Genomic DNA, 144179 nt, shown 5'->3' on the forward strand with positions numbered 1-144179 from the left:
TGTTTCTAGCAGCTCCTGCCCAGATGTGGCAACAGTACTCCATCCTTGGACGCACTTGGCTTTTATACATATAGAGAATTGCATCAGCAGTGAGATATCTACTGGTATATATCTACCAAGTTAAAGGTGTTCAAGAGGGAAGACTCATGAATTAAAACGAGGTTATTAAGAGTGCTCAATAAAAAAAAAAAGAGCAAAATATAATATTTTTATTTATATAGACAAATATTACATAGTTGCTACGATGAACATGCTAATGTTTCAGACAATTGGTTGATAAAAACCACAAGTCCTTGTTAGGCGACATAATATGGCTTATGTGCAACCAAAGAGGACTGGTTCTCAAATAGAAGAAAAAATATATTTTTGTTATAAAAATAAAATGTTAAATTTTTAAAAAAGGGAGAGGTGGTAGGTTAAGTGAGATTTTAGACTTCAAATATAGAAAGTGATTTGGAGTCTAAAATGTCACTTAACCTACCACCTCTCTCGTTTTTAATTTTAAATTCAACATTTTATTTTCATAAAAAAAAAAATTTTTTTCTTCTATTTGAGAACCAGTTGTCTTCAGTGGCACATAAGCCATATTACATCGCCTGACGAGGACTTTTGGTTTTTGCCAACCAATTGTTCAAAACATTAGCGTGTTCAGTGTAGCGACTATGTAATATTTGTCTATATAAATAAAAATATAATATATATATATATATATATATATATATATATATAACAGACTCGAGGAGAAAACAAATAAACACATATCTAATGAAATGACTAAAACTCTAGAGGAAGACCTCCAATTATTAGTGGAATGGGGACATAAATGGATGGTAATGTTCAATACTGCCAAGACTAAGCTTATTTCCTTTAATAATTATAATAAACCTTCTCAACCACTGATTGCCATGGCTAATGATACATTGCCCTTAAGTACTTCTCTCAAGCTCCTAGACATAGCATTCACAAACAACATGAAGTGGAACAAATACATTGAGGTAATTGCTAAAATGGCTGCGAAGAAGGTAAGCTCCCTCTACCATGCTAGAAAGTTACTCACATCTGAGAGTATCCTGTATCTCTACAAAGCCACTATTCGCCCGTGCATGGAGTATTGTTGCCACATCTGGGCTGGTGCATCTGCCACTAATCACCACTAATCCTGCACTATCAACCAAACTCCAACCTCTGTCCCATCACTGTGGCTGTTTTACAAGTATTTTAGTTGAATGTGAACTTGCAGCACTTGTGCCTCTTCGGCATAAACACCCCAGCTAACCCAATAAACAGTAAAATTCCATCTGTTCAGTGTAGAGATCACTAAATGCCGGAAAGCCTTCTACTTTGATAGTTTCTTCCCACAAACTGCTAGACTTTGAAATTCTATTCTGATTTCCTGCTTCCCTGACTGTATTGACACACAGAAGTTTAAATGTCAGTTTTTTTTTTTTTACAGAGGGGTCACCACCTATCAAGGCCCAGAGGCCACTTGAGGATAAGGTCTAATGAGTGTAAGTTGGTCAGTACAACAACGGCTCAGTGATAGCTTTTGGTGGAAATTAGTCAGAATTGGACTATTTAAGGGAACGGGATAGCAAGAACTTGTTTACATTGAACTTGAAGATGACCATCTTGTAGTAAGCTGGGAATCAGGTCAGTGAAACAGAGTTCTAGGAAAGAAATTTTGTTCATGGAATTTGTGTTTAGATTTAAACACTGATAGAGAGTAGAGGAACTTGTTAAAATAAAGGTAAGCTAATACTATACACTATCACAGGTGTAAGAGTGCAGATGCGTATATGGCAGCAGCAGCAGCAGCTGTATGTAAATGACCGAGCTGTGTGTGAGGTGACGTCATGGCAAGGAAGAAGGAAAGAAAAAGATTATAAAAAAAGAAAACATTGCAGAGATAGACATGTTACACACGTGGGCCGAGAGTGACAAGAAAAGATGTGTCCTAAACATGATCAAACAAAACAGAGTATTATATGTTTGACAAGGCAGAGTTTGGTAAAGTACATCGGAGTATGAGAAGACTTTTGAATAAGAGACAAGGCATTATTTTGGAAAGTACCTGTAAATAAATGTCTGTTGTTTCACTGGAAAAAAAAAAGAGTCAAATTCTTTCCTTGGTTGTGTTTCATTGTGACTATCTGCATACAATGTGTGGGCTCTGAGAGTGGACATGTAATGATTACGTTAGACAGGCAGATTCACACAATGCCAGTGAAAACAAAAACAAAAAACGTAACTTCTTACACACTAGACAACTCCTTCGATATTTGGACACTGAACTCCCTATTTACCCTTTACTATAGGGGTAGGTCTAGGAAATAAACTTTGATCATCGAATTTATATTTGTTTTTAAGCATAGATAATAAGGGAAATTATTAGCAGTTGTTGTATCTAGATGAGGATCCGCTACAAATGTTCTATAGAAGGGTGACGGCAGTTGAGTCATGCCATGAAAATAATGATAGAGCAGAGATAGCTTCCCTACATCTCTTCTGTGAGAATAGGAAGTAGAGTGGAGAAGAAAGTTTTACTCACTAGATTTTGAAGCCAGTTTTGAACTTTGTCAGCTCCCCACCCCTTAAGATATGGCAACAGTACTTCATCTTAGGACATATTTAGCTTTTATACAGGTAGAGGATTGTGTGAGATATCTTCTGGAGTGGTAGAATGATCCAACCATTTCACCAGCTGCATTGGCAACGAATCTGATGTAAATAAACAATTTCACTTAAAGGAACGATTAGAATCTTAAAAAGATCTCTCGGTTGTAATGTATGAGATAGCAAGTGGATGCGTCATCCGTAGCAAGTATTCCATTTCAGGTTAGTAGTGAAGGTCAGACAGAAGTTTGTCAAGGCAGGGTACTTCCTCAAGAAGAGAGCCGTTCATTTCAATTGGAGCCAAGTGGAGATCAGAGTGTTGGTGGTGAAAAGATAGATGTTTGGTTTTGAATACATTAAAGGTGACCAGGCATTGCTCAAGGTCCGAAGAGAGAATTAAAAAAGATCTTGGTCTTTTGAAATATTGCTATGTATGGCAGTATTGTCTGCATGAATATCTATAAATGATCTTAAAATATGATTTGGGAGATCGTTAGTAAAAATCAGGAAGAGAGTTGGGCCTATGATATATCCTTGAGGCACGCCAACATTAATACTATGAGCCTTGGACTTGTGTTCATCGATGACTACTTCAATAAATCTATCAAAGAGAAAAAAATTGCTGGTTGAGATGACATTTTCTAGCTATTCTGTAGCTGGAAATCTTGTAAAGTAGACCTTTATGATAAACGCTATCAAATGCCTTTGATATATTGAGCTGATGCTTGAGATAGGAAGTCCCCATCAATAGATTCACTGATCCTGTGTGATATTACATTCAACAGATCAGCTGTAGATCTTGCAAGAAGGTAACCAGATTACTGGTCTCTGAGTTGGTTATTTTTGCTGAGGTGTTTGACAACTGCTCTATTTATCACAGATTCCAGCAACTTACTCATGATGTACAGGAGACTGATTGGTCTGTACTGAGATGAAGAGGATCGATCTCAAGTATTTTTAAATGACAGACTGTTGTTAAAATGTTTTTGACTACTAATGAGGGTATGACTCCAATGATTTTGACGATCGTTTTTATAGCCACCGTTATAATAACCAACCAATCAGAAGCTTCCAAAATTACTATAAAAATTGTTGAATTTTGGATTCAATCAGTTCGCCATCGTCTCTGTCACGAACCTGCATTTGATTCTTTGCCACCATCTTTGTTACTTGGAATTACTTAACACTCAAGATCGGAACTGCACTGATTCTTGACCGCCATCTTTGTTCAGCATAATGTCTCAACACTTAACAGTTTTTAAAGGTATTGGGAAGCATTTCTCCTTAAGGCAACGTTTAAAACAGCTTTGCAAGTTGCAGCTTTTTGAGCACTATAATTGGAATGTTGTCAGGGCCAATTTCTTTGCTGAAATCAAGATTCTTGATAAGGTTGACATCTCTAACATATATATGGATGTCACTCAGAATATTTTTACTCACAGTTCTTCAAAACCCACTTCAACAACCAAGAGGAGATCACTCCAAAAAAACTTTTCTTCATCTACAGACAAGGGGAGATAACTCTACTGTCTTAACTCAGAGATTAACAGCAGAGAGGTAAGTTGCAAAACAAAATGACTCAATGGCTCACATGCCGGCATCTTTCATCTTTCATCTCACGCACATATACTTACACACTAACGAGTCAAGCGAACAGAAACGAACTACTACTAACGTACACACATTAACAAGAATAAGGTAAACCCATGCACACATACACAATGTGACGCTGCCAAATACTCATACATATATTACTTACACACGCATATTTACATGTTACATGTTGTTACTACTAATCCAAGTTTGTTTTTTTTTACTAAACACATGTTTGCATGAACATTTGCTGAAAGTAACTTTTATATTCTTACTAGACTACCCGTGACCCGTTGGGTCAGTATATTATATTAGCTTTGGAATTAATGTATGTGTGTGACACTTGTGATGTAAAGAAAATAGTTTTTTGTGACATAACAGAAACATTTCTATGAAAGTATATTAAAATGAAAAAAAAGAATATAGATAGATTTCTATGAGTCGTTCTGTTTATAATTTTTTATTTTTGAAAAAAAAAAAAAAACTTACTGCCATTGAATTATAAATGGTTTACCATACTTATAAAATTCTTAGTTGAAGGTACAGAATAGTTAAAAACACTCTCCCCATGTTAAGAATGGCTTTTTAATATAGTAAATGAAAATAAAATGCGGAAATAAATGATGTAAAAAAAAGCAGAAAGTATTAACAATTGTTTATTTGGATAATTTAAATGCAAAAAAAAAAACAATTGGGACACTGAAAACGTACACAGTAAAACAATACGTTTTATTGTCGCGTTGTTTCTTTATTTGTAACGCAAATTAAAAAAAACATATTTTCGGGTTATTTATTTATGTTGGTAGTGTAGAAGAAAATGTCTGAATGTTTTTAAGAAAGGTGTATTAAAAAATGGAGAATAAATTAAACAAAAAAGGAAGGCAGTGAGTAAATCGCTGTTGTAAAATGCTCTTATGGTTGTCAATGGGTTAAAGTAGACTTATTTGTAAGAAAATTGCATTAAAATAACTTAAACATAATACGGGAATGAACGATGTAAAAAAAAGCAAAAAGTATTAACAATTGTTTATTTGGATAATTTAAACGTGAAAAAAAAATTGGGACGCTGAAAACGTACACAGTAAAACAATTCTGCAAAAGTAGCGATTTGATTTTATTTGTTTATGCTGTTATGGGTTTATGTTTATGTATGCATGCACAAGTGGAAGTCGTAAACCGGATATGGGTTACAACACCCATAACAAGGTCATTTGAGTTTTATAATTATATAGATTTCTTGTATAAAAATGTTCCGTTATAAAATTTTGTTTCTCTCAAATTTTTATTCACAAAATTCTGTTTATGCTTTATGCAGCACTTGCTACTTAGTAACCCTTCTATTCTCTTAATGGTTCATTTTATTCCTTTTTAATATGCATGCATCCTAAATAATATAAAACTCTGTGAACCGTCCGGGCGTCCTTGCTTGTTTGAATCTTGTAAATTTTAGTTTCAGTTTCGATTCTAACTGATGCCAACCAAATTATATGTTATTTTTTTTACTTTTCAAATAATGTCTATGAAATAATCGATAGAGAATTGGCTCTATAATAATAAATACGAAATCTGCGTGAATTAAAATATATTTAAGAATATTTCACAACCTGGCAACGTTGGACGCCCCTATATCTATAATATAAAGCTGAACGTCTGTGTGGGTGTCTGGTCACGAATAGCTCCTATATGGTTGATTATTATAGAAAACTGATCACATATAATGATAGAAGATGTATCAAGACATAGGAATGGGTATGTTTGATCTGGCGTAATGATGAGTCATTAAAATTGTGGGGTCTGCTTACGTGCCTGGTCCACAAAGTATGGAAATAAAAAATTTAAAAATGTTAAAAAAAAGTTTACAAGTGTTTTTGATATAGATGTACATAATAATACTTTGATAAGTATGTTTTAACTTAAATAGGGATGGTATAATAAAATTGTGGGGTCTGCATTCGCGCCTGGCCTCCATGGGATGGAAATAGGCACAAACTTTGATAAAGACTTTTCATATCTATCTGCATAAGTATACTTTGATAATTATGTTTCAGTTTGAAGAAATATGGTATAATAAAATTATGGGGTGTATGTTCGCGCCGGACCTCCATAGAATGGAAATATGTCACAAAGTTTAACAAGGTTTTTAATATAGATCCACAGAATATTGTGATAAGTGTTTCAGCGTGAACATGTATGGTATAATAAATTATGGGGTTTATCTATTTTATTTTTACTTTCATCATATTTTGCTTTGGTTTTGATACCCCCAAATTCGAAGCTATCTCTTTACAACCCTTCCTTTTCATAACCTATCATACTTTCATAAATCAGTCCATTTTCTGTAGGCTGTTTTTGAACCCAGTCAACGACGGGTACTTTTGCTAGTATATATATATATATATATATATATATATATATATATATATATATATTTGAAAATTTTTTCGGGGGATACAGAATTTAATAATGGCTAAATACAGACCAATCAGCATAATGATTAAAAAAAATAAAAAATGAAGGTTAGCTAACCAGGTTTTGTTCCTTGCTCAACAGAGCTAAATCGAGGAAATTACGATTAAAAAAAAAAGGTCATGAATATGGGGGGGGACGAAAAATAAATGGGCAAAAATTACATAGAGACTAAGTTAAGTCCTAAAAGATTTTCTTTTTGCTTGCAAAGAGAAGGTCTCAAAGATTTGATAAAAATAGTCTCTAGAATTTTCAAATGAAAGGGCGAGTGCAACTTACTCAAGATCGTAAACATGTCGGCACTGAAATTCGTGACACACGCATGGTTATTTATAAGGTGGTCGCAAATCACATAACCATCATTCTGTCGTTAACAAAATCTGACTTTTGAGTAACAAAAAGAAACAAAACAAAGGAAAAATAATAAAACAAAAATGAGTGATTCAATTCAGTTTTATTAACATGAAAAAGAAAGGCTAGCTGTTTTTATTTTGCAAAACTAGGTTAACGAAGTTAACCAAAGTAACCACAGCAACAGCAACAACAACAACAATAACAATAATAATAATAATAATAATAATAATAATAATAATAATAATAATAATAATAATAATAATAAATACAGAAACTTATTAAAATTATAAAGGATTCACAAAAGAGTTCTTGAAAAATAATATCGTTGGACACAACAATAAAAGAAAAGATTTATTTTTCATAATATAAAATTGTTGGGGCATTCCCAGCAAAAAATAAAAAGTCGAAAAACGAGGCAAACAAATAAAGAAATAAAGATTACATAAATTTAAAAAAAAAAAAAATTCTTTTTCCAAATTGATGAAATCTCTTTTCCTATTTCCTCCAGACCAAAGTTTCTTCTTCAAAACCTTGCTTGAAAAATGTCCTTTCCATTTTCTCTCTCAAAACATTTCTTGATCTTCAGTCTCTTTTCTTTTTCTTTAAAATTGGATTCCTTTTTGAGAGTCACTTTCCTGGAATCTGCACGAGCCTTTTCTAGTCTCACACAAAAACACGCGTTCACATCTCAAGCTATATTACTTGTCATATACATACGTGGACACAAACATACGTGCGCACGTCCACACACATACATATATTCACGTTCGCGTATATACACTCACGTTCACGTGTATACACACACACACTAACGTATACACATGTACTCACATGCGCGCACACGTACACACACATGGGCAACGTCACTTCCCCTTCAAAGGAAATCCACATATGCGCAAAAGACCACCGGAAACACCTATAAAAGCAAGAGCGATAAGCAGCTTCTTTCTTTTCGGACCAGCTTCCGAGCTGGGCGGTCTACGGACCAACAGCGTGCCTTTTCGGCAGGCGCGCGCACGCGCGTGCCTCATGCCACTTGTTACTATGTGGGACAAAAAGCTAACAAACCGTATGTACACCTTATACGCTGTCTCTCTCCATGAACTGGATTGACTTTCTCTGTCTCTCTCTCTCTCTCTATCTACAACTTGTGCCAGAGAACACCACCGCGTAGCTAGCTGCTAACATGGTGCGCAGTTTAACTGATGTCAACCCTCTATCTTTTTCTTTGTCTACACGCTGGACTATCATTTCCATTTTACACTACATTGCTCACTTCTCTTCCCACGCGCGAACAAACGATAGTGACCCGAACGTGAGATGAACACACATTTCCTTTTTCCTTCTATACTACCAGTCCCGCAACAAACGATGGTTATGCCCGCGCAGACATGAACACGTGTTATATCTAAAACATTCATTCTTTCAACAGTAAATAAACGACACGTTTATCTTATCCTACAATTGAGTTTTTGTTTCCTTCATTCCATTCGTTTCATTATTTTCTTTTGTAGCGAGTTAGGGTATTTATATCCTGGCCCGCAACAAATCTCCTAGAGTTTTTTGGTCCTTATATTCTCTGCTTCAAAACTAAAACGTCCTTCTTCTAAGCGCAATTTCTCTGGAACGCTTTGCTTTTCCATTTGTAGAACCGTTTTGGTCTTTAATTAAAGGTAATGAAAAAAAAATATGTTGACTGTCAATGGAGTACAGCATTTTGTTAGCACAGGTGGCATTTTGGTACTGAGGTTGAATTTGTAGAATTAGAAATTGACCTGTGAGGGAATCACCACAATTCCATGGGAGGAAAGCAGGGATCTAGAGGTCCCCGAGTGCATTATTGTCAACCTGACTGCTGAAAAGCCCTACCCAATCACTCATAAGAAAAATGTACATAGCTCAGGATGGCTTACTCGACATATTTTGCAGTTAAAGAGGGTTTAAATTTCTCAAATTCTACAAGGTCTATTATTAACAAACATTCTGTTTTCCTATGTAAAACAAACATTCTGTTTTCCTATGTAAAATCTCTTTTGTGAATTTATGCTTTTGAACGCATAAGCATAATCAATTATGTTTATCATCTAAAATTTCTCTCATTTTCTAAGATTTCTAAGTATAAAATTTAAAAAAAAACAGTTTTCATTAAAAATTTGGTATATGTATGGAAGCTCCACTCTCCGTATTTTTTTTTATTTTTATCTTTTTTTTTTTTTTTCATTTTTTCAGTAGATTATTATCGAATGGTCACTAATCTACCAGATTATTAAAAGAAATGCTAAATAAATTCAATATTTAAAAATTTGTAAGGGGTGCTCAGTTTCTAATACAACGTTTTAGTAAATCGATCCCCTATTTTTGAAGCATCGACTTTTACGGCCAAATTTTGCGAATTTAGCCATTTCTTTTTTAAAGTAGTTTGGCCTCCGAAAATTCTTTTTGGCTTTTTTTTTATATAGAATTTGGCTTCAAATTTGCCTCACGTGTATGTGGGGAAAGATTAGAATTTAAGTTCTTATAATGGCTATTTCTTTAGAAACCCAGAAATTGTATTTATTCCAAAAAGTTTTTGAGGATACAACTTTACAATATGCTTAATATAAAAGATTAATTACGCAAAACAAGTTGTGTTTATGTAGGCATGTCATGCCCATTCAGAAATTGAATAAAAATAATTATTGCATTAATTCATGTTAATATTCTTGTCGAGAGGTTTTAATATGGCGGATCGATTCCTATTATAGTGCTCAAAAAGCTTCAACCAGAACTAGCTCCCATACTTACACAGATTCCCACACCTTGGAAAATCTCATCAGTATGCACTGTATTTAAGAATTCAGATGTTCGATCATCTCCCTTTCAGTACAGATCAATAAGTCTCTTGTGCGTCATGAGTAAGTTATTGCAATCTGTGTTAAATAGAGAAGTAGTCAACCATCTCAGCAAAAACAACCTTCTTAGTTACATGCAATATGGTTTCCGTTCTGCTAAATCTACAGCAGATGTGCTAATGGTTATATCTCATAGAATTAGCGAATCTCTTGATGAAGGAGTTCTTTCTAAGGCAATTGCTTTTGACATATCAAAGGCCTTTGATAGGGTATTGTATAAAGGTCTACTTCATAAGATCTTCAACTACAGTATAGCTGGAAATGTTTTCTCAATTATTAAATCATTTCTCTCTGATAGGCTCATAAGAGTAGTGGTTGATGAGCAGAAATCAGAAGCTCACAGTATTAATGCTGGAGTCCCTCAGGGGTCCATCCTGGGCCCAACTCTCTTCCTGATCTACATCAATGATCTTCCAAATCACATCCTTAGATCATTTGTAGACATTTATGTTGACAACACTACAATCTATGGCAACACATGAAAGGCCGTAAACAACCAAGTTCTCTCTGATTCTCTCTCCTCTGATCTTGAGCACATGGTAGAATGGGGAAAGAGGTGGCTGGTTATTTTTAATGCATCTAAAACCAAGCTTCTGTCTTTACATCATCAACGCTCTGATCCTTATTTGGCATCAATTGAAATGAATGGCTTTCATCTTGGGGAGGCTCCATGTTTTAACAAGCTTCTGGGCTTGACCTTTACTTATGATCTAAAATGGAAAACCTGCATCAAATCTGTTGCCAAGGTTGCTGGAAAAATGGTGGAATCCGTTTATCGATCCAGTAGATATCTCACTGCTGATACAATTCTCTACCTATATAAGAGCCAGATACATTCAAGGATGGAGTACTGTTATCACCTCTGGGCAGGAGCCGCTAGAAAGACCTTATCCTGCCTTGACAGAGTTCAAAATGTCTCAGACATGCGGAAACGATAGAAGCATCAACATGCGACGGACCAGTTTCCCTGGGTAAAGACTTTTATCAAAAAAATGTACCATTCTTTTTGTACCACTATATCTTGGAAATCTTTATAAAACATCATCAATCCTAAAGTCTCGTCGCACTTAATTATAACCTGAAGTTTTCTTTTCCACAACCGTTCTTTTTCAGCACTCTTGTTCTCTCTCTAATTTTGGAGGTGCCGCAAAAAGGGGACCGACCAAAATGGTGACCCTTTTTCAAACGTCGTTAAAATCTATGGTAACCGCCATAATTTGGTGAACGCCCAACGTGCGTATATACACGCAATCTTCAAAAAAAAACAAAAAAAAAAACGAAAACGATGAGAATGTGACAGAGTAAAATAAAAAGCAAAAGAAAAAAAGGCCTTTCTAAAACTACAGTAGAACCTTACAAAGAAAAGTATATATAAATCCGCTTTCCAAGAAATGCCGATAATATATATATATTTTTGCTATTTTTGTGAAACGGTTTATGCTAAATAAAGCAAAATCAAACAAACAAGAAAAATAAGCAGTAAAAAACAAAACAAAACGAAAAACAAAATTTTTTACATGATTCTCACCAGATAAATGACTGAAATAAAATCTGGTCTAAAAACTATTCTGTAACAACAAAAAAGTGACTTTAAGAATCCATACAGAATCCCAAATTTCATTCTGAAACACACACACACCCGCACACAAAAAAAAGGAACCTTCCAGACGCACGTGTGTGAAGCCAATTTTGGAACACGTATGTGCATCGATGAACTCAGTTTTTTTTTCTTTAAGAACATTGACTATATATTCACACACACACACACACACACACACACACACACACACACACACACATATATATATATATATATATATATAAAATAAATAAAAAATAAATTTTAATTGACGCTATTTCTCCAAGCACCTGCTGAAATTAACCTCTGGTGAATACTCGCTTTTCTCTATTCTTGCTTATCACACGCCAGCCATTTCCGTTAGTCACAGCTACAAATAAATAATAATATAAAAAAAAAATAATAATAATAATAGTAACTAATAATAATCATGGGAATAATAATAATAATAATAATAATAATAATAATAATAATAATTAATAGTATTAATAATAGTAATAATAATAATAATAATTAATAGTATTAATAATAGTAATAATAATAATAATAATAATAATTATTATTAATAATAATAATTAGTAATGATAATAATGGACGCACAACAGGTTAGCGTAAAACCCCCACAATTTATGGAGACAAGTGTCGAGGGATGGTTTTCGATAATAAGAGCTCAATTTCATCTCAGACACATTACGAGTGATGATACTAAGTTCTATCCGGTTATCAGCGCATTGTCGCCTGACGTGGTAACAAATATACCTCCAGCAATTCTGCAGTCGCTAAACTATGTGAAGTTAAAGGAGTCTGTGTTGTCTGCATATGAAAAGACCAGACCTGAACTCCTGGAGAAGTTGATGAGGACCACTACGTTAGCTGGTCGTCCATCATTATACCTCCAGGAGATGGTAACGGTCGCACATAGAATAGGGGCAAGTGACGAGATAGTGTGCCATAAATTCATACACGCACTTCTGAAGCAAATCGCCCCAGTAATAGCAGCCCACACTGAAATGCCATTAACGGAATTGGGTCGACTATCTGACAACTTGATGCCGTTAATAGAAAATATGTCAGTATTTCAGGCGATTGAGAGTCGAGCTCAGACAAACAACCATATTACCACCAGACAGTCTAGTGAAACATTCCAGCCGGCCTATGTCCATATAGAAGGAAACCGCAGCTGAAGATATGTAGAGCCCATATATATTTCGCGGAGGAGGCTCATACATGTAAGCCATGGTGTAAGTGGCCAAAGAAAAAGAGTAGCTTACAGACTGCCTAACTCGCGCCCTTCCTCTCCCACCCCTAGTGATTCGGAAAACTAGAAAGGCGGACTGCGTTTGCTTCAGTAGTGCCACCGTTATTAGAAGTTTCTGCTAAAATAGGAGCATCTAAAGTTAATTTTTATCATAGGTAAAGGAGCCAGTGTTTCCATTTTACCACATTCCATAGTAAATGGAATTACTCTGGAGCCAACTCCTGTTCATATCTCTACCGCTAACGGTGAAAGCATAAAATGCTATGGTCACACAAACCTTGAAGTTAAGACACTCCATTTTTCAATGGAGTTTCGTGATCGCAGATGTCACTAACCATTGGTTAGGATTTGACTTCTTAAACAAATTTAACATTATAGTGGATTGTAAAAATAGATCCATCCGTGATAACACGTAACGGAGCGTGAAATTACAGTCAATACAGTAATGGGAACCGACGCTGTTGTGATTAACAAAATAGACCTAGCAGATTATGTTACAGAAGTAATAGGTAAATATAATAATGTGCTTTCACCACATAGCGACACAAACAAAGACTATCGTGGAGTGTATCACAGGATTGATACAGGCAGCCACATACCAGTCTTTGCTAAAGCCAGACAACTTTCAGGTCCTAAGTTAAACGCAGCACAGGCAGAATTTAAAAAGTTACTAAATACCGGAGTTATCCAGCCTTCCAGTAGCGAGTGGGCAACCTCTTTGCACTTGGTGAAGAAGCCAGATGGGTCATATCGAGCGTGCGGAGATTTCCGTGCGTTAAATAACATTACCCAAACAGACCGCTACCCGGTACCAAATATAGATTCCTTCTGCACACAGTTAGCTAATAAACAATATTTTTCCAAAATAGATTTAACTGCAGCATATCATCAGATTAAGGTACACACTGAAGATGTGCCTAAGACAGCAGTAGTGACACCTTTTGGTTTGTTTAAGTTTAATTACATGCCATTGTGTTTAAAGAATGCTGTGGCTACATTTCAGCGTTTTATGGATAAAATATTTTTAAAATTAAATTGCATATTTATATATTTAGACGACATACTAGTTTTTAGCAAAAGTGAGCAACAGCACAAGGAAGATTTAGATAGAGTATTTAGGATCCTTAGTGATAACAATTTAAAGATTTCCTTAGAGAAGTGTGTATTCGGAGTACCAGAGTTAGATTTCTTAGGTTTTCATGTAAGCAAAGAAGGCCTGTTGCCTACTTTAAAGAAAATCAAAGAGTTTGAAAATTTTCTGATACCTAAGGACTCAAAAAGCTTATGTAGATTTCTGAGGATGACAGGTTTTTAACGCAAATTAGTCCCTAATTATGCATCCATAATTTTACCACTATCTGAATGGATGAGGTTAGCTCCTGAAGCAAAGACCGAGCTTAATGAGGAAGAAACTAACGCCTTCAAAACAATAATAAGCAAATTATCGGAAATTATGGCGTTAGCTCATCCACAGTCTTCAGCTACAGAATACCACTTGGTTAAAGATGCTAGTCAATACGCCGCTGGTGCTGCATTACACCAGTTGATAGATAAGAAACCAATACCTATAGGTTTCTTTTCCAAGAAATTTTCTCAAACCCAAGCCAAGTATTCCACGTTTGACAGAGAGCTACTAGCAACTTATTTTTCAGCGATACATTTCCGCCACTTCATAGAAGGTTGTCACGTGACATTATTCACTGACCATAAGCCATTATGCGGAGCCTTTTATAGTCAGACACCAGCAAAGTCAGATCGACAACAGCGACACTTATCAGTGCTTGCCGAATATATTGCTAACATTGAGTACATTAAAGAAGCTGAGAATATAGTTGCCGACTGTATGTCTCGGCCTGCATTAGCTGTGCAGACAGATGCATGCGACTTGGCTGAAATAGCCCAGGCACAAAAAGGTGATGACGAAGTAAAGTCATACACTAATTTGAAAGAATACTGTGTGTCAAGCGAAGTCGGATAAGTCTATGCGATACTTCGACTAAGTACTCTAGACGTTTATCCAAAAAGAGCTTCGTCAAGCTATTTTCAGCAGTTTACATAGCTTGGTGCATCCTGGTACGGGAGCATCTATAAAACTGGTCAAGTCCAGGTACTTTTGGCCTAGTTTAGATAAAACGATTAAACAATTCTGTACAGAATGTGTAGTATGTCAACAATAAAAAATTCACAGACACACAAAGTCTGCAGTCCAAGAATTTGAGTTACCATCTGCACGTTTCCAGACAGTAAATATCGATATCGTTGGCCCTTTGCCCTTAATGTGCAATGAGTCTGACCCTTACCTGATCCCTTACAAATATTTGCTTACTTGCATCGATCATGCAACTCGCTGGATTGAAGTACAGCCTATGACTGAGATAACTGCACAGTCAGTAGCAGAAGCGTTTATCAATGCATGGATATCTCGAATTGGAGTCCCACTGCATGTTGTAACTGACAGAGGTAGTCAGTTTGAGAGTGAATTGTTCCAGGAATTAGCCAAGGTAGTAGGTTTTTACCGATTGAGGACAACTTCGTATCACCCTCAAAGTAACGGGATGATAAAAAGAGCACACCGTACCCTTAAAGCGGCAATAATGGCTCAGAAAGAATCATGGATGAAAGCGATACCGGTGATTCTGCTGGGTATACGTAGCACCCATAATGAATCAGGCTTTTCCCCTTTTACATCTGTTATTGGAGCTCTGATATTGATTCCTCAGCAATTGATACACAAGCAAAGAATAGGAGAAACTCCAGTTAATAACCAGTACATACGTAATTTGTGTGAATGGATGTCCCAAATTGATGTACTCAACAATGGAAAAGGATATATCCATGACAGTCCCAAAATATTTATACCGAAAGGTTTATCTTCCTGTGAAAAAGTATGGCTCAGAGTTGATCGAGTTAGGAAACCATCAGAAGCACCGTACTCAGGTCCTTATAAAGTTTTGACTCGATCAGATAAGCATTATCAGATAGATATGAACAACGGTACTCATACACACGTATCAATAGATAGATTAAAGCCGTACATAGAACCAACTAGTACTATTAAAATTATACCGACTGAGAAGGCACAGACAAATGATGGTACTACTAATGATAAACTTATTAAGACAGGTGATACCGACAAAATTGAAGATAAAATTGCTGACACATATAAATCTAGATCTGGTAGGAAAGTAACATGGAAAAAGAAAAATGAGTACTTTTATTTTGAAACAAATTTAGGCAATACACATATTTAATAATTCTATGGAGGGTACTTAACTCCATTATTTGGATGGGGACTTGTATAGTGAACTACTACTATGATGCTGCTATGGTATGCTTCCCTTATTTCTCTCTTTCTCCCTACTCTTCTACTTTTCCCTTCCTTTCTTCTCTCAACATCACAAGAGGTTTCAGCCAATCGGAATAGAGGACTGTCTTGGAGGGAGATACAAAGAAGAAATCTGTCTCATACATGCGGAAACGATAGAAGCATCAACACGCGATGGACCAGTTTCCCTAGGTAAAGACTTTTATCAAAGAAATGTACCATCCTCTTTGTACCCATATATCTTGGAAACCTTTATAAAACATCATCAACCCTTAAGTCTCATCGCACTTAATTATAACCGATGTTTTCTTTTCCACAACCATTCTTTTTCAGCACTCTTGTTCTCTCTCTAATTTCGAAGGTGCCCCAAAAAGGGGACCGACCAAAATGGTGACCCTTTTTCAAACGTCGTTAAAATCTATGGTAACCGCCATAATTCCTATGTAAATAAATAAATAAAATAAAAGTTTGTGTTTTTTTATTGAAAAAAATAAATGTTTTTTTATTTGAATTTGTATAAAAATATATGTTTATGAAAGTATAAAAATAAAATTATTGAAATCAGAGAGAAAAAAAAAGTACATGTACAGGGGAGATATAGGTGTGAGAGAAAAAAGTGAAGATACTGATTTGCCTTGTCACCGCTTCCGGTAGTGCTATTCCGGAAGGTAGGAAGTACGTTAGCTGACTATAACAGACGGAGCGGGAGGGGCACTGCGCGGATTATCAGGGGAGATAATAATAAGAGTAAATTTAATTTCAGCGTTTTGCCATGAGAATTATCTCCCTTTATTGATTGACAGAACCACGTCGGCATTTTGTCGTCAACGGGAGATCTTCGGTGAATATATCGCTTCCAAAACGACTGTTTTCCTCTGACATTTCGTTGACAACCCCGAAGTGTGTTAGGTACTCTTAACCGTTTCCATCATGTCGGTGGAAGAACTACAAAAGCGAATCAGCGAATTGGAGGAGAAGTTGTCATTTTATGAGAACGAGAAGAAACCAGGCGGATCCGTAAGGAGAGAGAAAATAGACGAAATGAGTTCCGAAGTTGTCGATTCAAATCCTTACAGGTAAATAAAATCGCCCTGTTTCTTTGAAAAACAAAAAAAACAAAACAACTATTATCGTTTATAAAAAAAAACAATTTCAAATTGGTGTTTGAAATTAAAATTACTCTAACTTTAAAATCGAAACTAAAAACTAAAAACATATGGTTATTTGGAATGTGTACGTTTTTAGCGTCGCCAGTCCCGTTTTTCAAAATACGTCAAAATACGATTATTTGATTCAAAAATACATTGTGATGTCGTAACAAAGAAAAGAAAAATTCATGAAAATTTTAATTAAATATCGATCACCTCCCACCCCAACACTTTTTTTTTTTTTTTTTGTGTTTCTACAGAACTTTATTTAGACCAAATCGACTCAAATGGACTAAAACTTAGTTTAAGGTTTAAAACAACAACAAAAAAAATCAGTTAAAATTCTCTAGAAGAAAACTTGGCGCACCTGAACGAGAATCTCCCCTCCCCCCATAATTTTAACCGGTATTCTGCAGCTGGGAGTTTTTTACGACCTAACCCAGCCTAGTATAAACACCCCCAACCTGGATCAACCCCTCCCTGTTGAGAACGGCTTTCGGAATAAACACCTCCAACCTCGAAAACCACTACATACTATGGCAGTGGAGTTGAGTGATGAATTCTCGTTCAGGTCCGCCAAAAACTTAATATTTCGTGTGGCTAACCTTAATATTAAAAAAGAAGAAAAAAACTTCCTAACCCTAAGTTTTCAATCACTGGATACTCCTTGGGCGTTGAGTTCCATGACGACCAGCAGAAAAATGTAATGGGTAAATGTTTACTTTAACTACAACAAAACGTAGAACAACACTGACCAATAAAATTTGATTTTTTTTTTTTTTTTTTTAATAGATTTTCGGGGTCGCTGACAACGAATCTGATATTCAAACCCGTCGCAAATTTACTGTTTGCATGGTATTAACCCCTGAACCCTCACACTATTTTGTGCCAACTCATCGCCATCGTTTATGCTATTCTTACATGATGCGTTCGCGCATGGACGCGCGTAGTAAGGTAGGGCGATGGAGGGGCAATGTAAACAGAATTTTTGTGAAAAATTAAACAGTTCTGCTCGGTCTATGTCGGCGCGTTACTTACGGAAAAACGGTAAATTAAACTGTAGAAGCACCTGTTAAATATTGTACAAGTTTTATAATTGACCTCCCCCTTCCAAAAAAATAATAAAAAACGAAAAATAAAAATGCTTTTGTAGACCGCTCGTGAAAACTTAATTTTTTAGACCAATTAAAAAAGCATAAAAAACTACGTAACACAGAAAAGTGAACCACAACCACATTTTGTTTTTGAAAACTTATTTTAAATGTCTGCTAAAAAAAATTTCCGCGATGTGACAAGTCACCTTACTACACGCATCATGTAAGAATAGCATAAACGATGGCGGTGAGTTGGCACAAAATAGTGTGAGGGTTCAGGGGGTTAATACCATGCAAACGGTAAATTTGCGACGAGTTTGAATATCAGATACGTTGTCAGCGACCCTGAAAACCTTTAAAACACCAAATTTTATTGGTCAGTGTTCTGTTGTAGTTAAAGTAAACATTTATCCATTAAATTTTTCTGCTGTTCGCCATGGAACTCAACACCCAAGGAATACCAATCACTGTTATAGGAAAACACGATAGATCCAAATTTAAAACTCGGTAAGAAAAATGGGTAAATATTCAGATACGCTACAACAGAACACCGACCACTCTAATTTGTTTTTTTTATAGATAATTGAGGTCGCTGACAACGAATCTGCTAGTTAAACTTGGGGCAAATTTACCATTTGCATGGTGTTAACCCACGAACTACTTTCCAACATTTTGCAGCTTCCGTTTATGCTACATGCATGCGCTGTAGCATAAACGACGGCTTCGCCAAGCAAACCACGCAACGCGCATGTAGCATAAACGATGGCTTCAACAAGCAAACTGTCTTCTCACATGACGTACAAATCTTCCGTGGAAAATTTGAAATTAGATGAAAAAGTTGGAGGAGGGGAGTGTAATTATTTTATTTTATTTTATTTTTTTCAGAACATAGAATTTTTAACTTTTTCTGGGTGACGTTGTCAGCGACCTCTAGTACCTATAAAAAAATAAATTAGGGTGGTCGGTGTTTTGTGGTAGCATATCTGAATATTTACCAAAAATTTAATATTAGCTTAAAAAGAAATAAAATAAGAAAATGAAAGCACTCAAAGTTGGGGAGTGGGGGGAGTAGTTAATTTTTTTTTCTGGAACATTAGAAGTTTCAACTTTTCAAAAAGTACATTATAGCAATTAAAATCTTTAGGTACAAGATTTATGTAGTTAACTTTGGGGGGGGGATATAAGTAATATACAATTTACTTGAAAAACACTTACGGTTACACCCATTCTGCAATTTCGCGCCGTGGGGATCTATTCCGGCTATTTTAGTTTTTAAGCCAACGTTGTGAAAATGCACTCTAGTTAGTCATGCACGTACAAATATTATGATACAGTAGCCAAATTTAAAAAAAAAAAAAAGCCAAAAAGTGATACAGCTCATGAATTTTTGAGAGGACAAGTATCATGTCCTAAGTGTAATAGACCGTATTCAGTTGGAAGCATTAAGCCACAGTGATCTGTTTGGTGTATGAATTTCTTTGCAAATTAGCCGCAAGCATTGTTTCGCGGGTACCAGTGAGGGGAGGGGTCTGTTTTTAAGGACTATTTCCGGCCATTTTAGTTTTTAAACCAACTTTGTGAATGTGGAGTCTTGCCAGTCATGCATGTTCACTTATTATGATGCAATAGCCAAATTTTATGAAAATGACACGGAAGCTCAAGAATTTTTGAGAGAACATCATATCTTACCCCGACAAGTGTCATGTCCAAAGTGCAAGAGACTGTGTTCACTTGGAAGCAGTAATGCTATGTGGCATTGCACAGGTACTGTGGTTGTTCCAAAAAAGAAAAAAAAGAAGACATTGTGGCTTCACAGTGAGTGACAGAAAAGGTACATTTTTGGAGAAGACGCGCGTTCCTGCGTGGAAACTAATTTTATTCGCTAATAATTTCTTAAGCTATTCATGGAGTCATAAGACAGTCACACATAATTTGAACATATCTCTAACAACATCAGTAGATTGGAGATCCTTCTGTTCCAAAATCACAGAGTGAATCAAAAACCAATAGGAGGTGTCGGTGTACAAGTCGAAATAGACGAGACCCTCCTTGTTCATCGAAAGTACAACAGAGGATGCATTCTCAAGCAGATTTGCCTGTTTGGCAGAATTGAACGCGTTTCTAAACATAGTTTTATCGTCCCACCATTAGAACCAGAAGATAGAAGAAACGAGGAAACCCTAATTCCGTTAATAAAAAAATATATTCTACCTGGGTCTATCATATACAGTGATTCACGGAGAGCGTATACTAATATCAAACAGCATTCGTTCGAACATTATACCATAAACCACTCTGATAATTTTGTTATCCAAAAGACCTGGAAATACATACTCAAAATATTGAGAGGTTGTGGCATGACGTAAAAGAATGGGTCAAGAGACCTGATATTCGTTCAACGTATTTACACCAATATCTGTTGAGATATCTTTTTATAAGAAGCCTGAAGGAAGAGCCTGATATGCTTCTACACAACTTTTTCACAGAAGTTTCTAAACTGTACTCGCATCTGCATGCACAGACGTAAATATAAATCAATTTTAATGTTTCATAAACCATTTTTATATTCTTCAAATTGTTTTTGTAACGCGGAAAAAGTCATTTCGGAAATATCCCACCCAATTAGTGCTATAATGTACTTTGATTTTTAAAATTGTCCGCCAATACAAAAAAAAAAAATACAAAAAAAAGCATTCTGTTGTTCTGACATCACCCCCCACCCCCAACCCCACCAACTTGGAGTGTTTTTCTTTTGTTTTAATTTGTTTTTGACCTTTCACAGTTGCTTTAATTGGAAAAATGTTTCATTTAAATTATTTGTTAAAAAAAAATGTTTTAATAAAATTATATTTTCTTACGCAGGCTTAATGTTTACTGTTTTTACTCTTTTTTTTTTTTTTTTTTTTTTTCTTACTGCTATAATGTACTTTTTGAAAAGTTGAAACTTCTAATGTTCCAGAAAAAAAAAAAATTAACTACTCTCCCCCACTCCCCAACTTTGAGTGCTTTCATTTTCTTATTTTATTTCTTTTTCAGCTAATATTAAATTTTCTACCCAAAAAAGTGCTATAATGTATTTTGGAAAAGTTAAAAATTCTATCTTCTGAAATCAGAAAGGTTTAAACTATTATGTTCCAGAAAAAAAAATTAAATATTCCATCCCCCCGCTCCCCAACTTTGAGTGCTTTCCTTTTCTTGTTTTATTTCTTTTTCAGCTAATATTAAATTTTTGGTAAATATTCAAATACGCTACCACAGAACACCGACCACTCTAATTTGTTTTTTTTTTTTATAGGTACTTGAAGCCGCTGACAACACCACCCCAAAAAAGTTAAAAATTCTGTTCTGAAAAAAAAAAAATAATAATAAATACACCCCCCCTCCAACTTTTTCATCTAATTTCAAATTTTTCGCGGAAGATTTGTACGCCATGTGAGAAGGCAGCTGGAGGAGCTGGTGTGGAGGAAGATGTGGACCGTTCTGTTTGAGCAGTGACACAAGGCTGACTTTTCACAGCGACCATTTGGGCATTGGAAAGATAAATGTTCGTGCAACTGAATCCTGCTTTGATGTTCTGGCTTGAAGGATTTGTCTATGATTAAGGATCATAGTAAAAGTCTTTCTTTCCCACCGACTCTGTGTGGGTTTTGGTAAACTAGAAGAGGAGTAATTGTCACTTCAGTTTCATGATTCAGAAGATGGCACGATGAAGTGTCTGCAAAGGTGTGCCGTGTGCCAGAAGTCACAGCTGCTGAACATTGTTTGCTCTTGCCTTTTCTACAACGGCCAAAGTGTGATGTATGACCATCACGAATGAGAAGACTTATCTTGTTACTCATGTCACGTGTGTGGTGTAAGAAAATATTTTCAAACCAGCTCAAAAGATCTGAGGCGTTCATCCATCCTTTTGAACAATTGCCACTTTCAGGTCGTCCCTGTTATCTATGCATCATAGAGGTTTTTTCTTACTAGATACAGATGTTGCGCAGTTGTTATTTTCTCCCTTTCAAAACCTCTAACATTCTGATTCTGATTTAAAATGCTGTCTGCTTTCAGTCTCATTACAAAGTTCACTTTTTTGTTGTTGAATAACTGAATGCTTTTATCACGTTCACTGAGAAACGTATTGAGGGTCGATTGCCTTTGCACAAGCAGTGCTGGTGTTCTCAGTCTTATGAGGCATTGTCTGGATGATGTCGTAAAACCCCTTGTAATAATTATGCACTGGACGACCATTCACAAAAGGTTTCTGTAGAGGGTTGTTTGTAGGCACCTCTAATAAAATAATTGTCAAACACAAAAGCACAGAACAAGTAACAAAATATTTTTTGGTATTTTTTTTACAATTTGCCTCAGTGTAGTATAAACACCCCTAACCTCCCCATGTTAAGAACGGCTTTTGGAATAGACACCTCTAACTTCGAAAATCATTCTTAACATGGGGAGGTTGAGGGTGTCTATTCCAAAAGCCATTCTTAATATGGGGAGGTTGGGGATGTTTATACTATGCTGAGGCAAGTCATAAAAAATACCCTCTTTTTAATAAAATAACGAAAGGATTTATTTTGAAAGTTGAACTGTGTCCGAGTTAAGAAAGAAGAAATAGAAGTTTCTTTGGGTCTGTCGGTTAGGAAGCCATTCTTTATGTAGTCCCAGGTTAGCAGCAATTATTTTTGGTGGAATTTAAAATGAGAGAGAAATATCTGGCTTATCTAAGGGACAGATGAATTAACACACCCTGCCAGCTGATTAGTCAGTGTGGCTGAATCATTCAGCGAGGGGGAGGGAGAGTTGATCCACTAGATAAGATAGATCATTTCTGACTGCTACAATTCTCTACGTTGTGGATCTGAACAAATTCCACCACAGTGTCTTTGACCTCCTCAGGAGTGAATCCTCAACCCCATACTACCATCAACTTGATGCACTATGTAAACTAATTTTCATCAGCAGGAGATAACACTGTTTGCTTCCAAACATATGATTTGATAGGAATTTTCCTAGACGTTATCCTGAGCAATGACTTCTAGTTTGTTTTAAAAGACTTGGTTGCCTGCTTGACAGATCTTTGCTTCTTCATGACATCGTCATATGCAGCAACTATCTCTTCTGACTGGATTAGATTGCTCCTTTCACCCTCCATCTTCTTCTGAGAGTTACAAACCATCTTTGAACAATTTTTTAATGAGGCATTAGACACCTGTATATCCAAGTATTATTATCAGTAAATTTTGACTTGTTATTACACATTTCTGGTTTTCTATAACTTCCTCAACAATAAAAAAAAAAATCAAACTTGACTAATATAATCATGTTTCTTATCACTTGCATCATTATAAGAGATTTTTAATTCTTTTCTGTCAGAAAAATATAGACATGGGGCATCAAGCACTTTTTTCAAAGATCAAAATATTGTTTTAACAAATAAAGTCAACACAAATTATGTTTAAATGAATATCAATACAAAGCAATTACCAGATTACAAAGATACAAAAACATGGCAAGTTGGATTTGCAATGGTTTTAAAATATTGTGTGAAAATCATGAGTATATTTTCTAGCTCTGAAAAAAAAAAAATGAATCAAATTAACTTTCTGGTGCTACCAGATCAGGCTGTCTGAAGATATTGACTTCCTGAGACGAAATGCACCTAACAGTGATGTTTTTTGTTTTCCTTTTGCAAAACTTCATTATGTTCTGCAAAACCAAAAAAAAACAAAAAACCCACCTTTTTCCTCCTTTTCCTTCTTATTTCCCCTTTCTCTTTTTATCCCCCCGCCCACTTCCTGACTGGTTTTCTAACTTAAATTGTACAAATCATCAATACTATTACCCTTTTCCCTCTCCCATTGCAAAACTCATTCGTGTTCTGCAGGACAAGGAACAAAAACGATAAAATCCACTACGAAACAACCAAACCAAACACTACAAACTAGCGATTGAAGATAAAAAGAGCTTGAAGAATAAAAACCTTCTACAAAATAACTGGATGCAACATAAATACTATTTCCAAAATAACTAGATTCGGCATTAAATAACCCAAAAAGGGTTGATATGCCACAAAATAAAACAACCAAAACAAATTAAGTTTTAAAAATTTTTTGGTGCTTAACCTCAGATATATATCAGTTCTTCAGCAATGAAGGAAAAGTTTCCAGGCTCAATAATTTAATAGAGAAACAAAATTTTAAGCATATACTCTTCTGATGTAAAAAAATTGTGAAGTCAGTTTCAAAATGGCTGCAAGTGTGGAAGGCAAACAATTTGGCACAGAAAGAGTGTTGGGTTTGGTCAGTCATCAGACAGACTTGGTGCTTATTACCTCACAAATGTCATAGTTATGCTATAGAAATATTTGTGAAGGTTACTTAATGCCTCATGGTTACTTACATACTCCAGGTTACCCTATATATTATTACTAGCCTGGGTGCCCGGATGTTTGGAGGTGTGTGTTGAGCAAAAAAAAAAAAAAGTGATAGTAGGCAGGCAGGCTCGAACGCATACCGTGAAGGAAAAAAAGAATGTGAAAGAAAAAATGACGTCTTTGCCATTGCATCCATTGCCAAACCAGAAATGGCGAAGGTTTAAATTAAGGCTAGTCAATCGAAAAGAGAGAATGACTTTCGAAAATATCGGTGAAAAAAAGCAACACCTCTTTGTAGAAAAGTGCCCAGTTGAGGGTGAAGGAATTAATGTTTTTAGCCAATTTTTCGATTGTTGTGTGAAGGGTCGAGCTTCAAAATGATATTGATCTCATTTAAACAGACAGGTGATTTATATTATAGATTATTATTTTCTGTAGTAAAATGCACTTTAAACTAAATTACAATTTTGTTTCTGAACTAAAAGTATAATTTAAGGCCAGCAATCAATTTTATTCAAAAAGTGTGCGAAATATTTTCATTTGAAGACAAACTCTTCCTTAAAATATTTGACTATGATGCTTTGGTAAGCATGCAAACAATCTTGAAAAATGGATGCTCATGATCAACCCAACACAGATAATAATCTTGTCTTTTCATTAAATTGCAAGTATTGTTTTGTAGGGAAAAGAAACACATTTTGGTACGTGTAATGGATTGATATCCAGATGATTTCAGTATTTTGACAGAGTACCTCCTACCTTGGGTATCAATTTTTTAAATCTTATTTTAACACCTTGCATATTTGTATCGACTGCCTCCTCTCCCATTTTTTAAAATTTTTTATGGCTTTCAAATCATGCTTTGGACATTTCTTACTCAGGATTTTCTATAAAAGTTCTGAAATTCTCTGGATACCCATTCATAACAAATACTAATAACATTAATTATAATGGTTTTGTACAATGCCAAGATGTTTTGAAATAGTGTCCAGCAGCATTTGGAGGAGGGTTATGGCTAAAACTAATATTAATCAATAAGACATTTCAGTTACACCAGCTATAAAGAGTGTCAATTTTACAAAGAAGATATAATAGCAAAATACCCCCCCTCCAAAACACAAAAAGAAAACGATCTGTAAAGGTTGAAGAATTGCAAGATTGGCATTTAGTAATGCTGCATTGTTGCATCTGTATTCATCTTAATAGACTTGCTTGAGATGAAGACACAAAATATTCATCAAAATTCCAGTTAAAAAAAACTTCTTTGGAATTTATATTAATTTTATTTAATGATCACACTGCGTACACATATCTAATGCCTATCAAACACTATCCTCAAGTGTCTAAGGTATTTCTGTGCAGGGGTTTGTCCATATTAAATAAAGAAGTAGTCAACCACCTCAACAGAAATAACCTTCTTAGTGACATGCAATATGGTTTCCGTTCTGCTAGATCTACAGTTGATGTGCTACCGGTTATATCCCATAGGATTAGTGAATCTCTCAACAAAAGCTTCCTCTCTAGGGCAATTGCTCTTGACATATCAAAGGCCTTCGATAAGGTGTGGCATAGTCCTACTACACAAGATTTCCAGCTACGGTATAACTGGAAATGTTTTCTCTATCATTAAATCATTTCTCTCTGATAGGCTCATAAGAGTAATGGTTGATGGGCAGCAATCAGAGACCCAGAATATTAATGCTGGAGTCCCCCAAGGGCCCATCCTGGGCCCAACTCTCTTCCTGATCTACATCAACGATCTCCCAAAACACATACTTAAATCATTCGTTGATATCTATGGCAACACATCAATGGCCGTAAATGACAAAGCTCTCTCTGATTCCCTCTCCTCTGATCTTGAGCGTGTGGTACAGTGGGGGAAGAGGTGGCTGGTTACCTTTAATGCATCGAAAACCAAGCTTCTATCTTTACATCATCAACGCTCTGATCCCCATATAGCATCAATTGAAATGGATGGCTCTCGTCTTCGAGAGGCTTCATGTTTTGACAAGCTCCTTGGTTTGACTTTTACTCCTGATCTGAAATGAAACGCATATATCAAGTCTGTTGCCGGAGCCTCTGGGAAAATGGTAGGATCCTTCTACTGCTCCAGAAGATATCTCACTACTAATGCAATTCTCTATCTGTATAAAAGCCAAGTACATCCCAAGATGGAGTACTGCTGGGCAGGAGCTGCTAAAAACAGCCTATCCTGCCTTGACAAAGTTCAAAATAGACTTTGTGGATTAGTGGGGGATGCCCTTTTTTCTTTCCTGAACCTCTCTTCCACAGAAGAGACGTTGTAAGCCTGTCTTTATTTTATCGTTATTTCCATGGCAAGTGCTCGTCCGAGCTCCAATCTCTGGTCCCCCCTTGCCAATCTTTCACGATAAACACCCGTCTACCTAAAACCACTGTCAGCAATTTCCCCCACTCTTTATCTGTGCCCAAATCAAAACGTAGATTCCATGAACAAAGCTTCTTTCTGAGAAGTGCATGCTTGTAGAATTCTCTTCCGTTTCCCTGTTTCCCACCTGACTACAACTTGGATGTCTTCAAGTCCAACATAAACAAATTCCTGATTAATCGCCCCTTAAGTAAGACACTTTATCAAATCTCCAATACCATCTATTACTATGATATTATCCCCTTGATTACTGTACACACAATAACCCTTATTCCTGAGTGGCTTTCGGGCCTAGATAAAAGGTGATCACCATGTAAAAAAAAATAAAAAATAAAAAAAGGACAAGTAAACCATGACTAAATATTCAAAATCATAGAGCATCTCTGGCTCAGATAAGATCTCCTTGGTATGGTAACCAAATCTGGCTTTTATGAGAAACTATCAGGGGGTACCCGGCATTGCCCGGGTGTTTGTAGGTGTGCGTATGGGGGGGGGGGTAAGTAATAACCCTGTTTAAATATTATAAAAAAGACTATGGTTAAAAAATCGGGGGGAAAAAAAAAAAAAAAATGGCATAAATAAATCTGTCGGATCGAACCTGCAATCTTAAGATAACAACGCTGTGTGTATGGGGGGGGGGGTTAACTAAAGATTAAACGAAGTAATAACCCTGTTTAAATTAAAAGAAAAAAAAACGTTGCCCGGGCGTTTAAAGGTGTAAAAGAAAAAAAAATAGTTTTGGTCAAGAGGTGGGATTGAACCCGGAAGCCTTGATGCGGAGGTGGAAACAAAAGCCAAATACTTAACCGTCTCGGCCACGAGTGAGAGTAATTGATTAGCGTGTTAAGTTAAGGCTTATAAAGCGAGTGAAATAGGTTTGATTGACAGGTAGATGCTAAATGAGGTCATCGCGGGAGCGTTACGATGACGTGGCAGTATTTTTAGATTTCGCTTCCCCATGATGATGGTGGGTGGGGGGTAGGAAGCAACTCCCCATTTAAAGGAGATTGTCCAAATCGAATAGCAATTGTCTGATATAAGGAGGAACTCCACATTGATCAAAAGCTGATTGCTTTCTGGACGTTTCGGCGCGAAACTGATCTATACTAAAAAGCCAAACAAACGGGCGACAGAGTGAAATAGTGCGAATCTTATGAAAGTCAATGTAAATAAATCTAGACGCGACACGCGTTCACAAATCGTAGATATTATTATTTAGACGGTATCTAAAAAGTTTTAAGACATAGTAAGCCTGTCGAACATGCCAGCCAAAAAAGCCTTTGCGAGACATAAAATGATCACACACATTTTGCTTTTTATATATATAGACTAGCGGGGGGGGGTACCGAGTGTTTGGAGGTGTGTGTGCTTGGGCGGGGGGGGGGGTGTTAATGAAAACATAAGAATAAGCGAAGTAAACATTTTAAAACTTTAAAAAATCGAAAAAAAAATTTATAAAATGAAACGTAAGGCAAACGAACGATGTTAAATGTAAAAATGGGAAAAACAAAAAAAGAAAACGCAAAAAGAAAACAGAAAAACGAACGTTAAAACTTCTTTAAAAAATCTGAAAAATAAGAACAAAAAAAAAAACACGTGAAAAATGGCTTAAATAACCCTGTTTCAATATTAAAATTAAAAAAAAAATCGAAAAAAAAAAGACATCTCGCACCACGATTCGAACCCAAAACCTTTAGGTAATAAGGCCGCGGTCTAAGCAACTGAGCTAAGATGACGTCACCAAAATTAGGTTGCTTTTTAAAATCTTTAAACTAAATCAGGTTCCGACGTCATTTGCGCATGCGTAGAACCGAACTCGTCATGAGAGGACGGTTTTGATAGATGGTGCACCTTGTGAATGTTAGTGAAGTGATGTTATCTCAAGTAGCAGCACGAAGTTGGATACTCCACCAGACTAAAATTCTTGCCCTGGAATCCGGTAAGACTAGGAGACCACAAGAAAGATATAGTATTTCAATGATTAATTGTGGAGAGGAAAATTATGTTCTTAACTTCTTGAAATGTAAAGAACTTTAATGGAATATTCGTGTATTAATGTATCTTATAGAGAGATCAAGTGTTAGGCAAGCCTTTGATTTCTGAGAGCTTTTACTGAAGTAAAATGAAACAAAACAAAAAGGCTTGCATGTGTGTGCAGTTGTATGCGTGCATTTACTGTTTGAAAATCATCGTTGATATAGAAAGCACTGTGGAATTTCCACAGGGTCCGGGTAGTTAATTTAAATTATGAGTAGACGTTTTTTTTTTTTTTTTTTTTTTTAAGTTGGATAATTGAAATTTCAAATGTCAGGTGTTTTTTTTGCTTTCAAATCATGCTTTGGACATTTCTTCCTCCATATTCTCCATAATAGTTCTGAAATTGAAAAGTTTGCAGCTTTATTACTTAAAGAATGATAAATAAACTTGTGCTTTGTGACGAGGAAATATGGTAAATATTTTTGTTTGTTTCTAAATTTTTTAGGTGAGAATTGATACTTTGTATCATTTGGATTATTTGGACTACTGTTCTCTTCTTGATTGTTATTTTCACAATGTTTCGGCCAATGTAACTCCTGACCTTCTTCAGATAGAAAGATTCCCGAGTTTGACGGCATACTGCTGAAGAAGGTCAGAGGTTATATCAACTGAAACATTGTAAGAATACAGTAGTCTGAATAATCCAAATAATACAATGTTTTTCTATTGTGATTAACTCTGAAATGATTTATTTATTTTTATTTTTTCGAATTAAAAACATTTTCCTTTATTTTTTCACCCAAAAGCCGCTTGATGGCATTAAAACGGATGGGAATTGTTGATAATTATGAGGTAAGTCATTTTTTTTTATATATATAACAAAAAAACGGATGTTTTCTCATGATGCATTCAGTCTATTTGCACGTTAAATGATGAAAAAATTTAAAACTTAAACACGACAGATGGACAGAGTTTTTATGAAGATGCATAGACACATCTAAAATGCATCTATTCAATGAAAATACTAAACAGATGTTTTCATTAAATAAAAGTTTTTATATGCATGGATCTTTTATTGTTGCTCATCGTCTGTTTGATTCATTGTAGAGATTTCATTGTATAAAATAAAAATAGGGGACGAACAACAAACAAGATACAGTGAAAGAGGATGATAGAAACTTGGTAAGAGTTATTTGATGATTTCTTGAAAAATTAAAATGGATTTTTTTAAACATAATTCAATATGAAAACAAATTTTAACACAGGTTTATGTGATTAAAGTATATAAAAAAAAAAAGATCTTAGAGTTATAAATGTTAACTTGTGTTAATGTTATATGTCATATATATTCAAGCACGTCAGATTGAACACGACAGTTATTCTTTTTTCCGATCTTTCTGGATATCTTTTCCATTTGCCGATCGGTCTTTTTTATTTCAGTTGGCATGTTGTATTAAATGGCGCCCTAAAGTTATTGTTCGGCCATATTCTTCTCAAGCACTTTCTATCCATGCATCCGATTATCATCAGGAGCGATTGTTGTTATCTTTTTCTTTTCCTTTGAGGCTTGGTGTATAAATACATCAAGCCTCAAAGAATTTTGAATTCTTTTATTAAAAAGACCACTCGGCAAGTGGAAAAGATATCCAGAAAGATCAGAAAAAAGAATAACACTGTCGTGTTCAATTTGACATGCTTGAATAATGACTTGCTGCCAAAATATACAAATATATATATATATAATCCAAATTATAAAATGAATGTGGAATGTAGCACAGTTTCCCTGTGGAGGGCAGCCATTTTAAATAAGCCCTTAATGAAAATAAAAAATGATTTTTTTGCTGAATCTATAATATGCATTCAAATGTAGTTAATATAATCTTTTCTTACATATAAAAGACATTTTGTGCATGTGTGAGTTTGTTCTTTATGGACTGTGAGACGTCTGTGGTAATTTTATTTTTTTTTGAAATATCACACAAATATACTTGATGTGTCTGGGAGTGTTCTTAGGTTTTGTATTGAAATGCCTCTAATAAGTATCGATAACTGAAAAAATTAAACTAAAGACAGCAGTCCAATTTTGACCAAAGTTAACACCTTATACAGTATAACATCAGTTTCTCTTTAGAGCACAAATGAACCATGATACTTGACTTTTGTATTTTAAACTTCAATTTAAGCCATTATGAGGTACCTTCAATAAGTTTCCAGACTTTTTTGTACAGGCATTTAAAATTGTCGTAAACTCTTGAAAATTCAATTTGTTATTGCTATATATTTTTATAAAATGACTGACGAATTTTTATAATTTCAAGTTCAAATGAACAGCTACAGCCAGAATTGGAATACACCCTACTAAAGCCTGATTGTCACAGCTGGTGAATTTCAAAAATGCAATCTGGACGTGAGGACACTTTGAAAGAACGATATGCAATAAAATTCTGTTTTAAACTTGGAAAAAATGCTACAGAAATGTATGGAATCCTTCAAACTACTTTTGAATCATCTTGCATGAATCAAGCATCCGTTTTGGAGTGGCATAAGAGATTCAAGGAAATCATCCTCCCAATAGTCCAGACCTTGCTCCCTGTGATTTTTGGTTATTCCCTAAGCTCAAGGAAAACCTTGGAGGCTGTCGTTATGAGACATTATAGGATATGAAAGAGGCTATGACGAGGGTCATTGGTGCACTCACACAAGAGGATTTCCATGGGGCTTTCCTGAAGTTGTTGGAACAGTATAAGTACATTGCAGCCGGAGGAGATTACTTTGAATGGGACTGGAGTTTCATGTGTGCCTATACGAAAAAAGTCTGGAAACTTATTGAAGGAACCTCGTATGTAAACATAATTTTATAAAATCAACAGTAGATTCTCTACAGTGCAATGTAGACTAATTCAATGTGTGGGGGGCATGTGAGGCCTCATACACTGTGATGGGTCTAGAGCAGGCAATCAATAGACTTGATTGAAAAATAGGCAATTTCACGGATTTCAATGACAATAAAAGTATCAGAGGATGGAACATTTGTTGATTCTCATTCAATCCCAGACAACATCGGGTCTCCCTGCTAGTACAGAAATGTTTATAGCTCTAGAGCATAGACTATTGAGCTATTGTAGTAAACTTTGTGTTCTAAAAATATATATCTAAAATTAAAAAAATATAATCTTTAAAATTGGAACCTTTCAAGATGATATAAATAAAATGAAATAAAATATATTTATTGATCCATCAATTTCAAACAAGGAATTATAACAGAAAATCCTGAATCCATGGATTTTCAAGGATTTACTATTTTTATCAAGGGATAATAATTTAGTAAAAACTAAAAAATGCATCACTGGTTAGCATAAATTTGAAAATATATATAAAAAAAATTGTATAAAACCTTTTTACAGAAAAATAAACAGCATTTTTTGACAGAATAACAAATTAAAATCAATCAATCAACCAATTAGTCGGTTAATCAATTCCTAAAACAGTAATTAATGAAGCTAAATGAAAATTCTGAAATCCAAGCATAAACAATCTAAGTGTAAACTGCAGTATAAAACTTTTGTTAAAATAAAGCTGTATTCACAATAAAATAACAAGCCATAATATAGGATATGGCATTAAAAATATGGTAACAAAATACAGTACAGAATATGGTTCTCTCCAGAATGTGCTGCTGCCATTGCGCACAGAAATCACTTTTTCCACTGCTTCAAACGTAATAGATGTATGGAAACTAAAGCCGTTTTCAGGACTGCCAGCAACCATTGTAAGAAAGTAATAAGGAACGCAAGAGTGTTGTATGCTCAATCTGTTAAGTCCAAAGTAGCTGAGCAGCGGCTTGGTTCCCACCAGTTTTGGCAAATAGCAAATAGAATCCTGAACAGAAGCGTGTGCTCCATCCCAACTATTATCAATGGACCTGAGGTAATCTCGTCAGCATCAGACAAAGCCAAACTCTTTGTCAAGAACTTTGCAGCTAATTCTACCCTTTGCGACCAAGACCGCCAACCCCCAATATTTCCTCCTGTATCAGAAAACACGCTATGTGATATACGTATATCTGTACGTGATGTTGCGAAGCTAATCAAAAACCTTGATTCGAGTAAAGCAACTGGCCCTGATGGTATTCCAATTATAGTACTCAAAAAACTTCAACCTGAATTAGCGCCCATACTTACAAAACTGTTTAAACGTTGTCTTAAGGAGAATAGTTTCCCATCTCCCTGGAAAATCTCATCAGTATGCCCTGTATTTAAGAATTCAGGTGATCGCTCATCCCCCTCTCAGTACAGGCCAATAAGTCTCCTATGCGTCATGAGTAAGTTGCTAGAATCTGTGTTAAATACAGAAGTAATCAAACATCTCAACAAAAATAACCTTCTTAGTGACACTCAATATGGTTTCCGTTCTGCTAGATCTACAGCAGATGTCCTTACAGTTATATCGCATAGGATTAGCAAATCTCTCGACGGTGGCAATCTTTCTAGGGCAATTGCTCTTGACATATCTAAGGCCTTTGATAGGGTATGGCATAAAGGTTTACTTCATAAGATCGCTAGCTATGGTATAGCTGGAAAAGTCTTCTCAATTATTAAATCATTTCTTTCTGATAGGTTCATAAGAGTAGTAGTTGAGGGGCAAAAATCAGAAGCTCACAGTATTAATGCCGGTGTCCCTCAGGGATCCATCCTGGGCCCAACTCTTTTCCTGATCTACATTAATGATCTTCCAAATCATATCCTTACATCATTTGTAGACATTTATGCTGATGACACTACCATTTATGGTACCACATCTAAGACAGTAAACGACCAAGTTCTCTCCAATTCTCTCTCCTCTGTTCTTGAGCACGTAGTACAATGGGGAAAGGAGTGGCTGGTTACTTTTAATGCATCTAAAACCAAGCTTCTCTCTTTACATCATCAACATTCTAATTCACATTTGTCATCAATTGAAATGAATGGCTCTCGTCTTCAGGAGGCCTCAAGTTTTGACAAGCTTCTGGGCTTGACCATTACTCCTGATCTTAAATGGAACACGTATATCAAATCTGTTGCCAAGGCCGCTGGAAAAATGGTGGGATCTTTCTATCGATCCAGTAGATATCTCACTGCTGATGCTATTCTCTACCTATATAAGAGCCAGGTACGTCCAAGGATGGAATACTGTTGCCACATCTGGGCAGGAGCTGCTAGAAAGGACTTGTCCTGCCTTGATAGAGTTCAAAATAGACTTCGTAGCCTCGTAGGAGATGTCCTTTTCTCCTCCTTGCAACCTCTATCTCACAGAAGAGATGTTGCGAGTTTGTCTCTGATGTATCGTTATTTTCATGGAAAGTGTTCAACTGAGCTTCAATCTATGGTCCCCCCTCGCCAAACTTTCACAAGAAACACTCGTCTAGCTGTAAACACTATCAATAATTTCCCCCACTCTTTATCTGTGCCTAAACCTAAACGTAGATTCCATGAACAAAGCTTCTTTCTTAGAACTGCACGCCTGTGGAATTGTCTTCCGTTTTCCTGCTTTCCGGCTGACTACAATATGGTTGTGTTCAAGTCTAAAGTAAATAAGTTCTTGATGAGCCGTTCCATATAAGTTATTAAATTTACCAAATTTTCATTACTAATGATTACTATATTGACCAATTTCTACTGTACACTCTTTAACCCTTATCCTTGAGTGGCCTCTGGGCCTTGATAATGTGGTGATGCCTTTGTAAAAAAAAAAAAAAAAAAAAAAAAATACACATGTATATAATTGAATAACATTATAAATAACACTGTAAAGTGGGGCAAATACCGTAACCAGGGCTTGGAAAAACATTGTATTTCACATTGTAATCTGAAAAAAATTTAATCCTATGGCCACCGTATCCCGGGGGGTCTACTGTAATTTATTCAATTTTATTTTTAGCATCAATCTTTTCCATTTTATATATATATGGTGTTAAACTTTGGTTATTATTTTATTTTACCACATGGTGTTAGGCTTAGGTTATTATTTTTTTTATATTACCACATGGTGTTAGTCTTAGGTTCTTATTTTTTATTTTATCACATGGTATTACACTTCGGTTATTTTGTTATTTTACCATATGGTGTTAGGCTTCGGTTATTGTTATTTTACCATATGGTGTTAGGCTTTGGTTATTGTTATTTTACCATATGGTGTTAGGCTTAGGTTATTGTTATTTTACCATATGGTGTTAGGCTTTGGTTATTGTTATTTTACCATATGGTGTTAGGCTTAGGTTATTGTTATTTTACCATATGGTGTTAGGCTTTGGTTATTGTTATTTTACCATATGGTGTTAGGCTTCGGTTATTGTTATTTTACCATATGGTGTTAGGCTTAGGTTATTGTTATTTTACCATATAGTGTTAGGCTTTGGTTATTGTTATTTTACCATATGGTGTTAGGCTTAGGTTATTGTTATTTTACCATATGGTGTTAGGCTTAGATTATTATTTTACCACATTGTCCTGGGCTTTGGTTATTATTTTGTTATTTTACCACATGGTGTAAGGCTTAGGTTATTGTTATTTTACCATATGGTGTTAGGCTTTGGTTTTTGTTATTTTACCACATGGTGTTAGGCTTAGGTTATTGTTATTTTACCTTATGGTGTTAGGCTTAGGTTATTGTTATTTTACCATATGGTGTTAGGCTTTGGTTTTTGTTATTTTACCATATGGTGTAAGGCTTAGGTTATTGTTATTTTACCATATGGTGTTAGGCTTTGGTTATTATTTTGTTATTTTACCATATGGTGTAAGGCTTAGGTTATTGTTATTTTACCATATGGTGTTAGGCTTAGATTATTATTTTACCACATTGTCCTAGGCTTTGGTTATTATTTTGTTATTTAACCACATGGTGTAAGGCTTAGGTTATTGTTATTTTACCATATGGTGTTAGGCTTTGGTTATTATTTTGTTATTTTACCATATGGTGTAAGGCTTAGGTTATTGTTATTTTACCATATGGTGTTAGGCTTTGGTTATTATTTTGTTATTTTACCATATGGTGTAAGGCTTAGGTTATTGTTATTTTACCATATGGTGTTAGGCTTAGGTTATTATTTTGTTATTTTACCATATGGTGTAAGGCTTAGGTTATTGTTATTTTACCATATGGTGTTAGGCTTTGGTTATTATTTTGTTATTTTACCATATGGTGTAAGGCTTAGGTTATTGTTATTTTACCATATGGTGTTAGGCTTTGGTTATTATTTTGTTATTTTACCATATGGTGTAAGGCTTAGGTTATTGTTATTTTACCATATGGTGTTAGGCTTAGGTTATTATTTTGTTATTTTACCATATGGTGTAAGGCTTAGGTTATTGTTATTTTACCATATGGTGTTAGGCTTAGATTATTGTTATTTTACCATATGGTGTTAGGCTTTGGTTATTATTTTGTTATTTTACCATATGGTGTAAGGCTTAGGTTATTGTTATTTTACCATATGGTGTTAGGCTTTGGTTATTATTTTGTTATTTTACCATATGGTGTTAGGCTTCAGTTATTGTTATTTTACCATATGGTGTTAGGCTTAGATTATTATTTTACACATTGTCCTAGGCTTTGGTTATTATTTTGTTATTTTACCACATGGTGTAAGGCTTAGGTTTTTGTTATTTTACCATATGGTGTTAGGCTTTGGTTTTTGTTATTTTACCATATAGTGTTAGGCTTTGGTTATTGTTATTTTACCATATGGTGTTAGGCTTAGATTATTATTTTACACATTGCCCTAGGCTTTGGTTATTATTTTGTTATTTTACCACATGGTGTAAGGCTTGGGTTTTTGTTATTTTACCATATGGTGTTAGGCTTAGATTATTATTTTACACATTGTCCTAGGCTTTGGTTATTATTTTGTTATTTTACCACATGGTGTAAGGCTTCAGTTATTGTTATTTTACCATATGGTGTTAGGCTTTGGTTATTGTTATTTTACCATATGGTGTTAGGCTTTGGTTATTGTTATTTTACCATATGGTGTTAGGCTTTGGTTATTGTTATTTTACCATATGGTGTTAGGCTTTGGTTATTGTTATTTTACCATATGGTGTTAGGCTTTGGTTGTTGTTATTTTACCACATGGTGTAAGGCTTAGGTTATTGTTATTTTACCATATGGTGTTAGGCTTCGGTTTTTGTTATTTTACCATATGGTGTTAGGCTTAGATTATTATTTTGTTATTTTACCACATGGTGTAAGGTTTAGGTTATTGTTATTTTACCATATGGTGTTAGGCTTAGGTTATTGTTATTTTACCATATGGTGTTAGGCTTTGGTTATTGTTATTTTACCATCTGGTGTTTGGCTTCGGTTATTATTTTACCACATTGTGCTAGGCTTAGGTTATTATTTTGTTATTTTACCACATGATGTAAGGCTTAGGTTATTGTTATTTTACCATATGGTGTTAGGCTTTGGTTGTTGTTATTTTACCACATGGTGTAAGGCTTAGGTTATTGTTATTTTACCATATGGTGTTAGGCTTCAGTTATTGTTATTTTACCACATGGTGTTAGGCTTAGATTATTATTTTACCACATTGTGCTAGGCTTAGGTTATTATTTTGTTATTTACCACATGGTGTAAGGCTTAGGTTACTATTCTTTTATTTTGTGGCACAGACTTCTTGCGTGAATTAAATAAACATACTAAAAAGTAAACTGCATAATTCAGAACTATGTAATATGAAAGATTGCACAAAAATAAAAATTGTTTAAACCCATGCTCCTCCCCTAAAAAGTACAAAGGAAGATTATAACAGTTTTTCTGGTATGAATATTTTAATGTTTTTTAAGAAAAATATCCAATTTGTGAAGCAAATAATGATCCATAAATAATGGCTTGCAAAATGTGAGCATGCAGACAAAGTAATGTTACAAAACCAACATTTCACTGTAATTTATTACAAAAGTGAAAAAATAATCAATTAAAATTCTGTGAACGCAAATAGCTCACAGATTTGATGAATGTACCAAGTGCATTTCCTTCAAAACAATGTATGTCTGTAATACTAATTTGTTTTCTGAAATCGTATTCATGCACAGGTTGTTTTTTTATTTTTATTTTTTTTTTAGTCTCCATTTCGCAAAACAAATGATCGATAAGTAATCACGTTCAAAATGTAGTAATGCAAGTAGGTCACAAATGCAATGATCACGACAATGTTATGTTCGAGTTTAGTGAGGAAGCAAATGTCTTATATAGTTGGCCGAGCAGAGGAGTAAATTATCTGTTTAGCTATCAATTTATCTAATTGTAGGTGTATCAAAATTATTTTAATTGGAATTCATTATTGAGATGAGTATTATTTATTAATTCATTTATTGCGGACTATTATCCTCATCTTTCTTAGTTGTTATTTCACAACGTTTCAGCCTACTATTCCTCTGGCCTTCGTCAGGTGGTAACTGCGACAGGATAGGAACTACGAATCTAACTGCATTTTTTAGCAATTACAGGAAATGCAGCCATTGTGATTTACTGGATTTGCAACTACTCCCATCCATAGTTGTTGTCATCTCACCACGTTTTAATAAATAAACGTGAATTTATAAGACCAAAAAATTCAACATGAATTGCCGCTCAGAGGAAGATGATGATCTGAAAGGTGTCTCCTGATGAGCGGAGAGAGGTCTCAGACATGGAATGTAGAAGAACTAATCCCAAAGCTAAGATCGTTGATCATTCCTCTGCTATGATGACTACCTGGGAGAAATAAAGAAATTTATATACAAAAATATACAGCATCTTGGTCTGTCTTGAAATGTCTTTGTTTATATAGAGTCTCTCTCCCCAAGAATGGCTGAAGAACTTCCAGAGAAACAATAGCAAACAGGTATGTCATCAAATGTATTTGCTATATGTAATTATGTTGACATGCAAACATCAAATACCTAGACGAGTCTTTTTTTTTAACAACCTGTCCACTACTAAACAATAGACATTCAGTTAGGCCATGTATACACTCTGTATACACATATTCATTGGAAGAACATTTTATATACACCAGTCCATGTTATATAGATCCCCTCACAACATTACAAATATAATCGTTCTTGGTCAATCATAGAAAAGATATTCCTGGTGGAATTTTTAAAAATGTGTAAATATTAAGCAGAAGGAAATAGTAAGTAGTTTAATGAAAATAATTGAAAAAGTTACAAAAAAAAAAACCCCTTAAGAAGCAGGCAACACAGCCATTGTGATTTACTGGATTTGCAAAATGAGCTGGAATGATATTCCAGTATGACTTAAAAAAGATATAGATTTTGTGTGCTGAAAAGGATATTACTTAATGTTTATTTGACTTTATTAATAAAATTATTTATGGAAGATAGGAAATCTGTTCGAAAACTGGAAACTTACAGGTTATTATTTGAAACTGATCATGTGTTCTTTTATAAATATATCAATATTCCGGAATAGATTTACAAATTAGCTTTCAAGAATACAATCTCTGAGATTAAGTCTAGCTATTCTCAAAGGATTTATGACTCTATCTTATCTCAAAAGGTTAACTCTCGTGATTTTTGGAGAATCTAATAATATCGTTAATAGTGGTAAGTCTGCTATTTCTCCTCTTTTTAACGGTTTTCAAGTTATTTCATCTTCTAAAGAAAAGGCTAATTTTTTTGCTGACAATTCTTTTCTGGTGGTGTTTGTCCTAATTTTCCTTAGAAAACTGATACGAGTAGGTCTCTAGATTCTGTCATTATCATTCCAAAGATGATTGCTCAGGTTCTTTCTGATTTTGATTGGTCTGAGGTCCTGATTCAGTTCATATTGTTGTTCTCAAGCACTGTGCTGAACTTTCTTCTATTCTCTCAAATTGTTTCATAGTTGGTCCGGGCAACACCAAGTTAGCTGGACGATTATTATGATGACTGCTATTGCTTTTGCTAAAATACACAGAAAGAATGTTACCCAGGTGAAAGGTATTTACAGATAAGTGTTTATGTGAAAATAGTTCCCAAAAATATTAACTTGGTGAAAAGGAATATTAGTTTTCATAACTAACAAATAAAACTATGTGACAAAGGTAGATCATCCGATTTGTGTCTTTGGTCACGTGGTGTTAATGACATAACAAGATAGATTATTAATGCATGTAATCAGAGAGGAATGTTGACAGTTGTTAGTCAGAGGGAGAGAGATGGTCCACTGACAGAAATGGCTTTGAGCAGGGGAGACTGTCGGCAAATGTCGATAGTAAAAATCTAGGACCAGTGTTGCAATTTTTTAATGGGGAAACATCTGGAATAAAGTTGCTGAAAAGACAACTCAAGATTTATTGATTCATTGGAATGAATCTTATTTGCAACTTCCTGTCAAGCAAGACCAAAAATGGACCAGGTATGTTTCCCCATTAGCCGATGTTAACCTCTCCTCCCAAAGAAAATTGTTATCCATCCCTTTTTTGTTTTGTTATACATCCTGTTCATACTCTCATCACTAGATGATCAAATATATTGACACATTATATATATATATATATATATATATATATATATATATATATATATATATATATATACTAGATGATATGTACTCATAAATATATATAACCACACTATATTACAATTATTCAATCTGTCTCAGTCTTGTTTCTTAGTTTGTTGGACAGAGTCCTCTGTTGTCTCTATCTTTTAAAAATACTGGCGACCAGTTTGACACAACTATGTATTTTCCTGTTATCAGCAAAGTTTTTGAAAGGTTGGTCAATGGCAAACTTGTTCATTTTATTGAAAGCCTGGGTCTCTTTAGTTTAGAATGTTCAGTATGGCTTTCATGGTTTTTGTTCAACGACTGATCTTTTAACCATTGTAACTGAGTGTCTCTATCAGTTTATGGGTAATTCAGGAGAGGGTTTATTTAGTTTTCTTTCTCTGCAAGAACTGTGACACCAGGGTCAGAAAGTGGGATTCAGACATCAGTGCCCTCCCTGAGGAGGGGCACTCTGATCTACAAAAAATGCATGGGGAGCCCCGTCTGCATTCCCTGGTAAGAGCATCTCATGCGATTAGCAATAGAGCTATTGTGTTTGACATTTTGAAGACCTTAGACAGTGTGGCATTCTGGCCTTTTACACCAGCTCCAGGGTTATGGTATTGGTGGTAAGGTTCTTGGCATCAAGATTTTTCTGATTGAAGATTGCAAATAATTCTTTGCATAAATGATCTCCCAAAGAACATTATTCAGAAAATTAACATCTATGCTAGTGTTGCTTCTCGACCATCTCCATTGGATCAGCTGAAATATGCAGCCAATCTGGAAGTTGACATTGGTTCAGTTATGGGTTGGTTCAGTTATGGATTGGGGTACAGAATGGCTTGTTTTGTTTAATTCTGTTAAGACTCCGTTTATGTCTTTCAATCCTAGATGCGCCCCTTTTCTTTCTGAGATTCTCATGGATGGGTTTACCCTTGAGAAATTGACTGAAATTTCTTGGTCTTTCTTTGTCAACAAATTTTTCTTGGAGTACATACATTAGATCCATTGCTCTTCCTGCTTCTCGTAAAATCGATTCTCTCTATCGCACCAAACACTTTCTCACATCAGGTGATGCTATTCTCTGTCTCTACAAATCTAATATCAGACCATGTATGAAGTATTGTTGTCATATGTAGGCTGGTAAATTTCTATCCCATTTGAGGGTTCTCGATAAGGTGCAGAAACTTACATGCAATTTGATTGACCCCACCATTTCTTCTTTGCATCCTCTCTCTCAAAGACGTGATATTGTTAATCGCTCTTTTCTATAACTACTATTATGGCATGTGATCTTTAGAATTGTCTGATTTATTACCTACTTTCTTTGTTCCAACTCATTTGACTCGTTGGTCTAGTAGTCTATCAATTCGTTGTGTGAATGCCTTGTCATTGTAATACAGCTTTCTATTCCAGTAACTTCTTTCCAAGAGCCAAAGATTTGTGAAACTCTCTTTGTGCTGCTCCTCCTACTTATAAGACTAAAGCCAATAGGCATCTTCTGTCTTTGCAATAATCATCTTTTATTATTGTTAGCTTACATCTAATAGCTTCATGCCTTGTCTGGATCAATTTCCATTGAAAAAAACCCAAATTTCTCTAAACTTAATCTTAACACTCTAATTCTTCCTGCCTTCAATGAGGAATCGACCGAGAAAAGTATGATGCTCAACTTGCTTCTACTTATTACCGCTACAGGTGTAGTATGTCACCATTCGTTTTCCTTCTCTGTTTCAGAATATTCGTAAATTTGCTGTGGCTGTGGTTGGTGTTGGTGGTGTCGGCAGTGTAACTGCAGAAATGTTAACCCGATGTGGCATTGGAAAAGTAAGTTTTAAGTATTTTTTTTTAATTGAAAAATGCAAAGATTTATTTTAATTTTCTTTTAGAAAAGTGAAAGTTCATAAAATGAATAGCTTGTCGATTCTTACAGTATGTTGAAGAAATAAAATAAAAAATAATCACCAACAATTGACGAAGCAAACATAATCTACATTATATTTCTTTGTCTGTCTGTCCATTCCACTTTTTCTCTGTAACTACTGGGCCGATCTAGCTGAAATTTTGCATGGACCTCTGTAATGATAAGGTGTAGCGAACTAAATATTATGGTATCTGTTCGATGCATCATTAGGGATTAGTATTTAATGCAAAAATGAGTGCAAGTTTAACATGGATAATAACTTTTGCTTGTTTTAACAAGCCAAAAAGTCTGGTAGGAATATAAATAGGTATCTCAAACAAAAATATTTTTTTCATAAAATCTAAATGTAGACATTTTTGCAAAACATAAATATCAAATTTCTTTTGATAGCTCAATTGCTCATCTAATTATGATGATTTAAAATTTATTTGAAATTAGAAAATTTACGATCCTATCTGCTTATCAGTTCAGAAATCAGTTTTCATAGTGCATGACTAAAAACCCAAACTTTAAAAAAAAATGTGAAAAATCTTTACAAATGCAACGTCATCTTGTGATAAATGACAATCACAATGGAAGCAGTTGGTAGTTTTCTGTAAGTATGCTTGTTTATATATCTAGCTAAAAGTCAAAACTATTAAACAAATACCCACAAAGTTGGTGTCTTCTTGATCGGCATTGCTCTGGATAAATCATATCTAAATTGAATTTTTTTTTTTTTTTTTAAGCTTCACTGGGCCAGGTTTTGTCAGGGGGTAACAGTCAGTTTTTCAGTTATTTCCAATGTTATCTGTTATGTGAAGGAGATGTGAATGACTTATATTATTATTATGTTCAATTAAGAGGAATGGGCTGAGTGGAGGTGGTAAGGGAAGAGGAAAAATGATGAAAAGGGAAAGAAAGGTAGAGAGAAAGAAGTTTTAATATAAAGATGTCACGCATACTTTTTAATTTATTTTGTTTTCTTTTTAACTAGTGAGGGGTACCCGGTGTTGCCCGGGTGTTTTTCGGGGCATGTGAAAAAAAACAGGTGCCCGTGAAAAAAAAATGAAGCCTTCACGACGCGCAGTTGGAAAATAGTAAAGTGTTAAAAAAAAAAAAACAGGTGCGCGTTTTAACGGCGATAGGTATTCAGCAGTAAGCATTTTGTGCGGGACAGTTTTGAATGAGGTGAATAAATCGGTTTGTTTGTTTTTAAAAACCCGCTCCCTGTTTATTAGGAGGAGCGAAATGAAAGCTAGTCTGATATGACGAAGTCGACCTCTTGAGACAACTGGCTTTCGGCCTGTGATTAGAGTCGAGTTTCGCTTTTTGTTATACTGAAAACCAAATGTAACGCGTGCCGATGCGGGAAATGTCGAATAATTAACGTTTGAATGTCAATAAAATTAAATAGACTGGCAAGCTCCGTGGGTAACTCTGAGATATTACAATTTATAGATGATATAAAAAAGTTTTAAGAAGTTGTGAACCGAGCAAGCACTTCTCTGAAAGAAGCCTTTTGTGGACATCGAGGAAAAGCGTACATGCATATATACATTTTCGCTTTTATATATATAGATGATGTTGCATAGCCATCTTAGCCATTTGATAAACCTAAAAACATTCAGCAAAATCCTATCACCCCCCCCTCGTTACAAAATAAACTGCAAAAATAACATGGAAGCACAACTTTAACTGTTTATGTAAATTTCATTACAACAGCTAACACATAGAATCTTCTTCATATGATTCTTGTTTGATTTATTTACATCTGCCATATAAAAATATCCAACTTTTCAAGATGTCTTTTACTGTGTTTTTTGTTTTCCGGAAGTATAATTGTTTCATGTTATCAAATGTTCTAAAATCGTGTGGAGCAGCATTTTTAAGGATTCCTCCAAAGTTAATATCCTCTGCTTCTCTCTCCTCGGAGGTGTGGAATAAAAAAAAATATGATTCTCAAGGTTATCCCCCCCAAAAAAAAAAAAAAAAATTGGGTTCTTGTCCAGAATTCCCCTTATATTAAAAAACAAACTAAAGAAAAATCTGTGTGATGTATGCACTCATGACAAAACGAAAATATTATGTTTCAAAAATCACATAAATTGATCAGATGGTTTTATTTTTGGCACTTGTGCAGATGGCTCTAATTTCTTTTTGGTCAAATGACACAGCAAATAATAAATGAACACTTTTTTTTTTTTTCTGAACACAAAAATATTTGAAAACCAAACATTTATTGTTTCAAAATGTATCAATATATAATTGTAAAAATATTTATTGAAAATTCTGTGTGAGAAAATATAATTTTAATAAAACAATTTTTAAATTAAAGCAACATTGGTTATTTTTTATTTTTTCTGAAACATTTTTTGAATTGAAATAAAAGTGTCACTGTAACAAAATAGTTTTAATTTTTGTAAAAACATTTAATGAAAAGTCTGCAGAATAGGATTTTAATAAAACATTTTTTTAATTAAAGCAACATTGGATATTTTTTAAGTAAATGCTCAAAGCAGAGTTTTCTTGGATACATTTGCCAATCGGCAATGGTGTGGTTGGACAAAAATCAGCATTCTCTGCAAACCGTCCTTGTATGTTGACATCTCATATGCCGACATGTAAATAAATATGTTTAGACCCTGAAAAAAAAGCTCCCTTTCCAAACCGTCAACAATATCATGCATATTTAGGAAATTTATATCCATTTTAAGATTAAGTTTTTGAAAAATTTTCCAAAAAGTATGAGTTATCATCCCCTGTTCTTTGACTGAGAAGTGCTACTTGGTGACGGTTTAGTGAAATGCGCTCCCCCTCAAAATGGCGCCGTCCACGTAATGCAAAAGTGCCTTAATTTTAAATAAGAAAATCAAATTTTATGAGTAACAAAAGAGCAGCTCCCTTGTCCACCATTTTGAAAACAATCTTTGAAACAAAGACAAAATGAGATAACTCAACAGTAATTCAATTTTATGTTGATATGCCTACAAATTCTCATTAATTAGGTACGGGCAAAATGAATGCCGACGCTCAAAATGTATAAAAATTTTGACCCCTCCCTTTACTTAAAAATTCACCAAAAATCAGGAAATCAACCAATTTTAATAAAATTTTCAGTATTTACCAAATACTGATCGCGGAATATAATGAACTAATTATTTTTTATTCAAATCTTAGGGGAAATGTATTATTTTGTTTAAACAAAAAAAATACCTTTACTAAAGTTATGGTTTTCAGTAAAAAATAAAAAATGCAAGAATTTATTTTTGCTTTTTTATATAAATAAAGCAGCGTAATTTGTAACAATAAAATAAAATAATTTTTACAGGAACATTACGTAAAAAACCCCTAAAATCCATATTAATGAATTTTATATAGCTCAAAGAAAAATGAATTTATTGAACTACCGATATTATCATTGAATTAAGCATTGTTTATTCAATATTTTCACAACAACAAAAAAATTATAATAATAGCAAAAATATTTCTACTTTTTTTTTTTTAAATTACAGATTTCAAATAATTTTTATATGCAAGATTTTAATAATTTCCTTGCTCGCAAGAATGTGAAACTTTCGGCGTAGCATAATTTTTATATAATACTAGCCAATAATTAAAAAAAATTAATTCATTTAAAAACAGGAACATAGAAAAATAATTAAATTAAAAAATGGTAAAATTTATACAAACATTTACAATAGGAATGTACGGATGCCCGTCTGGGGGGGGGAAGAAACCCAGCACCCCTCCTTCCTTTTAATTACATGACATGATTCTCAGACAGCTTTTCGACTGTTTCAGATTTTGGGCCTCCGTATATTCCGTATTTCCAAAAGTATGGTTTGTTGTGGTTTTGTGAACGGCAAAAACATTCGGTTTTGGGTGTAATTCAGCTATTTTTTTGTGCAAACAATGTGTTTTTTTTTTTTAATTTAATTCAATATCTTAGGATTTTACTTTACTAATTATCTTTGAAATAGACCCAGAAAACTAATATTTATCTCTTAAAGGATTTTTACAATGAATTTATTTAACTTCAAAATTTAGCTGAATTGGTTAGCTCACTGTGAAAACATTTTTCATAACTTTTTTTTCTCACGTGTACAAATATTTTTTTTCTTTGGGAAATTAAGTTTAGTCCTTAATCTTTCAAATACAATCAAAAAGTATTCGGAAACCTACAAAAAAATCATGATAAATCAGCTTTCAAAACTAGGTCCCCCTGTCCTTATTCGTTTATTTTTGCCCATACCTATCATTAATCACTAAAAAAATTATTTCTTTATAAAAATAAAGCTACTTGATCAATTTACATGATGTTTGATATATGACATTTTTGTTTCGTCATGCATACACACATCATACAGATTTTTCTTAAGTTTTGTTTTGTAATATAGAGGGAATTCTGGACAAAAACGAAAAATTTAACTCTGATTCCTGACACTGCAAAAATTTCTGACTTATTTATTGATCTCTCTCTTGTTATTATTGGTGTCATCTAGTGCTGTTTCTTTTTTGCATTTCAGTTGTTGCTGTTTGATTATGATAAAGTGGAACTTGCCAACATGAATCGACTGTTTTATCAACCTCACCAGTCAGGCATGAGCAAGGTTGAGGCTGCGGAACGCACCTTAAAGTATGTCGTAAAACTTCTATCAAATGATTTTATTAAAGACTAGTTAGTTCTACCAACCTGTAATCACTTCGTTACTTGAAACATTAATTTAAAATAATCAAAGTGAATGTACATTTGTCTGGCTTGCTTCAATAATCACATACACAAATTTATTTCTATGGGCAAAGAAAGGGAGGCTTAATCTTATTAAATGCTCAGTAGAAAATAAAGGAAATAATTACTTTCACTTTTAATAGACAAAAAAAAACATTGCTTTGTTCTTAATATTTTTGTGACTAAAATATGAATTAACCAGATGTTTTATCGGTTCTTGTCCAAAATTTTCCCTATTTTAAAAAAACAGAACTGAAGAAAAATCTTTATGATGTATGTACCTTTAACGAAATGAAAGTATCATATTCCAAAAATTGTCAAGTAGTTTTATAAAGTAAATCATTTTTAAGCAATTAATGCAAATTTGTAGGCATTAAAATAGAAATCTAGTATTGTTGAGTTATTTCTTTTTGTTTCTTGATTTTTTTTTTTTTTTTCAAAATGGCAGGTAAGACAGTCACTCTTCTGATATTCATAAAATTTGATTTTCTTATTTAAAAATAAAACTACTTCATCAATTTACCTTTTTTTTTTTTTTTTTAAATGATATTTTTGCTCTATTATGGGTAGGTACATCATCATACAGATGTCTTTTTATTTTTGTCTTGTAATATGGGGGAAGAGGGAATTCTGGACTAGTATCATTTTATTTACAGATGAGAGAGAATTAGTTTATTTTGTTTTTTTAAGTATTTTTTTTTTGTTTGTATTTGTGTATTTCTTTAAGAAATAAAATTTAAGATTTTTTTTCTTTAATCTCCACAGTAGGATTTACCTCATGTGCAACAACTGTAGAAATTCAGTTTCTATTGATATAAATAAATTACTTTTTTCCAAGCAATACTAAGTAACCATGCATGTTTAAAATAAACTTTTCATTCATAACTTTGTTATAAACACAAAACATTAATATTTTCGTCATTTCAAAACAGATTTATTTCTTTTTTAAATACGACCAAAAGAAAAGAAACTTAGAAAAACATGTCATCTTGTTTACAGAATGGAACTTTTAATTTTTAAAAATTTTATATACTTTATATACTTTTCAATAATTTCCCTTTCTATTTTATTTCAATGAATCACTTCACACTAGAAATACTGACGAACAATAAAAGTGAAGGAACTAATTTGCCTTGTCACTTTATAGACTATTAATTTGCATATGAGGTGAATAGCTGCTATAAGGACAAATTGAGGAGGGCAGTCAGTTGAGTTTTTGACAGCTGAGAGAGAGTATAAATGTTTAGAGTTGGTGTTATGAATTACAGTTTAATTTGAGAAGTTGGTACTAATTGCAGTGTTGATGAGGAGTTCTGACAAATTTTTTTTTTTTTTTTGCTTTACATAAAATTAATCTTTTCAAGCCAATATGCAAATTAGTTAACCTTGCAACTGTTGATGCATATTGCATAAACAGTATATAAAAAAAAGATGGTGTATCGATTGAATAAGCTGAATTAATTTGAAATAGCATTTTGACTTTACTGTCCATGCGAGAAACAAGCCAAACTTTTGCATTTATTCATTTAGATCAGTTCTATCTGGCATTGCTTGGGACCTTTTTTTATATACATTGATGTTTTGGCTTTTAAATTTTTTCACCAAATTATATTTTCAAAATAAAATTTTGAAAATATAATAAATTTATGACTGCATTATTCGGTTATTAAATTAATTAAACCAAGCTGTTATAAATGTTGTGGTTTGTAACTAATTGTTAATATAATGTTGTTTTAATCCCGATGCAATTATTGGATGTAAATAGTGTTCAAAACTTTTCACCTTTGAGGATTTTCTAAGTTTTAAGACCAGTTTAGATTACTTTCTATTTGACAGTTTAAATGCTTCCAAATTCTTTTCAAATTTCGAATTGTCACAAAGTAATTCATTCTTTTTTTTTTTTTTTTTTTTTAACTATTAACAAAAGATTAAAATGATTGACATGTTTGTGAAGAAATTAAAATGCATTGTGGGAGATTTAATTTTGTAGTGCAACAGTTTATTTAAAGGGGATTCCTGCCTTTGATATTTATGCTAGTCCTTATTTACTTGCCTCCCCATAAAGACAGACACAAGGTCAGTTTTTAAATGTGTGAAAAACCCAGCTTCCAAAAAGTCACTTTGGATTTGAACAAAAATTAAACTTGTGTCAATTTAGGAGAATTTCTTCACTTACAGAAGACAGAAAACATTAAGTTTAGTATCACAACAGATACTACACTTTGCCCTAGCCAAAAAGGTCGGTTTATTTTAAAAATATTTTACAAAAGCAGTATTTCTTATAAAACAACAAGATGTGGCACAAAGCTAAAATTGGGTGGGAAGGGATGGGGGGGTCGTCTGTTATCCTTTTTGTCTATTCTCTAAACTAGTTCCAGTCACCACATTATTACATTCATTTAATTCTACTTGATATTATCTCTGGTAATTTGACATTTTTATTTACAAAAAGTGTATATATATATATATATATATATATATATATATATATATATATATTTAGTAATTTGATTGATAATTTAAAATTCAAATTAAAAATTAAAAATCTGTTTCATAAGAAGGAACACAACAAAGTCAATAATTTGTACGATCGTTTCGAAGACAATGTTTTTATTGTGATAGACATTAAGTCATGGACAATAATTTTGACATAGTTTATTTTTTTTGTTTTTTTTTTAAACAAAGTCTCCTCATCAGCAAAAGTATTGGGTGTTTTTTTTTTTTATATATAAAAGACACCATAAATAAACCTAGCATTTTTTAAGTAAGACAGATGTATCTTTTAATTGTTCGCCTTTTGAAAACCGTAATTATCGTCAAAGCATTCATTTGGATGTTGATTGTAGCTTATAAATGCACAAGCTTATTATATATCTGTATTACAATGAGCACCGTTCTTTTCTTGTATTTTAATTTAGTAATTTTACTATCACATTAAAATACACTCTGCTCTTTAGACTAATGTTATAACCCCCTTTATATATATATATATATATATATATATATATATATATATAATTTCATCAGTGGGAATGATGTTGCTAAAAAAAACACCAGGAATTACAGAAAATAAAATAAAATGCTGAATGTTATGGTTTGTAAGACCCTCCCAAATCTTACAAACCACAACATTTAGTATTTTATCTATAATATAAAAGCAAAAATGTGTATGTGTTTGTTTTTTTGTGTATATCCGGCAAAGGCTTTTGGAGGGAGGGGCGCTCAGGCCGGTTATTGTTTCTTAGAACCTTTTATATACTGTCTAGATTATAATATAAGATTTACGAAACGAGCTCTAGTGTATCTTTAATTTGGGCGACTTTTACACGCTATTTTCGCAATATTTCTTAGTCTACGCGTGTTTGTTTGGCTCTTCAGTATAAAAGCGAAACTAAATCCGTAGCATCAGCCAACTCCCTGACACTCGTGCTAGGGACATCCAGAAAAGCAATAAGGTTTGATCAATGCGGGGGAAACCCCTTATATCAGACAATTGCTATTCATCACTCTCCTATTTATGGGGAGCTAGTTTTCCTCAACATCTTTGGGGAAACGCAGACACTGGCTTACAGCCAAAGTTAAGTTTCCCCATATGGCATGCTGTTTGACCTCATTAAGTTCACGCACCTTTCATTTAACTTTATAATCATTAAATTAAAATGCCTTTCATTCCTCTCCCTTCGGAGCGACCTAAAACTGTATCCGATGGTGAGGCCCCACCTTGCGGGCCTTAGGGAGTGTGGAGCCACCCTTTAATTGTCATTGCTCCCAGGTCCACTCTGACCCGGAGTGGTAGTACCTGTTAGGGTCCCAACTATGGGTTAAATAGAATCTGACTTAAAAAAAAAAAATATATATATATATATATACTCCATTAAAAATCGTTCCTCAAAATAACTAGATTCGGCATTAAATAACCTGAAAAAGGTTGATATGCCGTAAAACAACCAACCAACCCTTCGGGGGGCCGAGCAGGTAAGATACCAGTTTTTTCCCTTTCTTTTCCACCTTTGTGTCAAGGCTTTTTGGTTTGAGCCTACCTTCCTACAAAAATTTTTTTGTTTTGTTTTACACTTCCAAAACACCCAGGAAACACCGGGCACCCCCGCTAGTTAGATATAAATAAGCTGCTTACTGTTTTCCTGGGTTTTTCAGCTGTCAAAATCAAGCAAGGCAGTTTCTAAGTGGGGAGGAGAATATTGAAGTGTAAAAAGAAAAAACTGGATGGAGTTTGTGGGGAAGGGTGGTGTCTTTTGAGCTAGATACCAGATTGGAGTAGAGACAAAACAAGTATGAGGAGTGGGCATCTTGGAGGATCTCTAATACTGAAAAATCTATGCTGTCGGTCATAATCATTGTAATCATTAGCACAACCCAGTTATACTCAACAGATTGTTAGAAGAGAAAAAATGTCTCACATATCTGTAACATCACAAGTGAAAAAGGAGAATGTGCCATGACCTCTTGTTCATCTGATTGACTTCAAGAGAGACATAAGAATAACATAAACTCACCCGCAACTATTCTTATCTATCAAATGTGATAAACTATTTGTTTCTTTTTGTGTAGAGAAATCAACCCAGATGTGGAGTTTGAAGTGTTCAACTACAACATCACGACAGTCGACAACTTTCAGCATTTCATTGATAAAATACAGTAAGTTCTGTTCTCTCCATTTCTATAAAGTTAAATATGTGTGTGTATGTGTTTATATATTTGTATGTACAGGATTTAATCTGAAACTAATTAACTGCTCATTATGAATTTTGAAACACAGCTGCTAGGGATAATGAGGCCCGAAAATATGGGCCGTATTTAGTTCTAATTAGTTTTATACAAAGGGAGTTAAAAGAAGTAAAATCCCTTTATGAAAATTCAGATACTTCCAATTTTCATGAAATTTTATAATAGATATTAAATAAATAAATTAATGAATATTTACCAAATTTCAGTCCCTTTTGAGTATTTTAGGTTTTAAAAAATTTCTTTCCTTTCTTCTGCTCCTCCTCCTTTTCCCTTCCCCTCCTTTTTTTTCCTTTTTCACATATTTCCTTTCCCCTCCTCCTCTTTTCTTTCCTTTTTCACATATTTCCTTTCTCCTCCTTCTCTTCATTTTTCCTTCTCCCCCCCTCTTTAATTCTCCTCTTATTTCAGTTCTGTTTCCTCTTTCTCCTACCTCTTCCTTTTCCCTTCTACTCCACCTCCTTTTCCTCCTTCCGTTTCCACCTTCTTTTCCTCCTTCCTCCTTAATCTTTTTATAATAAAAAATTTCAAAACCTAGCATAGTATATAATTTAAAAAAATTTTTTTAACACATTGTTGAGCAATAATCAACCAACAAACTTGATCTTGAAATGCATCCATGCATTTCTATAAATGGCTCCATCTATCCATCAATCCATTTATTCATTGATCAGCCATGCTTAAGTTTATAATCATATCTCCATCACTAACCACACAAATTGAATGGATGAATCTTAAGAATGGATCCATTTTTGTTTAAATCAAAATATGTTCCATTCTTTCTCTTGAGGGATTCTTACTCCCCTTCTACTTCAACTTCCTCAGGCTGAATTATTTTGTCACTTATGAAAATTCGATATGCAGAGGATCTGAACACTTTTGTTTTTACTTTGAAAAAGGGATGTACTGTAGTGATTACCATCCCACAAGATCTTTGCCATCATCATAGGCCTCAGATGAACAATACCGGCATCCTTCCACCTGCATTGGTGGAATAAGTCTGTCAAAGATGACATCAACAAGACTTTTCAGTGTCGAAAGATCTCCCAGTAGGTTCTGAACTCCTCTCTAACAAGTGGGTAATATTCACCTGGGCCTGAATGCAAGTTTCTAAAACACGAGACAACTTGCACAAGTAGGGCTATGTATGGAACTATTGGTATCCCTGCAGCGCCAAGGTGCAGACTAATGTCAGGACTCTGCAAATTTATCTTTAGTTGACCTTTGACAACTAAATATTTTTGCTTACTAGCCAAACTTACGTGATTTTTGAAATATGACATCTTTGTTTCATGACGAATACGTACATCATAAGTATTTTTCTGTATTTTTCTTTTAAATAAGTCTAATTCTAAATATACACAGAATTTTATGTTGAGACTTGAAGGTATAAACATTTGAATTTCTTCATATGTTTATTTTTTAAACAGCCTCTGTTAAAAAAATATGAAATATATTGTTTTATTACACTTTCATCATTTAAATAATTTGACTTCGCTTGTTTAAAAAAAAAAAATGGTTGAAAAAACATTTTTCACTAAGTAATGAGCTTTGGAAGATTGTTGGTGAAAGAAACAATTGTCAAAAATAAGCATTTTATTATTTCTAGTCGCTATTTAGAAAAATAACTTGCAAATGCCACTGTTTCGCTCACAAAGTAAAGCCCTTGTTGCACACATATTCACAAACTGTCTCCTAAATGAGGCATTCTCTGATGCAGACCTGGAGGATGCCTCAGACACTGTCTGATAATAGATCTAAAGATGGAGCGAAATGCTATAATGATGACTTTGAATGTATGCGTCTATAGCTAATGTCCATATTTTAAGCAACCAATATTTTAAAGCTCAAAAACCTTTAATCACTCAGCAAAAAGAATGAGTGCTCAGTCAAAGATGTGACTCTACATTGTTAAAACCACTCTCAAATTTTCAGGTATCAAAATTTGCAGCCTTTAACAGTATAATCACAAGCGTATCACAATTGTGGTCAATGTAGCTTGAAATTAATATGGAGCCCATTTATCAACATAATAAGAACTTATTCCCACTGAGTATTAGTCGTGACAAGAAAACCACCAATATTCTGACTTTGCTTTTTATTTTCTTCAGAACTGGTGGTCGAGAAGCTGGTACACCTGTTGACCTTGTGTTGAGTTGTGTCGACAATTTTGAGGCTCGAATGGCCATCAACACAGTAAGTAAAATCCTAACTGTTTTGAAAGGAGTTTAATGTTTGAGCATTGATAGTCTTTTAATATTAGAATACAAGTCCCTGTCACATCATCGCAATGTGCTTGTTTTACAAGTATTTCTACAGAATGTGCTTGAATAAACTTGGTTGAATTTGTACACTTTCAACAAAATTTCTCTGATTAACCTAATTAGCTGTATATTTTATTGCCTAAACACAATCTTTTAGTGCAGTATGTTTACACTTTCAAACGCATCATTTATTCAAACATTGTTCTTGATTAGCAAAATCTCTCCATTTTCCCCTTTTTCAAAGTGCAAACATTTGCTTGTCTACTGAGTCTATGTCATCCAGGCCAGTTCTGAAACCATTCCAAATTAAGAAATATTTTTATATGTATTTCATGATTTAAATATATAGCAAAACGCTTTAGAGAATCAAGCATTGATTAACTCAGTTTTATTATAACAAAAGATAGATTCACTTACACTCTAATATCATTTGGTAAAAGGTATTAACCCCTTATTCCTCTCTTAGTTATGATTTTAAAAAGCAGTTCATTTTGATTGAATCATTGACACTAGGTATATATAGTCTATATATAAAATAACCAAAAATATATACATGCATTACACAAATTTTAACTTTTACAAAAATATATACATGTATTACACAAATTTTTATTTTTACAAAAATATATGCATGCATTACACAAATTTTTACTTTTACAAAAATATATACATGTATTACACAAATTTTTACTTTTACAAAAATATATACATGCATTACACAAATTTTTATTTTTACAAAAATATATGCATGTATTACACAAATTTTTGCTTTTACAAAAATATATGCATGTATTACACAAATTTTTACTTTTACAAAAATATATACATGTATTACACAAATTTTTACTTTTACAAAAGTATATACATGTATTACACAAATTTTTACTTTTACAAAAGTATATACATGTATTACACAAATTTTTACTTTTACAAAAGTATATACATGTATTACACACATTTTTACTTTTACAAAAATATATACATGTATTACATAAATTTTTACTTTTACAAAAATATATACATGTATTACACAAATTTTTACTTTTACGAAAATATATACATGTATTACACAAATTTTTACTTTTACAAAAGTATATACATGTATTACACAAATTTTTACTTTTACAAAAATATATACATGTATTACACAAATTTTTACTTTTACAAAAGTATATACATGTATTACATAAATTTTTATTTTTACAAAAATATATGCATGTATTTAAAAAAAAATTTTTTTTATTACATATTCACTCCAAATGAGGCACATTGCCACTTTCATGTAGCGGGCTACTATTAGGGACACAGGCTACAGGGGTACTAGGTGGGGAGTTGGGCAGCAAGATTTCGGTTCACGTTACACTTGAACTTCTGCATGTCAGTACAGTTGGGGAAGCAGGAACCTGGAAGGGAATTCCAAAGTCTAGCGGTTCTGGGGGAAGAAACTACTGGAGTAGAAGGCTCTCTTACATCTAAAAATGTCAACTGTGAAGGGGTGGGATTTTACTACTTGTCGGGTTTGTTGGGGGGTATTTACGTAGAGGGGGCACAAGTGCTTGCAGTTCGTTGGAACCTTCACCGTTAAAGTACTTGTAGAACAGCCAGAGGGATGCTACATCTTGGCTGACGTTACCCGCCTGATAGTCAGGGACCCGAACCTTGGATTAATCACTAAGGAGGCTGTCCTATCAGCAGGTGCAAAGTACCGGGGCTGCTGTATTGCCATTTGGTGAATGGATTCTGTACCATACAGTAATTTCTGGTAGGGCCTCTCGATGCCATACTAGTGGGTAATTGTTACGGCTTTACCTTATCATGTGCTACAAAAAAAAAAAAAAAAAAAATTTCTTGTCTTTTTCTCTCTTACTTTCCCTCTCTGTCCTGCTCCAACCAAGTCTACCGACTTGCTCCACAAATCCCAAAACCTCATCATGACAAATCTCAAAAAAAAAAAAACACGAATAAACCTAGAACCCCATCTTCCAATGTAGACACCTTCTCCAACATCAGGGGTCTACATTCCAACCTTCCAGAGGTTGAAACACAATTACAATAGACGAAACCGAACATATTCTTTCTAAGTGAAACTGGCATAGGGCCAACCACTTCCCTAGATGAATTCATAATTAAAGGATACTCTACCTTAACATCTTAATCTGACCCCCAAGATCGCCATGGGCATGGAATATGTGCCTACATCAAAGATGGCTTTCCATGTGGTAGGGATATCTCCAGAGAAGACCCTAATTTACCTTATATGTGCTTCCGGGTTGAACTAGCTTACACCACTGCATTTATATTTGCCCTCTATCGCTAACATTCACATTTGCGGTGACTTCAATGTTCATAATGTGGAATGGTTGACCCACTCGAATAAGATTGATGACGAGGGGAGGTTCTGTCATGATTTTGCCACTGCCTATGATCTCACTCAGATTGTTCATGAACCCACCCGTGTGCCCGATACTACCGGTCAGTATGCAAGCCTTCTAGACCTTTTCCTCACAACTTCCCCCGAGCTATGTTCATGTTCCACTCTATCTCCTCTGGGATCCTCCGACCACTCTGTTGTAGCAGTTAAGATAAAAATGAAATGTAATAAGTCTTCAGACGTACCTCTCCACTGTACTGTATATCAATACTCTATGACTAACTGGGATAGCTTCCGTCCATTCATATCTGACCTACCTCTGAATTCCATGTTTAAAAAGGATGTGTTCTCTATAGTATCAGACCTGACCAAATGGTTAATTGTAGGCATAGACCAGTTCATACCATCCAAAAAATTCCAAGAAAAACCTAACAGCCAGCCATGGTTCTCCCCTGAATGTGCTGCTGCCATCACGCACAGAAATCACTTTTTCCATAGCTACCAACGTAATAGATGTACTGAGACTAAAGCTGCTTTCAGGACTGCCAGCAACCACTGTAAAAGAGTAATAAAAAATGCAAGAGAGCTATATGCTCAGTCCATTAAATCCAAAGTAGCTGAGCAGCGGTTTGGTTCCCACCAGTTCTGGCAAATAGCAAACAGGATCTTGAACAGAAGCGTGCGTTCTATCCCAACTGTCATCAATGGACCTGAGGTCATCTTGTCAGCATCGGACAAGGCCAGATTATTTGCCAAGAACTTTGCAGCTAACTCTACCCTATGTGATGAAGGCCATCAACTCCCTGTATTTCCTCCTATAACAGACAACATGCTATGCAAAATACAAATATCTGTGCATGAGGTCGCCAAACTAGTCAAGAACCTTGATTCCAGTAAAGCAACTGGCCCTGACGGCATTCCAGTTATAGTGCTGAAAAAGCTCCAACCAAAACTTGCCCCCATACTTACAAAACTGTTTAAGCATTGCCTTAAGGAGAAGTGCTTTCCAACACCCTGGAAAACCTCATCAGTATGCCCTGTATTTAAGAACTCAGGTGAAAAGTAATCTCCCTCTCAGTACAGACCAATAAGTCTCTTGTGTGTCATGAGTAAGTTGTTGGAATCCATTATTAAATAAAGAAATAGTCAACCACCTCAACAGAAACAGCCTTCTTAGTGACATGCAATATGGTTTCCGCTCTGCAAGATCTACAGCAGATGTGCTAACGGTTATATCTCAAGATTAGTGAATCTCTTGACAAAGGTTTCCTTTCCAGGGCAATTGTTCTTGACATATCAAAGGCCTTCAATAAGGTATGGTATAAGGGCCTACTTCACAAGATTTCCAGCTATGGTATCACTGGAAATATTTACTCAATCATAAAATCATTTCTCTCCGATAGGTTCATAAGAGTAGTGGTTGATGGGCAGAAATCAGAGGCCACAGTATTAATGCTGTAGTCCCTCAGGGGTCCATCCTGGGCTCAACCCTCTTCCTGATCTACATCAATGATCTCCCAAAACACATACTTAAATTATTCGTTGACATCTATGCTGATGATACGACCATCTATGACAACACATCAAAAGCCGTAAATGACAAAGTTCTCTCTGATTCTCTCTCGTCTGATTTTGAGCACGTGGTACAGTGGGGGAAGAGGTGGCTGGTCACTTTTAATGCATCCAAAACCAAGCTTCTATCTTTACATCATCAACGCTCTGATCCCCCATCTTGCATCAATTGAAATGGATTGCTCTCGTCTTGGGGAGGCTCCATGTTTTGACAAGCTTCTGGGTTTGACCTTTACTCCTGATCCGAAATGGAACACGTACATCAGGTCTGTTGCCAAGGACGCTGGGAAAATGGCGAGATCCTTCTACCGCTCCAGAAGATATCTCACTACTGATGCAATTCTCTATCTGTATAAAAGCCAAGTACGTCTAAGGATGGAGTACTGGTGTCACATCTGGGCAGGAGCTGCTAAAAACAGCTTATCCTGCCTTGACAGAGTACAAAATAGACTTCGTAGTTTAGTGGGGGATGCCCTTTTCTCTTCCTTGCAGCCTCTCTCCCACAGAAGAGACGTTGCGAGCCTGTCTTTGTTTTATCATTATTTCCATGGCAAGTGCTCGTCTGAGCCCCAATCTCTCGCCCCCTCCCCCCGCCAGTCTTTCACGATAAACACCCGTCTGGCTGAAACTACTGTCAATAATTTTCCCCACTCTTTATCTGTGCCTAAATCTAAATGTAGATTCCATGAGCAGAACTTCTTTCTCAGAAGAACTGTGGAACTCTCTTCCGTTTGCCTGTTTCCCACCTGACTACAAGATGTCTTCAAATCCAACATAAACAAATTCCTGACAAACCGCCCCCTTAAGTAAGACACTCTATCAAATCTTCAATACTAATGATTACTACAATACTATCTCATTGATTACTGTACACGCAATTACCCTTATCCCTGAGTGGCCTCTGCGCCTTGATAAGTGGTAACCCCCATATAAAAAAAAAAGAAAAAAAAAACATTTCGTCGATGGGACAGAGGCTGAAGCTTGGATGACAGTTCAGGACCTATTAGGTTGGCGAATTTTTACTTTTACAAAAATATATGCATGTATTACACAAATTTTTACTTTTACAAAAATATATGCCTCTAGAAGTGTAAGCCATGTTTAGTTTCAGAACAGTTTCCGATGGTTCGTTGTTCTACACAAGTCCTAGGAGGTGACTGGTTTGTAGTAGACAGAAAATCCACAGAGTAAAAGATTCTTCCCATGTTGAGACGGAGAAAACATATGTGAAATTGCTACAGAAAAGTTTAATATTTATGGAGCAATTCTGGTTTCTGATTGGTTGGTAGAAGAACATAAATTAATTCGATTTGTCAGTTCCTAGCAGCATTGTTTATAAATAAAATCTCCCGACTATGCGGGATCATACTCCATTATAACCCAAAAATACATAAATTTTTACTTTTACAAAAATATATGCATGTATTACATAAATTTTTACTTTTGCAAAAAGTCTAAAATATAACTAAATATTTAGAAATTGGAAAAGAATCAGAATTGGTAATTATATCAGAATCAAAATCATCCTTCCATCATTAGTTGAAATAGCCTCCCCCTACTCTAATTCTAATTTTTGGTTTTTATTTATATTTATTGTTTAGGCCTGCAATGAAGTTGGTCAAGTATGGATTGAGTCTGGCGTAAGTGAAAATGCAGTTTCGGGACATATTCAAGTCATTAAACCTGGAGAGACGCCATGTTTTGCAGTAAGTTGCATCTTTTGTGTTTTGCAAGATCTAATTCTTGTTCAGGAAAAATTGAAACAATGTTTGGAAATTTTTTTTTTTTTTTAAATTTTAAATTTCGAAATTTATTTTTTTTCTAATATCATTGATATAAAATAAAAAGCTATTTTTCTTAAAATTATGAGCATGAAATATAGGTCTATATATTTTATAGAGAAAGTACTGACACGTTCTTATAAGATCAACTATCAGAGTAGGATATTAATGATGACAGAGTTTCAAGGAGTATGGCGATAGTATGAATATAAATGGACTATTCCCTATATGCATTACAAACCTACGATCTAACTTGTTTACTACCTTAGACATTCTTCACTTACAGTAATATAACCCTTTATATTTGTACGTTGACTGTTGAACTTATTATTAAATACTTTCGGATGACATTACAAATATAACCTCCTAAAGATTGCGGGCATTAAATATCTAAAGTTCTAAAATTATGGATGCAAAATATAATATGAAAAACACATCCAGAAATTCTATAAGAGGGCCGCATCTCAGGTCAACAGCAACAAAGTCGTTGTCAAACTGATGATCAAGAATATATTTCCAACATGTCTGAAAAAGTTAAGCCAACTTATTTGGTTTGTTATTGTTAAGTTTTGAGACATTGTGTTGAACACAGATGGCGGCGTAGTTCAGATCAGTAACCAAGATGGCGGCGAAGTTCAGATCAGTAACCAAGATGACGGCGAAGAATTAAATGCGGTCCGTGACTTAGCAAATGGCGAACTGATTGAATCCAAAATTCGACGATTTTTTATAATAATTTTGCGACCTTTTAATTGGTTGTTTAGCACAGCCGTTGGTTATAAAATGATTGCCGAATCCATTCGTCTCATACCCCCCATCACAAGTCAAAAACATTTTACCCCCCCCCCCCCTTTTTGATATAATGGAAAAATCCTTTCGGATTCAATTTTGGTTTCACTTGAAAAAAGGAAATAAAAGTAAATAAATAAAAATAAATGAACAAAGAAAAATAAACCAATAAAATAATTTTTTTTTTTCTACTGTTTTTATGGGAATTTGTCTTTATTCTCATCAGTCAAAAAGAATTAATATATTGATTGGTATAATGTGTGCAAAAGAAGCCATTTTTTTTTATTTATTTTTTTTTTTTTTTGGATACATATAAAAATAAACACTTTTTAAATATATATAAACATACAAATAGAATACTTTTCAAATACATATAAACATATGCACAAAAATTCACAAATATACATTTTTTTGTTTTAACAAATGTTTGCCAAAAATACGATACAAAAAGAACTATTTGACAAATAGGAGGTTTACAAAAGGGTTTTAACAAGTGGCTTTTTTTTTCTTTTTTTTTTTCTTTTTTTTTTCTTTTTTTTTTCTTTTTTTTTTCTTTTTTTTTTTCTTTTTTTTTTCTTTTTTTTTTTCTTTTTTTTTTTCTTTTTTTTTTCTTTTTTTTTTCTTTTTTTTTTTTTTGTAACAAAAACTGGAAACATTATGTTAGGTATTAATTGGTTAATTTGGTTAGTAAGGCAGAAATGGTCGCAGTTTGACGTTGTGCCTGGGACAATTTACAATTTTTTTTTTTTTTTTTTTGGTGTGATTTTAACTGTTCATGCTTCTCCTTTTGGGTTTCTGAAAAGAGATTTATTCATAATTAGATTCCAAAAAGTTCGGTTATAAAATGTCTTAATTTTATTCTTTTTATAGGTTTAGTGAAAATGTCGGCTATATTATTCTCAGACGTCACATAAGATTTTTTTCTTATTTCATCCCTTATAAAATGATATCTGATATCAATATGCTTCGGCCTTTGATGAATCATAGAATTATTTGCTAATAAGATACTGCTCTGATTATCACAATGAATTACTATAGGTTTTTTACTTAGATCTAGTTTTAAAATAGATTTTAGAAGGGTGTTCAGAAAAATTGCCTCCTGCGCGGAATGAGTAAGAGCCACATATTCTGCTTCACAAGTAGAAAGTGCAACAATTTGTTGCTTTTTAGTTTTCCAAGAGATCATAGGTCCAGTCTTTGACAGTCTAAAACAATACCCCGCTATACTCTTTCTATCCTCAGAGTTAGCCCAATCTGAATCCAAGAAGCCTTCTAAATTTAGAGGATATGTGGATTTTTTAAATCTTAAAGATTGTTCCTTGGTTCCTTTTAGGTAACGAAGGACTTATTTTGCACGATTAAGGTCTTTAATTGTCGGTTTCGATAAGTTTTGAGATAGCTTTGTTACAGTGTAACATATGTCAGGCCTTGTTGCGATCATCAAGTAGATGAGGCTCCCTACCATTTCTCTGTATATTCGATTATCTATGGATTTTGTTTCGGTCCCTATATTTTTATTTATGTCCATTTCGACGGGAGTTGAACGCGGCTTACAATCTTGCATTCCGAACTTGAGCAGAATTTTCTCAATGTATCGTGATTGGTTCATAGTTATAGTTTCATTTTCACAGGTAAATTTTATACCGAGGAACCATGACAGTCGTCCAAGATCGGCCATTTTAAATTTTTTATTTAATTCATTTTTAACATCTCTTAAAGTGTTGTTACAGTTTGAGGCGAGTAATATATTGTCAACCCAAAAAACCAAAATCAACAATTTATTACCTACATTTTTGGTATACATGCATGCGTCTATGGGACATTGTTTGAATTCCTGTTCTATTAAATAATTATGGAGTGTTAAATTCTAATTATGTGCACTTTGTTTTAGTCCATATAACGATTTATTTAATTTCTACATCCAATTTTTAGTTTTCATTTTAAATCCCTCTGGAGGGTAAATGTAGATTTCACAGTCAATCGGAGCATTTAAATAAGCATTTTTTACATCCATTTGATGTATTTTTAAATTGCATTGCATGGCAAGTTGTAATAAAATTCTAATTGTCGTTAAATTTGTCGTTGGTGAAAATGTTGCACAATATTCCACTCCAGGAATTTGTGAGAAACCTTTCGCTACAAATCTTGCTTTAAAAGTTTCACTGCCAGAAGCTGTGATTTTTTTTGGAAAAAACCCAGCGTGAAGAAATTATATTTTTATTTGTTGGTTTTGCCACTATTTCGTATGTGTTATTTTCAGATAAAACTTTCAATTCGGATACCATAGCTTGTTCCCATTCTTGGTGGTTTTGTGAATTAATCGCCTCATAACTTTCTGGTGCGCTGTTCAACGAATAACAGTAATCCACGGCATAATCTTGTATCTTTTCAATTTGTAAGAAGTCTGACCTTTTTCGCTCCCTTATTGTGTATCGACGTGTCTGGTTACTGTTTTCGTCAGAAGTACTGTAATTGTCGTCGTTATTAATATTTTCATTGTGATCGATTAAGATGCTAGGCAATATTTCACGCTTTTCATTCACTGTATCGCCATTTTATAAATTTAATGTATCATTGAATTTTACACATCTAACCGTTTTTATGGCATTTTGAGCTGCAAAGTAGATTAAATATGCCGGACTATATTTATCGTAACCTACGAAAGTACCTTTTTTGCTTTTAGTATTTAGTTTACTAGTGTTTTCTATAAATGCAAAACAATCAGAACCAAATAGATGCATTCTATTCATTTTAGGTTTTATACCGCAAAACGCTTCATATGGCATTTTTCCTAGCCTCTTATTGAACGATCTATTTCTGATATATGCTGTTGCCATTAAAGCGTATGTCCATAAACTATGCGCTAATTTCGATTCGATAAGTAGGCATCTTGTCATTTCAAAAAGGGTTCGCCATGCCCTTTTAGCTGTGCCATTTTGGAAGGGGGGTACGGCGCCGATTTCTCGTGTTTAATACGGTGGTTAATTAATAGAAGTTCAAAGTCTTTACTAGTAAATTCAGTCCCATTGTCTGAGCGAATACATTTTACTGAACCGTACGGGGCAACATCAGCTAAATATTTCTTAGTGGCGAGGATAGTGTCGGATTTGTATTTTAGAAAATAAACCATAATTAAACCGGAAAAATCATCAATAAAGTTCAAAACGTACCTTAGATTGTTTCTCCCCATCGGGCTGATCGGACCTGTTAAGTCACAATGCACAAGTGAGAGAATTTTTGTAGCTTTTTTGTCTGGCATTCGGCTTATATCTTTTGTCATTTTCCCCTGTGCACACACATCACAATTTGGGAGATCGTCTGAAGGTATTATTTTCATGCCTTCGACTACATTTGGTAATTTTTTAATATCAGCTGTATTGCAGTGTCCTAGAATTTTATGCCAGGTTTCCAAGTTGTGACAGGCAGTTTTTGAGGGAACCATACTTTTTAAATAACATAGTCGGCCATTTTCTTTAATGTCAAATACAGTTCCATTGGGGTATGTCAATTTTGATGTATTTTGGCCAAATTGTATATTCGCGCCTTGTTTAATTGCAGCCTGCACGGAAAATACGTCTTGCTTAAATGTAGGTATGAACAGAGCATTTTTTAGAATACAGTTACAGATTTCGCCTTTATTATTTTTTAGGGATATTTTAGCATCGCCTCTTTTCAAGACTATATCATTTATTTGACTACCGTCGGCAAGTTCGACAAAATGACTTTGAGGAGTAAAGTTTGAATCAAAATTAATAAAATCAGATTCCTTGGTGATAACGTGCGCTGTAGCACCACAGTCTACAAGGAGGTTTTTACCGTTTGTGGTATTGTCAAAGTTACATGTGAATAGAAATGTATGTTCTTCTTCAAAGTTCTCAACGTTTTTTACGGAATCTATTTTAGAGCGTTTATATCGACATTGGAAACTTTTGTGGTTGGATCGTCCACAATTATAGCAGATAATTTTATTCTTTTTCTTGGGAAAATTACTTTTGGAGAATACGTTGTGGTGAGTTGCGTAATTTGGTGGTGTTTGCTTTCGAAAAGCATTTTTGAACTTCATAATATTGCTGGAGTTATTATTGTCCACGAGCATACGATTAGTCTCTTTGTAACTGCGCAATGCTACTTTAAATTCGTTGAAATTTATGGGTTTGTCTTTCTGAGTTATAACAGTTGTAAATGGTTTAAAATCGGCTGGAAGTCCCTTGAGGGTCATTGATATCAACAAGCTATCGCTTATTATTTTACCTGAGAGTTTTAAGGCATTGGCGGTTGTTTCTGCCCTTATGACGTAGTCGGTGATCGTTTCATCCTCGTTACATTTCAAAGAGGTTAATTCTGTATACAGGTATATTATTTTCGGTTTCCCTTTTGATAAATAATGTTCTCATAATATGTTCAATGCTTTCCTCCCATCGTCCAGTGCGTCTCTTATAATCAGAGACAGACTTCTATTGTCTAAACATTGAATCAGTTCTGCAAAAACAGTCGCGTTTTTTTCGAGAAATTCGAGGTCGTTTGGATTCTCTGTTGTAGATTGTATGACTTTGTGTAGTTTTCGAATCCTTAGATATCCCAGAAATTTTACCTGCCACAATTGGAATTTAGATTCCGATCCGTCAAAGAAAAGATGGTGGCTGGGCCCATAACCTGTTAAGTTTTGAGACATTGTGTTAAACACAGATGGCGGCGTTGTTCAGATCAGTAACCAAGATGGCGACCAAGAATCAAATGTGGTCCGTCGCGTAGGTAACCTCTTAAGTTCTGAGATATTATGTTGAACAAAGATAGCGGCGTGGTTCAGATCAGTAACCAAGATGGCGGCGAAGTTCAGATCAGTAACCAAGATGGCGGCGAAGAATTAAATGCAGTCCGTGACGTAGCAAATGGCGAACTGATTGAATCCAAAATTCGACGATTTTTATAATAATTTTGCGACGTTTTGATTGGTTGTTTAGCACAACCGTTGGTTATAAAAATGATTGCCGAATCCATTCATCTCATACCCCCCATCACAAGTCAAAAACATTTTACAGTTATTTTCAGTTGTCTTTTTTCAGTAAAACTTAATATATGAATTTAAAAAATTAAAACTTATTAAAAACTTATATTATTATTAAAACTTATATTATGATTAAATCTTATATGATTATTAAAATATATATATTACTGGCAGGGAGACCCAACATTGCCCGGTATTGAATGATGATCAATGAATGTTTCACACTTCCATATTTTTATTATCATTGAAATCACACATTTTCAATTAAATTGATTGCCTGCTCTAGTTGGGGACTTGTCATGGTGCACTAGGAGGAAACTTCACATGTCCTCCCACAGTGACTTAGTCCATAATATATTGTAGTCTACATTGCACTGTAGAGAACTTACTGTTGATTTTATAAAATTATTTTTATATATAATGGCTTGAAGTAAATTTTAAAGTGCAAAAGTCGAGCAACATGGTTCAGTTGTGCTTGAAACAGAAACATTCATTTCCAACAAGTCTCTGCTCTATCAAAGAACCTACTGTTGAGTTTATATATGCCTGGCCTTACTGCTTGTGTTGTGATAATGGCTTGAATTAAAGTTTAAAATGGAAAAGTCAAGTATCATGGTGCAATTGTGCTTTGAACAGAAACATTCATTTCGAACGCACCCCTGTCATCAAAGAACCTACTGTTAATTTTATATGTCAGGCTTTTCGGCGTGTGTAGTAATAAAACTTCTCAAATGCACTTGTGATGTTAGGCTGTGTAAGGTGTTAACTTTGGTCAAAATCGCCTGTTCCTTCTTTCATTGGATTATTGTGATTATTGATACTTATCAAAAACATTCCGATACAAAACCTATCTAAGAGCACTACTAGGCACATAAAGTACATTCGTGTAAAATTTCAAAAAATCATCCCAGCCGATTTCTAATCCATCAGGAATGAACTTACACACACACACACACACACACACACACACACACACACACACACACACACACAAAGTTTGTTTTATATAATAGTAGAGATTAAAACTTTTATTATTAAAAACTTATATTAATAACTGGACAAGATCCCACTGAGTAGAATTTGGAGACAGTTGATCCACTAAGCCATAAGAATTAGAGAGTGAACTTGCATAATATTAGAAAACATCTGACTTTTGGCTAGGAACAAATCTGTTCTGATGCTACATACTCTATTCTGTTCTCGGTCAGTAAAGAAGAAATCTTTCTAGATTGAGGCGATTTAAATTTTTGTCCCAATCGATAGTGCTCCTTTTGGGAAGCTTGATTTTCTCCATATTAAAAACTGGTCATGTGTCTAAATTTGCCATTGTAGGGAGAAATATTAACAAATGAATAGAAGATTGAATTTGTCATTGTTTGATAATTTCTTTCTCTTTGTAACCAGCCTGGTTGCCTGGCGTTGCCCGGGTGTCTGGAAGTGTATGTTAAGCAAAAAAAAAAGTGGTTGTACCGCGAAGGAGAAAAACGATGTGAAAAAAAAAATGTGACGCCTTTGCTATTGCGCCCATCGCCAGACCAAAAGTTACATAGGGTTAAATTAAGGCTAGACAATCGAAAAGAGGGATGACTTTCGAAAATATCGGCGAAAAAAGTGATCCCTCCCTGTAGAAAAGTGCCCAGTTGAGGGTGAAGGAATTAATGTTTTTGGCCAATTTTTCAGTATTTGTCATCTGAAGGGTCAAGCTTCAAAATGATACCAATCTCGTGCAAATCCGTCGCCTCTGTCAAAAGTTTTAGGCAGATATACAAACATACATACATACATTTAAATAGACAGGTAAACAAGATTTATATTATAGATCACAATGTAACTGAAAAGGTAAGAGTGGATCAGTGATGAAAATGCTGTTTCAAACTAAGTGTGACAAACCAACTGACGGACAAATAGAGGTTTATATAATAGGTTTGTACATTCAAATATTAATTAGCATGGTTCTAAATTTTTGAGATGACGATTGTTTATTCATATTATCTTCATTATTCTGACTACTGTTCTCATCTTGGATGTTTTTTTCACAACGTTTTGGTCAATGTAACCTTCAATCTTCTTCAGGTGCATCTTGTCAAACTCTCAAAAGTATGTGGTGCAACAGATAAAGTACTTAGTAAAATTCAGTGGTAAAGTTACTCTGTTCTGTAGGCTGAACATTCAATCTTCAGTGTGAGCAACACGCAAGAAAATATAATTGCAAATTACTTAGGACTGCTATCCAGTCATGGCTGATGGAAAGAGAGCATGCTATCCTCTTAGTTAAATAAAGAGGTTTGTTCAAAATTCTATGCAGATTCTCGTATTCAACAGAAAGATTCTAGACTTCAACATGATACATCTGAAGAGGGTTGGAGGTTACATCGACCAAAACATTGTGAAAAAAAATACTTAAGATGAGAATAATAATACGAATTAACTAGCACTTCCCACTTCTTTGTTGTTGAAAGAGATTCATAAAATTTGCATCATCCTTTCGCTTGCTCTTTATTTTATTTCCTTTTCTGTGCAGTGTGCACCACCTTTGATTGTTGCAACAAAAACAGATGAAAAAACACTGAAAAGAGACGGAGTTTGTGCAGCCAGTTTGCCCACCACAATGGCCGTTGTTGCTGGGTTCCTTGTGCAGAATACTCTCAAGTAAGAAAACGGTTGATTACCATGTCCTCTCTCTCACTCTAGAGAGAAATGACTCAAACTCATTATCATGAAAATAAGCTGGTTAGTGGTGGCTTTTTATTTTAGGATGAGAGTTGTGGGGTTACAGAAAATTCAGAAATACATAATTTTAACGCAATTGTAATTCATAAAAACGTTTTGTTTTTTTTTTATTAAAAAAATGTACATTTTATAAGGATGAAATTACTGACATCACAAATATTTCAATCAATTTGTACCCAGGATTGTTAAAGTAGAATCACCACAAAATGTAACATTGCCTCAATATTTATCATCATCATCATCATATGCATTCAAAGATTCTATTGTTGGCATTGATTTCCCCAATATTTTTCTAGTCAGAAAGACATCTGGGATTATGAAAGGGACCATGTGAAGTTTGTCAACATCCTAAGTGAAAGTGATTTTTGTGGAATGAACTGGATTCGAACTTGGGATACCCAGGTTTCATCAATTCGTATTGTTAACCACAAGACCACCATTAGCTCCCAATATTTCTTATGAAATATTTATAAAGTGCCCACTCCAACACTATCAACAATTGATTTCTTTTTCATTATTATTATGATGATATTTGTTTTTTGTTGGTTGGACCTCTCTTAACATATGGAAAATTCCTAGCACAAGGAACAAACCACTGAGGGGAGGGTTCCAACTATTGTTGAATTGGCAGACAAAATAAAATATGGGAATTCTTTCCTTTTCACAGCTCAAGGTTTCCACTAAATTCAAAGTAAAAAAAAAAACAAAAAAAAAACCCTGCATTCATATGCTCAGTTTGCAAATGAATAATTTGCATAATTGCCTTTTCAGTTCTGTCAGTATTTTTGCAACCAAGCATTCCCACGTTTTCATTAGTGTCTCTTTCTTTCATATGTAATACGTCAGACTCTGTCTCTTTGAATGGCAGAGATTTCACAAGCAGTCAGCAGTTTGTCCTGCTTTTTATTTCCGCTAGAGAAGGAAAAGTAAAAGGTGTATTACATGATATCTTTTACTCTAGTCGGAGCAATGGCATAGATGGACAATAGTCAGTCATCCAATGTACCATGACGCCTGCCAAAAAGAAAAAAAAAATGAGTGATGCATGATGAGCATAACAACAAAAGAGAAGATTCGGAACAAAATATAAAAGTATTTTTTCCAAAGAAATAAATATAAGTTTGTTATATAGTTAACATCTATATGTTGTTCTAACGTGTTTTGCGTGACAAGGTGCATGTGTTGTTATGCTCAAACTTGCATGATGACATCAGCGTTTGGAACATTGTATGCATATCTGCCATTTTTTTTTTTTTTCTCCTAGATTAATTTGTGTCTTTTATAACAGTTCCTGGAAATGCACAGTGGAGATTAGACGCTAAAAATTTCATCGTCACAAGACGAGATGGAACTCCATTCTCTTTTTATAATCAATGCCTGCCGACCAAACCAGCACGTTAAATCCTTTATATGCTTACTTGCTCATTTTTGTTCCTATTCTGTTTGACAGATGAGAGAAACTTGAATGCCTACTAGACACTATCATCGAGTGCCTTAGTTTTCTCTGTACAGGGGTTTGTCAGAACAACCTGACCTGAGGATACTTTTTCCCTAGAAGTAAGCCCTGACCAAATATTCAAAATCACATAGTATTCGTTGCCCAAATAAGATCTCCTCACTATGGCTATCCCACATTAGCTTTTACGAGGAATGGTGCACCTTCTTCAAGTGATGTTACCTCAAGTAGCAGCACGAAGCTGGATACTCCACCAGACTAGATAAATTCTTGTCCTGGAATCCGGTAAGACCAAGACACCAAAACAAAAGATATACTACAACATATGAAATGGTTAATTGGGGAGAGGAAATTTATGTTCTCAATTTCTTTACTAACTCAGTGCTTGAGAGATAAAGAACTTTAATGGAACATTCGAATATCTATGTATCTCCTATAGAGTTCAAGTGTTAGCCCCAGGTTGTGAGCCCCTTGATTTCTGGGAACTTTGACTAAAGTAAAATAAAACAAAAAAACATTTGACTGAAGTTGATTTAATTGTGAAGATGATGTTAGTATTTTGATAACTTTTTTTAACAAAAATGTTTATAGCCAAACTATCAAAGTTATTCAGAATTTTTATTTTTTATTTAATTTATTTTTTTAATTAATTTTTTTTTTTTTTTTTTCAGATATTTGTTGGAATTTGGAAGTGTTACCCATTACCTTGGCTACAATGCATTGGATGATTTCTTCCCAACAATGCAAATGAAACCAAATCCACAATGCGATGATAATCATTGCGTGCGACAACAGGAAGAATTCAAGGTGATACACTTCTTTATTTTGAGATTTAAAAGATGTGGTTCTTCTACAGAATTCCGCCTATATTAAAAACAAAACTAAAAAAAAATCTGTATTAGGTATGTACCTATGATGAAACAAAAATATAATATTGAAAAAATCACGTAAATTGATCACGTAGTTTTATTTTGGAAAAAAAAAATTAAATTTTGTGAGTATTGGAGGAATAACTGTCTTGCTCACTATTTTGGAAAAAAAAAATCTGAAAAAAAAAATAGCAAGGGAGATAACTTAATAATTCCAACTTTCAAGAATTATGTTGTAATATCTATGAATTCCCATTAATTGTTAAAACATGATTTTCTTTATAAAAAAAACTACTTGACCAATTTACATGAATTTGGAAATGTGATATTTTTTGTTCTTACAAAGAAACATCTGTATCATACAGATTTTTCTTTATTTTTATTTTAATATAGGGGAATCCTGAACAAGAATCCAAAAATTTGAAAAGATTAAATTCTTTCAAATTTGTTAATAATTGTTGGTATCTGTACAGTTTAATCAAGACATTAAAAAATGAAAATATCGAAAAAAAGGCTATATTGTACGTATCCATTTTGGACTAAGGATCTCCGAAAAAAAAAAAAAATTCACTTAATTTGATCGAGTAGTTTTTTTTTTTTTTTGTTTTTTTTTACAGCGGAAAAACACGTTTTTATGACAGCACGTTGAAGGTAGTCATCTTGAATTTTTTTAACACACCACGGAGAGATAACTCAGTTTAAAGTGCCGATACTCCCTCCCCATCTTTAATATTAGCTTTTCTTCCTAAAAATCAAACCTTTTGCTCAGTATCATAACAAATTGTTTTTTCGCTGTAAAAAAAAAAACTACTTGATGAAATTAAGTCAAATTTTTTTTCGGATAACTTCATTTCATAACTGATACTTATAATATAAACTTTTTTCGATATTTTCATTTTCTAATGTCTTGATTAAACTGTACAAGTACCTAATCGTTAATTCATAATAAATTTTAAATCTTTAAATTTTAAGTATGATTTAAGTGAATGATATAAAAGTATATAAAAATGAAATATAAAATTATTAAAAAAAATTTAAAGTGTCAAACTCTTTTGGCCAAGCAAAATGGGCTAGAAACCATGGTGCCTAAAAAAAACGATAAGTGCTAATTTTTAAAATTCATCTTAATCCTAACAAATGTATACATGCTGCCTCATTTATTTTTGTTTTTGTCTTGCTTTGTTTTATTTATATTTATTTATTGTGTCTTTATTTTTCCTGTTCTGTAAACTTTCTCTTGTCTTAAGCTGAAATTCGTCACCACCCCCCTCGTACAAGCAAAACACTGTTCACCCCTACTATATTCCAAGTAAACTAGCGAAAAAAAAAAAAAAAGCCTAGGCAAAGTAAATTCCAGAATATATCACAAACCTTTTCCTATATTAGAAAAAGATACGACTTTATTTAAGTAATATACTTAATATCTACAATTACTATAAGCTCGCTTGTATTGAAAATGTGGCTTCCTTGCTTTCAAACCACTGAATATAGTTTGTCTTACTTTCAATTATATTTGTACCTGAAATATACAGTGATCTTAGATACGTCACTAAGACTATTTCTGAATAGATACACAATGCTTTGTGTCTGGCCTAAGTGACTGTCTTTAACTACAAATTCTGACGTGTCATGTACTAATAGTTTCTCTCATTACGGTACAAACAGCCCTGCTGGCTTGCTACGTATATCCAATATATACTTTACCTCCAAGACGACTACCTTTGTCCGATTTGCATGTTAAAAAAAAAAAAACTTTTTTCTCTAGCTAAACTTTACTTGACACTCTAAATTCTAATAATTAATTCTACTTGTATTCTGTAAGTTTAATCCTCTCCTAAAAACTAACAATCTGTCCCACTCCCGAAGCTGCCACTAACACTCATACATTACACATGCCTTGGAGGGGGGGAGTCCTTAGCTTTCAGCCCTTAACCTTCGCATGCTGACCAATTTGAAGTCATTATCACTAAACATCTATACATTTTTACCTCTAAGGCATGCATTAGTTTGTTCTTATCCAGGTAAATACCTACTAGCTATAAACTGTACTTAGATTTACAGCTATCTACATTACATAGCAATAGCTGTCTCTCCCTTAGTTTTGCAATGTCAAATACAAAAACTGATATTCTGTAATGAAAAATACAACTTCCTGATTTTTTAACGAAAGCTGAAGATATCTTCATTAGAAATGGAAACATACTTAATACCTACAACTTCCATATATTCGCATCTGCTGGAAATCTGCCCATATATCTATTTACTTTATTATACATACTGAACACGACATAGCTTGTAATTTTACTTCCAATTATACCTGTATTTTATTGTACTTCATGTCAAAAATGACGTTAGTTGTATCTACTTTGAATATACATCTTAACCTTCCTGCCATCTAAAATATCCAGAGCTTGGACAACACATCTTTAATTAATTCTTAATATCAAGCCATTCTGTAATGCATTATCCTATTCCTAAGCCAACATAAAAATAAGGAAAGAAAAAAAAAATTATAGATTTAAAGGAAAAATATTAAACCATATATTAACTCCTTCCAACAAACCTATTGCAAATATAGCTGCTTCCACTATATGAACTTTTACTCAACCCCTCCTCCAGTAATACCAATGTCCCTTAATCACTTTGAGGAGTGTAATTTTTCAGTAGATATATAACCTTTACAAACTAACCCAGTAACATTAACTACCCATGCGGGGTCGCAGAAATACCTGGATTAGGACCCAGGTGCGAGGCAAACCCTCTCGGTGCTGATGGACTTGTAGATCTTCCGAGGTCATCCGTCTAGAAGGAAAACTGAAGCTAAATCCAAGGAGAGCGAGGCCTCTCCAGTCTTTGATGACAACCTTCCTAGAGCTAGTGACTCAAACAAATTACCGGTCTGCAAACCTAAACTGCTTAAGGAGTAGATAGGCACCGTCTATCGCCCGGCTTTCATACTCCTTCTTTGCCAATTAGCCAGGCATAGAGGTCGAATCACAGGGATTCGACAGAAACACTCAATGGTCAATCTTGTTTTCTGACTAGGGCAATGAACGCCGTTTTCCCCACTTCTGACACATCCCATCCCTCTAAACTGGGCACTTGCTTGAATGTCATAATGCTAGTGCAAGTAGATTGGGTGGACCATCGTCTGATGGATTGAGGGTACCGGATTGACAATTCCTGGCTGCTGTTTCTGACTGGTAGTACAGGAGCCCTAACTCTTTGGTAGCACTTACAGCGGCTGCTTCATAAACAGTTGTATAATATCGGGATGTTTGTAGTGCCATGTTGCACATGGAAAGGGTCCCTGCACTCATCTCCAGTGGGTTTTCCTGAGGCCACAATCCTAGTAGATGGAAGGTCAACTGATGGTCTACTTGTGTTGCATGTCTGGTATTCTGCATAACTACTTGTTCAGCACCCCTTACCTAAATTGAAACTCTTAAAAAAAAAAAATGACGGTACAATAAAAAATTATGTTTAAACCAGACCAAAACTCAAACAAAACCAACTTGCCTCCTCCCTTGAGGCTTGCATTTACGAACATCCGTGGGCGTAGAACTAATTTAAATGATGTTGAAGCATTTCTCCTAACACCCCCCACCCCGGATATCTTAGCACTAAGTGAGACTAACCTACACTCCTCCATCCCCTCTAACTACTTTAACATGCCCGGATATCTCCCATCCCTATCACAGATGGTTACGTTTTCAACCCATTTCCCAAACCAGCAAGAACAACACGCATCACTTCTAGATCTGTTTCTGACCACAGCTCTTGGTGATTGTGTAACGAATGCCCACAGCCCACTTGGGAACGTGATTATGCAGTGATAATGGTTGAAATAGCCCCAAACTCTAGAGCCAAAACTGAAGAGCCATTGCTCAAATCAACGAGATATAAAAAGGCTGACTGGTAAGCGATCAGGGATCTCATCAGAGATGTCCAATGGCGAAATATCTTTTCACTTCCTGCTGAACAGTGCGCAAATGAGACCACTAAATGGTTCAAAATGGCAATTGAAGCGCATGTTCCCATGCGGAAGTTTTATAGCAAGCCCCACTCTCCCCAATGGTTTACTTCTACTTGTGCAGCTGCCATTGCGCAAAGGCAGCATGCATACTGCAGATTTAACCGACATAAGTCCAGTTCAAACAGACAGAAGTATATAGAAGTCAGAAGTAATTGTAAGAAAGAAATAGCGGCAGCTTAGAATTTACTGAAACCACCAAAAAATACATCGAAGCATAGAAATTAGGAACCCGTGACTTCTAGAAAATCTACAACAGTGTGATAAATAATGCACAATCAACAATTCCCCCACTAACCAACAATCATGAGGTTGTTTGCTCAGCAACCGAGAAAGCTAACATGTTTGCCAGTCGGTTCGCCTCCAACTTCACACTGGACCATGCTAACCACCCCCTCCCTGACTTTCCTTTGTGGACAGTCGCCACGCTAGATGATCTGAAAATCACTCCTTCTCAGGTGCATGCTATCATAAAAAATCTTGACACTTCAAAAGCATGTGGACCTGATCTCATCCCGACTGTGCTATTAAAAAAGTGCTCCACCAAAGAAGCTCGTTCTCTCCAAACTTTACAACAAATGCCTTAATGAATCTTGCTTTCCTGCTTGCTGGAAAACTGCTTCTGTGGTACAAGTTTTCAAGAATTCTGGCGAAAGAACTGACCCAGTAAATTATCACCCCATTAGCCTCCTCCCACTTTTTGCCAAAATATTTGAGTCCATAATTAACCAAGCTCTAGTTCATCACTTTACAGATGCTAAACTTCCGACTGACCAACAATATGGATTTAGGTAAGCCCGTTCCACAGCAGACATCCTAACTGTAATCTCTGAATGTATATAGCATTCACTGGACAAAGCGGGGGAGGGTAGAGCGGTAGCTCTAGATATATCTAAGGCTTTTGACAGGGTATGACATGAAGATCTTCTCAGGGAAATCAGATCATACGGTATCACTGGAAGAATACATAACATAATTAAATTCTTCTTAGATAAGAGAAAAATCTAGGTTGTCCTCGACGGTCGTACATCTAAGCAATATGATATAAATGCGGGAGTGCCCCAGGGGTCTATCTTTGGACCTCTATTATTCCTAATATTTATAAATGACCTCCCTGAAAAAATTGTGTGTGAGATGGGTATATATGCTGATGACACCATGCTCTATAACAGACACGACAGGAAAACAAATGAACACATATCTAAAGAAATGGCAGAAACACTAGGGGATGACCTCTGATCTGTAGTGGAATGGGGACAAAAATGGATGGTCACATTCAATGCTGCCAAGACTAAACTTATTTCCTTCAATAATTACAAGAAACCTTCCCTACCACCAATAGCAATGGCCAAAGACTCTTTATCTGAAAGTACATTCTTTAAATTCCTCAGCCTAACGTTCACAGGAAACATGAGTTGGAATAATTGCATTGAGAGCATTGTCAGGACCGCTGCAGAGAAGGTAGGTTCTCTCTACTGTGCTAGAAAGCTACTAATGCTCGAAAGTATCCTGTACCTCTATAAGGCCACCATTCGCTCATGTATAGAGTATTGTTGCCATATTTGGGCTGGTGCATCTGCTACTAGTCTCTCGCTCCTAGACAAGGTTCAAAAGAGAGTCGTCAACCTCGTAGGTCCTGAACTGTCATCTAAGCTTCAGCCTCTGTCCTATTGACGAAATAATGCTTCGACAAACTGCAAGCACTTGTACGCCCTCACCGTAAATACCCCCGCCAAACCCGACAAGCAGCTAAATCCCACCCCTTCACAGTAGAGATCCCTAGATGTAAGAGAGCCTTCTACTCCAGTAGTTTCTTCCCCAGAACCGCTAAACTTTGGAATTCCCTTCTGGATCCCTGCTTCCCCAACTATATTGACATGCAGAAGTTTGTGTAACGTGAACCGACATCTTGCTGCCCAACTCCCTACATAGTACCCCTGTAGCTTATGTCCTTCCTTGATAGTAGCCCCCTACATGAAAGTGTCTATGTGCCTTGTTTGAAGGAAAATGTAATAAAAAAAACAATATATAAAAACATCCATTGTGCTGCATGTTTTAATGATGCATGTGAATAACAGATGTGACAGGAGATAGATGCTTGGCACAAGGGGATGGCACAGAGAACCGAAAATATCTCTGACTAGAGTTTAGCCACCCAAAAAATGTTTGTAAAAATAAGTGCCTTATTGAAATGGAGACCATGATGGGTCCAACCTGTTTGAGATTACTTGCAGATAAACCTCTTTAAATGGAGATTGTCTAGCTGTTATCTACAGTGGATCTTTCGAATAGTTAATTTCTGGGTGGTCAAATGGTAACCACTCACAAAAACACCCGTCTAGCTGAAACTACTGTCAATAATTTTCCCCACTCTTTATCTGTGCCTAAATCCAAACGTAGATTCCATGAGCAGAACTTCTTTCTCAGAAGTGCACGATTGTGGAACTCTCTTCTGTTCGCCTGTTTCCCACCTGACTACAACTTGGATGTCTTCAAGTCCAACATAAACAAATTCTTAATAAAACGCCCCCTTAAGTAAGACACTCTGTCAAATCTTCAATACTAATGATTACTACAATACTATCTCATTGATTACTGTACACGCAATAACCTTTATCCCTGAGTGGCCTCCGGGCCTTGATAAGTGGTGACCCCCATGTAAAAAAAAAAAATTAGTCAGAGATAAAAAGATTACAAGAGATGGGAAGAGTCAGCTTACTAGACAGGAAGACACAGGCAGTGGGAGCTAGACATTTAGCAAGACAGTTGGTTTTTTTTAGAGCTCATGAGCAGTTGGCTTGGTACTTGGGGCTCTTTGCTGAAGAACTTCTATCAAAGAACTTCTCTCTTTTGGTTTGTTCAGGCAAAACTCTCGTTTTGCAAGTTTGCTGTTCGACTTGGGGAAACAAATAGCACTTGTAATCTCCAAAAAAAATAAGCATCTATTATTTGTTTGTAAACGTCATTCATGGCTATTGTTGTGAGAGAGCATTCTTTTGGTTGCGGCACTGATTGGCTTGAATGGGATGATCATGGCCAGTGTAGTGAAGACGATCACAATCACTGTTTTCTACTTTTGTGCCCCCCCCACGTGCTTCTCCGCTTGACAACAGTCGCCAACCCCAACACTTTTACCATAGTCTTTTTCCCTTTCATCTTCTCTTCTGCTGTGTTGTCGTTGTCTGTCACATAGGCGATTGCCGAGAAAGCGAGCATGGTTTCACAAGTATAAAAAATAAGCAAACTCGAAACACAAAAGAAAACAAAAGACTCTAACACATTCTATATAGATATATATATATATATATCTATATCTGTTGGGTGCATGTGTGACACCATTGTTGGAAACAACCCTCTGTGCATCTATATCTTCTGTTGAGGTAATTTTTGTCAGTTGATCTCGCTCTGCTCTGAGCCACAGCCTACATTCAACTACCTCAAATTGGAAACTGTGTTCAACTGTCGTAAACTCAAGACTGTCTGTAAAACTCATTGCCACTTCTAAAATGGTTTGTAAGCTAACCCTATATAAATATATCCAGAGTTTGTACAGACTTGAAAAGTCCTTGAATTTTGACTTTTGCATTGAAAAGGCCTTATTTCTATTATTACTTTGAAAAATCCTTGAAAGTTTGGAAAATTTCTTTCTTTATATCCAGTAAAAATTTGTGTCGAAATATTAAAAATAAAATCGGAATAAATACTATGAAATTATTTTTTAAGTATTAATAAAAGTACAATTAAAATATTTTTTAAATATTGAAAATAAACTCGAAATACATTGTTCTGAAATTGCATAGTACTAGTGTGGATACAAGAGTTATGTCCCTTTATGGCAAAACTACCTCTGAATATTTTCCTACACAAATTGTTCACAAAAATGCTTTGTATTAATGCAAATGCTGTATGATTGTATCATCACAATGTGCACGATGACTTTCTCTTTCATAAAAAAAATGATTTAAAAGTTTTATTTTTGATTTGTTTCCACAGAAACGAGAAGAAATGGAACCAAAAGAAATCACATTAGAAATAGAAATTTCACCCGTTGAACATGAAGAAAACGAATGGGGTGAGTTTATCAAGATGAGATTTGTCAATATTCCAGTTATCTCTCATAATTGTTTTCATAACACACACACACTAGCAGGACCTGTGTCCCGATTCTGCCCAGGAAAGTATATTTCATTTTTCCAAGCATAACTCAATCCCAAAATTTATTAATATTTTAGCATGTTTTCTGTGTGATTAAAATAAATAGGGAAATTGCCTTAGGAAAACAAGCATTGATTATTTGTATGACTTTGATTTTTCAAACTACTGTTCTCATCTTGAATGTCATTTTCACAACATTTGAGTCGATGTAACTTCTAACCTTCTTCAGGTGTATCATGTCAGACACAGGAATCTTTCTATTGAACTATGGAATCTGCACAGAATTTCAATCGGAATCCTTTATTTAATTCACAGGGGTAGTGTGCTTTCATTCCATCAGTCATGACTGTATAGAGGTTCTAAATTCCAATTGTATTTTCAGTTGCTCGCGCTGAGGATTAAACTTTCAATCTTCAGAAGAATGTCGCTTTTACAACTGAATTCTTTTAAGCATTCTAATCACCAGGGCTCATTGCAAACAAGATGCACCTGAAAAACATTGGAAGTTATATTGACTGAAATGTTGTGGAAATAACATTCAAGATGAGAACAGTTGTCCGAAGAATCCAAAAATTCTGAAAAGCAGTGATTCATTCAGCTTTAGTACAATAACTATATACTTGTAGATATAAAATATCTTCTTTTTCTCTTCTCCAACTATAGATTAAATAGTATTTCTTGTCTGTGATGATCTTCTCTTTTTCTTTTAATGAATTAGTCCAACCTTTTTATTCTCTCTTCTCCTTATTACCTTTTGTTTTTGACCGGCAATGTTTTCTCTTTTTTATCTGTCAGTTTATTTTTACAAATAACATCCAGAATTTTGTCGCAATTTGCACCATTTTTTTTTTTTTTGGCATCTGTTTGTTGTGATCCCAACATCAACAATCAGTCAGACAGGAAGTAGGTAATTGCGCAAACCTTTTATCTAGCAAGCTAAAATATTTGTTCTGGTGAGTCCTAGGAGGTCCACTCTCTCAAGCATTGCCTCTTATCTTTGGGGTGGAGTAAGTTTATTGCTTAATGCCTGAGGTGCCCTGACCAGGAAATGCTAATAGAGCTGCCCAGGCAATTTTTAAAAGGCTACAGTTCCTCCTTTAGGAACACTGGCTTCTGACCTTATGTTACATCTTCCTGTGGTGGGAAGGAAGAAAACCCTGTGATCTTTTGAATATTCTTCAGATTTGTAAATTTCTTGAAACGAAAGATAAATATAGTTTTAATCTTGTCTTTTGTTTCAACACCATTTTTTTCTCCATGAAATGAATATCATTTTTTTTTCTTTATGCAAAGGATATCATTTTTTTTTCTTTATGCAATGGATATCATTTTTTTTCTGTTTGTTTTGAAGAAACAGATAATTTGTTCTTTATAGTAACCTGCCTGGATAACCTTTGTTTACTCTGAAGATTTATTAGAAGGATTTGTAATTATTAAACTTAATTTCTGTATTTCAATCGTTTTCTTTCTGATATTCTTATGGATGGCTCTACTCTTGAGGAGAAATTGATTCTGAAACTTTTTGGTCTTTCTTTCTCATCAAATCTTTTTTGGAATTCATATGTTAGATTCAATGCTCTTTCTGCTTCTCATGAAGTTGGTTCTTTCTATCATTCTAAACACTTTCTCACACAGAAGGCTATTTTCTATCTCTGCAAATCTAATATCAGACCATGTATGGAGTACTGTTTTCATATTTGAGCTGGTGAATCTCTTTTCCATTTTAGGGTTCTTGATAAAATGCAGAAGTGCATGTAATTTGGTTTCTTCTTCTCTGAAACTTTTCTCATTGTTGCTAGTCTTAGTTTTTTTTTTTTTAAATAAATACTATTATGGTATGTGTTCTTTATTCTTTGTTCCAGCTCGTTTGACTCGTTGGTCTAGTAGTCTTCATTAGTTCACTGTTTTGTTATCTCATCTGTAATATAGATTTTTCTTTTCTTCAAAAGTTTCTTTCCAAGAACTGAAGGCTTGTGAAACTCTTCTTGCTGTTTTCCTTCTACCTATAGCCTTTTTTTTTCTTCTTTTTTTCAAGACTAAAGTCAATAGGCATCTTCCTGGCTTTGTGATAATCATCTTTTGTTCTTGTTAGCGATTTACATCAAGTGGCTTCATGCGTTTCATGAAGCAATTTTCATAGTAAAAATAAATTCATTGTTGTTTTGAATATAAATTATTATTATAGATAAAAGGGCAGTTATCTATATATATGTTAACATATCCAGCTAAAATTCTATAACTACAAAACAGACATTCACAAAGTTGATATTTTCTAGATTGACGTTCCTCTGGGTGAATAATATCCAAAATTTAATAAAAAAATAAAAATAAAAAATAATTCTGTTTCGTACTAAACTGATGCAGATTTTGTCAGTGGGGGTGGGGTGTTTTTCAGTTATTTGATATAACTAAATGGAAGTAACTGATTTTTGGCAAGGACTTATTTTTGGATGCTGACTCATTATACTTGAGTAATTTATAAAATTGTGCGTGTGTGTCTATCTAATGTATGGACTGGAGGAGAAGAGGGAGGGGAAACTGATGATAGATATGGAAGTTTTATTAGAAATATGTTACACTTTTGCCCCAGTCCTACTAGTATATGGTCCTGGATATGACCTTAAACTATATCCGATGGTGAGGCCTCAGCTTGCGGGCTTTGGGGAGTGAGGAGCCACCCCTTAATTGCCATTGCTCCCAGGTCCACTGACCCGGAGTGGTAGTACCTGTTAGGGTCCCAACTATGGGTTAAATAGAAACCGACTTGAAAACAACAAATATATTCTATTAAAAAAATTTTCTTCAAAATCACTGGATTCGGCATTAAATAACCTGAAAAGGGTTGATATGCCATAAAACAAACACAACCAACCTACTAGTATGATAAATAGATACTAAAAATCTTGAACTAAATACATCTATAAACTCTATATAATTGTGAAATATCCAGCTTATTATTTGCAGTTGAAATAAGATTCTATGTGAATTGATCTAAACTATATAAATTTAATTTTTATTATCCTAATCTCTCATATATATATATATATATATATATATATAAAACTTAAAGACTAATGAGTTTTTAATAAATTTAAATGTTTTTACAGATGATAAAGTTCTTACTTTGACAAAATTACTTATGAATTGAACAAATTACTTGTGTTTGGTGATAATAAACACGTTTGCATAGACAACTGCTTCAACTAAACGATGATGAATCTATTTTTTGACTTTAATAAAAGATTTGCATGTTGGAATTTTTAAGGTGAGTAATATTCGCACTCCTTGCAATTTTCTCTACATTTACAAATCGTTTGTTTTTCAGAAATTGAACTTGTATCTGAAACAACAGAGGCTGAATTGAAAGCAGCTGAAGGAGATGGACCAGTTTTGTCGGAGGGAATTAAATTAGCGTATACCGTGCCAGGAAAAACAGTAAGTATTTTTGAATTGGAATTATAAGTTTAATGTCACAAACTGCAGGCATCAATAAAAACGTAACAGTTCTTACATTAAAATCAACTTTATTCGCTATTTTCATTACCAGACAACAACCTCAACAAAACCAATTAACCTCGTCCCTTGAGGCTTGCATTCACAAATATCCATGGACTTAAAAGTAACCTAGATGATCTAAAATCTTTTTTCCTAGTAAACTCTCCAGATATCCTGGCAACTTACACTTTTCAATCCTCTCTAATTACTTTAACATGATGGGATACCTCCTTCACTGCTGTAAGAACTCTGACATATATATGCATGGACTTGGGGTCTACATTTGTAACAGCCTCCCTTTGACTAGAGAGCGCAGTCTGGAATCAGTTGATTGGGCCTTCATGTGCTTTAGATTAATCTTGCAACACTGTGTTAGTTACTTATACTTTCTCTATTGTTTTCCTTCAAATCAGGACTGTGCTTTAATCAACTATGTCTCTGACAGTATAGATGGGGCACTCTTTAGATATTAACGACATGTATTTGGTGATTTTTTTTTTTTTGCCCGCTACTGTAGTTGGATTGGTTTCTTGAGGTGTACGGACGCAGCTGAAACTCTAGAAAACAACTTTCAGTCGGTAGCGAAATGTTGCCGCAAATGGATGTTAACATTTAATGCTACTAAGACTAAGCTTCTTATCTTCAACAAGTATAAAAAAAAACCCTTCTCAACCAACAATTGCCATGACAAAAAACACCCTATCTGAGATCTCCCTGGCCTATCATTCACAGGCAACATGAATTGGAACGAATAGGTTGAGGATAGTAATTGTCTGTATTTTTGAGATGAGGTGTTTTCATTGATTGAGATTGTCGGACTGACTTCCTCATCTTGGTTGTTATAGTCACAACGTTTCGGCAGTTTTGCCCTCCAGCCTTCATCAGATGTTTTGTATCGAACTGGGGAACCATTTGTTAGGAGTCTCGAACCCAACCCTTTATTATTATTACGGGGGTACCATGTTCGGAATCCAGCTAGGCTCTGGGATATAGTTGCTGATTCTCTATTTTGAATGTTACTTTTCACTGCCTTCGTTCAGGATTGAACTCAGCACCTTTGGGTAACTGTAAACTTTGATACAAAGAATGTAGACTTCCTCTATTGTGCTAGGAAATTAATTGCACCATAGAGCACCCTATATCTTTACAAAGCCACTGTTTGCTCATGCATGGAGTATTGAGCATCTACCACTGTTGGCCAAGCTTCAACACCTGTCCCATCATCACAATGTTGCATCCCTGTGCCTGTTTTGCAAGTACTTTAATTGAATATGCTCTGATGAACTCATAGCACTTGTGACCCCTAGATGTAGATATTCCCAACTAACCCAACTAGCAGCAAAATCCCACTCCTTTTTATTGTTGAGATCCCTAGATGCTAAAAAGCCTTCTACACTAATATTTTTTTTCCCTCAGACTCTCGGTATTAACATGCAAAATCTTATTTATTGCAGACTATTATTCTCATCTTTTCTTAGTTGTTTCACAACGTTTCGGCCAACTATTCCTCTGGCCTTTGTCAGGTGGTAACCACGATGGATAGGAACTCTGAATCTCCTGACTGCATTCATTGCCTTCCGTAATTGTTGTTGTCTCACCACATTTTGGCCAAGTAAGACTCTGGCTGGCTTTGGGTAGGATTGAAACCGCTATCTTCAGACAATTCTCACCTGGAACTGTAGAGATTCAATGTCTCTATCAACTTCATCATGGGTTCCGATTAAATACTACTAACAGTTCAGCCTGGCTTTGCTTGGGCCCTATGTACTGTTCGTAACTTTATGTGCATATATATATATATATATATATATATATATATATATATTATAAAGTTTGACTCGTGTCCAAGTAGTCTACATCTAAAATTTCAAGTGTTTAGACCCAAAATTAGCATTACAAGTTGATTTTTTTTTCTTTTTAGATAATTGTTATTTTATCAAATTGCATGAAACGAGCTATGTAAAAGATGTTTAAAACCTGTTGAATTACCATCAGTAGTTCAAAAGTTATGAGAATTTTAAGTGCCAAAATTTAGGCTTTTCCGTGGACATTTTTCTTTAGAAAAAGTGGGCTAAATTACGGACCTCAACATTTCAAGAAATTCGGTAATTTTGCCACCATTTATTTTTTTTTAAGTTATTCTCATGAAACTTTGCACTTTTATGTAAAATTGTGTGCTCTTTCTGATTATGCAGTCAAATCTGATGTATCTCTTTACCATAAGCCATGAATTATAAATTCAGATGTACAAATTTCATTTTTTTTTTAAATTGGCGCATGGTATCATACAGTGGGTGTCTATTTATGAACAAAACTAAGTATTATAGTAGTATTTAAATATAGCTTTATTGAGAGTAGGCATTTTCCTGCCTCCTCACCAAAGGAGAACTTAATCTGGAGTGTGTGTGTGTGTAGTCAGCACCAACCCTATTCAGGGTTTAACCGGCTTCCTCTGGAGGAGGAAGTTTCATGAGAGTGTGAAATTCACAAGCGGTCCCCAGTCTCATGTATATCCCCGTTAGGGGAGATGACGACGTTAGGTTTTTGCAACTTTTTGCAGGGAGGTGTCGACGTCCTTCTACATACAGCACCTGGACTTCCCAAATTGGTCACCAATTTTAGTAATGACCAGGCTCAACGTTGCTTAACTTCAGTGATCTGACGGGAACCGGTATGTCAACGTGATTATGCCGTATATCTGGAGTGTAGCCATTGAATGCCTAAAAACCATTCATGGCCATATTTACTACTCCCCTCAAAGAAAAAAAAAATTGAAGAGATATAAATTAATCTCAGAAATAAATCAAAGAAAATTTTTCATATAGATTTTGGATTTCTGAAAATAATTCTGAAACTATTATCTATATGAAAATGGATGATATATGCCGATTCATCTTATCAATTTTTAAATATTCCTTGTCAACTTTGCTCGGTCGTAACTTTGCTTCCTGTGGTCGTAAAAATATACATCAAAGTCCAGTAGAGATGGACTTCTGTTTATGTAGCCTGTAAAATTTCAGCCATATCCAATCAAATTTGACCCCCGCTCATGTGTATTTAAACTCAACGTATAAAATGTAAACATTGAAAAAAACGGTTTACATTTTTGTCATCATTTTTGACCGTTTTTTTCATTTTTAACTTGGAGCATAAAAACATTGAACGCATAAAAGAAAAATAAATTAACATCATTGGAATGTTTATTCTATTCTGTTTCCATCAATGTAATTCTTTTAAAAATTGAAATTGACACACAAATAAAAAAGATATGACTTGTTAAAACACATTAGGGATGTCATATTGCCAACGTCCACGAAAATACAGCATATGCTTATAATGCTACCAAGATTCGTGGAGGAGTTTGGTAGAGTCTGCAAAGGTTAACTCCTTCAACTTTAACTTCTTGGCAGCCAAATTTTCGCCCAAAAACTGATTAAAAAGCTTGCTGCATGTCTGAATACACTTTATGTAAAATGTCAAATGTTTAGACCCAAAATTGGCTGAATCGTTTGCTAGAGACTGCAAAGGTCAACTTTTTTTTAACTGTGACCCCTTGGCAGCCAAAATTTCAGCCAAAAACTGATTTAAAAGCTTGCCTTATGTCTGAATACACTTTATGTAAAAGATCAAATGTTTGGACCAAAAATTGGCTGAGTAATTTGGTAGCGACTGAAAAAATTATTTTAACTTTGATCCCAATTTTAACCTCTTAACATTTATTGTTTTGGGCTCAAATCAAATTAAAATATTTGATCCATGTTCAAGTAACCTACATTTAAAATTTCAAGTGTTTAGACCCAAAATTGTCAGAGAAGTTTGGTAGAGTTTCCAAGGTCAAATCATTGAACTTTGACACAGCCAAATTTCTGGACGAAAACCAATTAAAAATATTTTCTAAATCTCAATACCTCTTATGTCAAATCTCGAATCTATAGACTCAAAATTGACAGAGTAGTTTGGTAGGAAAATGTACACCCGCAAATACACACACAGACAGACAATTTCACTTTTATAGATATATAGATTGCTCCCAGCTCCACTTTAGATTGGAGTGGTAATACCTGTTAGGACATCTGCTACTATTAGATCAAACTGTTTAAAGATATTGACTTCCTGAACAAAAGGTCTTGGATATGACCTAAAACTATATCCGATGGTGAGGCCCCACCTTGCGGGCCTTGGGGAGTGTGGAGCCACCCTTTAATTGCCATTGCTTCCAGGTCCACTATGACCCGGAGTGGTAGTACCTGTTAGGGTCCCAACTTTGGGTTAAATAGAATCCAACTTAAAAAACAAATATACCCCGTTAAAAATCGTTCCTCAAAATAACTAGATTTGGCATTAAATAACCTGAAAAAGGTTGATATGCCGTAAAACAAAAACAACCAACCAACCAATCCTGAACAAAATGCACCAAACATTGGTGTTATTGTCCCCCCCCCTTCTCTTTGCAAAACTCAATCATGTTCTGTAGAATCAAAAACAAAAACTATTCTCTTCTCCAAAACAATCAAACCAAATACCATGTATAAATAGTTGAAAATATAAAGAACTTGAAGCATAAAAACTTTCAAAATTATTGGATTTGGCATTAAAATAGCATGAAAATAGTTGATATGCTGTAATGCAAAAACCAACCAATCAAAAGGTTTGAGAGTTTATAATATGAAGAATTAAAATCGTGTTCATAGGAAATGGAGAAGAGTTAATAAAGGAGAATGTTCCTCATAAGTGTGTATGTGCTTGTTAGTTAAAGGGTGGGTTTATGTGGTTTGTAAGTGTGTGTTGATGACATGGTGTTGCTTTCTCAAACTTACAACTGTACATTATTAAACTGATCATCTGACATAACTTTTTCTAAATTTGTTGAGCTTCCTTTCTCTAAAAGACCACCTGCTTGATCTTTGCTGATCCCTTGTCTACAATACATCCTGTTTATAACCACTCACACTAGCTGATAATATACCACTAATATGTATTTTGTTAATTTTCCTTATTTTCTCTTTCCAGTCTTCGACAAATGAAGAAAGTGTTGAAAACACAGAACTCAGTATTGATGAGTTGATGTCGCAGCTGAAAACCATTTAGACAGTTACATCTGTGGACTTTCTTTTTTTTTTTTTTGAAAATGATCAGTCAAATAAACCATTTATTATTTTGGTTGGAAAATGAAAACCGAAACGTCATTAAGTGAAAAACTGAAAGAAATTTTTCCCCGCCAAAATTAATTAATTCCACCCTTTTTATTGCTGGCAGACATTTAAAAAAAATAATAAATAAAACTTTGGGTAAGTGAAAGCAAACACCAAAGACTATAAAACAGCTTAAAAGAATAATAAATATATTTATAAATTTACCTGTTTAAAATTTTGTGTGTATTTTTCTTTATTGTTGTTGTTTTTAAAGTGTGTCTTAGTGTCTAAATAAAAAGACTCTGCCTATGAATCTGCCATAGTTAAGATTCAGATAGCACTAGACAACCTGTGACTCCATGGTTCAACATTGGGATATTCTACATTAAATGAATAGATAATAAAAAAGAAAACTAAAAAATTAGACATGTTCAACAGTATCGATTTTTTTTTTTTTTAAACAACTATAACAGAATCAACAGCGAAAACACATTTTTTGAAAAGTTCAATTTTCACAAAGTCAAAGGATTTCAGAATACATTGTGATGACATTGCTCTTTCTTTTTTCATTCTCTCTCTTCCCTTCTCTTCTCTCTCTTTCTCCTCTCTCTGTCTCTTACTCCTTCTTTCTTCCTCCCTCTCTTCTCCCTCATTCTCTCTTCCTCCACTTTCCTCCATTTTCTCTTTCCTCCTTTCTCTCTTTTTTTCACCCTCCCTCTTTTTCCTCCCTGTCTCTTCCCCCTTCTTTCTCCCCTGTCTCTTTTATATCCCCACCCTTTCTTTTACTCATCTCTCTTTCTCTCTTCCCTCTTTCCTCTCTTTCCCTTTTTCTCCCTTCGTTTACGATCCTGGATATGACCTAAAACTATATCGGATGATGAGGCTCCAGCTTGCGGACTTTGGGGAGTGTGGAGCCATCCTTTAATTGCCATTGCTCCCAGGTCCACTCTGACCCATAGTGGTAGTACCTGTTAGGGTCCCAACTATGGGTTAAATAGAATCTGATGTAAAAAAAAAAATATACTCCATTAAAAATCGTTCCTCTAAATAACTAGATTCGGCATTAAATAACCTGAAAAAGGTTGATATGCCGTAAAACAATCAACCAACCAACCCTTTGTTTACATTATTCAATTTCTCTCACCTTTTTTTTCTTGCATTCACTCTTTATTTATATACTTGTCCTTCCTCCCACCATCTAAAACCTTCATATACTAATGAAATGTACACGGTGACAAGATGAAAGCAAACAACATCCTCACAGTTTTAATAAATCATAACAGCACTCACATTTCGATTTACATATGAACAAATAAACGTAAAAAACACAACTTTTTATCAGATATATAGATTAGTCTTATCTTTATTAGTCAAAAACCTATCTGCCCTCCAGGTGACTTTTAATCTAGTTCTTTTTGTATTCTGTTGAAATGTATAACTTACATTACTTATCATTAATATAAATCTGTTATAATTTTAAAAATTGTTTTCAGTAAAATTACCTTCCTTGAAAATTAATGGACATGATATATTTTTTTTTTTTAGTTTTGATAATTTATCCCTTTTTATAACTTTATTTAATTACTGTTGATTTACTGTTGATATTAACAAAACTGTTGCATATATATAGGACAATAAAATTATAAATGAATAACGGTAAACAATTATAAACGGCTTAAAATGTAGTTATGCAAATGAGGCATACAAATAGTTGTGTTGGGTCTGGTGTCTACTATTTATACAGTATTTCAACAAACTATGTTGTATTATTGATTTAAATCACAGTGAACCGTTTTGATGATGTAAACACATGCAGTGTAGCATGTTTTGCTGGCGCATACGAATTGGCAGGTGTTTCAGTGATAGATGCTTGGCTAAAAGAAGTGGGGAACACAGAAAACTTAAAATATTTTTAGCCAGAGTCAGACCACCCAAAAATATTCTTTGTTGGAAAAAAATAATATCCTCATTGAGTGGGAAGAGTCCCGTTAAGATAAGCTTTATGAAAGAAATAATGTCCAGAGTTGTCTATGGGTGAGCCCAGGAATAGAGATTGGCTAGATGTTATCGTTGGTGGATGGCCGAACAATGATCACCCAATATAAAACCAGATTCAGTCAAGGCTGAAAAAGCTCTGGAGGAAGAGTTTAATATTTGAAGTGGGTTTTGGTGACAGCTGCCGGCAGTTTTAGCAGTATGTCTCTCTGGACCAGTTGGGTCCTCTGGGGGATTTCAACCAAAGTACTGTGTATTTTGACTTGATCAGGCAAACATCTCATTTTGCTATTCGACCATGGAAGAATGAGCACCACCTGTAAGCTCTAAGAAATAAACATTGTTTGTTTATGACATCCACTTGGGATGTAAATTCATTGTTGCATCACTGATGGCAACAACAACTTTGGATAGCACAACAGGTTGAGTGATTACAACCGTAATAATAATAAAATAATAAGTCATCTTCCATCATGTCCTCACACAGCACTATGAACCAAAGATCTCCCGAGAGAATTTTGTTAGGAAATCTTGCCTCATCCATGCTTTTTTTTTTTTTTTTAAACTTAATTCCCTCGGATTATCAGTTATTTTGAGGATTGTAAAAGCATTTAATTGGTCTTCGGTTAATGTTATGATAAGAGATTGAACATAGGTTAGATTCATATTTCAAATTAAAATGTAAAGAATTTTACAAGCATCTCCACAGCAATTGGAGTTGAAAAGCCCTAAAAATATTATTTTAAATTTTACTGTTCAATTTTTAGAGGACAGATCAGTTTATTACATAATTTTAATGGAAAAATGATTGCTCTGAATGTTTTAATATTTTTTTCTTTTTTAGTACAGTAAAGTGAAGCACAAGAAAATGTTCATAATGATAATGTAGATGAGATAAATAGAAAAAAAACTTTTGCCTTTATTGAAATAGAAAGATTGAAAGCTTATTGGTGTGCAGAATAACAGAATATAGCCATGTCAGCTGAGCAGATAAATAAATGAACAAAAAACATGAAAGAAAACTTAAACGAGAAAACAAAAATTTATTCAGCCGGAATTTGAGATACGGGTATAGAAGTCAAAGAGTGAGGAGACATGGCTGAGAATTAATGGGTTTCTTTGACAAGAAATTTTATGGTAATAAAAAATTTTGGTCATTAAATTGTAAAGTCTAGGGTCCCTATTTATCCTTGCAAGCATAAAATTACACACAAGGTCGGTTTTCTTTTTTTTAAGTAGAAGATATCCAGCTTCCTCAAAAAGAAGCACTCCAGATGGAACAGAAGTAAAAAATTTTCCAGTCAAGGATTTCTCCTCTAATTGAGAACATAACAGATACTACACTTTGAATTATTTTATTTGGTATATTAATAGTGGTGGGACTAGGAATCAGAAGAATTTGTGCCTATGTTCCGATGCTCAAAACGGTTCTTTTAATTGTCTTCTTTTAAATTGATTTTGTTTAAAATAAAATCTTCCACTACTTGTAGTAATAATAAAATAAATGTTTATTGATTTTAAACTAATAGTAAAATTAAAATCTAAAGATCCCCACCTCCATCTGTTTTTATGCTTGAGAAAATGTCTGCACATTTAGCGTGTGCTTTTACAATAATCAGGGGAAAATATCAACTCTACATTTAGAGATTTATAAAGAATCAGAATCGGTAATTGTATCAGAATCGGGATTTTAGTACGGAATCAGTAATTGTATTGGAATCATCCCATCACTAGTATATCGTAAAAAAAAAAATATAATGTAACAAATTAGGCACAAGGTGTTTCATGGAAAGACACTGGTCTATTTGAAACCACTATCAATAATTTCCCCCACTCTTTATCTGTGCCTAAACCTAAACGTAGATTCCATTCTGTCCCATCCCCACAATGTTGCATACTTGTACCTGTTTTACAAGTATTTTAATGGAATGTGCTCTGATGAACTCATTGCACTTGTACCCCCTTTTGATGTACATACTTCCGAAAAGCATCAAAGTCCCACGCTTTCAATGTAGAGGTCCCTAGATATCGGAAAGCCTTCTACTCATAGTTTCTTCCATCGGATTGCTAAACTTTGAAATTTCTTTCCTGTTTCTAGCTTTCCTGACTGTACTAACATGCACAAGTTTAAATGTAATGCAAACAGACATTTTGCTCATTTCTTTACGTAGTCCCCTGTGTTACATGATAAGGGCTGTCCCCTTTTCATGTAAGTATAAAAATAGAGAGATTAGTTAAAATGAAAATAAGAGAAAGCAGAAATCGAACCCTGGACATAAGTTTTAAAGAACAATAGGTTTAAATGGAATGTCCAATAAATTGTTAATTCGGATGAAATAAATAATAAATAAACTATTCAATTGTTAAAAGAATGTGGATAATAAAATATTGGTTAAATAAATTAGATATGTAGGTTGAATTCCTTTGTGAAAATGAAGAAAAAATAGGTTATTGAAAAATCAGAATGTTCAGGAAATGTGCAAGTCCACGCATGTTGATGGCACGTGAATTTTAGTCACGTTGGCTGGACATGCATGGATTTCTCGATATAGGAAGTGAGCGTTATTTAGGGGGACAGTCAGTGAGAAACTCAGAGAGGGTCTGGAGTTTGGAATTCAAACGTCTAGGAAGCCAGACGATCACTTTGAAACTAAAATGTGAAGCTTTGAATTCTTGATGACGAAAACCACGGCCGGTCGTGACGAAATAAACCATCATGTGTTTTATAAAACGTCGTCTTGTCTTATGATTCTTACAAAAAGGTAAAGTGAAAATTGTATTATATATCTGTGTTATAAAATGTCGTGACATACACATCTCATATCTACACTAAGACTTCCCCTTCTTCTTCTTCCATAAACATAATTAAGGAATGAATATTTAATATATAGGAATCGTTATAAACGAACAATCTCTCTAAGTCTCTTACAACAACATCTCTCACTCTCTCTCAACAGCATAACTTGTAATAAGAAACTCTCTCTCTCTCTAAGACTCTCTTTTAATGAAACCCCTAGATGTAACACCTGTAGACAGAGGTCAAATAGTAGCCCCTTACATCCAAGTGATTTGTTTGGGGTGAACAAGAGTAAAAAATGAAACTAGACCATTTTATTTTTCCTTCCAGAGCCAAGATCAAGAAGATAAATCTCTAAACGGAAGTGGGAGGAAATAGAGATGGAGTTTGGGGAGGCTGAGAGCGTAAAATTGGAGTGGGCATCTTGGAGGAGTTATATTACCAAAAGCTGAAAACGAGGACAGTACTCATTCACTAGACTAAATAGGAATCTAACTTACCGAAACGTCTGGGGTTTTATGGGACTATGAACCGCATGTGCCATGCTCAGGCAGAAAACCACATAATCATATTTGAGTCTGTCCTTTTTTTACCCACAAGTTCACAACTCATATTCACCTTTTATCAAATTCCAAGATACTTTGACCCTAACACAAAGGCAAAGGGCTTTTTGAACAGTAAAATTTTGAGACTGAAAGTCAAATGAGTCTGTAGAAGAGTTGTACTCTCGGGAGGGGGTATATATTTTGTACATGTATACACGTACATGTAACGAGTGTCTTATTGAATGTGCGTCTGTTCTTCATACATGTATTTCCGTGTGATCGCCTAGTTTTTAAAATAACACAAAACAACTTATCTGTATATGTTCGTATATAAAATGACAAATAAGAGATGGAATAAACATTTTTGTCTCTTGCCAGACTAAGGAAGACATAGCTTCTGCAAAACGGATGAATATCATTCTACAGGGTTACAACATTTGGCCAATTAGGGAGCACACATGGTCCATCTTCGATCTTGTTGAATGGAAAGCTGCAACGAAAATTCTACCACGAATAACAAACGTCAGAATTTGAGATATGGGTATAGAAGTCAAAGAGTGAATCTAACATGCTCTCATTCCGTCAACCATGACTGGGTAGAAGTCCTAAGTAATTTGAAATTGTATTTTGAATGTCACCTGCACTGAAGATTGAACCTTCAACCTCCAGAACTTATAACTGAATTTTACCAAGTATTTTATCCACTATGCTATGGGTCATTGTGACAAGATACACCTGAAGAAGGTTGGAGGTTACCTTGACCGAAACGTTGTGCAAATAACACTGAAGATGAGAAAAATAGTTTGAATAATCCAAATAAGATGGAACTTATTTATTGTGACACTGTGTTAGTGATGTGCAGAGAAAAGTGTCCCCAGGCATCCAATCATATTCAAACTACTTCCCTTTCTCATAAAATTTCTCAGCACTAGGACTTATACTTGAGTCTTTTAGACAAACAATCAAGGAATTGGTTCTGGGCATTGACAGACCTCTGCATGCTACCGCCTTGTACTGATGTTATTCCAGAATGTTGTTCCCATCTTGGAAAAGTTGAACACTGATACAGCCCTGTCTACATCTTATCGGTTTTCCCTCTGCTAGCTGGCATCCCTCTGTCGACCATCTTTCTTGGCTGCCCATTATAGACTCTATACCAACTTTCTCAGGTGTCTCTAAACCTGTTTACATCATATATTTACGTAACCAAAAATCCTTGCCTGGCCTTTTGTCACGTATCTTTGTTTATTAAGATCAAACATTCGAATTTTATATTATTAAACATCCTTCTAAACATTTTATTGTTTTATATATTTCTGGCTTAATTATTTCTACATTAAATTCCAATCCTATTTCAAAACATTCTTCCGTTATCAAAACACTTTGTTATTACCATAATTGTCACCAGTTCAAATATTGGTCACTCACCTCTCCACCTGGGACATCCGATGTTGCCCAGGCCATAATATAATAGGAGGAGGTAAATAATCAAACGTGGAAGATTATTGGTGGTCTATTAAATTCTGGTTATGTGATGTCCTCTTCTTAAGAATATGATTTCTTCAATTTGTAACCATTTTTATTTGAACTTTTGGCCAATTGCATTTATATCGCAAGATACAAATTTTATAAAATATATATATATATATATATATATATATATATATATAAACTACTTCATTTACTCACATAAAATTAATATACGAAAGTATAAATTTATGCATAAACTTTAAGTATTTACTTCAAAAGTGCTCAATACATAGGTAGAGCTAGTTAGTAAGTTATAAAATATATATGGCGATTAAGCTACACTGAATATTCCGCGTTTCATCCACTCTAGAACTCTTCAGGCTTATGAACATAAGCCTGAAGAGTCATAGAGTGGATGAAATGCGGAATATTCAGTGTAGCTTAATCGCCATATATATTTTATAACTTACTATATATATATATATATATATATATAATATAAAATTATTTTTGCAAATTTTCAGAGTCTAACCCAAAGACTTTAAGTTGACGCATCAAATTTTGCTTTCGACTAGCCAATTTTCATTTTTCATTGTTGCACTGTATTATTTGCAATATAATAACACATTTTTATATTGCATATCTCACCAGATATGCAAAACATAAATAGCAGTACCAACAAAATACAGAATTAGCAGGAGCAGCGATAGTAACAGCAATGGCAGCGCTGGAAATGAACCATACAAGGGTGTTAACGACTGCTTTTTCTGTGTTCATGTTATCAATACAATTCACAATTCATTTTAACAAGAAAACTACCAGAAAGATTATCCAACTCACAAACAATCAAATCTGAAGTGTAAACATTACAGTTCAGGGGTCTTGCAGGACGTCTATTGGCACAAATAATTAATTCAAGGGACACTGTGGGAATATTTTTACTCGAATATATCCACAAATTTATCAGCATTAATCCAAAATGGACAAGTGAACATATCCCCTAAACAGATAACTCCTTCTTGTGAGTCAAGATACAGACACTAACACAACCTGAAATAAGAAAACTCCCTACCGCTGAGCGTGCTTGTGTCTTAAACTATGTCTGTGTGTAACAGCAGCAGCATGTGTGTCCAGGCCTCAATGAGCATAGTCTTCATTATCAAAACAACTCCGCAACAATCAGCAGCAGCACTGCTGCTATTGTCACCATCTTTTGAGTCAAGCAGCAACGCTGACACCATCCTTCAACAATCAGCAGCACACCTGCTGTCATTGCCAGCTCCTCAACAATCAAGCAGCAATACTGCCGCCATAACCATCACCATTGTTATATTCACATATCCCTCTATATTTACATGATAAAGCAGCAGCAGCTGCGACAGTGTCAATAATGGCGACGCTGAGAAAAATCCATTCGTCGACGCAATGCACATGAGCTCACTAGATTCACACAGCAACGTCAAAGCACGTTTTTTTTCATATACACACATCAATAGAATAGCTCACACATCACTTCAACCAAGAAAACCGCCAGATAAGGCTGCACAGCAAAAGAAAAAAACAAAATGTAAAACACAAGCATCGCAGTAAATGCAACTCAGGCAGTATATAATAAATAAGTATTGCATATAACATTGCAATAATTTAACACCGACTAGGTTACATTCACAACTTTTTCAGCTTTAAATTCATATAACACATGCATACATACACCAAACAGACGATTCCCTACAACACATTAAGACACAATAAACAAACACAATTAAAAAAGCAAAATGCATGCTAATTATCAATTGCCCTTTGTCTTCAACTACGTCCGAGCCACCACTATAAAAACACTAGCCGTCGCAACAAAAAGTTAGTCGCCCAGAGTCACAGCAAATCTACAGCATGCGATAATTTTCGGCTCCGTCGGATTCCTTCCCGACATTAAATCCACTCTCGCGCGCATCATCCTTACAAACTTTGAACACTTTGTTTATTTTTACTTTCTCATCAAGATTAATTTTTATAAGTAAACGACTGAGAAATCAATCATTTAAATTTTAAAATTATATTGTTTGTCTGGTTCCTTCTCGCCACCATACGCTTATTCATAATATAACACTATCAGAAATCAACAATACGATCAACAGCTCTGGGAATAAGGACTGCTATCTACAATAAACCGGTTACCTCTCTCAACTCAGTAAACAGTAGCACATCCTGATAATTAATAGAAGGCAACATCAACCCCACTAACTCATCTGAAATAAAAGTTTTAATTTAAACTTCTTTATGTGTCCTTCTTGCTTCCATGCGTTTATTTATTTACAATAACTCATACCAGGGGTTGAAATACAACAACTGTTATCATCGTAATACAACAATATTATTTAACTACAATTTACTTTTAAATAGTCTGGCCAAGACGATTGCTAATATGAAACATTTTTAAACAATTGCTTAAACAAAAAAAGAATCAATAAGGAGGATCTCCTAAGTCAGACCCAAATAACATTTAAGTTGAAATTTTTTTATTTGTTATCATTGTACCATGTTATATTTGCAACATAATAACATGCTTCGCTACAATTTTTTCTTTAATTACTTAGTCTAGCCCAAATTTAATTTAAATGTAATTTATTTTATTCGTATTATTATACATATCACCATGATTAATTTAGAACGTTTTCTTTCAGATTATTAAAGCATCATTCATGTTTTTCTGCAATATTCCTGCCCATGTCGACCTGAAAACGACCTTCTTAGTCAACTGAAAGGGGGGGGGTCATCTTCCATCATGATAATGCTCATCTTCACACAGCACTATGAGCCAAAGATCTCCTAAGAGAATTTTGTTAGGAAATCTTGCCTCATCCATGTTTTTTTTTTTTAACTAAGTTCCCTCGGATTATCAGTTATTTTGAGGATTGTAAAACCATTTAATTGGTCTTCGGTTAACGTTAGGAGAAGAGATTGCATATATGTTAGATTCATATTTCAAATTAAAATGTAAAAAAATTTGACAAGCATCTCCACAGCAATTGGAGTTGAAAAGCACTAAAAAAATATTTTAAATCTTACTGTTCAATTTTTAGAGGACAGATCAGTTTACTACATAATTTTAATGGAAAAATGATTGCTCTGAATGTTTTAATATAAATAAAGGAGAAAGAAAAGAACACAAAGGTCAAAATTACTTTTTCTTTTAAAATTTTATTTCTAGTAAAATGATTCCACTTCAAAATCTACAAAAATCTCTGGTTTGGGTCAGAAGACATTTTGAAGAAAACTGGAATAAATCCACAATGTCTGCCAAAAAAAGATGAATAGCAAATGTCGTTCATCTTTTGGTCTCAACTGAAACTTATTTGTTTCTGAATTTTTGAGATGAGGATTAATAATTCATATTATTTGGATTCTTCGGACTACTGTTCTCATCTTGAGTGTTATTTGCACAACGTTTCAGTCAATGTAACCTCCGACCTTCTTCAGGCATATCTTATTAAACTTTGGACTCTTTCTATCAAACTCGGTAATCTGCACAAAATTTCGAACAATTCCCTTTATTCAATATGTGAGGATAACATGCTCTCATTCCGTCAACCATGACTGAGTAGAAGTCCTAAGTAATTTGAAATTGTATTTTGAGTGTCACCTGCACTGAGGATTGAACCTTCAACCCCCCGAAAAATTATAACTTACAGCTGAATTTTACCAAGTATTTTATCCACTATACTACGGGTTCTTGTGACAAGATACACCTGAAGAAGGTCGGAGGTTACCTTGACCGAAACGTTGTGCAAATAACACTGAAGATGAGAAAAGTAGTTTGAATAATCCAAATAAGATGGAACTTATTTATTGTGACACTGTGTTAGTGATGTGCAGAGAAAAGTGTCCCCAGGCATCCAATCATATTCAAACTACTTCCCTTTCTCATAAAATATCTCAGCACTAGGACTTATACTTGAGTCTTTTAGACAAACAATCAAGGAATTGGTTCTGGGCATCGACAGACCTTTGCATGCTACTGTCATGTGCCAAACTTATTTAAAATTAGAATCCCTGCAAACAAAGTTACACATTCTTATCGAGTAAAACCAAATTACATCAAAACTTGTTCCACTTATTTTCTCTCCAAAAATTTTGTGTTTAAGACAATAAATTGATGGTAAATGAAAATTCCATCATTTTATCGTGCATCAGCTGTACCTAATTGACGTTGCCCAGGAGTATTTTTACTTCCATTTCTTTTGCCTTTCCTTTTTCTTTCTTTTTCCCATTGAGAGAAAAATAGCACAATAAACGAAATTATGTTTTTTAAATTGCACTTTAAAAATTAAATTTAATTATTATGGTATTGTTCCATCATTTAATTATTAATTGAACTAAATTGTTCGATTAGTGGTAGTAATAGTAGTATTGTTTGTATCTTACTCCCTTCACATTGCCACTTTGTTGTAGGGGGCTACTATCAGGTACATAAGCATCAGGGGTACTGTGTAGGGAGTTGGGCAGCAAGATGTCGGTTCACGTTACACTTGAACTTCTGCATGTCAGTACAGTTGGGGAAGCAGGGACCCGGAAGGGAATTCCAAAGTCTGGGGGTTCTGGGGAAGAAACTACTGGAGTAAAAGGCTCTCTTACATCTAGAGATCTCTACCGTGAAGGGGTGGGATTTAGCTGCTTGTCGGGTTTGTTGGAGGTATTTACGTCGTAGGGGCACAAGTGCTTGCAGTTCGTCAGAGCATTCACCGTTAACGTACTTGTAGAACAGGCAGAGGGATGCAACATTTCGTCGATGGAACAGAGGCTGAAGTTTAGATGACATTTCAGGACCTTTTCATGGCAAGTGCTTGTCTGAACTCCAATCTCTGGTCCACCCTTGCCAAACTTCCGCAAAAACACTAGCTAGCTACAGCCACTATCAACAATTTCCCCTTCATTTTCTATCTGTGCCTAAATCAAAATGCAGATTCCATGAACAAAGCTTCTTTCCTAGAACTGCCTGCCTGTGGAACACCGTTTCACTGGTTTGCTTTCAGGCTGAATACAACATGGTAGCTTTCAAATCCAATGTAAACAAGTTCTTGTTGAGCCGTCCCTTTAAATAATCTAAATTCCACCCAATTTACACCATTAACGATTACTACACTACCATATTACATTCATTAACCTTTATCCTCAAGTGGCCTTTGGGCCTTGATAAGTGGTGACTCGCTTGTAAAGATCAAAACTTTAGATTTATGTGAGATTCAATCTCTGGTATTGACACAGAAAAAACTACTGCCTTAGTAACGTGTACTCTGCCTATTCTTTTTATGTCAAGTATATGCTTTTAACACGAACAGAGAAACTGCAGAAATGCCACAACATTTAATAATACATAGATTCTTAAAAGAAATCAATATCAAGCACAATATATTTATTGATTTTATTTCAGTCTTAATGTAACATTTTAAAATAGATTCTGACATCGAAAACGGATTTTAGTGCCTGTGCGACTGTTGTTTATGAGAGTCTAGGTCAGGGTAATCCAAAGTTGATAGAAATTTAAATCTGTTCATTGGAGAACCTTTTGGCCATTTTATTATTTTGAAATGGTACCAGAGACTGAGATATATGGACTAATGATGTGGTCAGTGCTCACAGTGACCAAGGACACATGTAGAAAACCATTATAAGGGAGATGCGTGATTTGTTTAGCCTATCTGTAACCAAAACTATGTCACATAAACCTGAAACTTATATACAGAAAGATCATCTATGCATCAATACTGTTGCGACTACTTATAGCATTTACCTAAACAATTTATATTATCTTAACTCTGGAATTTCTATTATTACTATTCAGTACTGCAGATAATTCAATGACAAAATATAATTAAAGAAAAGACTTTTTCACAGAAAAAAACTGTACATCTTCTGTCAAAAATAAAGGAAAAAAGAAATTATTGTTTGTCAATATTCATACTAATCTATATATACAAAAAAAAAACAAAAAAAACGGGCCCCAACTCTAATTAGGCCCCGTTTCTTAGGCCGAATGAAATGAAACTTTGATCATCTATAAAAGTGAGAATGTGTGTGAGGACATTTCTCAGCCTATATACTTAACAATGTTTTTATTTACAAACTTGAAATTTGGTATACATGATAATCAGACATGTGGAAAACATTTTAATCGGTTTTATCCGGGGGGGGGGGAAGGGCTGCTAAGGGGTCAAATTTGAAAAATTGGCACATGGGAGTCATCAGATTTTTATCTCTTTGTTAACTATTTCACATATGTGCATGCATGAATCGTTCACATAACAGGTTCCTTATGTTAAGAATAAGTAGGTTTGAAAATATTTTTAAAGATCGTGGCAAGCTGGCCTAATGGTTATCATACTTGTCTCACTGTATTTAGGTTTTGGTTTCGATCCAGCTCGAGTATTTTTTTTTACTTACAAGAAACAAACTGTTTATAAAAGACATAATACTCGCATGCACATGTCTCAGTTTCTGTATTAATGAATATAATATTTATGCATAATTTACAATTGGGCATCATCGGGTGGCCAGCTGGTATTCATATAAAATAATTTTAAAAAAATATATCAATCGTTGGAGGTTAAAAAGAAGAAAGAAAACGTCTCATACTGGAAATATAAAAAAAGAACTCATCAATCACTTTCTAGAGGTTGTTAAATCCACAAGCAGTTACTCATGATCCGCACCATATATATCATGTGTCTTTGGTCACTGAGAGTACTGACCCATCACCACTGAGAGACATGGTGGTGGTGTCTGACCACCATATTAATCCATATATCTCAGTCTCTGGTACTGTTTCAAAATAATAAAAATACCAGAAGGTAATTCAACAAAAAGATTTATCCTAGTCAGAGGAAGATGATTTTGTAAACATTTTTTTTTCTTCTGCAAGCATACGTCATCCTCCCACATATAACACTTGATATTACCAAATATCACGCATCTGATACTGACCAGGCACAGCGTTGCTTAACTTTGATGATCTAATGAGAACTGGTTATGGCATATGTGACACATACATTAAGGAAGACCACATGAGGGAACGGTTTGAACTAATTGAACATATACCGACAAGACATGTCTATGAAACAATATAGTTATTCGTTTACAAATGAAAACAAAAGATTTGACATTAAAGTAACTCAATACAGGCCATAGGATTAATCATATGAACAGTTCGGTTTCAGGGTGTAAAGTATAAAACCGGGTGTGTTGGTCAAGACTAGCCATTGAATTCATTTGGTTAGTGGTCAACCATGGTGAAAGTCAATCAAAATTAGGACGGTTTCAACTATTGTCAACAATTCAATAGTTGAAACTTCCATTGTTTCTCTTTTGCTTTCAGGTAACCGACAAGGTTATTGAGGCCCTCTTGTTTACTTTAGGGTGGAAAAGGAAGGGAGATATTTTATCTCAACTTGTTTTTAGAAATTTTGTTTGTTTAACAATTTTAACAAAGATTTTCAATGTTTTTTCTACATTTATTTATTTTTTTTAAACAATTTATTTTAACAAAAACTTTTTTCAACATTTGATTTTCATTAAAAAAAAGTTTTTTTTTTGTTAATGTTGCAGTATTTTTAACTAATGAGGGTATGGTCCCTCACTGTTGGTAGATTCTATTTATAAACGATGCTGCTAGGAACTGACAAATCAAATTAATTCACATTCTGCTACCAACCATTCAGAAACCAGAATTGCTCCATAAAAATTAAACCTTTTCTTAGCAACCTCGCATATGTGCTTTCTTTGTATCAACACGGGAAGAATTTTTTGCTCTGTGGCTTCCAACTCAAGAATGGTCTACTGAGAACCAGTCACCTCCAGAAACTGTTCTGAAACTAAACATGGCTTACAACTTAAGAGTTAATTTAATTTAAAAATGAGATGAATAAATCATTTTGTTTTTAATTTTTTTTTTTAACAATTAATTTTAATGAAGATTTTCAATATTTTCCCTACTTTTATTTATTTATTAACAATTTAGTTTAATGAAGACATCTTTTCAACAATTGATTTTTATTTTAGGAAGGTGTCTTTTTTTATTTGTTTTGACGAAAACATTTTTCATTGGCTAGTTAAAGGAAAATAACATTTCTATTAGAAGAAACTAAGAAAAACACTAAATATGCAGCTTTATTGACTTTTTTAATTTAATATTTTTTTTAAATTCATAAATGAATAATAAAACACTTTTTTCAGGTGCTCACTGATTCATTGATCTTGTTCGGTTTCATTGTTTGCAAACATTTTAAAAGAATTTATTGTTTTGTAATATAAAAATTTAAATTTAAATAAAAAATTTAAAATCAACTGTTAAAAAAAAAAAATCTAAAAATAAGTTATCTCCTTTACTTTGCCACCCAAAAATTTAAATGGGCCGCTATTGACAGATAATATTTACTCCGCACCTCCCTCGAGAATATGTGAGATGTGGATGCATTTAATGGTGACATGGCTGGTATTGCACATTGAGAATCTCCTTGGAATTGTCTCCTAACTGAGACTGTCTCAAGCGATGGAAAATGAACCCAATACTTTTAAAGAGAGGTAAAGCCTAGGAAGATCTTTATTTACAGCAAGACCTGAAAGCAAGAAGTAGAATTTAAAAAAATCTTTCTTAGGAAAATAAAAATCTGGATTCAAACAATAAGAAATTTTATTGACTTTGAAAAATCTTATTAATTTGTCAAGACAAGAAAGACATTCAGGATCAAAATTGAATCTGCTGCTGCGATACATCAATTGGTAATGGTTAACTCACTGGCTCATGGGTTTGATCCTTACTGATTGGCTCCGTACCTTGTGCCAAAATCAAATAAAAGGCGAATGAGATATGTGTTTATCACTCACATTCATTCTTTCAATGTGACCAAACCAACACACTCTCCTGTTTAGCATGTTTCATAGACATGTCTTGTCGGTATATGTTCAATATGTTCAAACCGTTCCCTCATGTGGTCTTCCTTAATGTATGTGTCACATATGCCATAACCAGTTTTCACTAGATCACCAAAGTTAAGTAATGCTGAGCCTGCTCAGTATCAGATGGGTAGTATCAAGTGTCCACATTTCATTTTCCTCTGAGGTCATCAGATCTAAGTCTATCGTTAAGCCTCACATTACACATTTATCACATCATTCTCTCCATGCAACACATATCCTCAACCTTCACTGACCAGGCTTTACTTCCATACAGCATCATACTGTACACACGTTTGATAGATTCTTCCATTCAAATGACAACAGTTCTTTGAAATTACTGCATCCACTCCTAAATCTGTAATTACACCAATATCAGCACCCGCTCCTCCCTGTGCTCCAATGCTATCACCAAAGTAACAAAACTTCTGGGCAATCTCAAGAGCTTCACAATCTGGATCTGCTTTCTACACGTCCGAGTTTTGTTTTTATTGCCTTACGCTTCTTACACCCAAACTAGTCACCATCCCTTAAACTACTAGTACTGCCAGTGCACTTCTTGTGCACCTAATGCTTGCATTTATTAGGTTGGTGCAAAAGTTTTGTTGTTTTTTTTTAAATGCATTTTCAACCCAAACAAGGCACAGTGCCACTTTGATGTAGGGGGATACTATCTGGGGCATAATTTGTAGGGGTACTATGTAGGGAGTTGAGCAGCAAGATATCTGTTTACATTACACTTAAACTTCTGCATGTCAGTATAGTCAGGGAAGCAGGAACCCAGAAGGGAATTCCAAAGTCTAGCAGTCCTAGGGAAGAAACTATTAGAGTAGAAGGCTTTCTTACATCTAGGGATTTCTATGTGTAGGGGGTGGGATTTTGCTGCTTGTTGGGGGTCTTTCCGTCAAGGAGGTACAAGGCCTTGTAGTTCGTCAGAGGGATGCAACATTTCGTCGATGGAACAATGGCTGAAGCCTAGCTGGTAGTGCAGGACCTATTAGGTTGACGACTCTCTTTAGAACTCTGTCTAAGAGGAAGAGACAGGTAGCAGATGCACCAGCCCAAATGTGACAATACTCTGTAGATGGGCGAATGGTGGTCTTGGAGAGGTACAGGATACTCTTAGGTATAAGTAACTTCCTAGCATGGTAGAGAGAGAGGTCTCATCTTTTTTTGCAGCAGCCTTGGCAATGCCCTCAATGTATCTGTTCCAACTTATGTTCCCCGTGGATGTTAAGTTGTGGTATTTGAACAAAGTACTTTCAGGTAATGTATCATTAGTCATGGCGATTAATGATTGAGCAGGTTTCTTGTAGTTATTAAAGGAAACAAGCTTAGTCTTGGCAGCGTTAAATGTGACCATCCATTTTTGTCCCCATTCCACTACAGACTGGAGTTCTTTCTCTGGTGTTTCTGCCATTGCCTTGGATACATGTTCATTCGTTTTCTCCTTATGTCTGTTATAGAACGTGGTGTCATATGCAACTATACCCATCTCAGAGACAATTTTATCAGAGAGCTAGTAGAAGGGACGTTTTAAACCCTTGTAATTTATTTTATGCATATTGTTATTATGGATCTAGGCCATTAGTGTCTTGTTATTAGTGTCCCGGATATAAAGTGTCCAAGGTCTTTAGCGTACCTTTTCAAAAAAGTATAAGGTTGTAAACAAAAGATTAAAAAGAATAGTTTCTCGATATAACCCCAAAAGCAAATCAGAATTTTTGCAATGCATTGCTCGTAATTTGAAATATAAAATGTCTGTTATTATTTAGTAATATAATCAGACATGTAACTCTAATAGGTACTTTTTTCATTTTGGCGTTAGATAACCTATATTCAAAATAACTTGCATTGCTTGAAAGCTTGATATGAAATATGTTCAAATTGTGTTTGCATGTACTTTTTTATTTTGACGAAGATATAAATTTGATTGCTCGAAGGCTTGATTTGGAACCATTTTAAATCGTATTTGCATGTACTTCTTTTTTATGGCGATATAACGTATTGTAAATTTTAATTGTAATAAATGGGACGAAGTTTCGTTTCATATTTTTTTTTATTCTTAGCAAAATAGTGGTGGCTGGTGTGAACTTTTTATTTCAGACTGAGGTGTAACTGTTCTGTCCTAAGGTGGTGTCAAAACCTCAACAAAACAGACATTACCAGTACACAAATGAAAAAAAAACCTAGGACAGACTGGGACACTAATGCCCGGTCATCATGATTATTTTATAACTTTTTTTTTTTTCACATTATTAAAGCGTCATCTTGATTTTTCTGCAGTATTCTAACTCATGTTGACTTGAAAATGACCTTCTTTAGTCAACAGAAAGGGAGTCAACTCACACCATGATAGAACCACTAACCAAAGGTTTTCAAGGAGAATTTGGTTGAAAAATCTTGCTTCAACCTGCACATACTTCTAACCTAGCTCCCTTCGATTACCACTTATTTTGAGGATTTCAAAACCTTAGGTTAACATCATGAGAGGAGATAGCAAATAAGTTAAATTCATATTTCACATCAATACCTAAGAAATTTTACAAGAAAGGCATTTACAAGCGTGTTGACAAATGGAATCAAATTATAGAGACTAAAAATTTTCAAAAACAAATTTTTCCATTTTCAACACGTAGGTTTAAATATGCAAAATTTTTTGCATGACCTGGTACTAATATAATAATAAATAATAATCGAGTTGCTCTGAACTCACTTTTCACAAACTAATCCGACGGAACTTTCCTCTCGGGTTTTTCAACATTACAATCATTGATAGTACAATTTGCTCCAGACATTTACTCTTGAGAACATCCCTCTCTTAACCATCATAATTGTTTATCGGAAAGTAAGGACCAATGCAGATTGAATTCCATAAATACTGCCTTGAGTCCAACTTAGTATAGTTCTACAAGAATCTCTGATAAAAGAGTTTGTCATACTATGCACAAGATTTGTGAAGGAAGCACAAGATTTCCAGCTGACTACAATATGGTTGTCTTCAAGTCCAACATAAACAAATTCTTGATGAGTAATCCAATTTTCCAAATTTCCACTAACGATTACTATGATATTGTCCCATTGACTATCGTACACTCATTAATCCATATTCTTGAGTGTTCTCCAGGCCTTGATTAGTGGTTACTCCTTTGTATAAAAAAAGTAAAAATAATTCTGGGCAATGTAGGCTAGGGACAGCATTTTTTGTGTGAAACATTGTTCCTTTTTTTCCTGAAAATTGAACAAAAACAAAAGGACAGAAAAAAAAAAAAAAGCAAAAACAATTCCAACCTTATAAAATGAATTTTTTTTTTTTTTTTTTTTACATAATTTATTATTTTTAACAGTTAGGGAGACATTTTCAATTCCAACCATTTATCATAAAATTTAATCTGTAATATGAACAGGTTAATATCATTATACATATTCAAATTATTTACAAAGACTTTTGGGTAAAAATGATTTTTGCTTCTTTTGAAAGTTTTGAGCATCACTCTGTGAAATTTCAGCAAACGTTTGATGATTAAATCCTCTCAATGGTTGAAAATTTTCATACTATAATATCATATAAAAGAAATCTTTGCCATGTAAATAAATGCGTGTTGGTGTAATGTTTCATAGTAGTAGTAGCAAACCTTGTTAGGTCTGTGTTTCATTGATGTAACATGTGTATGTGTTTATTGTAATTGCAGGGAGTATAGAGTTGTCTCTCTTTTTGTAGCAGCAGTTATGAGGTTCTTCTTCTCGAGAATATGATTGGCCGGTTAAGCCATAAATACTGACTGATAGACCAGCTTGGGAGTGACGTCGAAAGGTATGCCGTAAGCATCACGCTAAGGATATACCAGTTCCGACCACAAACACTCATTCAGTAAAGTGGCTTACTAAATTATTACTCGAATACATTAGCCAAGACCACTCAGCTTCTTCAAATGAATATGTCTCTTTTATGAGACATATCAAGTTGTAATTATTCTTTTCTACATGGGTGACAGTGAGCATACAATAAGAATGGTACTTATTTTTGCTTTGCGTTTTAACATTTCTTAGTATAGTTTTATTATACAGTATTAAACTTCTATGTCCCTGCCCTTGTAAGGCAGAGGGAAGGAAACTTCCCAAAATACATCTGTTTTGCTTTGCAGACAAAACCTAAGAGGCTTGACTACTCCTGTCTTTTTGCATCATACATTTTTATTTCTGCATCACTATTGTTAGTGACTTGTATTTAGAAATAAAGATTAAAATTAAAAGAAACTCACAAGACTTATCACACTCTACAAGGAACTAACAGTTCTGAAGACTCATATGAAATGGAAAATGATCATCAAAGGAAGTGTCTCAGGTTAGTAAATTTAGTTTCAGTGACAGAACATAAATGCCGGACATCGGTAAAATGTGTTCAGAATGACTCACGATAATCAGGGAACAGGGTAAAGGCAAAATGCTCCCCCCACCATAGAAATCAATATAATAAAATTTAAAGTATGCGTGTTTGCCCCTTTTCAAGAATTATGCACGCAAATTTAATTTCTATAAGCAAAGAAGGAGAGGCTTAATCTTGATAATAACTGATAGTAATAAGAAACAAAAGAGAGAAGAATCATCTTTGCAATTTTTAATTCATGAGCAAAAAAAAAAAAAATGAGAAACTTAATCTAAATAATATCTGATAATAAAAAGGGAAATAATTTCTTTTACTTTTAATATAAAAACAAAAATATTCCCTTATTATTATTAAAACAGAAAGAAAGAGAAGGTTTTGTCTTCATTTTTTTCTGTTAGTTTCATTTCAATGATTTTAAATAATAAATAGGAATTAAATTGCAAAGCCTGCTAATGGTATATACATTTTAATTAAAAAAGAAGAACTGAAAATTTGATGTTTAATCAATAGTCAAGTTAAATTGAAATTTAAAAATTTGGTATTGGGCTAAAGTAGTTTGCTTGAAGCATTGTTTAATGTGTATATAAGAAGAAATTTAAGTTTATAAAAGGTAAAATAATGTAAGGAGGTGACGGATAGACTCAAACTGACGCAACTTAAGATATAATGGTGGAATCAGCTAGGCAGTTTCACTTTTATTGATCTAATTCATGTGTGTATGTATAACCATACATATATACATGTTTTTTTGTTTTTTTTATACATTATATACATCCTGCATGTAAAATATTGTAAAAAAAAAAAAAAAAAAAAAAAATAGTACATGCATATATGTAGGGCTCCTTCAGTCTTTGACAGACTATGGATACCCATGTCGCGTGAAATTTTCGTGGCAGGAGGTGCGCAATCTCCAACCACCCTCTCCTGAGTCGACATTGTTAAATACCAGTGGCAAGTGAAGTGTATGTACAGGACGACTGGAAACAAATGCTGAGATAAGCGGAGAGATTATATACAAGTAAACCCTGACTAAATATTCTAAAATCACATATTATTCATATGGATTCCCAAATGGTCACCCACCTGGTACTAACCAGGCTCAACGTTGCTTAACTTCCGTGATCTCATGAGAACCGGTGTGTCAACACGATTATGCCGTATATATGTATATGGTTATACATACACACATGAATTGGATCAATAAAAGTGAAACTGCATAGCTGATTCCACCATTATATCTTAAGTTGCGTCTATCTGTTACACCTTTGCATTGTTCTGCCTTCTAGAAACTTTAATTTCTTTTTATAAATTTGGATTATTTGGACTACTGTTCTCATCTTGAGTGTTATTCGCACAATATTTCGGCTGATATAATCTCCTACCTTCTTCAGACGTATCTTGTCAAATTCTGGAATCTTTCTGTCGAACTTGGGAACCTGCATGAAATTTCAAACAGAATCATTTAATCCATGGCTATAATAATGGTTTCGTTTCATCAGCCATGATTGAGCAGAAGTCTTAAGTAATTCGCAACTGTATTCTTAATATCATCCACAATGAGGATGGAACCTTCAGCCTCCAAAAGAGTGTCACTTATAACTGGATTTTACATAGTACTTTATCCGTTACACTACGGGTTCTTGTGGATAATGCTCGAGATGAAAACAGTAGTCAAATTAATCAAAATTATCAATCTTCGTCTACAAAATACATAATTTAAAATTTTTTATTTTGAAGATCAAACTTTTGTGGTTATAATCATCTATAATGCTTCTCCATCAAAAGTTTGCTGAAAATTCAACGCTACCTTCATGTAACTCATTTTAAACATATTTAATCTTTCGTCAAAACAAAGAATAAAAATAAAATAAACCAAATCTGAAAAAAAAAAAAAGAAAAAAAAAGAAGATATTTACAATAAGCTCAAAATTGAGAAAATAGCATTATCAGTGGCAAGAGGTTTAGGGTTATCTTATGTTATCCCTGGGATTGAAGTAGTCAGAAAAAGACAAACATACTTTTAGTGGTGCAAATCTTCTAAATGATCTGATCATTTGTTCTCTTTCCTTTTTAATTTTTAGGCCAAACATTTTTCAAGTCTTTTCAATTATTTGGAATACTCTTATCATTGTGGATGTTATTTTCACAACATTTAGGATGATGTAACCTCCGACCTTCTTCAGATGCATCTTGTCAAACTCAGCAATCTAGACTGAATTTTAAATGGAAGCCTTCATTTAATTCACAGGGGTAGTTGGATCTCATTTTATCAGCCGTGACAGCTACCCATCATGGATTAAATAAAATATTCCGTTCAAAATTCCATACTGATTCTCGAGTTTGATAAGATGCACCTGGATAAAGTTGGTGGTTACATTGACTGAAACGTTGTGAGAATAATGTCTAAGATGAGAACAATAGTCCGAATGATCTGAATAATAAAATTCATCAGTCCTCATCTCAAAAAATTCCAATTCTGTTAATAACTTTATTTATAGACTTTTGTTCGGTTTCTGTTACTGCAAATCAACTCTTCTATCGTTATTTAATCGCAAAACATAATGTTACATTTTTAATGATTAATCAGTGGTTTTGATTTGTCTGTTTTGTAACATAAAAAAAAAAAACAAACAAAAAAAACTGCACATTCGCTTTGGATAGCTTCATCACATGATTAAGAACAAAACCTATTTTTTGTTATCAACACGTCTGGATAAACAAGTTATAAGGAAATTATTGTTAAGAGCCAATTGGTCACCCATGTGTTACTGGCCAGGGTCAACGTTGCTTAACTTCGGTGATCTAACGAGAACCAGTGTGTTAACATGATTATGCCGTATATGAAATATATATTAAATATATATTAAATATATATTAAATGTGTATAAAATATATATTAAATATGTATAAAATATATATAAAATATGTATAAAATATATTAAATATATATAAAATATATATTAAATATATATAAAATACATATAAAATATATATTAAACATATATTAAATATATATTAAATATGTATAAAATATATATTAAATATGTATAAAATATGTATAAAATATATATTAAATATGTATAAAATATGTATAAAATATATATTAAATATATATAAAATATATATTAAATGTATATTAAACATAATTCAATTATTAGTTTGGTTTGTTTAGTGGCATATCAACACTTTTTGGTATTGTTTAATGCCAAAACACAAAACCTATTCAAAAATGATTTTTTACACACAATTTTTACCTATAGCTGAGGGGGCTTGGTAGATCTGATTCATATCTTTCCTAATGTGACAGGCTTTGAGTGGATTTGAACTCAGTCTAGGTGATATCATAGTCTGTATAAGTATCCATTAAACCATATACTCCCATCAGGAAAGACGACAAATATTGGGTTTTTGCAGTTCTTGTAGGAAGATGTTGACATACTCCTACATATAGCACCTAGCAGTCTCACATGGCCGCCCACTTGATACAGACTAGGTCAATGTTGCTTAACTTTGGTGATCTAACGAGAATGGTATATCAATGAAACTGTGTGGTATATATAATATACTGTATAAAATCTGACTCCGGTTAAAATTGGTTGACTGATGACCACTACTGCCCACTACATAATGATATTTTTTTTTTTATTTTGAGCATATTTCATTATACATAATTTTTGTTTTAAACAAAATTCATTAAAATTATATTCATGAAAAAAAAAAATGCTGAATTAAGAAAATCTTAAAAAAAAATATCCATCCTCTTTAGAATACAAAAAAAATATACAAATAATATATAAGTTGGGGAAGAAAAATATTCTTAAGTCATAGTTGGAACTTCTAAAATTGGAGTGTCCAGGCTATCACAGCCCTGGATTGATGAAAGTCAACCAGTAAGAAGGTTTTTTTTGTGTGTGATTTTTTTGTTTTAAATTTTTGATTAAAAAAAAAATATATAAATAAATTCTGCTCAGATGTTATTTTAAAATTTATATTTTTTAAAAAAATATATACCAACTGGTTTTGTTACAGTGACAAAAAAGAAAACTTTCTCCCAAAAGTCAGGTATTTTACAGGTACAAAACTGTCAACAAAGTTAAAAAAAAACTTTTTTTAAAGGACTTATATTCAGTGCCCAAAAAAAAAGAAAAAAAAGGTTACTCAAGCCATTAGTAAAAAGACTCAATGTTGGCATCTTGAATAAAAGTCATGTTTTTTTTTTTTTGTTTTTTTTTTATTTTGGTGCCTCATCATAAATAATATTATTTACGCAAAGATAAATTAATCTGAGAGTATGAAAGACTTTCTCACCAATGTGTAAAATAAAATGTTGGTTTATAAGACTGTGCTGGGTTTCAAAGATTTTCATTGTAGAAAACTTCATGGAAAAGAAGAAAAGAAAGAGGAGAAGGAAGCAAAGAGGAGGAAAAGAAGAGTTGGTTGTACATTACAGCATATCAAACATGATTGAGCCATTTTCTCTGTATCCAGAATTTAAAGCAGAAAAGCTTGGAAGCATTATTTTTAAGACTTGAATCATAGAATCACAGATAAGCCTTTTGCTAAGATTTAAATAAAAATGATATTCTAAAAATTTGAAAGAAATATTTCTTGATTTAAAAAAAAAAATAAGGAAGTACAAAAAGATGAGAAAGAAAAAAAGAAAAGGAAATAAAGACAAGGAGGGAGAGAGAATGCAAAGATGAAAGAAAGAGAAAGAGAAGTAGACAAACCGTAAAATATGGCAGACAAAATTAAATAAACACTTAAGTAGAGATGAAACTTTGTTAAAGTTTTATTTGTATTAAAGAAATATTTGTCTATTGACGTGTTTTTGATTTGATTCTGTCTTTCATATTTTACAGTTTGTCTACTTTTTTATTTATATTTTCTAAAATTTAAATTTTATTCGTTATATGCAACAATAATACTCAATTAAAAGTGGCTTATCTGATCACTTTACGACAAAACTTGAATGTCTAATGTCTCTCTGTACAGGGGTTTGTCAGGAAAACCTGACATGAAGATAGCTTTTTTTTTTTGTACAAGTAAACCCTGACTAAATATTCTAAAATCACATATTATTCATTGCCCAAATAAGATCTCATCAATATGGCTGACCCATACTAGTTTTTTTTATGAAAAATGGTGCACCTTCTCCCAGTGATGTTATCTCAAGTAACAGCGCAAAGCTGGATACTCCACCAGACAAGATAAATTCTTGTCCTGAAATCCAGTAAGACCAAGAGACCATAAGAAAGATATAGACTTTTTTTTTAACTCGTAACTATCCTCCATCGTTGTGAGAGCCTGGGCAAAGAAACTCGTGCGTTGCCCAAGTGGCACGAGTGGAACTTGACCAGAGCCGGTAGAACCCAAGGAAAGACAAGGTCGATACGTTGGTACCGACTCTGGCTGCAGGAGATGGCCGTTGGCTCATAATAAGCTCATCTACCCTTTGATAGGTCTTGTTTTTGGTCCTGCTGGGTGTCACCACACCCTCCTCTCCCATGTTACCCTGGGCAGGGGAGCCGGTTTAGTTGCCGACGACCCGACCATGAGGCAGCTAGCACTGGGTTACATGGTACCAGTGGAAGTCTAAGACTCAGCTGACAGGAAAGAAAGATATACTATAACATATTTAAATAGTTAATTGTAAAAAAGAAAATTATATCTTTAACTTCTTTACTAACTCGGTGTTTGAGATGTAAAGGAGACCTTTAATGGAATATTCAAATATCTATGTATCTCATATGAAGATCATGTGTTAGCCCTGGGAAGGAGGTCCTTGATTTCTGAGAACTTCAGCTGAAGTAAAATGAAACAAAAAATAGACTTGATCTTTAAAAGTGTATTATTATCTTGCACGTTTGTATACATTTGAGATTACATTTAAACGTATACAGCCATGAACGGTAAGAATATACTTCTGACAATCGGGTCTACCATGAAAATTCTGTTAAACCACTTTTAATTGTTTCTTATTGGTATAAAGCTCTGTATGAAAGGATATAGAGTCCTTCTGTGTGTGCAAAATCTGTTGTCTTTGATCGGCTCTCTTCTGATTTTGAGAAGTTGACATTTTATTGGGGTAACCATTAATGGAATTGGTAAAATGGAGACCCAATTCAGAAGTGCTTTTTCATTCATTTTCCTGTGGAATTTAAGTCACTTGCATCTTATGGTTGGAGCATAGAATCAATTTACTGCCAGGTCGTTTATTTTCCGATTTCAGTTTTTATATCTGTTGCAAAAAGAAAAAAACAAAACAAAACAATATCAACAAAACAGAACCTGAAAATTACAGCAGTTATAAATCATGACTTATTTTCTCTAGTGGAATCAATGGCTTTGTTAAGTAATTTGGTCATACACTGACCAATCAGCCTGCAGGATGCATTGATTACAGCTGTGGGAATGAGACATTTCGGCATGGCCATGCCAGTCAGCATTTTCATAAAGATTTTATAACAATTTTTTTTATTCAAATTAAGAAAAGCAATTTAAAAATATATAACATTTATTTCAAGGTTTTCATTGTTACATTTTCTTTGAAATTTTTAAATATTTTATTAAAAGAAAATAAACAAAAAAAAAAGAACACTTTTTTTAAAAAAAATAAAATATCAAGAATAAATTAAATATTTATAGAAAATATTATATTTAATGAGTCCTTTCGGTTTTTACTTTAAACAATTTAGCACAAATTTAAATTTTAAAACATTTTGAAAATTAACATATTTAAATTTCATTTTTAAATTCAGACATTTTTTTTCTTTTAATAATTTTTATTTCAATTTTTTTGTTTATTGAATTCATTTTAAAAATATAAAAAAAAAACTTTGACTATAAGGACAAAGCACTAATGTGATACTGAATCCCCCCCCCCCCCCACCTCCGGCCAAATTGGCTATGCTGAAATGAACCAAACCCTTCAGCTGTCCCCCAAGGAACTACTTTAGCCTCTTTGGAAATTATAACAAGTCACAAAAAATGTTCAATACCAATGACAAAAGAATTGCATCATCAGATCACATCGAGGACACCATTTATAGAAATCAGATGGATTTTTATGTATTAGGTTTCTGAATTTTTGAGATGAAGATTGATTATTCGTATTATTTGGAATACTATTCTCATCTTGAGTGTTATTATGACAACATTTCAGCTGATGTAACTTCCAACCTTCTTCAGATGCATTTGGCTGAACTTGGAAATCTTTCTGTTGAATTCCAGAATCTGCACACATGGACCCATGGCATAGTGAATAAAGTACTTGGTAAAATTCAGTTCCGGAGACTGAAGGTTCAATCCTCAGTGCAGGCGACACTCAAAATACAATTACAAATTACTTAGGACTTCTACCCAGTCGTATTTACTACCCTCGTGGATTAAATAAAGGGTTCTGTTCGAAATTCCATGCAGATTCCAGCATTTGACAGAAAGATTCCTACATTTGACAAGATACATCTGAAGAAGGTCTGAGGTTATATTGACCAAAACGTTGTGAAAATAACACTCAAGATGAGAACAGTAGTTTGAAGAATCCAAATAATACATATTTCAGGGATTAGTGGTATATAATTAAAACAGTTGCATGAAATGAAGAAAATCTCTTAAATAATAACAACAAAAGAATTTATTTAATAACATAAGCCGTTCGGTATAGGTGGAAATTAGACAGTGTCCAAGTGAAGGAAAGAAAGTTCTTTGAAGTCCAAAAAGTCCTTCAATAGTTGATTTCAGCCAAAAATAGTCGATGCTTGAGTGTCCAGTGAACAGGCATAGAAGAGAAATAAGAGACAACATCTTTCCTTGTTGTTTCCAGGGTTCTCTGCTGTCCAACTGTGATCCCCAAAGGAACTGAAGTAGTTCTTTAGGGACAAATGAATTCAATGTGCTCTTCAAAATGATTGGTCAGTATATAACCAAATCATTTAGCAGAGACACTTCTCCAAGAGAGAAAATAATTTACGAGTTGCCTGTAATAAGTTTCCAGACTTATTTTGTACAGATATTTAAAATTGTCGTAGACTTTTGAAAATTCAGTATGTTATTGCTATACATACTATGAGATGACTGACCAATTTTTATGATTTCATTTCAAATGAACAGCTACAGCAGGAATTGGAATACATCCTACTAAAGCCTGATTGTCACAGCTGTTGAATTTCAAAAATGCAATCTGCATGTGAAGAAACTTTAGAAGAACAATATGCAATAAAATTTTGTTTTAAACTTGGAAAAAATGCCACAGGAATGTATGGAATGCTTCAAACTGCTTTTGGAGCATCTTGCATGAATCAAGCAGCAGTTTTTGATTGGCATAAGACATTCAAGGAAGGCAGAGAATTTTGGAGGGATGATGAGAGGTGTGGGAGGAGTAAGGAAATCACAACACCAGAGTTGATTGGCCAAATAAAGAATTTCATGGATAAGGATTGTTGTGCGTCTATAAAGACAGTAAATGCACAGTTTGATGTCAGTGTGGGAACTGTACACACAATTATTTGCAAGGAATTGAAGATGCAGAAGATTTGAGCAAAGTTTGTCCCAAGAGTGCTCAGAGAAGATCAAACTATTTAACCAAGATGGGCATCAAGACAGTTCCTCAACCTCCCTATAGTCCAGACCTTACTCCCTGTGACTTTTGGTTATTCCCTAAGCTCAAGGAAAACCTTAGAGGCTGTTGTTATGAGACAATTGAGGAGATGAAAGAAGCTGTGACGAGGGTCATTGACATCCTCACACAAGAGGACTTCCAGAAGTTTTTTAAGGCACCTCATATTTATGATGGCCACAAAAACTACAAAAAAATTAGCAAAGATTTTGACCCCCCCCCCATTTTTTTTTTTTTTTTAATTCTCAATTCTTTCAAAATGAAATTTTAAAGAAAAAATTGGACAAAATTCTAAAAATAAAGTGTTGAAAATTAAAATTTATCAACTCTTGAACTAAAAGAATTGTGATAAATAGTCTTTCTAGATTATTTTGTGTAAATCATTTTTAAGTGTTTGCTTTTATTATTATTGTTTTTTTTTCAATTTAATTTGATTAAACTTCTTTTCTTTTTTTTTTTTTTAATATTTTTAACATAAATAAAATGTGGCCTGTATAAAATTATAAGAGGAAAAAGACCAAAAGATATGAAAAATTACAAAGATTTATAAAAAAAAAGGAAAAAAAAGAAGAAGGGGACTTACCTTTTGATTAAGTTTGCAATTATTCCAACCAATTGCCATTTTGACATTTTTATTAGTTTGGCATCAGACATTCACATCAAAATAGTTTTTCATGGAGAGAGAGAGAGAGAGAGAGAGAGAGAGAGAGAGAGAGAGAGAGAGAGAGAGAGAAGTACTACAAAATGGAACTTTGGTTAATGGTTAACCATCTGATGAAGGCCAGAGGAATAGTTGGCCAAAACATTGTGAAAACAACAACTATGAAAATCAGGATTAACAGTCTGCAAATAAATAAAATGGAACTGGTTTTGAACTGTCTCCTCTAAACATTTTTTGTCATAGTCTCTGGTACCTGGGTCATATTACTTATATAAAATCCCTAAATAGTCACAACAAAAACCCACTACACAGTAAAATACTAGAAAGAATTAACTCAGCAGATTTTTAAATTCGGAAAGGTGAAGGTTGTGTTTATTTTGTCTAACATTTATGTCTGAAATAATTTGTTTGAATGTGAAACTTTGAGTAATGCTACCATTGTATATGATTCTGCATACTTTGATAAATTAATATTTTGCTCTGTTATAATTGTGTGACAGAGCACTAATTTAGAATAGAGACACTGGTGAGCTCAGACAATCAGAGGTCAGTTTTGCAATTGTGTATTGTGCAGTTGTCATGCTGCTTCATTTTTTGTGTGAAAAAAAAAAAAAAAAAAAAAGCAACACTTCGAAGATTAATCAAACACTATCTACGGCTATTTGGATTGAATTCCTGGTTTTCATCAAGCTGAAATCCCCAATAAAAAAAAGGGGGACACATAACTGAGAAAGATATAGCAAGGCAACTGATGGTGATCCTGAAGAAGTTATTCATAGAGTAAAAAATATATAAGGGTAGCTGCACATGTAATTGTGAAGCAAGAGTTGCATAATCTCCAACCACACCTTTCCTGAATTAACACTGCTTGACTCTACTAGCAAGGAGAAATCCTGGACAACTGGAAACAATGCTGAGATCAGCGAAGAGCACATACAGCACCTGATATTCCTACTAAATGGTCACCCCTTTAGTACTGATTGGGTTCAACATTGCTCAACTTTTGTGATCTAACTGAAACAGGTGCATCAACATGATTATGCCGTATTGACCTAAGGATAATCATTATTTAAAATAAGAAAAATAATTAAATGGCTAGATTCTTTTCAAACAATATATGAATTGCTCATTTTGGTTAGTTTAGCTATTGTCCCTAGGGTTGCTATTTATTTTCAGGTTATGTTTCGATTGATATGTGCTGTGGCTTTCTTCAGGTGTATTGTTCATCCAGTATTCATGCACTGGATATTATTATTTACTATGTACTTAGATCTGATGAACTGGTTGGTTATATATTCATGTATAACAACACAACATACGAGGAATAATACACTTGAAGAAGGTGGCACATCGGTTGAAACATCATCAAATAATAAATAGCAACAGTGAAGATAATAGTTGGAAAAAAAATATCAAAACGTTATGCAAATAGCAATAACAACTCATTTTACAGAATTTAAACAATATATATATATATATATATATATATATATATATAGTAAGGTATGGAAATATATTTATGACAATTAAACTAAAGAGCGTCTGCATTTATTCCTCCTAAGGAATTGCCAGAGCCTGATGATTCCGTATGGGGGATGAAACACAGACGCCTCTGTGTAGCTTATACATATATTATCGTACCTTACTGCCTAGCTCTATTCGTGTATTGAGCACTGTTGAAGCAAATATTGTAAATCTATACATAATATATTAATCTGCTTTATATATGAATACATAATGTTGTTTATTTGTTTTTGTGATACGTTTTGAATGAATTCAATTATTTATATAAAGTGCATTTTTACCTAAATGCAAGTTGGGAATAAATGGAGAGCAGCATATATATTGTTTTTAAAATATAATTATCCACTACGTATATGTGTGTGTGTGTATTTGTTTGTGAGTTTTTTTCAAAAAATTAAAATGTAAAGAAAAGACATTTAGGTTTGATATGGTTTAGCTTTCTATAGCTCTGACTGAAACATGTTTTGTAAATGTGCAGCTAAATAATATTTGTATAACTAGAAATCTTTATAAAAATTTATTATTAGGCCACTTATAAAAATAAAGTAACGATTTCATGGAATTTTTGCCCTACGGGTGCAAACTTTACCTGGATAATATATATATATATATATATTTGATTTTATTATTTTTAGATAAGTACCAAAACAGGATAAAATAGTTCCATTTTATAATTGTGTGCGGTTCGGGGGGGGGGGGGGAAAGAAAAGATGTGAGAAGGGTTGAGGGAGTAAGTTCTTTGAATCTCCAAGAAAGGTCATAAATTAAAAGTTGTGACCGGTTTAACTGCTTCTGGTAGATGTTTGTTGAGGAAATTAAGCTGGAGTCCTTGCCATCAGAAAGCATCCTTCTAATGGTTGTTTTCATTGTCATACGTCATACAAACAAGAAAACAAAGAGTCTGAATTCAATCAAAGATAGCAGATAGGTCAACAGGAGAGGAAGGGAGAGAGAGAGAGAGAGAGAGAGAAAGAGGCTGACACGACTCAAATTTTCATTCTTCAGGGATGCTGACCATAGTGAGAGCAAACGTGACGAGTGAGGGGATCTCCTGTCCCAGCTTCCATGCAAGGTCAAAGAAGAAGATGAGCGTGATACTCATTTCATCCGCAAAGTGCTCGTAGTCAAAACTGTCCACTAAGAACGAGATGATGAGCATGAGGACCATTTTTAATGACTATCACGTACTTCCGTCTCACCAGGGTTTTATTTTAAAATTTAAAAAAATTCTTATTCAAAAGAACCTGAACTGTTGTGAAGGCCGATCATAAGATGCGGCTTGTGATCCGTGGAGGAGGGCCTCATCAAAAAAAAAAATAACAAAAATGAGAGAATTTATTTACTTTGGACCCCAAATTGTCTTTTATAATCTGAAAAGAAAGAAAGAAAGAGAAATATAAATAAACATGATGAGAAGAAGGATGTAGCTTGTTTGTGTATTACAACATAAAAAAAAAAACATTAAATAGAAACACTATTTAATGCAAGACAAACTATGAACATTTTAGGTTTGAATAGCTTTTGTCATGAACAAAAAACTAGATTGAATGTGTGTGTTTAAAAAAAATTCATTTTTATGTGTCACCACCTTTCAAAATAATACAAAGTGAGGTGTTGGAATAAATGGAGAAAAAAAAAGGAGAATGTTCATAAAGTTCCTTTTTGTGAGTAGAGTAGTGGTCACAGAGAGGAGTGTTTGCTGGCTTTAACAGTGAAAGCAAGTGGGTGACTTCTCGCTTGACTGCACCTGTGCCTTGTTTTCTTGGTATCTTGTTACCCTTCTCTCTTATTTACAAAAAACCTGGGGTTTTATTTCTCTTTGCCGGCTCCCACAGATGCATTGATTGTTAAATCTTATTTTTATCACGCCTCGCTCCCATTGGCTAATTAATCTTTATTATTTTTCTCTTTTTGACTGGATAGGTGTGTCAAAAGCCTATGACACATTTACACACTTTGTCTGAGTAAACATCTGGTTGGGAGTTTATTACCTTTTTCATGAATCCCCACAAGGGTAAGGATGAATGTAAATGAGTGGATAGGAGGAGAGAATAAAAAACATTGTGAGCGAAGAGAAGGGAAGATTGAAGAAGAGAGATAAGGGAGTACGAGAGATAGAAAGAGGAGAGAGGGAGTTGAGAAATTAGGTACGCTTGGACGTTGAAACTCTCCATCCAGTTCCTTTTTACAATGAGCATGCATAAATAAATAAAAACAAAGACAAAGCTTTTTTTTCTTTTAAATCGACAATTAACTGAATGTCTTTCTTATATTTATTTTTAAAATAGATTTATATATTTTCTTTTTCTACACTCCTAATATAAACAAAATGAATAAATAAATAAAACCGAAGATAAGTCATTTTTTATTACATCAGATTCTGTAATTGGCAGTTTAAAGATGTTAAATTATTAACAGTTTAAAGATGTTAAATTTACTTGCAAATGTTTATTAATAGTTTGGGAGATTATGCAAACAATAGACTTTTTAGCCTGTTAAAAACAGGCAAAAGTTATAGTCATTGACTTAGGATTAGTGATTTATGCCATACTGGCTTTCGTTAAGAGTCGCATATTTTGGTTTAAAAAAACATTTGACAGAAGTGACATCAGACAAAAAGATACAGATGACCACGAACACTTTTTTTTTTTTTTGGTAAATTTTTACTTGGTTTCCACCTTAGCATTTTCCTTTAAAATGATGACTTTTAAAAGTTTTCGGGTATGCTGAAAACAAATATCACATTTAAATTTTCCCTAAATAAGTAGATTTCCGGATATTAAGCAATGTAATTTCTTATGTTAAACGTGGTGGTCATTGTTGTATGTGTAAACGCACATTTGTTTGATTTAAAAACAAAACAAAAAAACAGTTCATAAATATTTTTTTATAAATGTTCTTTTTTTATTTGATGCAAAAACAAATTACCAACACCTGATGTTTGATAAAAAAAAACAGTGCATAAATATATTTTTATTATAAAACGATTATAGTTTTATTATAAAAGTTATAATTTTGTTATAAAAGTTATAGTTTTATTATAAAAGTTATAATTTTGTTATAAAAGTTATAGTTTTATTATAAAAGTTATAGTTTTATTATAAAAGTTATAGTTTTATTATAAAAGTTATAGTTTTATTATAAAAGTTATAATTTTATTATAAAAGTTATAATTTTATTATAAAAGTTATAATTTTATTATAAAAGTTATAATTTTATTATAAAAGTTATAATTTTATTATAAAAGTTATAATTTTGTTATAAAGGTTATAATTTTGTTATAAAAGTTATAATTTTGTTATAAAAGTTATAATTTTGTTATAAACGTTCAAATAAAAACTGTCTGAATAAAACTTCCCATTTTTATATTTGCTTAAAAAAAATTACATTATATACAGTGTTGGTCATCCATACCTTAAAATATGTCTGACGTCACTTCAGCCCTACGGCTTTGTAAACAAAGTGCGACTAAGTCTAGTTGAATATAATAGTTAGTGTTAAGCTGTGCTAATAAGTTCAAGTATGATAAGATTGCAATCTGCATCAATCATGCCTGTGCAGCCTTCTGCCATCTTCAGAGTAGATTGTGATTTCAACTCAAGATAAAACTCTCAAAACTAAGGATGTACAAAGCACTGATGCGCACAATACTGCTGTGAGGCCTGACCCCATCCGCAAAGATCTTCACACACAGGTCATAACAGGAACTTCATTGTTTGAGATTCAGATTGATAAAACCCAGCCTGCAATTTTTTATTTTTTTTATTTTCATACTTAAATATCCAGCAGGCATTTAAAAATCTCAATACCACTGCCAAACGTGCAGATATGATCAATGGTAAAAGATCCTGCCAGCCATCTACTTTCTGACAGTCTCTCGCATTCTCAACGGCACCAATACAATAAAAGAAGTTGAACAGTTCAAGTATGATAAGATTGCAATCTGCATCAATCATGCCTGTGCAGCCTTCTGGCCCCATCCGCAAAGATCGTCACACACTCTAGTGTTACATATTGGGGGCCCTAAGGTAGTAGTGATTAAGTAGCTAGTGTAAATTTTGACAATATTTAGTGCCAGTCAGGATGGACTTGATCTACAAACAGAATTGTACTGAGAGACGGATGATGTGAAGTTTAAGCAGGCAGGGGGAGGTAACAGGTTAAACAGTAGACATTTTGAGTGAGAGAAACAAAGAATTTCAGTTCAGTTCTCTTCGGGAACCCCTATGAACAAGACATGAAAGGCCGAATGTTGTCTAAACCTGGAATTGAATATATACAATTTTTTCATAGTCACGTGGTAGCTTGTTACAAGTTAGGTGAGCGGACTTTTTTTTTTTTTTATAATTAATATATTTATATACATATACACACCCACATATATATTCGAAATTTATCCCAAACATTTCAAAACGTTTCAGCTGCACTCATAAGAATTATTAAATACCTACAGACACTAGTGTTTCATCCTTTCGGGAATCATCAGTGCAGGGTGTCACGATTAACACCCATCCTTGGCTTCATTAGCAAGGACCAAATCAATTTGGGTACCGTTAACTGCAATAAATGCTGTTGAATTTAAACATTTATTTTTTTAAATACTTTTTAACGTCTGTCAGAGTGATCTAATCATTATATGATGATCTGCACATAACAGCTTAATTGACCAAGTGTTTAACGATAAGAAACCAGTTTCTTAAAGGGGCTGACATAAACATAATTATTTACTATAATAATTATTAAATACTTACTACATGATGTCGGCAATCGATGTCATAAAGCTCAACCACCATATATACAATGAGTTTTGCAATGCATGGGAGTGGCGGCCTTCTGACCCTCAGCCTTGCATTGACGTGACAGTTAGCACCACCCAGTCTCTATGCACATGCCCTCGGACTCCCGACACTGGAAACCATCCCTTCGCGCACCACCCCCTTTAAAGCCTTGGCTGACACCGGCTGCCAGTCCTGCTTGGCCGGCACAACGCTTCTCTTGAAACTAGGGCTGGAAAAGAGACATCTGCATCCAGTCCACATGAAGATGACTACTGCCAATAATCGTGGGATTGACATCGCAGGCGCCACGGTTCTAAGAATCTCTGGGACATCCCCGTCCGGTAAAGCCATCGAAACGAGACAGATCGTCTACTTCTCCGATTCAACGGACAAACTGTTCTTGTCGAAGGACGCATGCGTCGCCCTCGGGATGATACCAATCAGCTTCCCCATGATCGGTGGGACATCCGAAACCAACAATTCGAATGTCGTCACAGACACGACACAGACATGTAATTGTTCCAATCGTCAACAACCCTCGGCTTGCCTGACATCACTCCCATACCCACCCACAGAGGAAAACCATGAGAAGCTGGAAACATGGCTCCTAGAGTACAAGTCCAGGAGCTTCAATGTTTGAGACCACCAACCACTACCGAAAATGGCTGGTCCCCCTATGCGTCTCACGGTCGACCCCAATGCTCAGCCTGTCGCCTGCCACACACCCATACCCATACCTGTGCACTGGCAAGACGAGGTGAAAGCTGGCCTGGACCAGGACGTTCGTTTCGGGGTGATAGAGCCTGTCCAATATGCACACTGGTCACCTGGTGCCACAAAATGGTGATCTGCCCAAAGAAGTCCGGCAAACCTCGACGGACAGTTGACCTACAACCCCTCAACCATCACGCCACCAGAGAGACCCACCATACCCAGTCACCCTTCCACCAAGCCAGGATCATACCTCCGCACACTCGCAAAATGGTATCTGATGCTTGGAATGGCTATCATAGTGTTGCTCTCCACGAGAACGATCGGCACCTTACTTCCTTATGCCTTGGGGCCGTTACCGCTACCACGTCATACCGCATGGCTAAATCGCGTCTGGGGATGGCTACAGTCGTCGTTTTGATGAAATTGTATCCCACATCACACGGAAAACCAAATGTGTGGATGATACCCTCACGTGGTCAGACTCGATTGAAGATGCATTCTTCCAAGCGGTAGAATGGCTCCACACTTGTGGCAACAATGGCATAATCCTGAACCCGAGCAAATTCGTTTTTGCCAAGACCCACGTAACATTCGCTGGCTTTGAGATCACCCCAACCACAGTACGCTCATGCTCCCGGTACCTAGATGCAATTCAGGATTTCTCTGCTCCTTGCAACATCACAGATGTCCGCAGCTGGTTCGGGCTCATCAATCAGGTGTCCTACGCCTTCACCTCAGCCGAGCGCATGAAGCCATTCCGCACACTGCTGAAACCTGGCAACCCGTTCTAATGGACAAACTCACTGAATCAACTTTTTGAGGAGTCCAAAGCCATCATAATCAGTGAAATTCAAAAGAGGGTAGAAATATTCGACAAGACAAAGCCAACCTGCCTCGTGACTGACTGGAGCAGGGATGGTATGGGGTTTTGGCTCTTCCAGAAGCACTGTGATTACTCATCCCCCAGGCCGTTCTGCTGCAGAACGGGCTGGAAAATCACACTGGTTGGTAGTTGCTTCATGTTGGAGGCAGAATCCCGCTACTCCCCAGTAGAGGGAGAGGCGCTTGCCGTAGTCAACGCTCTGGACAAATGTTGACACTTCGTGCTGGGATGCTCCGACCTGATCATCGCAGTGGACCACAAGCCCCTTCTGAAGATATTCACCGACCGCTCTCTCGACGACATCCCAAACCCAAGGCTGCGCAATCTGAAGGAAAGAGCGCTCTGCTATAGATTCGAGATGGTGCACATTCCAGGTGCTCGCCATGCCACAGCTGACGGCCTATCTAGACACCCTGTCAGCAAAGCAACCCAACTCACGCTCCCTGATGACGTGAATGACACAGCCCCAGTAACGTCTCAGCAGGGTCGTCGACTGCTCGCTACCATACCCGCCACACAACATCCTGGCCACAATCCGCACCCAAACCGAAGACATTTTGGACATCAGCATCTGCTCCCAGGCAGCTATCCCCAATGTCAAAGTGATCAAATCGATCACGTGGGATGATGTTCACGTCGCCACATCCAGCGATGCATCCATGATCAGGTTAACAGAAGCCATCCACCAGGGCTTCCCCGATCACCCAACAGATCTCCCTGATGGCATCTGACCCTACTATCAATTCCGAGAATACCTCTCCGAGTTCAATGGCGTATGCCATTACAAGGACCGAATCATCATCCCGCCAACTCTCCGCGACCAGGTGCTCCAGATGCTGCACTCTTCTCACCAGGGTGTAATCACCATGTGCTCACGTGTGGAGTCATCATTCTTCTGGCCAGGAATGACCCCCGCTATCACCAAAATGTGCTCTCGCTGCTCTCCATGCAATCGGATGTCTCTGTCGAACCCAAGTCAACCACCAACTCCTCCGGCTCTACCCAAATACTCGTTCCAGTGTATCGCCGCAGACTACTTCACATTCCGTGGAAAACACTACCTTGTCATCGTTGACAGGTACAGCAACTGGCCAATAGTTGAACAGGCGGTCAATGGTTCCAAGGGACTCATTTCAGCACTACGTCCCATCTTTGTAACATATGGTATCAGTGATGAAATAACATCAGATAGAGGACCTGAGTTCACTGCTCACGACACGCGTGATTTCCTTCACAATTGGGGCGTTTGCAACCGGATTTCATCTGTCACATTCCCGCACAGCAACTGCCATGCAGAAATAGGAGTGAAGAACGTCAAACGACTTCTCACGGACAGCACTGACATTGACGGTTCCCTCAACACAGACGCAATCCAGCGAGCCATGCTCCAATACCGCAACACTCCATACCCATACACCTCCGGAAAGTACCAACAACACAGCATCTGGCGTGAAACTCTGGCATCAAGAGAGGAAGCCCTCCGCAATCGCCACATGCACATCTCCGAGCGGCTCACAGAACATACTCGTCCCCTGTCACCGCTAGTCGTTGATGACTGTGTGAGGATCCAGAACCAAACGGGACCTAACCCCAAGAAATGGGACAAAACTGACATTGTCATGGAGGTCCGACAATTTGACCAATACGTTGTTCACATCGACGGCTCTGGCTGCGTTACGCTGCAAAACCGGAAATTCCTGCGAAAATACATACCAGTGATTAAACGCTCCCCACTCCTGAGGCTACCCGGACCAACACCTGTGTTTCACAGCCCCAGCAGTGCAGCCGAACAGTCACAGCCAAACCAACCAACACCACTCACTAATACTTTCCGAGCCTCCCGAGCAAAAGGAACACTCAGCAGATACCACTGTCATGCCTCTCAACCCTGACTCAGCATTTGTTCAGCCAGTCGCCGCGACTACGGAGAAACCAGCGGTCGATCACAAATAGAAGATCCCTATGGCCCTTTGGGGTTTGATGCCACACAACGCCCCTGGCCTACAGGAGCGCCCGGTGTCTCTGCCTAACCCAGACCCCGCACAGGAACAAGTGGATGCGTTGTCTCTACGTCGGTCAACCTGCCCGACTGAGAGTAATCTGAAAACAGACTTTAAATCGTTAAATCTACTTTATGTACCAAGACATTTTATTAAGTTCTCATGCCCAGATGGACCAATCGCATTGAGCTTAACTGATTACCTGGAAATCTTACAACACTCATACTCGTCTTTATGTCTTAAAGACTGGAGGGGCATGCATGATGTTGTTCTTCTATTTTATGTATTTCCAGGTGCTGTAATCATTGGTCCAATTGACTAATGAGTTGAAGCTCATCTACTTACAGACACTAGTGTTTCATCTTCTCGGGAATCATCAGTGCAGGGTGTCATGATCAACACTAGTCGATCGATTTGAATCCGGCGACATTATATATATATATATATATATATATATATATATATATATATATATATATATATATATATATACTAGCAAAAGTACCCGTCGTTGACTGGGTTCAAAAACAGCCTACAGAAAATGGACTCTGATTTATGAAAGTACTAGCGGAGGTACCCGGCGTTGCCCGGTTGTTTAGAAGTGTGTGTACTCGGGCGGGGGGGTTAAATCAAAACAAAAGAATAAGCGAAGTAATCACCCTGTTTAAATATTATAAAAAAAATGCTAAAACTTAAACAAACTAAAAAAAAAAAAACTAACGTAAGGCAAACGAACGATGTTAAAATTTCTTAAAATCGGAAAAACCAAAACAAAAAAGAAAACACGAATGTGATGGAACCCCCCGCCCCCAGAAAAACGAACGTTAAAACTTATTTAAAAAATCTGAAAAATAAAAAAAAAAAAAAAAACATAGAACGTGAAAACTACCTTAAATAACCCTGTTTCAATATTAAACCTTCAAAAATCAAAAAAAAAAAAAAAAGAAAAAAAAAGACATCTCACACCACGATTCGAACTCACAACCTTTAGATAAAGTGTGCAAACCTGACACGTTACCCGCTCGGCCAACAAAGAGCAACTGAAACACGTTTGAATTTATTTATTTAAGTATTAAAAACAAAAATTGACACATGCCCGCAATAAAAGTTAACTCTGCTACTTCTATTTGACCTCATTAATAAGGTCAAATAGAAGTAGCAGAGTTAACTTTTGCTGCGGGATAGCTTTTGGGTTTGTTTACTCAACTTTGACTGGTTGTTTCCCCAAGATGTTGGGGAGGGGGAAACCAGCTACCGATTGTCCAGATTGAATAGCAATTGTCTGATATAAGGAGTTTGGCTTCACATTGATCAAAGCTGATTGCTTCTGGACGTTCCCCGGTGCCGGGAACAATTCTTAGCTTTGAATTAGTTTTGGTTTTATACAAAAAGCTGAACGAACACAAGACGGGCTGAAATAGCAATAATTTTGTAAAAATTGACGTAAATAAATCTAGACGCAACGCGCATTCGCAAATCGTACATATTATGATCTAGGGGCTAAATAAACAGTTCTAAGCGATAGTAACCCCCCCCCCCAGGGCTGTCAGCGAAAAAAGCCTTTTTGAGACATATAAAAAATGCGCGCGCACACTTGCCTTTTATATATAGAGATGATAGGTTATGAAAAGGAAGGGTTGTAAAGAGATAGCTTTCGGGGTATCAAAACCAAAGCATAATATGATGAAAGTGAAAATAAAATAGATAAACCCCATAATTTATTATACCATACTTGTTCACACTGAAACACTTATCACAATATTCTGTGGATCTATATTAAAAAACCTTGTTAAATTTTGTGACATATTTCCATTCTATGGAGGTCAGGCGCGAATGGACACCCCATAATTTTATTATACCATATTTCTTCAAACTGAAACATAATTATCAAAGTATACTTACACAGATAAATATGAAAAGTCTTTAAAGTTTGTACCTATTTCCATTCTATGGAGGCCAGGCGCAAACACAGACCTCACAATTTTATTATACCATCCCTATTTAAGTTAAAACATGCTTATCAAAGTATTATTATGTACATCTATATCAAAAACACTTGTAAACGTTTTTTTTTTAATTTTAAATTTTTTATTTCCATATTTTGTGAAACAGGCACGTACACAGACCCCACAATTTTAATGGATCATCATTGTGCCAGATCAGACATACCCATTCCTGTGTCTCGATACATGTTCTATCATTATATGTGATCAGTTTTCTATAATAGTCAAACATATAGGAGCCTATTCGTGACCAGACACCCACACAGACATTCAGCTTTATATTATAGATATACACAGACACGACAAAAAAGAATAGGCACTCATAGAAACAGTTTATTTCAATAAACATGATTTATAGAACAAAATAAAAAATAAAGGGTTACAAAATTTAATAACAAATACTCTTGGTTGACATTCCCTTTGCTGTTTTTAATGGTAGGACCCTTCTAGGCATGGCACTGATCAGTTGACGATTATTATCTTGAGGAATTTCTTGCCATGTCTGATGCAATAATGTTAAAAGTTTAGACTTAGAAGATGACTTCCTTTTCTTTTTGTGAAGGTTCTGGTCTAATATGCTCCAAAGGTTTTTGATTGAGTTCATATCCAGGCCATGAAAGTTCATTAATCCCATTTTGGCTCAACCAATGTTGTGTTGCCCTAGCAGGTGATAAGGAGCTCTGTCTTCCATACATAGGGAGTTAACTAGGTTCATTTTATCACTTGAGAATATTGGTAGGAGTCCTTATTGAAATATATTTAGCAGAATTGACGTTTCCTTCGCAACCATCACTCCAAATTACACCCCATACCATAAGCGAGAAACCTCCATGTTTCAGCGTTGGCTGCAGTCTTTTTAAATCAAACTCTTGCTGAGGAAGCCTCCATACCCATATCCTTCCACTGTCAGAAAATAATGCAAATCATGACTCATCAGAGAAAATTATATTGGTCCAAAAGGTCATAGATCTCTTCACCATCTCACAAGCCCAATCTTTTTTGCTCTTGACAGGACAAAGAAGTGGTTTCCTTCTCGCAGCTCTACCATAGTAGCCCAGCTTGTGAAGATACCCGACAGCTGTTTTGGGACTGACACTAGCTTGTGTTGCAATGTCAAAGTCATGTCTGTATACATACATATATATATATATCAGTCATGTCTGTATACATATATACATATATCAGTCATGTCTGTATACATATATACATATATCAGTCATGTCTGTATACATATATACATATATCAGTCATGTCTGTATACATACATACATACATATATCAGTCATGTCTGTATACATACATACATACATATATCAGTCATGTCTGTATACATACATACATACATATATCAGTCATGTCTGTATACATACATACATACATATATCAGTCATGTCTGTATACATACATACATACATATATCAGTCATGTCTGTATACATACATACATACATATATCAGTCATGTCTGTATACATACATACATACATACATATATCAGTCATGTCTGTATAAAAACATACATACATATATCAGTCATGTCTGTATACATACATACATACATATATCAGTCATGTCTGTATACATACATACATATATCAGTCATGTCTGTATACATACATACATACATACATATATCAGTCATGTCTGTATACATACATACATACATACATATATCAGTCATGTCTGTATACATACATACATATATCAGTCATGTCTGTATACATACATACATATATCAGTCATGTCTGTATACATACATACATACATATATCAGTCATGTCTGTATACATACATATATCAGTCATGTCTGTATACATACATATATCAGTCATGTCTGTATACATACATATATCAGTCATGTCTGTATACATACATATATCAGTCATGTCTGTATACATACACACATATATATATATATATATATATATATATATATATATATACTAGACTTACATTGCAGGTTCCCTTTAGCTAGTTCTATAGTTATGGAATCATCCATCATCCAGATCAGTTTATCTTTTTTCGTCATCTTTGTCTTATCTGCTACAAAATCCTACTTGACGTATAATCTTCTAATGTATCTGTTAAACTAGCCTACCATTTATTCCTGGTAACTGCTCCATTTAAAGACACCTGAATAAGAGTTTCTCACACATAACATATCGTCAGCAAGAATGTATTAAACTCCAAGTTCTAATTTATGGTCTAGTTGCCCTAACTAGTGGAACATAGGACAAAATGTAAAATCCACATTGCCTCTTCTAACTAGCACTTTAATCAAATAGGTATTTGGATAGGAAGACACCCTAGTGGTCCATGTTCACATCTCCTGCCATGTGTGATCAATATGAAATCTGTCAATTAGATTGCATCTAGTCATCAGAACAGATAGACTGATCCCGCACCTAGCAAAGTGTCTAGTTCTTTCATCGTTATTTATCTCGGGATCAAAAATGGAATTCCAATCATCCATTAAAACTACATTTTGGACCCGTGACAACCACTACCGCCATGATCATTCAAAACTCATTTTACAGCAATATCTCCCATGACCAGCCTGCCTGCAGTTGATCTCATTTGCTGCTAGATCTATCCCAAGGAGCAAGAAATCCTGTTAAAGATGAATAGTATGGTTGCGTTATGTTGATTAATCGGACTATTATTCTCATATTGGGTTTTATTAGCACAACGTTTCAGTCGCTGCAACCTGCGACTTTCTTTTGGGTATTGAAAACATGCTTATTTTTCTCTACTAAGGAAAAGAGGGTTGACTCTGCATTCTCGTAATGATAGTCCGATTAATCAACATAGCACAAGCATTCACATCTCATCTAAAAAATTCAGAATTGCATGAATAGTATGATTTTGAAAATTCTTTTGTAATCCTCAAAATAAGTGATAATTTGAAGGAGTTAGGTCAGGAAAATATGTAGGATGGGGCAAGATTATGTTTTATTAGTATGTTATATTAATATGTTTTATTATTATGTTTTATTAATGTTTTATTAATGTTTTATTAATATGTTTTATTAATGTTTATTATTATGTTTTATTAATGTTTATTATTATGTTTTATTAATGTTTATTATTATGTTTTATTAATATGTTTATTATTGTGTTTTATTAATGTTTATTATTATGTTTTATTAATGTTTATTATTATGTTTTATTAATGTTTATTATTATGTTTTATTAATGTTTTATTAATATGTTTTATTATTATGTTTTATTAATGTTTTATTAGTATGTTATATTAATATGTTTTATTATTATGTTTTATTAATTTTTTATTATTATGTTTTATTAATGTTTTATTAATATGTTTTATTAATGTTTTATTAATGTTTATTATTATGTTTTATTAATGTTTTATTAATGTTTATTATTATGTTTTATTAATGTTTATTATTATGTTTTATTAATGTTTATTATTATGTTTTATTAATGTTTATTATTATGTTTTATTAATGTTTATTATTATGTTTTATTAATGTTTTATTATTATGTTTTATTAATGTTTTATTATTATGTTTTATTATGATGTTTTATTAATGTTTATTATTATGTTTTATTAATGTTTATTATTATGTTTTATTAATGTTTATTATTATGTTTTATTAATGTTTTATTATTATGTTTTATTGATGTTTTATTATGATGTTTTATTAATGTTTTATGTTTTATTAATGTTTTATTAGTATGTTATATTAATATGTTTTATTATTATGTTTTATTAATGTTTTATTAATATGTTTTATGTAGAAAATGAATTACAATGGTTTAAAATGTTTTTTCAACAAACCAGCAAAAGCTTTTGCATTGACCTGCTATAAAGTTTGTCAGCCTGGGGATGTCAATAACCTAAAAAGCCACCACAACTTGATGTTTCTCCTCTGCTATGCAGATAAGTTCTATGATTCCCCTAAAAGTAATATTAACTGATTGTTGTTGTCATGAATGCTACATAAAATGCTGAAATTTATGGAAGTCGTTCCAGACAAAGCATAAAGCCATTTGATGTAAGGAGCTAACAAAAACAAAAGATAATTATCGCAAAAAGCAGATTCCTATTAGCCTTGAAAATACCAAGGCTATAGATATGAGGAAAACAGTCAGCAGGAAGAGAGTTCCACAAGATTGCAGTTCTTGGAAAGAAGCTACTGGAATAGGAATCTGTATTACAATGAGGTATTAAAGCAGCAAATTGATGGAAACCTCTACACCAACAAGTTAAACGAGCTGGAATAAAAGTAGGGAATAGATCAAACAATTCTGAAGAACACATGCCATAATAGTATTTATAGAAAAGACTGAGACTGGCAACATCACGTCTGTGAGAGAGCGGTTGCAGGGAAGAAGATAGAGTATGGCTAATTAAATTAGGAAGCTGTATTACAATGAGGTATGAAAACAGCAAATCGATGGAGACTATTAGATTGATGTTTGTATAATAAAAATAAAAATGAGGAGCATATACTTTTATTTTGAGAGAGTAATTTATTTTAAGGATTACACAACGGTAAAAAGGTTTTGAAACGCTGGTCTAAAGGATAATTTCAACCTACCTGCATTGCCTGAAATCTATGGAATTCTGACGGCTGGCATGATCAACAACATTAAACGTGTTTCAACTTGTTGAAAAAACAATGTCTGTATTCCTTTTTAAATAACACCTTGTCATTTTTGCCATCGCAATTTTTTTCTAAAAGATTTTTGTTTTCTCTAAAAGTCATATGAATTTATTAGATTTATATATATAAAAAGAAACAAAAAAAACACACAAAAAAAATAGCATAGTTACCCGGCATTGCCTGGACGCATAGACAACAAAATAGAAGAGTTCAGATGTGTCATAACTTCCTTTTAAAACTTCACTTTTGCTCCCTTTCCTCCTACCCTCTCTCTATATTACAAACGATGTTTATTTGCCTCCCCACAAGAGCAAAGTTAAAGATAAGGTTATTTTATTTTCTTATTGTGAAGGAATATCCAACAATCCAAAAAGGTAAACTCTAAATGGGGAAAAAATTAACATTGGTCTAATCGAAAAGAGGAATATATGGTGTGATCACGTTGACACACCGGTTCTCATTAGATGACCAGAGTTAAGCAATGTTGATCGTAGTGAGTACCAGACGGGTGACCATTTGGGATTATTAGGTGCTGTATGTAGGAGAATGTCAGCACCTCCCTGCAAAGACCTGCAAAGACCTAACATAGTCATCTCCCGTCACTGAGATATACATTATAACTAGGAACCACTTCTCGTGAAATTTCTTCCTTTGGAGAAAGCCAGTTTAACCCATCTAAGGTGGGTGCCACCTTAGGGTTTGGGTAATCAAGAAGAATTTCCCTATGCTAGAACAGATAATACACTTTGATTCTAGCATGTATTTTAATTTGAGTTTCAAACCATACAAAACAGGCCGATAAAAAAAAAATACTCTAAAAGTTTACCCCCTCTGTTCACCTAAATAATTTAGTCCTTGGTGATCCCCAAAAGAATGCATATTACAAAATAAATATGTCCATATTCTGTCTAAGGCAATGCTGCAAAAGAATATATCAGCTTTGTAGGTGTGTCTTGTGTAGTGCTTTTTTATTTTTTATTTTTGGACTAGCCTGGGTGCCCGGCGTTGCCCGGGTGTTTGGAAGTGTGTGTTGAGCAAAAAAAAACAAAAACAAAAGAAATTAGTGGGCAGATGACGCGAAGGAGGAAAAAAACGTGAAAAAAAAAGTGATGTCTTTGCCATTGCGTCCATCACCAAACCGGAAGTGCCGAAGGTTTAAATTAAGGCTAGACAATCGAAAAGAGGGGATGACTTTCGAAAATATTGGGGGAAAAAGCGACCCCTCCCTGTAGAAAAGTGCCCAGTTGAAGGTGAAAGAATTAATGTTTTTGCCAATTTTTCGATATTTGTCGTCAGAAGTACTGCTTACTGCATAATTACTCTGAAAAAAAGAGAAAATTCATCTATTTTACCCAGAGAGTTGTTGGAACCCTCTTAAAAATTCATGTGAAATTTTCTAAAATTATATCTGTTCAAAGATCTATGAACTTATATAAATGTATTTTGCAATAGTAAGCCATGAACTTATTGTGTGAACTGTTTTGCTCCTTACCATAATGTGTACATTTTATCTTGAATGTATACCATCTTGATTTCCAAAATACATCGCATGTACACAGTGTCCTATCTTTAGGAGATTCAATATTTTGTTTTCTAAATGAAATAAATAACTTTCCATTCAATTTGTGTATTCTAACCTGTTTATAGTCATTACATAAAGTTTTAGCTCGGTAGTAAAAAAATTTAGATACCCTGAGATTTAATGAGTTAATAGACCTTGAGTAAGTAGTGGGATAGGATAAAAGGTGGTTGATAAATTTGAATGCATCCAAAACTATCTTGTAACTACTCTGATCCCTACTTGGCCCCAACTGGAATGAATGGTTCTTATCTGGAGGAAACCCCCTTCTTTGATAAACTTCTGGGACTGACGTTCATTCCTGACCTGAAATGGAAACTTAAATCAAATCTGTTGCTAAGGTTGCTGGAAAAAATGGTTGGATCATTCTATCACTCCAGAAAGCATCTCAACGCAATCTTCTACCTGTACAAAAGCCAACTATGTCTTAAAATAAGATACTCTTGCTACATCTGAGGAGGAGCTGCTCAGAGCACCCTTTCCTGCCTTGACAGGCTTCAAAACTTTGTTGTTTCTCTTCTCCTTGTAACAGCTTTCTCCCAGAAGAGACGTTCTGAGTCTATCTCTGCTCTATCATTTGCATATTTTTTAAACATTCATTTTAATTCCATAATAGGTTTTCGGTTTCCTTATGGGATGATCATCTTTAGTTAACTATTATGTGTAATTATATTCATGCAGATATTCTGCATGATTTATATTTGCGTAAAAATGTTATAGTAAACACAAACCTCTTTCTATATATATTCATGTATGCATATATATATTTGTTTAAAGAATTTTGCCTACCAAACTCCTCTGTCGGTTTTTGGTCTACAGACATGAAACTTAATATATAGGGCATTTGAACCCATGCGGAACTTTATATTTGGGTTTTGGCTAAGGAAAATCGGTGCAAAAGTGTGAAAATTAAAAAATGAAATTTGCCAAGTCATGGTCAAATGACGGCATTACGAATATGCATAAATAACTTAATAGCTAGTGGTTCATGTTTTAATTTTTGGCCTTGCAGCAAACATCTCTTCCTAGCTCAGGCATTAACGTCCAAAGAAAAAGGAAATCATAAACAAAATGTTTTGGTTCAGATTCTTGGTGGTAGGGCAAGAGTTATTTTTTTAAAAAACTTTAAATCATTCTTATATATTTGGTCCAATATAATATGATGATAAATATGAAATCTGCATGAATCAAAATATCATATTTAAGCATATTTACGACTGGGCAATGCCGGGCGGCCTGCTAGTAATAAATATATCCATATTTTGTCTGAAATCCCCAAAACAATGTTTCAAGGTTAACAACTGATGATCTCTAAAAACATAGGACTATTATTAGTTTGAGAAAGCAGGTTTGTTCAGCAATTGCAGGCGATTAAATGACTTACTAACAAAATATTTTTCAATGAAGGAATAAAAATTAAATAAAAAAATTTTATTTTTGTTTACTAGCAAAATAGAAAAGTTACTAGCCAAACCCACATGATTTTTAGAATATGACATTTTAGTTCTGTGACGAATATGTACACCATAAAGATTTTTCTGTGTTTTTTTAATAAGTGTAATTCTAAATATACAACAAATTTTATGTTGATACTTGAAGGTATAATCATTCTGATTTCTTCAGATGTTTTTTAAAACAGCCTTCATTAAAAAAAAAAAAAAATAGTACATTGTTCTATTAAACTTTTATTGTTTAAATAATTTAACTTTATTCGTTTTATTAAAAAAAAAAAAAAAAAGAAAAAAAAGTTGAAAAGATATTTTTCACTCAGTAGTGAGCTTTGGAAGATTGTCAGTGAAAGAAATGCAATCGCCGAAAGATAAGTGTTTCATTATTTCTAGTCGCCACTTTGAAAAATCAATCGCAAATGCTGCTGTTTCACTCACAATGCAGAGCCCTGAGATATATAGCGCCGGTAAAAAGAAAGTCTGCACTTGTAATTTTTTCAAAAACTGCAAATTTAAGCTAAATTTAATGTAGCTGTTTAAACAACCTATACCTTATTTGATTCGCCTTTTATTCTTCTATAATTTTACCTCCGGCATAGTCAGTTACTCACTAAGACAATAACTGCATGCATTCAGGTATCATTTATTCAAACCACATCGATTCTATCTCAAATAACACATTGAAAGCAAAAACCACTCTCCTCAGGGCCAACAACATTAATTACTCTTTAAAATGGGCAATTCTAAAAAAAAAATCTAGATCCTATTACCTGAGCTCTAAGTACTGTCTCCTTTGCAACGCTAAGGCCACAGCTATAACCTCAGCATCTAAAATGATTAAATGTATTAAACTCCAAAAGCGAAATTATATCTCAGTGTAGACATTAAAGAATATTCAAATATGGAAATTATTTAAACTCTGCAGATAAGCCTCCTCCTAATAGGGACTAATCACTGTGGTCCCCTCTCTTACTACACCTTAAGTAGCCTTAACAGATTATTTATAATTCCACTGTCATAATAATTATAGCAATAGTAAGATGCTTCAACCCTTATAGATAATTGGGCACACAACTCTACACTCACGAAAACTCCATATATGCAGCCTTTTCCTACTATAAACACCCATTTAAGATCTACACACTAAATTTTTCCATCATATTTACGTATATTACTCCAGCCTCCACGCTCCCTTAAGTTTGCCAACCCATTTTAGTATGCCTTTACCTAATATTAAACATTCAGACCATCTTTAATACATCCCCCCACTCCCTTACGTTCTGATAAATGCATCTACCATATTTCACCTACATATTAATTTGATATGCATTAATCTATTATAGTCTCTATATATTCACTTTACATATTTATTTTAACTGTTAAACTTTCTTTACTTTTTCTGATACTACTCTTCATTAATTAATTGGATCTTATTTCTTATTATAATAAATTAGACTTACATAACATCAGCTTTGCTACAGGTCTTGTCTCCATTTCATTCTCACATACTATTAAAGAACAAAATGTATACTCAGTATACTCTTTGTCTTATTAATACATTATTAACTAGCAGCTCAACCCGGCTTTGCTCGGGCCCTATGTACTGTTCATAACTTGCCCTACATGTGAATACACTTTATGTAAGATTTCAAATGTTTAGACCAAAATTTGTCTGAGTAATTTTGTAGAGACCGCAGAGGTCAATTTTTTTAAACTTTGACCCCAATTTTTTCCCCTTGACATTTATTATTTTGATCTCAAATCAAAATACAAAGTTTTACCCATGTCCAAGTTACCTACATCTAAAATTTCAAGTGTTTAGACCCAAAATTGACGGAGAAGTTTGATAGAATCTGCAAAGATCAACTCTTTCAACTTTGACCTTTTGGCGACCAAATTTTTGCCCCCAAACTGATTAAAATGCTTGCTGCATGTCTGAATACCTGTTATGTATAAATTTCAAATGTTTAGACCCAAAATTGGCTGAGTAGTTTGCTAGACACTGCAAAGGTCAAATCCTTTGAACCCCTTGGCAGCTCAAATTTTCGACTCAAACCGATTAAAAAATTTGCTCTATTTCTGAATACCCATTATGTAAAATTTCAAATGTTTAGACCAGAAATTGGCTGAGTAATTTGGTAGAGACCGCAGAAGTCAATTTTTTTTTACCTTTGACCCCAATTTTGACCCCATAACATTTCTATTTTTGGGCTCAAATTGAATTATAAAGTTTGATCCATGCCCAAGTAACTACATTTAAAATTTCAAGTGTTTAGACCGAAAATTGCCGGAGGAGTTTGATAGAGTTTTCAAAGGTCAAATCGTTGAACTTTGACCTCTTGACAGCAAATTTCTGGCCGGAAACTGATTAAAAAGATTTTCCCAAATCTCAATACTCCTTATGGCAAACCTCGAGTCTCTAGATTGAAAATTGACAGAGTTATTTGGTAGGGAAATGCACACACACACACACACACACACACACACACACACACACACACACAGATATTTTCACTTTTATAGATATATAGATTACCCTTTAAATCTAATTCCCTTTATATTTTTAAAACAAATTAAAATAAACCACATAACCACATCCAGTCCCCTTTTGATTCAATCGGACACCTAGCAAGATTAAACCCCCATCCCTAATATAGCATTTCCAAGTTCTGGTTAAATATAATAGTTTTAATTCCATCAATAGTAGTTTACAATTTAATTCTGCCAGCATCTTGCTATAACTATTTATTATATTTTATCCTTATTTTAAAAGCCTAAAATAAAATAAATACTAGATACTATTACCCCATCTTAGTAGAGTTTACTGAGACACTTCATATTCCACCTCATCCCTTGACTTTATACTCCATAAGGAATGTCCACAATTTGAAAATCCCTTCACCCCACGCCAATCTTTGTAAATAAATCGCCCACCGTCATTTCCAGTCACTTTGCTTAGTTTTCCCCCTCTCTCACCATTCTAAACACTCTTGCAATCTTGTTTATCTTTTTTTCTTCTTCTTCTTTTTTCCTTATATCTATCTCACATTACACTTTCTTTTTTTTTTAACTCATGTTCACCCCTTACAAAGCATATCGCCACTTGGACGTAAGTGGCTACCATTTGGGGCCATATCTAGAAAAGAGTAACACTTAAACTTCTGCATATTAGTATAGGAAGGGAATTTCTCCTACTAATGAAGCTTGTCTGTGTTTTGTGATTTACTGGGGGGGGGGTGAAGGTGGTGTCGTAAGAAACCCGGGGGGGGGGGGCAAAGTGGTATTAAAAAATGATAGTAGAGAGGGGAGGAAATCAAAACAACAGTATGCAGTTTGGGTGGAAAGAGGTGTCAAAAAAGAAAAAAAAAAAAATTGCTAGCAGGCTTGAACCCATTACAGGGAAGGAGGAAAAGAAGGTTAAAAAAAAACGTGACATCTTAGCTGATGTCTCCATCGCGCGACCAGAAGTTCTTAGTGTTGAAATTAAGCGTAGTCAATCCAACCAAGACAAAAATGTTAATGCAAAAACTATCTCCTCTTTGTAGAAAACTGGCCAGTTGAGGGTGAAGGAATTAATGTTTTGGGCCAATCTTTCGATATTTGTCGGCTTGATTCTTCAATGAGACATTTTATCGTTTCTTATCCCATATAATCTCTTTTTAAAATCTTGGATGCCTTAAAAAACGGACTGTTTATATTACCGTCGGATACCCCCATTCAAAGTCGCACTATTTTTGCTTATTTGAGTGAGTCTCATTCCACCCTCTCAGCAGGATTATATGTATTAAAAAATTAGGTATTTTTATTATCCATTACACTGGGAACTTTTTTTATTGACTATATATATACAAGGTGCTTTAAATAAGTTTCCCGACTTTTTCGTATGGGCACTATTATTGATAGTACACACATGAAACTCTAGTCCCCCTTGAAGTAATCTCCTTCGGCTGCAATGCACTCGTTGTACCGTTTCAACAACTTCTGGAAAGCCTCATGCAAGTCTTCTTGTGTGAGTGTGTCAATAACCCTCGCCACAACCTCTTTCATCTCAACTCATAGCGACAGCCCCTAAGGTTTTCCTTGAGCTTAGGGAATAACCAAAAGTCATGGATAGCAATGTCTGGACTACAGGGTGGGCAAGGAACTGTCTTGATGCTTATCTTGGTCAAATAGTCCGTGACAAGCATGGAGCACCTTTGGGACAAAATTTGCGCAAATCTTCCACATCTTCAGTTCCTCACGAATAATTGTGTGTACAGTTCCCACACTGACATCAAACTGTGAACTTATTGTCTCTATAGACACACGACGGTCCTTATCCATAAAATTCTTTATTTGGCTAATCAACTCTGGTTTTCTGACTTCTTTACTCCTCCCACACCTCTCATCATTCCTCACAGACTCAGAAACAAACTCCAACACATTCCATATATATCGGTTGCGGTGTGGGTGTTACACCAACGTTATGATCCGCATCTACATAGTCTGTCAAAGCCTGTTTCTTGTCAGCTGATATTAGCACACCTCGATTTGATTCGACCCATGATCCACCTTCTATCGCAAATTCAAGACGATTCGTAAACTGTCCATAACTGCCGCAAAATCTCACTGCCACTCCTAAAACTGTTCGTAAACTAACTAACCTCTATGCCAAATCTTTTGCCCCAGTTACTGCTACACCTTGAAGCAATCCTATTTCAGCTACCTTTTGTGTGCCTTAGTGAACAAGATTCCCCCCGTTCCTCTCCTCCCTAACACTTTTTTTTTTTGCGGCGGAAAGGACGTCGATAGTATCACACTATTATTCGCTCCTGCACTAGAAAGAAATCTACGTGGATACTGAAAAGAAATTATTCCACCACCGATTTCAACTAAACTAAACGAAGGCACTTTCTCAATCACGATCCCTTGACCTTGGAATAGACTTCCAACTAATATATGTAAAACTAACAAAACGTATCAGTACCCTATGTCCTAGAAGCAGGAGTGTTGAGTGATTTAGCGGAAGATGTTAATCTAATGATCAATTTGTGAGGAAGTCCCATACTCTAAAACCACACCTAATAGCCTACCAAAGTAGAAGACCTCAACCCCTACCTATTAAAAAAAAAAAAAAAAACACATACACAGCCAAATAATAGCAAATTGGTTAACTGCCCCCAAAAAGCTAGAGACGTAAAATATATACGTTAAACTAATCCCCCACTCTAAATTCAAAGCGAAAAATAATTACAAGTAAAAATAGAATTTATTGATTTCTATCGTATGTTTTAATGTTGAAGAGTTGTGCGACCAATTCAGTATGACAAACTGGCTTATGAACCTTGGCTTAAATTAAAGGTCTGCAATTTTTAAATACACAATCATAAATATGTTAGAACGTAATTGTGAATGATTATATATATATTTGTTAAAAATACATCTAGCACAAACTGGAACATTTTTCGTAATTTTTCGTAATTTTTATTCTAATTTCGTCATGGCAGGTAAGTATGTACTAATGTTTTCACCTTAAATGCGTTGGCTTAAAACATCACCAATATACACAAGCATCTATTTTTTTTTTTATTTTTATTTATTTTTTTTTTCTACCAAAGTTTTAATTTTTGTTTTTGTTGACAGCGTGGGGGCAAAAGGTATCATTTTGACGAATTTTTATGTGACCTTTTTCGATCAAAAGTTAACAAAATCCTAAGAAACGAATAAAGGTAAAAAAAAAATTAATTAATTTTATTATTTTTAAATAAATTACTTAGCGACTTTTTTTGGGGGGAAGGGGCCTAAAAAACTGCGTATCAAAAAAGAAAATCCAAATCAAAATAAAACACATTATTTTTAGATTATTTCAAAAACATGAAATAAAAATCGGCTTCAAAAAACAAAATGCACAAGATAAAAAAAAAATGTTTTCCATCAACAAAACCAAACTTCGTTTCGAGTGATTCTACATGTTAAATGCTAACAGATCGAACAAACAGAAACTTACTTTATACGAAAAGGAGGTAAGAACTCCATTAAACCGAGGACGTCGTCGACAGTGTTGTGATAATGTCACATGGCCAAACACCGGTGTTCCAGGAAAAACGGTCCCTTCTCTACGCAATACCAAAATTTGAACCCGGTCGGTACTCGACGCTCATATTTATTTCTAGTAATTTTCCAAATAGTCCCCCACCAAAATAAAAATGAAATTAAAAAACAGGTGAAAAAATTAAATATACAACAAATAAATGTTACCAAACTAAATTACTCTTCTATCTATCTGGATAATTTTTTTTGTGTTTTTACTTATTTTAAAGTGTCATTTTAATTAAAAAAAATATAGGTAGTGTAAAGCCTGTTCAAGTTACAACAGAAAACAAAATCACGGTCTCATTAGAGCCTGGGTAATCGTTTAAAAGTAGAAAATTAAACAAAATACTGATAGAAACACATCCAATAAATCTCACCAATCGTGCGAAAATGTGATATATGTCCTACCCGTATTTTGTTGGCTATTGTGGAAAATCACGTTATTATTTGGTAAATTTATTTGTATGAAAATGGGACACAGGATAAAAAGAGAGGGACGGGAGAAGGCCGGTCATCATTAATTTTTGCTAATTAATTTAACTCAGCTAGTTTCATTTATGACTATCAATCACCAAAATACCTCTTTTTTTTTTTTTTGCTTTGCTCAATAAGAATTGCTTTTTCTGATTTTGTATCTAAAAATGTTTATTATGTTGATGTAAATAAAAACTTTGAAAAACGTTCAAGCATGTGGGGAATTTTAAATAACTTAGGCCCACAGAGTGAATGAGGTATTATGGTGAGTGATAAACTAGCTTAGGGAATAGACAAAGTGGATGACCCCTGACCCCCATTTCACACCCTTCATTCCCCTTTTAGCCTCATGCCACATTGTTCAAAGGTCCCCCCTCATCTCATTTTTTATAACATTTTTTAATAAAGTATTGTATAAAAAATAGGGTGTTCTTGGCGATAGATAAAAAATAGGGGGTTCCTGGCAATAGATAAAAAAAAAACAAAAAAAACAAACTCATTAATACTTCAAGCTTTATGTACAAAAAGATCCATATATACACGGGAAAAGTGGCTTGGCAGGATAACCAATTTGCAATCGGAATCCGTCGACATTAGAGATCATGGTTGTAGGTGCAGGGATATCTATAAGTCGAAAGTGGTAGAGTATCACTGGGAACGTTAAAGATAAATTTAGCAAGATCTCTGACTTACAGAAGGGTCCTACCACATAAATTTAAAAGGCGTTTATAACTTCAGAAAAATAACGACATTCAAATAAGAACTCTAGATCGCTGTACTGGAATAAAATAACAGACTGTTTAAGAAAAAGTAATTCAAATTTTTTCAACGTCAAAGTTTTTGCAACAAATATTCATTAGACAGTCTGTGTCAATGAGTGTCTTGAAGAAAAGGCAAAAAGTTCATGATTACAGATTTTCATGTTGAGAAGGAACACGCGTGGTTATTTTCTGGAGGGAAAATAAAATCATTACTTGTTTAAGTGACATGCACATGTGTGTGTGTGTGTGTGTGTGTGTGTGTGTGTGTGTGTGTGTGTGT

At 34.4% G+C, this 144179-nt stretch overlaps 1 protein-coding gene, 1 long non-coding RNA gene and 1 pseudogene across 2 annotated transcripts; 1 reads left to right on the forward strand and 2 right to left on the reverse strand.

Moving 5' to 3' along the window:
* Window positions 1-16865: 16865 nt before the first annotated feature.
* Window positions 16866-87840, forward strand: LOC145241460 (ubiquitin-like modifier-activating enzyme 5). Its single transcript, XM_080104440.1, has 12 exons — window positions 16866-17155; window positions 29876-29921; window positions 42324-42413; window positions 47019-47128; window positions 51791-51877; window positions 54076-54160; window positions 59773-59877; window positions 68268-68395; window positions 70604-70739; window positions 78828-78906; window positions 82315-82424; window positions 87495-87840. Exons 1-12 carry the CDS (start codon window positions 17010-17012, stop codon window positions 87570-87572), a joined length of 1200 nt encoding a protein of 399 aa, XP_079960566.1. The 5' UTR covers window positions 16866-17009; the 3' UTR covers window positions 87573-87840.
* Window positions 85064-85182, reverse strand: LOC145241909 (5S ribosomal RNA; annotated as a pseudogene).
* A 24109-nt stretch (window positions 87841-111949) lies between the features above and the next one.
* Window positions 111950-118353, reverse strand: LOC145241461 (uncharacterized). Its single transcript, XR_013862560.1, has 2 exons — window positions 116957-118353; window positions 111950-113997 (listed from the first exon to the last, which is right to left on the reverse strand). It is a non-coding gene; the product is annotated as an uncharacterized LOC145241461 (long non-coding RNA).
* Window positions 118354-144179: the final 25826 nt, after the last annotated feature.

The sequence above is a fragment of the Euprymna scolopes genome, chromosome 20 (genome assembly GCF_053919585.1).
Source record: "Euprymna scolopes isolate OS-2025 chromosome 20, ASM5391958v1, whole genome shotgun sequence".
In the NCBI taxonomy this organism is placed as follows: Eukaryota; Metazoa; Mollusca; class Cephalopoda; order Sepiida; family Sepiolidae; genus Euprymna; species Euprymna scolopes.

Excerpts from the sequence above, each read along its gene's own strand:
- LOC145241460 (XM_080104440.1), top strand. The coding sequence starts at position 17,010 with ATGTCGGTGGAAGAACTACAAAAGCGAATCAGCGAATTGGAGGAGAAG. Across the intron at positions 17,156-29,875 it reads GTCGATTCAAATCCTTACAG|CCGCTTGATGGCATTAAAAC; the intron begins GTAAATAAAATC and ends TTCACCCAAAAG. Across the intron at positions 59,878-68,267 it reads GAGAGACGCCATGTTTTGCA|TGTGCACCACCTTTGATTGT; the intron begins GTAAGTTGCATC and ends TTTTCTGTGCAG.